The sequence below is a fragment of the Hippopotamus amphibius genome, chromosome 7, assembly GCF_030028045.1.
Source record: "Hippopotamus amphibius kiboko isolate mHipAmp2 chromosome 7, mHipAmp2.hap2, whole genome shotgun sequence".
Taxonomy (NCBI): domain Eukaryota; kingdom Metazoa; phylum Chordata; class Mammalia; order Artiodactyla; family Hippopotamidae; genus Hippopotamus; species Hippopotamus amphibius.
The window spans coordinates 141811349-141954650 of NC_080192.1; the positions used below are offsets into that span (position 1 = coordinate 141811349).

General features: G+C 52.6%; 1 protein-coding gene across 2 annotated transcripts; it reads right to left on the reverse strand.

Annotated features, from left to right (window-relative positions):
* Window positions 1-5932: 5932 nt before the first annotated feature.
* On the reverse strand, window positions 5933-113776 carry HPCAL1 (hippocalcin like 1). Of its 2 annotated transcripts, XM_057742714.1 has the most exons (5): window positions 113487-113776; window positions 30059-30145; window positions 11485-11880; window positions 9174-9279; window positions 5933-6798 (listed from the first exon to the last, which is right to left on the reverse strand). In XM_057742714.1, the coding sequence occupies exons 3-5, from the start codon at window positions 11860-11862 to the stop codon at window positions 6701-6703; spliced, it is 582 nt and encodes a 193-aa protein (XP_057598697.1). In that variant the 5' UTR covers window positions 11863-11880; window positions 30059-30145; window positions 113487-113776; the 3' UTR covers window positions 5933-6700. The 2 variants fall into 2 exon arrangements, with proteins under 2 accessions (XP_057598697.1, XP_057598696.1); XM_057742713.1 differs by lacking the exons at window positions 30059-30145; window positions 113487-113776 and adding an exon at window positions 24966-26151.
* Between the last annotated feature and the right edge of the window lie 29526 nt (window positions 113777-143302).

Here is a 143302-nt window from a genome sequence, read left to right on the forward strand (position 1 = left end):
AAATAATCCACCTTATCTCTGCTTCAACAATTCTACCTGTAAGAATTTCCTGACATCCTCTTACAAGGCTTTTCATTGTGACAGTGTCTGTGCAGCACGTATGAGAAACTGTTTGTTCATCGAGGGGGCACTGATGACGTGATCGCTGGAGCAGACCGTGTGACTGCTTCAAGACGTGGGAGCTGTGGGGGAGAGGGTGGCCACCTCCAAGCTGGAGAGAGCCGTGTGAGGAGCCCCATGCAGTGAGCTGCTCTCTGTAAAAAGCAAACCACACTGCACGCACATACCTGCACATACACAGAAACTTCTGGAAGAACTGACAAGAAACATAGCAGGAGAATGGAGGCCTGGGGAGGGGAGTGGAGACTGACTTTGTACGCACTTATACATGTGTATATCGCTGATTTTAAAGGAATTATATAAAATATGCCTCCCAGGTGAGGTAAGAGGCTCAGAGGAAAAGCCCTCAGTCATGTGACTCGTGTGCCCACGAGCTGAACAAGGGCCGGCGGGGCTGGCTCTGCCCACCCTGCTCATGGGGCTGATGGAGGCAGCAGAGCCATTGGGGCCAAGGACTCAACCTCTACCTACCCCCCCACCCCGTCCTGCCCAGATGGGGCTACCTGCCCTGTCAAGAGATCAGTCGCCTAGGGACATGATCAGACACTGAGTCTACATCTGGACCAGTCTGCACCCAGGGCCAGGCCAGAAGCCTACGGACAGACCACTGGCCATGCCTTTGACAGCCCTCTCTAGCCTCCCAGCTGACCAGCCTTTGTGCTGCCTTGCAGGGGGTCCACTGGCTTACACAGGCCTCACGCAGCTTGTCTTCTGTAGCCCTGTGCTCCCCGCACCCCCCACAGTGACCCCTACAATGGTGACTTCGCCACTTACCGAAGAAAAAGAACCATGGCTGGAAGGAGCCCCCATCTCTGTCCCACCAAGGGCAGGGACACGGCTCCTCGTCCTCTCTCTCTCCCAGCCTCTTTCCCTGGCCGCTGGTAGCATCCCGGGGTGGCCTGGAGCCCGCAGAGGCTGCATCCACGCATGGGCCTGGGGCTGTCCTGACCCAGCTGACTTGGCTTTGGCTCAGCTAGTGACAGGGCACACCCCCCACCCCCGGCCTCCTCCCCTAGCATGGGGCTTGCTGGTGTCTACCTGGCAGTCACGAGGGGCGTCAGTGAAGCTCAGAGTTTAGAGCACTGAGCGAAAACACCTGAGAAATGCTTTCTGCTATTTTGCAGAGTAGGAGAATTCTTTCCATCCTCACTGCTGACTTTAGAATGAGGAGGGTCAAGAGATGACGTGCATGGGGGTGGCCTGTGACGTGGCCCCTGCAGCTTCTGACCTGCCCTGAGGACTGTGTGGTCTCGGCTCCATGGCTTGACAAGCACGGTTGCTAGATTTAGCAAATAAAAATATAAGACATTGCATGGAACAGATGAATACTGAAAGATTACTAACCAGTAACTGAATTATCTGAAATTCAAACTTTTTTTTTTTGAGTATATTTTAGGGTTTTTTTTGTGGTTGTTTTTTTTTAAGAAGTGTTATTGAGATGCAGTTAACATACAATAAACTGCATATATTTAGAGTGTACAATTTGGTATTATTTTCCTTATTAGTAATGTGTATATGGCAATCCTGAAATTCAAACTTAATTGAGCAGCCTGTATTTTACATGACAACCCTATTGACAAGGCTTCCGAGTCTCGGGTACCAGGAGCCCAGCCTCAGCTTTTGTGTGCTGTGTGGCCCACGGAAGTAAGTGCTCCCCTGGGCCTCAGGCTCCTCATCCGTCAGATGGGACAGAGACAGAAATTTCCTATAGGCCAAAAAAAGCTGGCTGGAGAAGCTCTGAAACCAGGTTGGGGGATCCACACGCACAAGTCCAGACGGCCCTCCCAGTCACAGCCACCAGGGGGCAGCAGCACCTCATGCTTGAGATCCTTCTGCTGGTCTGGCCCCGCAACCAAGCTGTCAGGTCCTTCAGTCACTCAGCAAACACGGACAGAGGCCTGTGACAGGAGGGCTATGGGGACTGGTGTGTGGCCCAGCTCAGGGCGATCCAGGGCCAGCCACGCCCAGGCATCTAGGCTTTGAGGCTCCAGACAGCTTGTCCTGGACCAGGCTGCTCCCCCTGGAACTCCTCCTGAGCCCCTACGGATGAAGCCACCCCCAACCCAGCCCTCACTCTGCCTCACGCCCAAGGAACAGCTGGTGGGTCCCTGCAGCCTGTGTTCCCTGTCCCCTGCCTGTCTGGAGTGGGTGGTGCTCCCGCCCTGGGCTCCTGAGGTGCCCACACCGTGCCTGGTGCCCCAGCCGGCCACCCCTCATGCCTCACCCCACCCTGGCTGTGCAGACAGGCTCATCCCCTGCTCCCCCGCTGCTACAGGGTGGGTGGCTTGGGAAGCAGAGGGGCTCTGCTCTCATCCCCAACCCACTGACCAGCCCTCAAGGCCAAGGCCCAGGTCCTGCTTGTCCCCACACATGGGTACCTGGGTACCTAAGGCTGCTGGTGTTTCCCCCTCCCCACCTTTGCACGGTCCTGGGTCCATGCTCTTCCTACAGCGGGACTGCCCCCACTCTGGGTGCCTGGTCCCAGCCCCGGCTCTGGCCGCCCCTTCTGGAGGAGTCAGGAGCCGTTCGAAGCCCTCACTCTGAGCTGGAGAGTCAGAGGGGCAGATCCTGGCCCACGGGCATCCTTGCCCTCCCCCAACGCCCTGCAGCCCTTCCTTCCACCAGCTGACCTGCAAGGTCTAGGTCAGCATCCCTGGCTCTCTGGCCCCTGCCTTATGTGTCCACAGTCATGTGGTTTGTCAGTGGCCAGGCTGAGACTTGTACCTCTGTCTCTGTGTCCAGGGCCCCCAGGGTGCAGTTCCAGGCCATGGAGTGGACCCCATGCTGACTCTTCATTTGTTTTCTCGCTCATTCTGAGCTTCTAATTTATGTATACATATATAAATGTATTTATTTATTTATTTAATTGGCTGCATTGGGTCCTCCTTGCTGCTTTCAGGCTTTCTGTAGTTGCAGAGAGTGCTGGCTACTCTTCATTATGGTGCATGGGCTTCTTATTGCAGTGGCTTCTCTTGTTGAGAAGCATGGGCTCTTGTGCTCGGGCTTCGGTAGTTGCGGCATGTGAGCTCAGTAGTTGTGGTGCATGAGCTTAGTTGCTCCATGGCATGTGGGAGCTTCCCAGACCCGGGCTCGAACCCATATCCCCTGCATTGGCAGGCAGATTCTTAACCACTGCACCAACCAGGAAACCCCTCTGATTCTTCTTTTTTTGGCTGCACCACGGCCAGAATCCTAAACACTAGGCCACCAGGGAACCCCCTGCGCAGCTAAGTCTAAGCCGGGCCTGCACTGGCTCTGGGGAGGGGCAGGGGGAAGGCGACCAGAAGGAAATAAATTACCAGGTCAGCACGAGGGAAGAAGCGCTGTGGGCCAGGGGAGTGTGGAGGCTGTAGGGAGTGTCGGGGGGCGGGGTGTGGCTTTCTGGAGGAAGGGACATGTGCGCAGAGACTTGGGAAAGGCAGGTGCATGGATGTGCAGGAAGTTCACGGAGACCACTGTCAGCCCAAGCTGGGGTCGGGAGCAGGGCGCGTGCCCTACTGTGAAAGCTGGCGGGACCAGCTGCGAGCCAGGGGCAGGGGGCTCGGGTCCCTCCCCCAGCCACCTGGAATGAGCTACAGGACTGCCACCCAACCCAGCCTGGCACATGTCCCCAGGAGCCACTCACCTGCTGACACAGGCCCAGGCCAGACACACGGGACCCTCGAGGCTGAGTCTCTGCACGGGTTGTGCCTGGGCTTGCCTCTGTGACACCACCCCGTAGGACAGACACACACCCCAAACCGGACCCCCGAGCCCCACCGAGCCCCTGCTGCAGAGACCACACCACCTGCCCTTCTACACACACATGCGCACGCGTGCACACACACACACAGTGAAAGACGCACGGTCTGGGGGGTAAGGTAATCTGACGAGTTCCAGTTCCACCACTGACTTCCTGGGACCTGAGGGGCATGGCCGGTTGCTAGTGGAGTCCCCAGTGCCAGTGACAGGCCTGTGGGTCATCCCTTCCCTTCCCTGGGCCTGTTTCTTCATCGCCTGAGACTCCCTAAGGAATCACACTGACCCCCAGACCCACATCTTCCACGTGTGGGTGGAAGCACTGGGGCGGTTATTTTAGGGCACCTCGACTGGGTCGTGGGGGTTCTGATAGTTGGTTAAACATTATTCTGGGTGTGTCTGTGAGCGTGTTCCTGGATGAGATTAGCTTTCGAATTAGCAGACTGAGTAAAGCAGCATGCTCCCCAGCCCCACCCCAGTGTGAGCGGCCTCATCCAAAGACTTGAATAGAACAAAAGGCTGAACCGAGCAAGGGAGGTTCTGTTCTCTGCCTGAGTTCTTGGGCTGGGACGTCGGTCTCCTGCCTTCAGACCCAGGCTGGAACGAATGCCGTCGGTTCTCCGGGGTCTCCGGCTGGCAGATCTGGGGACCAGTCAGCCCCCATAATCCTATGCGCCAACTCCTGCTAATGAATCCCACCCCAGTATCTATGAGTGTACACAGAGGGAGAGACACCCTGTTGGCTGTTTCCGCGGTGAACACTGCTACAGTGGTCACTCCCATCCCTGCCTCATTCCTGGGCAACGTCTCCTGTCAGTAGCACTGCAGCTCCCCTCCCCCCCCCAACAAGCGCTATTGATTTAACCTTGGCCAGTTCTAGTTACATTTTGTAAAATACAAGCCCTTCGCTGGGAGGGGAGATGCCTCTAGGCCAGGCAGAGCTGTGAAGGCACCATCCTGCCTCTCTGTAGACCCTGCCTCTCCACCCCAGGGTCACCTGGCCTCCTCCTCCCACCCCCCCCACCCCCGCCCGCTGGCACCGCCCATCAAGGTCTGGCCTTGGGCAGTGCCACTGGCTGGAAAGGCACCTGTATATGGGTGGGCTCACCGTATCTATTCAGAGGCGTGGAGTCGTAAAAGATATTAAGATGACTAGACTCAGCGAGGTCCCGTGGCCCGTGGGCCGGTGTGACAGACCCTGGAACCAGAACCCCAAACCTGTTCACCCCTCCCGGCACCATGCCCCTGGGGGAGGGGGCCCCCATCAGCTGGGTGCATCTTGACTGGCCGGTCGTGGTCACCTCCCTCTCCAGGCCAAGGCACTGAGAAGTGAGGCTGGGGCGTGGCGGGCAGGAGAATTTTGGGAAGTTCTCTTCCCTTTCAAGGAAGAACAGGAGACAGGGCTGCTTCCCGTCCTGCCTGTGGAAGGCTCCCATGTCAGCTGCACTGCCCTGCATGGCAACAGCCCTGCAGGAACCCCAAGGATTCAAGCGCAAGGACAAAAGCTGCCTTTGAGGCTGGGGGCAGATTGGTGGGGAGGTGGAAGGAACCTGGACATCCTCAGCAGCGCTCCCCAGCTGCTGCGGCTCTCCAGCTGCTAAGACAGCCAAGCCGACACGCGATGCAAATATCCCTATGGTTGAAGCCCCCTCTGCTGGGTTTTCTGCTTCAGAGACCAGAAGCGTCCCGATGGTCACACCAGGCCCACCCTCACGGCCCCATGCTGATGTCCCTGGTCCCCATTGCTCTTTCCTCGCCGGGGACGTGCGGTCCTGCTACCTTGCTGATTAAACCGCGGAGTTAGAGCGGGGAGCCGGGATGGGGTGCGGAGGCAGAAGCCTGACAGTCAAACCTGCCAAGAATAATCATCTTTTATCTCCACGAGTATTTCTTGGCATTGGGCAGATATTGAAGAGCAGGCTGCACAAGATTTATAGACACAGTGACAGCTACAGGGATGCAGGAGGGGCCAAGTTTACAAACAGCAGCTGGACCCACCGAGTCCACCTGTTCTGGAGGCCACGACAGCAGAACGTGGGCTCTCCCGGGCCAACACAAAACTCAGACCATTTCATTTATTTGATCATTTTAATACAGGAAATGCCAGACCAATCAACAAGGAGGACAAACCTTACAGAGATGCCTGCGTTCACTAGGTGGGCGGAAGGGTCTCCACAGCCCTGGGCACGCATGCATGTCCTTTCGAAAAAGGGCAGATTGAGGGCATCATACCACAAAAGAACCAGGCTCAGAGGGACCACAGGCCACGAGGGAACCACGCTTCAAAGGCGATCGAGGCATTAAATATAGGACCTACACATTACATTTCACTTCACCGTATGTATAACTTATATATTAAAAGAAAGGAGACCACAGTATATATACGTGCAAGCGGCTTTGGTCAGAGAAAACGAACGAGCTGGGTGGAGCCATGCACGGGGAGGGCTTGCCCGTCTATTCTCCCTCCGTTCTTGTCCCCATCTTTCCCATGGAGTCACCTGCAATCACAAAATCAATCAGCTGGCCTTGGCGCGATCTTAGAAAGTCCCATTGGGATCCTCGGCGTGTCCTCTGGACTCCCTGCAGGCGGGGAGGTGCCCCAGAAGCGAGGACACCGTGAGCCCTGCGTGTAAACACACCCCTGGGAGTCGCCCTGGAGGGACCGGGGAGGGGGTGGGAGAAGGCCAGGTGAGGAGAGAGGCGCGGCCGCCGAGCGAGCAGGTGTGTGTCGCCTGGCCGCTCCAGGAGAGCAGGAATGACTGAGGAGGCATCCACTTTTGCAAGCAAAGCTTAAATGGCAAGACAAGCCTGTGTTTCTCTGCACTGTCCAGATGCCGACCCCTTAGAATTGACTCGCGCTGCTGGGGTCACACTGTAACAACCGGACGATGGATGGGTCACTCTTGGCACCTTTAATGAATTCTTCCAGGGACAGTTTGCCTGTGGGATGCAGGATGGGAGAAATGGGAGTTAGCCAGTGCTTGCTGTTCTTTACCCTTAGGAGAGCACGGGGACAGCCTCTGTGTCAGGGATGCCCCCTTTGGTCCAAGTCTTGAGCCCTCCCAAAGCTGGACACATCCAGGCTCCACTCACTTGAGGGCATTTCTGGAAAAAACTTTCTTGTTTTCAGTGCTCACTGCAAAGCACTGGGCACCTCAAAGGACGTACGCAGTACGGTAGCAGGCTGTGCCTGGTGGGGCAATTCAAACCCTTTTAGAAATCACCCCATGCTTTATTTAAGACACATGAGCATTGTCCAGAAGAACACGGCCTCTGCCTCTGATCTATAACTAACCTGGGGGTGGAGAGGGCCAGGGCTGGGTGCGGAGTCCACTTCTTGCCTCTGCGTTTGAGGCTCTGCAGCTGTCGAACAGAGCCATCTAGCCCAGAGGACAGCAGTTAAGGGAACACAGGCGCTCGGGGCCGTGCCCAGCACACCAAGGGCTCACAGCTCTGCCGCCACGGGCAAGCTACCAACCTCGCCACGTCCCAGAGTCTTCCTTTGTGCGGTGGGATCGTGGGAACGCCCATCTCAAAGGGCCACTGGGAGGGTTGATGGAGAGGACGTGCTTGAGGGGTTCAGCCTGTGCCTGGCCCGCAGGATGCCCTCGGTGAGTGAGCAGGGACCTCCCGCCTGCCTACTGCAGGGACACCTCCTCCCGTGGGTCCCCAGCATGGGGGCGGGGCAGACAGGCTGGCCCCGCAGGGGACTAAACAAACCCAGACTGAGGGATGGGTTGGGAAGGGAGGGGCAGCCACCCCCTCAGCAGAAGAGAAGGTCTCCGGGCCCCTCTGATGATGCAGAGGGGATACTGGGCTTTGTTACTATTCGTACGGTTGGTGGGGACGTTCCTCTGACCACTCAGGGTGAGGAGCTTCTGAAAGCACTGGCCTCTCTTCTGGGCAGAACGCGGGGCTGGCAAGGGGCTGGGGGCCCTGAGTACAGTCTGTCCAGCAGCCATCAGGGTGTCCCTGGCGCTCAGCCAGGCTCAGGTCACAGGAGAGGGTGCTTCAGGGATACCTGCGCTTTCCTAGGGGGGCAGGGAAGCCAGGAAGGACGTGGGGCAGTCCCTGGAGAAGGATGAGGCCTGAGCTCTGGACCACCCCAGCTTCCCTCTTCTCTCCTCCAACATTGCCTCCTCTGCCCCTGCCCCGAGCTCCAGGGATGGACAGACCCTGGGGCTCACAGGAGCTCTGTCCCGATGGGGACAGGCCCAAGTTCACAAACAGCCTGGGAAGGTGCCCAGAGCGTGCCCTGAGGGGTTGGGGTAAGGAGGGGTGGAGGGAGGGCTGGGCTCTGTGCTAATCCTCACACCCGAGAGAGACTGAGTTATTATCCCCATTTCACAGAGGAGTAAACTGAGGCTTGGAAGAGCCAAGACTTGGAGCAGGTCTGTTGAACCCAAAGCCTGTGCTGCTGCCCTGGAGGGTGGAAGACGTGTTTTAAATCGGCCCAAAGGCAACGCCAGGCACAAGACCATCTTGTTTTATGTGTGATCGTGTTTTGAAAACTGTTTCCTTGCAGCTGATACGCCTGCAGCCACGCCTCACCGCTCCCCCTGCTGGCTCCGTCGTTGGCCTCATCTGCAAACTGCACTTTAAGGTTTAGGAGCTCTTTTCTGTGCATTAGCTTATTTTTAATCTCCAGCAGAGTCCAGGGGGTATTTTCTCTTTTTCTTTTCTAAGTGCTGCATTTCTTTATCCTTCAAAAGACAATCAGACCTGACTCTGGGACTGCACTTAGCGCCAGCAAGAGGCGCACATCTATTCAGTTTCACAGCTACCTTCCCGGCGTGGACCCTGCAGAGGCTCATGGCCAGGGCACAGGAGGAAACGTGGGGGCACATTCTCACTGCCTGGCCGCCACCGCCCCTCCTGGACACGCCACTTGTGCTGCGGTGTGGGCCCAGCACTGCTGCTACAGGCCAGCACGTTCTGACAGAGTCCCTGGGGCCACTGAGGCATGAGGGAGGGATGATGGGGGGGGCAAAGGGACCCCCACCATCCTGGACACTTGCTCCCAACCCCTCCAGGCCCTGGCTGCCATGGGCACGCCTGCCTCTTCTCCCTGGGGACATGCTCACGGGCCTACAGTCTCCCCGTTCGAGAAGCACACAGGAGACCACGGCTCAGGAGGCAGGACACTCACCCAGGTGCCCCAGATTCTGAACCCCGGCTCTCCCCTCTGCATGGCTGCAGTAGTCAGGCAGGTCGGGGTGGGCCGGGCGAGGCCTGAGAAGCTGCAGGGAAGGAGGAAAGGGTCCCAAACACATCTCTGCTCCCAGCAGCGTGGCCCAGAGGCACGGGGAACCTACCGTCATTGTTGGTGTCCATCTGCCTGAAGATCTTGTCTGTCCGTTTCTCGGGCGTGGACTCATCCTCCGGCATCTTCATCACGGAGGACACCATTTTGTATATAGCCTGCAAAGGGGCACATAGATGCGTGTGCTCAGAGGTTCCGGGGTGCTCCTGGGTGGATGGGGCATAGGCGTGAGCTTCCGCCAAGCCCCCAGCAGGAGGAGAGTCCGGGATGCTCCCCGCTACTCCCAACAGTGCATATCACCAACGGCATGCGAGCAAAAGGAAGCCAGACTCGTTCACATGAAGTTCAAGCATAGGCAAAAGGACCCACTGTGACAACTCTTAGTAAGACAGGGGTTGTCTGCAGGTCAGGAGGTGGGACAGTTCTTGGGCGTCCTGGGGGGCTGGGAATGTTCCCTACATCATCGAGGGTGGTAGTGACACGGGCACGTATGTGCCCAGCCCATCACTCAACATACTTGACATGGGATTGCTGTCCCTTAGTTAAAAGCAAAAAAGACTTAGCCCCTGAAACCCACAGGGAGAAACACATAACCAGCCCCAGGAAGGACAGGGCCAGGGCAGATGGGCCTCTCCCACGGGACTGAGAAGCTTCTTTTCAGGATGCTGCCGTCCGAGGGCTCAGCAACGCTGCCGGCTGTCTCTGTGTGTCTCTGTCCAAGGGGCCTGGCCCAGTGGGGTGTGTGTGTGTGTGTGTGTGTGTGTGTGTGTGTGTGTGTGTGTGAGATGAGGGGGCAGAGATGAGGCCAGTGACTAGCAGCTCATCAGAGTGACAGGCGAGGGGGCGGGGCTGTGCCACAGGGGAATTCTGTGCGGAAATGGCTTGACGGATCCTCTCATTCCTGAAGCAACACACCAAGAGCAGAAATCTGAGAGGTGTAGCATCTTAAAAAGCGGGTTTACAAAACAAAACCAAAAAAGAATGATCCCAAGTGAGGCTTCTGGTATCTCGTACTCTCCCTTCCTCGCCCCTCTCCATTTGCGGGACGGGGTGGACTAGGCCACACAGCATGGCCGGTGTGTATTTCAGAGCCTCTTGGGACAGGACCCCGCTCCTGGGGACGGGCCAGGCACTTGTCTGAGTGCAGAGGAGACACAGCCAAGACCCTTCTTGGCCTCTGGTGGGCTGTGAAGTACTTAGAACCCAGTCCATTTTGACAAAGGTGTAGCAGCTGGGTGTCCTGCTCAGCAGCCGAGGGGCCACGTGCAGGGGCCAGGGGAAGGATCTCAGCGTTTGGGAACTTGGTCTGGGGGCCTAGCAGCCGGATCCCGTTTGGATGGGCGTAGGGCCCCTCCCTGTTCTGCTGTGTCTCTAGGTCTCAGCTGGGCCGGTCTGCTTGGCCAGGGACAGGGAAGCAGAAGGGACAGCTTGCAGGCGGGGACAGGTGATTCCTGGGAAGGAGATTTCTTCCTTCCATCACCGCTTGTCGCTGAGAGCCAGGAGTGACGGCTGAAGCACAGAGTCCCCTGAACCTGCGCTGACTTATTCTCACTGTGTGAAAACCACCGGTTTGGGAAATAGGATGGTCACTCCTCAGACCGCTTGCTGCTGGTCCAGGAGTTCATGGGTTTGATACCCTCTGTCTGTGGCTTAGCCCGGAAGTTCCTTCCATGTAGAGAACCCCTCCTCTGAGGAATTCTAGAACGGAACCCCCCCAGGCTCCAGGAGTGGGGGTGCAGGGGGGACCCCGGGAGCGGCAGCTCTGTGCCTCTCTACCACACACCTAGGAAGCTGGGGAAGTGAACAACACTCAGTTTCTTTCTGGAAAACAGCTTCCCGTGCCAGAGCTGTTGACAGGAGGCGAGGAGAAGAGGTCTCTGAAGTGCTTTCTGTGCCAGAGCTTATTCTATGACCACTCATGTTTCAGTTCTGCTTTACAACTAACGGCATGTTCCCGGGGTCATGACACGCTGTTTGTTGCGTTCTCAAATACGGGTACTGGAAAAGGCCTTGACAGGGGCCTTCTGCAAGCATCAAGGGTCCTCTCAATCACTATAATTCTCAGCTCCGTTCATGGTTAGAAGATCACTCCCTCACCCCCCGATTTTGTGAAATGCAGACAATGACGGCCCCCGCCCCCCCCCATTAGGGTTGAGAAGACTTATCGAAGTGCTTAGGGCAGGCCTGATGTACGGCCAGCAAACAAAGGCTCTTCTCATCACTATTTGCAAGGACCCGCCGGTCCGATGACAACTGTTCCCTTTCAAAAGGGCGCGCGCGGGAGGGGCTGGCAGCCACCTGGCTGGGAAGGCCCCGGGCCAGGCGAGGCCCCCGCCCCACCTGCCCCTCCCTCCGGGCCGCACCTGCACGATCTCCAGCATCTCGCTGCGGCTGATGTAGCCGTTGCCGTCCAGGTCGTACATGCTGAAGGCCCACTTGAGCTTCTGCTCCAGCTTGCCCCGCGAGGTCACACTCAGTGCGATGATGAACTCCCTGAAGTCGATGGTGCCGTCGCCGTTGGTGTCGAAGGTGCGGAAGACGTGCTCGGCGAACTTGGAGGCGTCGCCGTAGGGGAAGAAGTTGGCGTAGATCTTCTTGAACTCGTCCACGGTCAGGTGGCCGGTGGGGCAGTCCTTGAGGAAGCCCTTGTACCACTCCTGCAGCTCATGGTCCGTGAACTCCGTGTTCTCCCGCAGGTCCTGCAGCACCTCAGGCCGCAGCTTGCTGTTCTGCTTGCCCATGACAGCCGGCGGCGACACCTGCAAGACAGGGGGGCCGGGCTGGGGACATCGGGGCCGCCTGCAGCCACCGAGCAGGGCGGAGAATGTCCCCCGCCAAGGGCTGGAGACGCCCGACTCCGGCCATCATGGTGATGAGATATAGTGGCCCCTCTAGGACCCCTGCGGGAGGCAGGCCCTTAGTCTGTGTACCACTAGGAAGGCAGGGATGCTCCAGTGGAGTAGGGACCGGCCATCTCCCATGGCAAGACATATCTTCACTTCCAGAATGTGGAAATGTGGGAAAAACAGCAACTTAAAACCAGTGGAATGAGGCGTTTATCAAGTGCCCAACAAGGGTTGTACAAGATTGGAGGGTGAAATCCTTCCTCTCATCTCCCTCATCAGTTCCAGGCAGAACTGCCACGCTGACTGCACCCCACACCCTGTGCTCTGAGCAGTTCTTTTCTCTTTTGGGCACCTTGTTCTGATTTTATCCTTAGAACAGGAATCCAGAAACTTTTTTTTACCCGTGCCCCTTGCAGTGGAAGCTCGGAGTCCTAACCACTGGACCACCAGGAAGTCCCAGGCATCCAGAAACTTTGAAGGAGTTCCTTCTTGTTTTTGCCTCTGAGAAACCCTCTGGTTGGGAGTGGGGAGTGTGGATCTAGAATTAACACCGAGAGTACACGATGTCTCCAATGTTCATAGTAAAATCTCAGGCACCTGCGGGCCTGTGGAAGTGTGCTCCCCACAGAGGTTTTCCACAAGGCCTGTACCTAAGACCCTGGGGTGATACTCCTGTGACATTAATACAGCTTTCACCTCGCCACCTCATTTTATTTTCTGATTTTTCACAGAAACACGAGTACATGACCTAATCATTTTTGAAGCATATAAAATAGAAAATAAAAACAAAAGATTTTCCACCCTTGCCCCAGAGGTAAGCACCTTGAACTGCTTCTCAACATTATGTACCGACTCCCCATCAGGAAAGATAATCAGTATTTTTCCTGGCACTTCTTCTTTCTTCTTTGTCTCCTCCCAGGTTTTATTAGTTTTATACACACATGTCATTGTTTTTACTTGTTATCTTTATGACTTGAAATTATATAAAATTTAAATTTATATAAATTTAAATTATAGAAAAGTTCCTTTTCTAACCCCCAGGTAGGGGGATTTGGGAACATCTTTCAAAATTACAAACACATTCCCTTTGACGCTGCACCCCCACTTCTAGGCACAAATCTAAAGATGGTCTCACCCGTGCAAATAGTCTGTGCGCACAGACACTTCCTGCTCTGCTGGCTGTGATACCAAACAACCTGGGTGGCTGTCATTATGGACTGATATGATATAAATCTTCAAGATCTATTTTTAAGCGAAAAGAAAAGGTGCAGAACAGCATACAGAGTTTGCTGCCGCTTATGGGGAAAAAAATGAGAGAGAAAATAGAGGTGTGCATGTCTGTATGTTTGGAATGACTTCTTGGGAAATGATAACACTGGCTACAGAAAGAGAGATAGCTAATAGACAAGAGTCAAACGGAGAGTTTTTAGTGTAAATCTTTGTAACTTCAAATGTTGAACTGTGTATTTTTTAATTCAAAAAATAAACACACAAGCAGCCTCTATTTCTTGCTCGAGCAACTTGACATGGATCTCTCGCAGTAAGATCAAGCTACTGATCCCCTTCCCCTCCCCCAACCTCTCCACCTACCTTCCACACCAGCTCCTGCCGTGCGTGGGAACCACTGTGTGTACATCGTCAAGGTTTACAATCTCTACTTTCTGCTTTACCTATAGGTTGATCCTGATAAGTGGAAACCAGCAAATCTCCATGTAACTTGGTTGTCAGTTTCCAATGGCCCCCAGCACCTTCCACCCCCAGCAGTCCCACCCCCCACCCCAGGGCTCCCAGACTCGACTTCAGATGCCCTGCACAGCACACACTTCCACCTCCGCATTTCCTACACGAAAAAGACTACTCTTCAGTCCTTTACTCGGTTCAGCTGCTCTCAAGGCTTTGTATTTTCCACACTCCTCTTAATTGTGAAAGTCTCCTAGCCAGCGTCTGAAGGGTGAGGAAGAGGAGTGGTTTGTCTTAGGTGTCTCTTCTCAACCTCCCATCCCACGCTTCAAAGGTGGCAACCACGTGCAGAAGGGGCCGACTGTGCAGGGTTTCACTGAATCTGCCCATCCTCACTCTTCACTCCATCAGCGGAGACCAAGGCCGTTCCGCCAGCAGTGTGTGCCCACGTGTCCGCAGCGGTGGGCAGAGCAGGGCAGCTGCTGTCGTGGACTGAACTGTTCCCCCCAACTTCACATGTTGAAGTCCTAACCCCAGAACCTCAGAATGCGGCTGTATTTGGAGACAGGGCCCTTAAGATAAATGAGGTCATGTGGGTAGGGCCTAATCCAATCCGACTGGTACCCTTGAAAGAGGAGCTTGGGACACAGAGGGAAGACCACGTGAGGACATGTGGAGAAGACGGCCGTCTACAAGCCAAGGAGAAAAGCCTCAGAAGGGACCAAATCTGCCGACAACTTCATCTCAGACTTCCAGTCTCCAGAACTGTGAGAAATACATTTCTGTCTCTGAAGCTGCCTGGTGTGTGGTACTTGGATGCCACAGCCTGGGACCCTAAGACAGGTGCCCAGGGCACTGACCTGATACCACTCGGCATCAAGGTCTGTGGGGCAGAACTCCGTGCCAGGCACCATGAGGTTCCCAAAGCTTTACCTCCTGGCGTGCCGGCACCAGGGACAATCAGAAGAAGGCCCAGGGGCTGGGGGCACTTTTGTGTGCACCAGACACCTTGTCTGTATCAGTCCCGCTTCACCAGGGAGGAAACAGACAGGGGGCTCTGCAGGCTCAGCCAACCCTTGGACCAGGTCGTCTGGCCCCCTGTCCCACATCTTGCTGGGGACAGCCGGGGAGGCCAGTGCAGAGGAGGGCACTGTGGTCATGACCATGGCTTTCCCGGCTGCCTTTGACAGTTAGCGGCACATCCTGTCCCCGGTTACCATTCCTGCATGTTTCACTGTGGAAACAAGCCACCTTCTGTGAAGCTCTGGGCTCTGAGAGCTCAGAGTTGGTCCTTTTACATCTTTTTTTTTTTTTTCTTTTTTTTTTTTTTATTGCGCCACATGGCTTGTGGGATCTTTGTTCCCTGACCAGGGATCGAACTCAGGCCCTGGCAGTGAGACTGCCAAGTCCTAACCACTGGACAGCCAGGGAAGTCCCATGGTCGGTCCTTTTAGAATCCATTCGCCTCAATGAAAACCAAACCACTGCTCAGAACAACGGTATCAACTGGCCTCAGAATGCGATTTGCGTTCTTTCAGATCCCACAGAAACATCAAACTCCTAACATCTCCTCCCCCCGATGTAACAAATGTTTATGGAAAGGAAGGGACCACATCAGGGAGTGTGACAGGTATGGTCAACATAGCTGCTAGAAGGTGACAGCTGAGGTCTCCGAGGTCTGCCTGGGGAGGCTCCAGCTTTCCCAGCCCTTCTCACGTGTCCCTGCAGGCAGACACATGGCGCTGCAGAATCCTGGCTCCCCACTGGGCCAGCACAGAGCAGGTGTCTGTGCTGGTTGTGTACACGCACACACAGACACCTGCTAGCTCTGGAGGCAGGGAGTTTGCTGGCGTGGCTGGCACTCCAGCAGAGCCTGGGTGTGTCCACCTTTGGAGGATTCAACGCACGGCGCCCTTCCTGAGGGCTCTGGGGGCAGAGGGGACGGGGAGGGGAGAAGGCAGGACTCTGGGACAGACATATCAGGCACGGGTCCTGCCTTTGAAGAGCTCATCAAGGCCAGAGCACGTGGGATGCAGGCGAGTCACTCACACTGGTCCATTTCAGCATCAAAAAACCCCACAGCCATCACGCTAACTTCAGCCACAATTCACCAAGCATCCACACTGTGCCACACGCAGCACAGACGTTTCACAAATAGTAAAACAGAGGCCCGGGGGTGTTGAGTAACTTTCCCAGGGCCCCGCAGCTGCTGGAACTGAGGTGAGACCAGGAGCCCACCTTGACCTTACCACAGAGCTCTATGATCGACCTTGAAGCCTGGGGGGTGGGCAGGGCAGGCCTGGCATTCCCGGCTGTGAGGAGAAGAAAAGCAAGGCTGGGAGAAATTAAGGGCTGTGGCTGTGTCCAGGAAACAAAAAAGATACATTTTACTTTGGGGGAAAACTATCAAATCATGGATGAAAAAACACATTTTCCTGCCCTTGTCTTGAAGGCTGAGTTAGTAAAGTCTGGGGCTGTCAAAATCACAGCTGATGAGAGACCACATTTTTGAGGATGACATTGCAGGAATCCATCATTGGTTTTCCAGTGTCCTTTAGGGAGACCCCACGGCTTCAAAGTAGGTCACCCACCTCTGCTTTGATTTCTTGACCACGCCCAGGCAGGTGAATTAAAGGGTTGACTTATGGCATTACCATTTTAAAAGTCGGCAACATTAATTTTGCTACAGAAAGTTCGAGACCACTCCAAGGATGTCGAAGCCAACCTGAGATACCAGGTAAAAATCCAGGGTTGGGGAGGAGGGTTCTGTTTGTAGAACTGCCCTAAGAGCACAAGCTGAATTTAGATGAAAAGAGTTCTAGAGATAACTGGTTGCACAACAGTGTGAATGTACTTAAAACGACGGAACTGTATACTTAGAAATGGCTAAGATGGTCAGCTTTATGTTATGTATATTTTACCATGACTTTTAAAAGGGGGATGTATTCCTGGGAGGGCCGGGGGTATAAGGACCACAGTGTTCTTTGGGCCCCTTTGCAGTCTGATCATCCAGGATCACGGGGTCTGGAGGTCCCAGGTTGAAGAATTCTGTGTCCCTATTGAGATGGGGAAGCCTCTCATCACAAGGGCTGACTCCGCCACCCCCAAGAAAGGCAATGGAGTTAGGGAAGGCGGTGCAGCATCTCCTGGAAGAATCTGGACACTCGCTGTCTATAAATCCCACGTGCCTCACCACACCCTGCACCTGAGCAACTGTGCAAATGCTTGTGCACATGTGTCCACTAGCCAGCGCTCTGCTCCCCAAAAGCCTCAGCTCAGGAGTGCAGGCCACCTTTGTCCTTGGCGTGTCCTCAGGGCCTGGCGCCAGGCTGGGTGCACAGGGCGTGTCCGGTAACCTCCAGTCCACTGAATGCCTGGAGACCTAGGTCCTGGTTCTCAGGCCTCCAGGCTGCTTATGGCATACAGATGGGGCATAATAAGTGACATGAAGGGGTGGGGAGTGGGGTGGGAGGCGGTCTAAGCTCTGAGGAATCCTTCATTCCCATGTGGGCCCGAGGCAGCCTGCCTAGGAAGACAGCACGTGGAATCCAAACTGAATGACAAAGACTTTAAAAGCCACTGGAGGCTCAACCCCCACAGGCCACCTTTAGGGCACACATGGCAGGTTCCAGGCCCTGCAGGTGGGGGGTCACGCTTGACCAGGCTGGGAGAAGCAAGGTCATCTCCATCACCTCCGTCTTAGAGACAAAGAACTGAGGCTTTGGTGGGACACGAGCTTGGCTGTGGCAGGCAGGGCTGGGACCTTCCCTGAGCCATTTCAGCGCCCAGGTCCATGGGCGGGGACGGAGGCCACCGAGGTGCTCCCAGCTGGCGGTGTGCTCCTCCTCAGCCCCCTCGCCACCACACGTCTCACCAGACAGTTTTGCAAGACGGCCTTCGCACCGTGACTCTCATGAAGCTAGGAAGTGGGGTCCATGAACGTCAAAGAAAGCCCCCCCAGCACTCCCAGGCAACCCCTGGGCCGGCCTGCGTGTGCTACCCACAGGCTCAGATGAAACGTCTAAGAAGGACCGCATTTCTGTACTCTGTCCTGGAGGCTCTTGGCCTGAAGCAGGCGGCCTCAAGGGAACACTGATCGTGGAAAGCTGCACCCGGGTGACCCCTCTGTTACTAATTAAGCCAACGAACCAACCTTATTGACGACCGGCTGGCTGGGAAGACAGCTGACAAAACGCAAGCCTTTCTGCAAAGACAAAGCCACCACTCCCACTTCCCAGCGGGAATGGCCCCTGGCCCTGTCATCAGGCAAAGAGCCCAGCCTTCATTTACCATAAAATCTTACTTTCATCTCCAGTGAAAGATAAGGTGAAGAACAGACGTGCGGGGGTTGGGGGGGGGAGGGGGGATGATTCAAGGTCAGAGCCATCTCCTACTGGGCTTAAAAAGCTTCACGACCAAGCAAGGGTTGAATCAGACAAGCAACAGCCTTCTGAGAGCATCGAAGATGACATTTTAATTCACAGTAATGGAAAAATGAAGGAGGGAGTAAATGTAGCGCTAATATCCATCTCTCTGGTTCTCAGTTACCCTGTTATTGTTCTTAATGTGTTAAATTGTAAAGAAGAAAAAGTAAACATGTAGCTGGGGAGCCCTATGAAAATATTTAACCCGAAGTCGGTATTGCCTGCAAATTAAAGCCTTTTTAATGGCGTAGTTGTATCAGCTGCCCAGGGAGGCTCCTGGAGCCCAGCTTGCGAATGTCCCATTAATCACAGCTCAACGCCGGCTGCCGGCGAGCGCAGACATTTCATCCCATTGCCCTAAAACGCTTTCATCAACTCAGCTCTCCAAAGCTTGCTGGGCCAACCAGACTCAGAAACACTTGGAGGGAAGATGATGGGAGAGGTGGGAGGAACCAACTCCTCATAAAAGGCCAAAGCTCCGGATGAGGCTGGAGGGGCGGCTGCCGTGAATTTGCACTTCAAGGGACCGGAGGGCTCATTTGAGACAGTGCTTGTTCTGTTTGGGTCAGCACAGGACACGGGGAGGGGCGCGGGAGGGGCAGGAGAAAAACAGGCGGTTTGTGTTGTTTCTCATGCAGCAGCAGCCCTGGGTCCTTCTCCTGGGGACTTATGGACAAACTCTCCTCCTGGGGCTGAGCCCCGGCCCTAGGGAGAAAAGAGGACGACTGCATTTGTGTCCTGTCTTCCTCCAAGTAAGCAGTGGGGAAGCAAGACGCCTCCTGCTACCTTGGCTTCTAGGGCAGCTGCTCTGAGGAGGGGCCAGTCCTGTCCCAAGAGGTCTGTGGCAAGTGCCAGGACCCGGTGCCCCGTGGCTCCGGCTGCAGTGAGGTGGGGTGGACGCTAGAGGGCGGGGTCGGGCAGGCTCCCCAGGACCTAGCTAGAGACCCCGCCTCCCAGGTTCCTGACCCCGCCCCTGCCACGCCCCCTCCACCTCGCTGGTGCCTCAGTTTTTCCATCTCTAAGCTGTATTTGTTCAATACAGTAAACCCCCTGCCACACGTGGCTACTGAGCACTTAAAATGTGGCGGGTCTGAATTCATATATGTGTTCTAGGAGTAAAATCACGTTGGATTTTGACGGCTTAATGCGGGGAAAAAAAATTCTCAATGATTTGTGTATCCTTATTACATGTGAAATGATAAATGATACCATTTGAGCTATAGTGGATTATGTTGATCATGTTGGTAACATTAATCTCACCTGCTTTTTACTTTTTAAGGTGGCTCCCAGAAAAGTTAAAATTACATATGTAGGTGGCTTGCATTTTATTTCTAGCAGCTACTCAGCACTGGGGAGATCTTTGGGGCACAGTTTAGGGAGCCACCAAGTTCATTAGCGCCCTGTTTACAGGCCCACTGCTAACTGTGACCCAGCTGGGAGAGGCAACCTGTGTTTATTTCGCTCCTTGGTGCCCTTGAGTGAAAGATAATGGTGTTTGCATTTCATAATTACATGTGAGTCCCACAAGTTTCTATTTTCAGCAGCTCTGAGAACTTTATCTGAGGCCAGCTGCAGTGAAGACCCAGGTCTGGTCCTTGCTGAGGTGTATGGCCAGGAGGAGGGGCTGCAGAAAGGGGGTGTTCCTCCTCCTCCTCTGAGGGAGAACACGGAAGCCCCAGGTGAGACCTGGGGAAAGAGGTGGCTACAGGGTGTGCTTAGACCCAAGTTCAGCCCTCAGACCTTGGGGAGCCTGTTTCCGGAGGCTTCCTGAAAAATGGTTGCATCAAAGCTTCACCAGCTGGATGGGTTCCAGGCAGTGGCCTTGGCTGAGAAATCCAACTGAAAGGCCCCCTGATGTCTATACCCACCTCAGCAGCTTAAAATCCCATGACTCCCCAAAGCTTTAAAATATGTATAAAAGAAAGGATGGAAGGAGGAAGGGAGAGAGGAAAGAGAAAAAGAGAGGAAAGAAGAAGGAAAGAAACAGGCAGGCTGGCCAAGCAAGGCAGAGAAATCCCCTATCTTGAGCCATCCTCCCCTTCCACTTTCCTGAGGTGGACACTCCCTAAATGAGGCTGGGGGAAAGGAAGAGGTGGAGACAAGGAAAGGAAAATCCCCAAGAGGAGAGGATGTTCTTTCCCTTGCAGAAACTGCTAATGCAGCCGGAAGAGGAACTGTGAGTAGCTTTCCCTGAACACCCTGTGCCTCTGAAATCATCAGTTCATACATGTGGCTGCTCCCCTCAGCCGCCCAGCAAACTCCTACTCATCCCTGAAAGCCCAACTCAAATGTCACCTACTCACAGATGCATTTCTCAACCCCTCTATAACTGCTCTTCCTTTTGCATTCCAATAGCATTTTTAAACCTATTTCTATTATGACCTCAACTTTTAGTACATCATTTACTTATGTTTTTCCCTCATTAGACTGTGAGCTCCTTGAGGAAAGAGGATACCTCACTCATGCTAGTAGGAGAACCTGCTAGCATGTTCTAGCCCCAAGGCCTTTGCACTTGCAGTTCCCTCACCTGGTCTGCCCTTCCTTCCCCTCAGTATCTGCAAAGCGCACTCCCTCATTATTCATGTCTTTGCTCAAGTCTTCTTGGGGGACCCTCCTCCAGGGAGCCCATCTCAAGCAGTATCCACCCTTACCCTGCCCCCTTTGCGTGCCATTCCTCCTACTTGACACTTTACTGATATATGGTTGACTCCCTGCTTTTGTTCACACTTCATTTCCACAGTGCCCAGAACAGGCCCTGGCACACAACTAGGCTCAGTAAAAATATCTGAAATAATGGTTGTGTGTCCAAGGGCTTAGCGCAGTGCCCGAATGAATGAAGGGATGAACAAGTGAATGGGTTTCTTCTAGGACCCTCTTGTTCTCACAGTTTGTGACTCTTCCCGTCTCAGGGAAATGGGAAGCAGCATCAGGGATCAGGAAGGCAAAGCTCCACGGAGGGACATTCTGTAATTCAGACTTGGGGTTCTAGAAACTTCCATTTACTGGCATAGGACCGCTGCAGCAGCGTGAAGGCCTGGGGGTGTCCAGCTGGAGGTCCATTCACCAAACTGGTGCCATCTCCTCCCTCCCGTGGTGAACACACCCCCAGCTATGTGGTCCTCAGCCGGGGGCTGACTCTGCCCTCCAGCTGGGGTCTCTCATTTGAGTGGTGTGCCCTCACCCTAGAGCCAAGGTCACTGCCACTTGACTCTTCAGGGGAGGAGCGCTTTGAGCTGCTTCCCCAGTGGAGGGAGGCAGGGTAGTGGATCAGACATAAATGAGCCTCTGGGGGAAGAACAGGACAGGGAGAGGAAGAGGAAACGCCCCAGAGGCTGAGCCTCTCTCAGCGGCCTCTGCTGACGCAACAGGAAGAGGACTCGAGGCAGGACCAAAACCAAAACCGTGTGACTTTGTTAACGCTGAATCACCACGCACATCCAGCCACGGGTGAGTCCCATGTTTCTACAGAGGATGCTGGATGCCAGGCAAGGGGCGGGGTCAGCAACACCTGGCAAGGGGCGGGCCTGAGCGAGCCGGGTGGGAATCCAGGTGTGCTGCCCTGGCCACAGAGCCTGGGGCCCCCTCTGCCCCCGGAGCCCCCGTGCCTTGCTCTGAAGGCAAACTTGAGGCTGATGGTGCGCACAGCCCCAAATGCCAGGCTGGACTGGGGAGGGAAATGTGTTCCCTTTTGCCCACAAGTGTTCCCTAGGCCCACTCTGTGCCAGGCATGGAAACAGCTGGATGAACAAGACACAGAGACCCTTCCCAGGTGCCCCCAGCACACCCACGAACTGGCTTACTTATGAGGCACCAGTAGTGCTACAGCCGAGCTGGCCTGTCCCCCGTGAGACAGCTGGGAGGTCTGAAAGCGCAGGTCTGCGGCCGGGCTTAAAGGCTCAGGAGTTCTCCAGGTGGGCGGACAAAGGGAACAGCGTGTGTTGGGCCGAGGAGGCCTGGAAAGAACCCACCCAACGCCAGGAGGCTGGGACGTGAGTGCTGAGTATGACTGCAGAAGAATGCCAAGAACGCGATGCCGACTGCAGGGGGGACGGTCAAGGGACAGGAAGGGCTGGAAAGGGGGCACTGATAATGCCCTCCCCGCCCCCTGGCAAATGCCCACACCCCGTGAAAATGCTCAGAATGAATCTAGTCCAGGACTCAGGACTCTGTCACCATTCAATCCAACAATAAAAGCTCCCGGGTTGAAACAAACAAACGTGAATCACACAGCATCTCCTTCTCAGGGGACCCAGAGCCGGCACAAGCTAACTGCTCTTTCGAAGGAAACCTAAGAGGCCACAGCAAGCTGGACACCGCTGGCTGAAGGCAGGAACCGGTCTGAGATTTCAGAAGCACCCCCGCCCAGTCCCTCCATAGATCTGCTCCCCCTTCCATCAGCCCGGGGGGGACAGAGCCGGCGGAGGGCCCCCACCCCAGCTGGCTTATTACGCACGGAGGTTTGGGACACCAGCCCCCGCACATCTTGGAGTAAATTCCTCCTGGCTGCTCGGGCCTGGCTGGCTGCAAAGTGACTCACGTAAACCAAGACCCACAGGCAGGCGGCAGAGTGAGTCTGCAATGCCACTCTGAAGCTCCTGGCCGGGATGTGAGCCGCAGGGCTTCCCCGTGGCAATGTCCTCACCGCAGGAGGGAGCCGAAAGTGCCGGCCAGCGGGCCAGCACCCAGCACGATGTGCCTGGACGGGCAGCTCTCGGGAGGTGTGGGGCGGGGGGGACACGCTGGGCTTTAGACTCAGGCACTCCCTTGTCTCAGTGCTCCAGACTAAGCCTCTGTTCGCTCCTCTGTAAATGGGACCGAACGCCAGCTTCGGGGGCTGCAGTCGGGACGGGGGCTGTATACAAAAGGGACCCCCTTCTCTAGCCTTTGGGTCTTGGTGGTCTCTTCGTTTCTGTGGGCCTCAGTTTTCTTGGCTGTAAATAGGAATAAGGGTCCCAACCTGCTGGTATCACAGCGTAGTTGTAAAGAAACGAAGGCTGTGAAAGGGCTGTGACAGATCTAAACATCAGACAAATATACAGAGGTTATCGCAGCTTTCATGATGAAAGAAACGCGCGATGCTCTTGGTGAGCTTAATCACAGTATCAGGCAGATCCAGGCTGGGAGGCTGCAGGGGCCCCGTACTTTCCCGCCGACATCTCCCTGCCATGCCCAGCACAGAGGTATTAAACCCTGGGCCGCACACCCAGGTGGGCAGAGAGCCTGGGATCCCAGCAGCTCAATACATCCAGCAGGGGCAGGGCCAGTGAAAGTCCAACTCCTGTTCTTCAAAGAGAAAATGAGGGGAAAGGACGGGAGAAACCCAGTCCTCCAACAGTGGCAGGGCCTTGGGCTCACACTGCCCGCGGCAAGTCCGGCTCCAGCCTGAGGCCCCGCGGATCAGGGCGACACGGGACACCATGAACCCCCATCCCGAGGAGGTGAGGGCTCTCTCCAAGAGCAAGATGTCTGCTGCGGCTTCTAACTGGTTCAGGTCCACTTAAACGGGCGTGAGGAGCCTGTTTACGCACAGGACAGGCTCCCTGAAGGACAGGGGGCTTCGCAGATACTGAAGGAGAAGGAGCCCGGGCAACCCCAGCACTCCCGGGAGGCTGGCCGCTCAGATCTGTGCGGACAGGGCAGCCCTCATGGGCCTGTGACACAGCTGTGCACACACATACCATACTGCACACACCACATACACCTCACACACCCCACCCCGTGCAATACCCACACATCACACACCACACAATACACCCCCCGCACATTACCTATACATACACCACACACATCATAAACACACGTACACCACCCACACACGCACACAGAGCACGCCCCCGTCCTCCACACGGGTGTGGTCCCCACCACTGACTGTCTGAAAGCGTCAGCCTGCTCTCGGGCTCCCAGTGAGAGAGAAATCAGGCCTGGCTGGCGGGGAGGAGGGAGTGCTCTTGGGGTGAAGACCTTCCCCACACATCAGTGCATGGAATGACTGGGATTTCACTCCTGGGAATTCAGTTCTCTCAGAGAAAATAGGATGGGCCACGCTCACCGTTCCTTCCTTCGTGCCACAGCTATTGTAGACTCTTACGAAACCCGCAGATGTTTTGTGCACCAGGACCTGAAGGCGTGCCACACGGGCCTTGCCGGAGCCGAGCTCTCCTGGGCAGAGGGGCGGGTGGGCCTCGGGGCTGTCATCCAGGGAACGTGCACTCCGCAGAGGACGTGGCAGCAGCATTCCCAGGGGAGGCAGAGTGTGAGGCGGCGTGAGCGTGTGAAAACGTGGGGCGTGGCTAGGGGAACGTGGCCGGGGAGAGGGGCAGGGCCTTCCCCTCGGGGCACAAGGAGCCCGGGCAGCACCTCCACTTCAGAACTCATAGGCCCGACCTTCTGGGGAGACCACCGCCAGCACGTACCCCGTCCCTGCTGCACAGCTGGGCCTGTTACCTGTCCCGGCACCTTCCTAGGCAATGACTGGCCTAACAAGACAACAGCAGGGAACAGTAGAGAACAGTGTGGAACAACACAGAGCAGGAGAGGACCATGAGCAACGAATGGATCGATTAACCAGTGTAGGCTGTGGGGAGGAGAGGCAGCTGGAGAAAGACGGAAACACACCATCAGACCCTAGGAACTCAGGCTCACACCCAAAGGGCAGTTCAAATTTGTAAAGTCTGAGTTGAAAAATACCTGAAAAAGTGCCTCTGAGTTCTTTTTCAGGCAAAGGGTAAAGACTGGAATGCTGGAAGGCTGTGAGGTAGGATGAGGGACATTCGCAATGAGCAGAGAGGAATCAGTTGTCATTAGCGCAGCTGTCTTTCCCCCTTCCCAGGGCAGAGGCGGGAGGCCTGGGCAATCTTGGGTGAGGCACATGCCTCACAGCTTTACGTTCCTCACCTTGAAAACATGAGTTTGGACAACGTGGCCCCCAGACACGTTCCATCCTGAAAAGCGTCTGGGAGCCTACCCGCAGCGGAGGTCTCCACAGCACCGGAGAGGCTGCCCGCTCGGCTGGAGTGTGCCCCTCTCCCCGGGAACCAGGTTGGCAGACCCGTTCCCTCTCTTCTCAGCCGGTGGCAGAACGCTAATCTCTGCCAGGTCCCTGCCCGAGGGATGACTCAGTTCTCAATCCATGGGCCCCAAATGAACCCTTTCCAAATTTTGAGTTCCGGTGGCCCAGACGAATGAGGTTTGGTCACGCGCTAAGATAACCTCGGTAGACACAGAAGAGACGTCATTAGTAACATTAGACTGGAGGTGCTTTTGAGACACGTGGCCCCCCGGGGTTTTGTGCCTGTTGACACAGGGCTCTGGCCTCGGGGCAAGGTCCCCCCCCCCCCCCCCGGCGAGGTGCTGCCCACAGCAGAGCCCCTGCAGGGAGGGCAACAGCCCAGGGCTGCCTGGCTTCGCTTACACGTGGTTCAGCACAGCAACCCCCATTTTTTGTGTGTGTTTTTTGAAACTTGGAAGAAGACTTCCAGTGAATCATCTCATCTGCTATTTGGTTCATGTTTAATGTCTTTGGAGGGAAACAAAAACAATAAGTCATTCTTCCTAAAAGTGGCATCAGCCTGGCCCAAGATGCACAAATGGTGACGTGCCAGCTGCCCCTTGGTGGCCCCAGGGCTACAGTCTGGAGTTGTCATCAGAGAGTGTGTTTACAATCCGAGTGGAGACAGCTCATGAACGCCGCCCTTTGCCATTTTTATTCTTTAAGTCACAGCACCAGAAGCCATAGATTCTGCAGGGAGAGCTGGGGTTGAAGCGCAAACTCGCACGGATAGCATCAATCGATATCCATTAACTGAGCCTCTACTGAGTGGGAATCGTTGGGATACACAAAAGTACAAGGTGCCCCCAAAGCGCTTCCAGTCTAGCCTGGAAGGGAGGAAGGGAGGAAGGCATGAATTCCTCTTTCCTTCTCTACTCGGAGTTAGTTCCTACTCTGAGCTGGCACGGTGCTTGGGGGGAGGTTTGCGGAAGAAGAGGGTGGCAGAAGGGGGAGGGATGGAAGGGGCCCAGGTCCTTCCCTGACCCTTTCCCCAAAGACATAGAGCTGAGTTCCAGTTACGCAGGGCGCAACCAGGAATAATCCACAACCAGTTAGCACAGCGGAGCGCGTGCACACACACACACACACACACACACACACAGGAGGGATGTGCAACTGGTGAGAGGAAGCAGGAAGAGGGAGAGCAGGGTGGCGGCAAGGGCGCCCTGGCCAGCAGCCCAGGTCCTCCGCGGGCCCAGCAGTTTGGGGCATCTGTGGCCACAGAGCGCTGGCCCACGTGCCTGAGAGCCCACCTTCCTGGCCCCCCAGGTCTCCAGATTGTCCCTTCTGCCACGGATATTCTGTGACATCAGTGGAAGAGCCAATTTCCTGGAGCACTTCTGAGGTCCTAGGAACAACCACTGGAGCTACCGTTTGGTAAGCATGTCCTGGGGGTATTTCTAGTTTAAAAATGTGCCCCTGGGGTCTGACAATCCAAGAAAATTTGAGGGGTCCCCAGGAGAGAAAATGTGAATTCTGGGCTCTCCCAGAAATTGTGGCTATGGGCCCGGGACCGTGCCGGGCACCTTGGGAGGTGCAGCGAGAAGGAGCAGCAGTGGGCTCGACGGGAGAGGCGGGCGATGTGGAGCGGGAGGGTCCGGGTGGGCTCAGACCTGGCTCGGGGGCCTGGTCAGGGGCCAACAGATAGCAAGACCTCGGGGACATCGCTTGATCCCTGTTTGTTCACCATGGAGCCTCCCTCTCTGTCCCACCCCTTGGGTGTGGAGCACAGACTGACCAGCAGGTGCCCTCGCTTCTACCCCTGCCTTTCTTTTCCCCAAGCAGGTGTGAGCCCGGCAGGGCCTCACTCACTCAGGACCCACACAGCACCTCGCGCAGGAGCCTACCCAGAGCAGAAGCTCAGGGATGCTGAAGACAGCGATTCCCTCGCCCCAGGCTGGCCGTCCTGCAGACGGGCCAGAACATGGTCTCCATCCCTCCGCTGACTGCACGGTGGATGAGAATGCCAAGCCAAGTGGTGCGTACCACAGCGTGCGCGTGCACACATGCAAGCACGCGTTTGCCCACAACGCTCATCACGTAGGACCTGCCCCACAGGAAATGATATTTCAAAGTCATCGCGAGTCACTCTAAAAATAACCCTCAGCATACAACCTAGGAAGGATTTCGTTTCCCCGGTGCCCCGCCTTAAAACCACAGCAGTTTCCACTCTGCAGGCCACTTCGGGACGGCCAGGTGGACGGCACCCAGAGGAGAGGTTAGCCCGGGGTCATGCTCTCCTGGCCCCTTCTCCTGCAGAACCCCTGGTCTCCATGCCCCTGCTCATCTTACCTCTTCCACAACCATGGTTAAATCTCAATGAGCAACAATTATCTTTGAAGTGTGTGAGGAGGTCCATCGTGCAGCGTGATCTCAGCGGCACTGAGATGCTCCTCCTCGTTGGGTTAGTGTTGTGGGGGTCCCACTCCTCACGCATGACCTATATGCCCCCCAACCTGTCTGGCTCATCTCCTATCCCACACCCCAACTTGTTCATCCCCTCCAGTGACGCTGATCTCCTTGCCGCTCTGAACACCTCAGACATGCTACTGCCATAGGCCCTTTGCACCGGCTCTTCCTCTGATATCAAATTGCTCCCTCGCTTCCATCAGGTCCTGGTTCAGGGCACGTCTCAGTGAAGCCTTCCGTAAGTCCTTTGTCTGTAAGTCCTCTGTCCGTAAGTCCTCTGTCCAAAACTGAAGCCCCAACACGCATTCTTATCCCGTTCCCTACTTCATTTTTTAATCTGTATTTTATTGAATTGCCTCTCTCCCTGCAACTAGAATACAGAGTCCCTGAGGCCAGGTTTTACTCCAGTTTGTTCTCCATTTGAAGCCCAGAGCCTGGAAGCTCTAGTGTGTGATTTGTTGAGGGAATGAATGCATGATTGCTGGCAGGAAGGAGGCTGGGACCCACAGCCTTAGCACGCAGGTACCTCTTCTCCAGTGCCGGGGGCAAGTGGGCGGAGATGGAGGATGCAGGGGACCCACCTGCCTGCTCATCACCAAAGGGAGAGAGGCAGAGAGAAGAGGTCCTCCCATTTCCCATCACCTGACCCATGTCATCCTGACCAAGGATGTTCATGTACCAGAGGTGCCATCTGCCTCCCAGAGCTTCTGATCTCTTGGTAGTGGGGTGTAGGGGTTACTGAGTATTTGCTGTGTGTACACTGAAATACCCAGGGGCCTCAGGACGGGGAGAGACACCATGGACCACCTCCGCTGCCCCGTTTGGCCCCTGCACCTGCTCCAGCTCCTGACACCTAGTTACTAGCCTTAGCAGAACCTGGCCTGGCCAGGTGGCACCCCCTCCTCCCATCCTGTGCACCTGTGCCCACCTGCCAGCTTCCAGCTGGGCATCTGTAAGCAGGTGATGTCCAGGTAACCAGACCCAAATCATCTCTCTCCCATTTCCCAGCTCCAACAGGGCTGGTGAAAGGGGATCAGACTAATGAAAGCAGCACCTTCCACATGAAATCGTGTCTGCTTTCTTTGGGAAGAAAAGCCCAGACCACTAAGCTGTCCCCCAAGGCAGAGGCCCCTGCTTGGGTCTCTTGTCCCGCCCTGATAAATGCTTTCACAGGGTGAGCAGGGAAGGAGAGAGAAGGAAGGACAGTGCCATGGGAGAAACACCCCTCCCTCAGGAAGTCCACACCCCAGAGTCCAAACAAGAGAGGCAGGAAAGCCCCACCCACGGGATGCGGGGAGGAGACCCTGTGCTCGGCTGGTGCGGCGGCATCTGTGCCGGCATGAGAGCAGCTATGCCTGGGGTCTGCTGGGGGCCTGTGCACCTGACCTGCCAGCGCACGTCTGTTGGAGACCCTCAAATGGAACCAGCAACTTGGCATCTGTCCTCAGACACACCGGCCATCATGCCGGGCACCCAGTGATCTCGGAAATTAAGGTGGTGACACTTCAACAGGCTTGGGGTCCAGATCTTAGCCTCATAGCTGAGCGCTAAAGGTGATTGATGCCTTCTAGGTGGGAAGACGAGAGTTACAAAGTGACATCCTCTGCTGCTGGGGGTGAGAAAATTCCAGACATTTTCCAGTGGCTGAGCCTTCAACAGCCACTTCTTCAAGCCCTCACCCGCTTTTGGCAACAGAGCCCACATCCCTGGCCTCAGTGGAGGCTCACAGCACTGGGGGTGGGCAGGGCAGGCCTAGGACGAATAACAGTCACTGTGGTAACTAATGGACAACCGGGCGGAGGAGGAGGAGCGAGGGGCCACTGGTCCTCCCTCCACCCCCACCCAACCCTGGACGCAGCACCTCGCCAGACACTATTCTTAGCTCTAATCTTGCAATCAGCCAAGGGGGGGGTGTGATTAACCACCTGACGGATGAGACTGGGCGGAGGCTAAGGGGCCTAGTGGGATCCAGGCACACAGATCCAAGGCCACAGGCCTTTCTCCCACCCACCACCTGGTTCCTCCCTTGGGAACAGAACCGAACACTCAGTTCAAGAGCAGCACAGCAGAGCAGCCGGCTTCTCAGCCCCGAGACCCACTGTCTCAGTGCAGCCCGCAGGGCAACAGGGGTCGGGTCACAAGGGAGCCGTGCAGAGTGCCTCCAGGGGATAAGGGACAGGCACTGGTGCCGCCCCAGGTCCGAAAGGCTTGGGAAGGGAAGAGATGGGATGTGTGAGATGGACACGAAAGGGAAGGGTGGTGCAGGCGGAGGGCACGGCTGAGCAGAGGCCCGGGGGCTGGACGCCCATGTGGAACCTGGGTAGGTTCTTTGCATCTCCAGTTTCCTGATCCAACCCGTGGGGGTGCTGGACAGGCTGTCCCCCCAACACCTGGTCTTCCCCGTTCTTTCTGCTGAGCTGGGTCAAGTCCTTGAATGCTGGCACATGGACAGGACCCCAGAGAGTGGGAGAAGTCCCAGCTCGCCATTCTCAACTGCCCCCAGGCCCATCTGGCCTCCCAGAGCACTTACCCAAGGCCAAGTGGAGGCGGAGAAGGAGGAGGGATCAGAACCTTGGAGGCCGGTTCCACGTCCTGGCCCGGGCTGCTAGACCATGCCCTGGAAGAGAGGACAGACCGGTCATGTGGGGTGTGGATACCCCTGCCCAGAGCCACTGACCTTCTCTCTGGTCGCTTCCATGCGCCCACCGTGGGGACCAGAGCTTTCAGAAGCCCCACGCGAAGTACAGAAAACGGCCTATCCAGCTGTTTAGGGTGGGAGCCATGAGCATGTGCGCCTCCAGCACCGGGGGCAGGGAGCCACTGCAGTGCTGACCGGTGATGCTGCCCAGCGAGATGCCCGCCACCCCTCGGGTGCGGCCACCGGCTATCACAAGCCGGGCACAGCTAGATGCGGCAGCATCACCGAGGCACTGCCTGTGGCCTCACCTAACACTCTGACCTGCAGGGTCACTGTAACGGCCCAGTGGGTTGGACACGCCTAGACCTGACACAGGGTGGCCCCAGAGGAGCTCCCGCAGCCAAGCTCTGGCCCCTGCATGCGATGAAAGGTCAGAAGACATCACTGACCAGCCATGGCTCAGAGCCGCACGGTCACTGCAGGAGGAGGCATCACCTCTGAGCATCGCCCCTGGCTCTGGCACACGCTTCCACACGCGCGCTATGCAGCCTTCCCCTTCAGCCCCTCCCTTTCGGAACTGGCAGCACCTTGCACATGACATGTAACTTTAATATTCTCATGGCTCCATCCCTGTACTGCTGGTGCCCTGTTAAAGCTTTCTATGCATTTGCTTCTCATCATCCAATTTAATCCTCCCAACAGCCCTATGAGGTAGGCATAATTATTAACCCCATTTTACAGATAGGGAAACTGAGGCTTACAGAGGCTATTTGCTCAAGGTCACGTATCTTCCAAGTAGCACAGCCAGGATGTAACCAGACAGTCCTGGGCTCTCACACCCCTGGTTACACTGCCTTCCCTCACTGGCCAGCTCTTTCCCAACCTCTGGTCTCCCTTCCGTGCCATCTCTCCACCTGAGAGTCCATTTTCTTTCCTAATCTACACACATTTCCCCATTATTTTCTTGTAATACAAGGTTCTCTACCTGCACAGAAATGATCACGGTTTGTATGCGCTCACTGGAGTGGTCCTGAGGACAGGAACCAAGTAGCTTGCCCGCCTGGGAAAACCCAGTCCCCCACGGTATGGGGTCTGGTGGGGCTCCCCTTGCTCCTGCAGAATGAGGGGCTGCATCTCCCCTAAACTGACTCCACGAGGGCAGGGAGGCAGAGTCTTCATTTCTGTGTAGCTGGTGCCTGACCCAGGGCCTGTATGCAGCAGGCGCTCAATAAATAATCCATGTTTGACAAATGAGTGTCCCCAAAACGCATCACGTGGATGTTAGTGGAAGCAGAGTACTCTTTGCTCAGAGTTGAAATTCTACCCTGCTTCACCAATATAGAGCTTCACGCACCAATTACATTATTCAAACTCATTGCTAGGATTCAAGACATGGAGTAGAAAAGCCACACATCTTCCCACCAGAAATTCTCACTGAAGGTCACATATATTTTATACACACACACACACACACACACACACACACACACGTAACATTTTTAATAGACTTTATTTTTTAGAGCAGTTTTATGTTCAAAGCAAAACGGAGCTGAAAGCACAGCGTTCCCACAGACTCCCTGCCCCCCAGACACAACCTCCCCCACGTTCAACATCCCCTCCACAGACTGGGGTACATTTGTTACAAATCGGTGGACCTACAGTGATACGTATTATCGCCCCAAATCCACAGTCCGCACAAGAATTCATTCTTGGCGTTTTATGTTCTGTGGGTTTGGACTAATGTATGATGTCCTGTACCCACTATTACAGCACCATACAGAGCAGTGTCACTGCCCTACAGTTCCTCTGTGCTTCGCTCAACCCATATTTTTAAAAGGCACCTTCATGTCAAAGATTTCAGCAAATTCATCTCATGACGGTGTGAGCCCTGCTTTGACACTTACGGAAAACAAGGCCCAGACAGGGTCAAGGGCCCTCCAAAAGGTTATTGTGAAAACCAATAACAGAGTCAGCAGCAGAATGTGCTAGAAGCACTGTGTCTGGTGGTCATTTTATTATCCTGCCCTCCTAATGGCCCTGGTGGGGAGGGTCCATGCTAAGCCCCAGTTTACAGAGGAGCAAACAGACTTGGGGACACGTGCCAATGTCACGCGCGGCTAAGTGGGACACCCAGAATGCAAATCCCTAAACCCACCTCTGCTCTTTCCAGATGCTGTTGTTAGTCACAGGGGCTTAAAGGAGGCATGAGAATGCAGTGGGCAGACACCCCCTCAGGTTAGGGGGGCTTTTGCTTTCCCGGAGCTGGAACAGGTGTGCCCCAGGCCTGCTGCCCTCCTGGGGGGACGCTACACTTCAGTCATACTGCACGATGAATTCCACGATTAATGCCACAGGGCCTCACCCAGCTGCAGGTCAGTCCGCCGTCTGGTCACAGAGGCGCCTCAATTTCCAGCCTCCTGGGGGCAGCCCTGCACGAACATCAAGCTCAGGGATCAGCTCAGGGACGGGTGAAAGCATTCCTAGTCCACATGGACACTGTGCTGTCTCACCAGACACACCCCAGCTCCCATGGGGCAAGCTCTGAGCAGTGGGGAGAGCAGAGAGGTACGTCTCTGCACTGAGCGGCCCCGTGACTGGGGCACGCGTGATCGCCGTCATCCTCAGTTTCCCCATCTGTGACAAAGCGGATGGGCTGGATCCCCTGGGAGGTTGCGCCAGCTCTGACACCAGGTTTCTAGCAGGAGGGGCCATCATTCCAGAGGCCTCTGGCTCCCAGGGCCTGGGAACACTCCATTAACTCAAATTGCAAATTTCCTCCTGGCTCTATCGCTAAGCCACAGGGGCTCCCGGCCACCAGCTTTCCTGTGACAGATAAAGATTACAGTCATTGCTTGAGACAGAATCAAGCAGCAGAAGTCATTATGCAGAAATAATTATGTTGAGTTATGTCTGGTTGCTCCTGATTTCTGTCTCTCAATTGTCTTACAAATGGTCCTGCCTCTTCCTCTCCAGGAGATCAAACTGCAGAGGCCTGGGTGATTCAAACAGACCTCCTGGGCCCAATTCCACTGCTCCAAACTCCTCCTGCCGGGAGGGCCATCAGCTTCGTAGGGCAAGGTTCTCTTGATGCCCTGTCCTTTCTCTGAGCACTTGGGAGAGAGGAGAGCTAGAAGACAAAAGCCCTGGGGAGGAGGCACACTCGCTGACTCACCCACATAATCCCTTGCACTGGACCCTCCTTTAAGGCCCACTTCACCTGTCCTCTCAGCCCTCTGTTCCCATTAGGCCTAAGGCACCTCCCTCTTACAGGTCTGGGGTCTCTGGGGAGTGACTCAGGCAGTGACCAGGACTGACTCATTCTGGTGCCCCCAGCTCCTAGCACAGAGCAAGGCCTCGGGAGACTGTGTGGTTGGACCGCTTGGGCTCAAATTCTAGCTCTCTTATTTCCTGGTGGTGTGACCCTGACCCATTATTTAACTTCTCTCTGCCTTAGTTTTCCGGCATGTAAAATTGAGATGGTAATAATCCTAACCTAGTACATCAAGCTCTTACAAGGATTAAATGAGCTAACGTGCACGCACACAAAATACCTGGTCACAGGAAGAATGAAATAAATGTCAACAATGACTAAAAGAGCAGAGAGAGGCCTGGAAAACGTTCTTGTAAGAATCTAAGCCAACCAGAAAGACACAAACTACCGAAACTGACTCAGGAAAAAATATGTCTGAAATACCTATAACAAAGCAAGAGATTGAATTAGTAATCAAAAAACTATTCACAAAGAAAAGCCCAGACCCAGATGGTTTCACTGCCGAGTTCTATAAACATTTAAAGAATTAATCACAATTCTTCACAAACTCTTCCAAAAAACAGAAGAGGAGGGAACACTTCCCAGCTGGTTCTATGAGGCTGGTACTACCTTGATACCAAAACCAGAGAAAGTCTTCACAAGAGAAGAAAGCTACAGACCAATGTCCTTAATGGACGTGGATGAAAAGAAAAACAGACAAACCCTCAGCAAAATACTAGCAGACCAAATCCAGCAGCACAAAGAATAAAAAGAATTATACATCATACCAAGTGGGATTTGTCTCAGGAATGCAAGGTTGATTTACCATCTCAAAATCAATTAACATAGTACATCATACAATAAAATAAAAAGCAAAAATCACAGGCTCATCTCAATAGATGCAGAAAAAACATTTGACAAAATCCAACATCCTTTCATGACAAAAACACTCAAACTAGGAATAGAAGGAAACTTCTTCAGTCTCACAAAGGGTATCTGTGAAAAACTGACAGCCAACATCACTCTTAATGGTGAAAAGACCAGATGATTTTCCCTAAAATCAGAAGTGAGACAAGGATGCCCACTCTTGCCACTTCGATTCAACATTATACTAGAGGTCCTAGTCAAGATAACTAGGCAAGAAAAAGAATACAAGGCATCTGAATTGGGAAAGAAGAAGTAAAACTATCTCTGTTTGCAGATGAAAATCCTAAGAAATCCAGTAAACAAACAAAAAACCCTAATAGAACTAATGACACATGTTAAGCAAGGTTGCTGGAAACAAGATCAACATACAAAAAAATTAACTATATTTCTGTACACTTGCAATGCAAAATCAAAAAAATGAAATTAAGAAAACAATTCCATTAGCAATAGCATCACATATATTTGTGAATGTACTAAAAACCATTGCATTGTATGAATTGTGAATTATATCTCAACAAACCTGCTTTTTAAAAAACGGAATCTAGGTCAGTGCTCTTGCAATTCTCTACCACAGAGAACAAAACGGCAAAGAGCAGGCTCACAGAAGCAGGCAGGCTAACCACAGGGCCTCCCAGTGCTGCAGCCATGGGACCCAACGGGCCTCGGAGCTCGTCACCATGGCCGACCACGAGAACCTGGCAGCCTCAAATCCAGGCTGAGCTGCAAAACTTCCTTGGAGACCCCTCCGCAGCACGCACTCCAGAAACATGCTGAGTGCCCGCGAGTGTCTTAGGTGTGGGGACACCAGCCCGACTTTTGAGGGGCCACAGCCCAGTGGGGTACCCTCGGGCCTGTGCCGGATGTCAGGGGTGGGCAGTCAAACACAAACGCTAGGGATGGCTCTGCATTCAAGGAGGCGATCTGGTCCACTGGCGGGGCCGGGACAGAGGAGTCCCTCAGGACACATGCTGGGTCCAGCTGAAAGAGCTCAGTTCCTGAAGCCACCCAGGCTGCCCCGCAGGGCACTCACCGTGAATCAACACCTAAGAAGCAACGGTTCTAGGTCCAGTTCTGGGGCTGCTTCCTCCTCTAGCAGCCCAGGCCTGGAGGGCTCAGGGCCCGTCACCCTTGCTGGCCAGTCCATGGGAAAGGCAGCTACACAAGCTTCTTCCTGCCAGGGCTTGACACCTCCGCATGCCCAGACGCAAGCCTCCCGGGCTGACTCTGACCTGCCCGCTCACACCAGGGGCGGATGTGTGCTCAAGAGATGATAAATTATTTTAATATATCCTGAAATCCTACTTCATTAGGAAGCAAAGTCCCTGAGAGAGAAAAATATAGTAGGTCTGGAGTCAAAGATGGATGGATTTTGGATTATGACTGTTTCTGAGGTGACTGTGGTTTTAATTCCACTATGGTCCCCAGGTAATCAGTGGCTCGCAGAATATTTTCGCACAGACGTTCAGCACAGTACAGAGGCATTTCCCTCTACTGCTCAATTCAAGAACTGAGCTAGGGGTGCCGCAGGTCCTGCAGCTGTTCCCCGGGGGTGGGAAAGGCCACAGAGCATCCTGTGGAAGCCAAGACATGCTGGTGAGATCACACAGGCGGCGAGCGTCATAAAGCGGGGCAGTGCTGGAAAGGACACCAAGGTGACAGTGAGCTACACCCTGAGCCCTGTGTGGCCATGACTAGTGCCCAACACCAGCCCTCTGGTCGCCTAGGCCTGGGCACCGGCCGTATCCCCGACTTCCAGGGAGTGCTCACGACGTCTTAATGAAGCTCCGTGTCCACTCCCATAACCAGGGTACTTGAGCTCCTGCCACAAAACAAAAGGAACCTACGATCTCCAACTATTTTGAAAACCTGACATATTTACTGAAGATGACTACACACATTCTGTGAATCAGAAATTCAACTCCTTGATATATTTCTGACAGGAAGATGGATATGTGTCCACCAATGACACGTGCAAGAAGGCTCACAATGGCCATCATGAGAAAATCGACACACAGTAAATGCTGGAGAGGGTGTGGAGGAAAGGGAACCCTCTTGCACTGTTGGGAATGTAAATTGATGCAGCCACTATGGAGAACAGTATGGGGGTTCCTTGAAAAGCTAAAAATAGAATTACAATATGACCCAGCAATCCCACTGTTGGGCATATACCCAGAGAACACCATAATTCAAAAAGACACATGCACTCCAATGTTCACTGCAGCACTATTTACAATAGCCAGGACATGGAAGCAACCTAAATGCCCATCAACAGATGAGTAGATAAAGAAGATGCGGTACATATATACGATGGAGTATTACTCAGCCATAAAAAGGAACGAAATTGGGACATTCGTAGAGACGTGGATGGACCTAGAGACTGTCATAGAGAGTGAAGTAAGTCAGAAAGAGAAAAACAAATATTATATAGCAACGCATATATGCAGAATCTAGAAAAATGGTACAGATCAACATGGCAGAAATAGAGCCACAGATGTAGAGAACAAACATAGGGACACCAAGGGGGGAAAGCGGGGGGGGGGGGGGGGGGGCGGAAATGAATTGGGAGATTGGGCTTGCCATATATACACTACTAACAAGAAAAAAATATCAAATTGTACACTTTAAATATATGCAGTTTCTTGTAAGTCAATTATACCGCAATAAAATTCTTAGCAACAACAACAAAAAAACAAAGGCTCACAGCTGCACAACCATCCCTGTGTCCATCACCATTGATGGATGACAAACTGTAGTGTGTTTGTACCCGGAAGACCACAGAACAGACAAACCTCGACAACACAGGACACAGATGAAGTTCCAAGCATGATGTTGAGTGAAGCAGCAGACCCAGAAGAGAACGTGCTGTGCGAGCCCACTTACAAAACAGACGCGTGCTGGTGAGCCTCCAGGTAGCGGCTGCCCGGGGGGTGGGGGGAGGGGGTGGGGGGGCGGTGATGACCAGAAATGGTCGTGAGGGGTCTTCTGGGTGCTGGTGACACAGATCTGATCATTTTGTGAAAACTGACCACGCTGTCCGCTTAACGCTGTCCACTTAACGCACGCAAGTTCAATTTCAGTAACAAGTTAAAGAAAGGAAGTGTGGCACCCACACTATCGTTCCTGCATCCATCCCAGCCCGTCTGGCAGATCTGGGGGCTTCCCGGGAGCCCCGCGCAGGCTTGAGGACTGGTGGTAACTGTCCTCATAGCCCATGGACATCCCCTAAGACGGGTCCTCTTGTGAAACGGTGGGAAGAGACAGTTCTGAAGTCGGGCAGGCTGGGTTCAGGCCCTGACCTCCCCCAGGGGCCCCCGGTTCCCCACATCTGTTCAGGGAGGCTATTAGAGATGTGAGTTTTCACAAAGTGCAGACCCCGTGGACCCCACGCTCAGCCTGTACTTCCTGCAATGTCAGCCACTCATCTGTTGAACAGAAATTTACTGACAAACTACGGTATGTGCCAGGCATGGGGGATGTTACATACTGACATGCACGTGCTCTCAAAGGGCTGACTTTCCGGTAACAAGACACCAGTGGAGAAAGTAAGCGCAGATCACAAACTGCTAGGAAAAGAATAAAATGAAGTAATTTGACAAAGATTACCAGGGGGCCAGGGGTGAGGGTGATACTCTAGCTTGGATGCTCAGGGAAGTTCTGAGTCAGGGACACACATGAGGAGGAACGAATGGACTTAGGACGAGGGCTCTGGGCAGAAGAAACAGCAAGTGCAAAGGCCCTGAGGCAGGAGCGGGCTTGACATCGTCAAGGAGCAGCAAGAAGGTGAGTGTGGCCAAAGCATGGCAAATAAGGCCAGGGAGGGGGTGGGGTATACGAGATGGGGTCAGCCGTGAGCAGGGGCTCAGAGGACAGGACAGGGGGTTCTCATTTTTGTTTTAAGCACACTTGTTGTAGAAGAACTTTGAAAACCAAGGAGTGCTACAAAAATACAAGGCACTGGGGAAAGGGACTGTAAGAGTCCCTGGAACTGAGGGCAGTGAAAAGTGGGACCTCCTCGCAATCCTCCAGGCCGCCCCCGGTGGTGGGCGGGTGAGGGGGCAGTTCACTTCTAAAGGTGCTGCATTTCCTTGAGCCGTAAAATCCAAGCTTGTCCACACTTGAATCTCCATGGGCAGGAAAGGAAGTAACATGGCTCCCTGCCCACTAGTGAATTCTTGGAGCACCTAGAGCCCCGGCCACTGCCCGCCTCCCCCCACCCGCTCCTGATGCCAAAGAGTCCGGGACCAGGGGCTGTAAAAACCCTGCCTGGCGTTCTTCTCAGGCGGCATCTACGGCGCCTCCTGTTCCGGTGGGAGGAAGAAGGCAAACCTTCGCCAGCAGAGAACAATGAGGCAGCACCGGGGAAGCACCAGCGGGCCCCGGGGAGGCGGGGAGCAAGAAACCCAAACCCCATTCAGCAATTTCTATGTGGGGGCACATTCTGCCCACAGATGCCCCCACTGTCAGCCGTCAGTCTCAGCCAGAGAACGAGCCTCACACTTTCGCAACTGAGGGGGCCCTAGAAAACACCAGGCTGGCACCGCCGACCGTCTCCGGGGGCCCAGGTCCCTCCTGAGTGCCAGGAAGTGGCCTGGCCTCCCCCGGCCCCATGAGGCCACCTCACCTGCCATGTACGTGGACTTCCACCCGTGACTTCACTGGGGAGGAAAAGGTTCAGCAGCAAAGAATAATAACAAAGAAAAGAAAAAGCACCCACGTGGTCCAACCCTTTCTCTCACTTTGCAGTTGAGCTCACAGCCCCGAGAGAAGGGTCTCACCCAGGATCACAGAGCCAGGTCCGAGCCTGACACACTCCCAGGGGGAGGCGGGCACTTCCGTCCACTGGGCAGAGATGCGAAGATTCAGGCACCCAGACAAGTGCCCCTACCAGGTGCTCAGACTGCGTGATACCTGTCCCCACCTGGTCACCTGTCCCACGAGCTGGGCCACAGGCCTCTCTCTCAAATGTTCTGGGAATTTTATAAAAGACAATGTTGGAGGAGAGAGGGGAAGAGTTTGGAACAAGCTGTCAACATCGCTCTTATCCTTGAAAGCCGGTGGGCAGGGGAGGACAGGAACCGCGTACCCTGTGACTAACAGCAAGGGCCACACCCGGGTCCCCAGGTGACTTCACAACAACCGTGGGGGACACACAGGGTTTAGTCTCACCCCCACTTCATGGCTGAGGACACTGAGGCCCAGAAGTTCCGGGTCTCGCCTGGAGCCACAGGGCCAGAAACAGGCAGAGACCACGGGCTTCTGACTCCAACTTAGCTCGCTCAGAGGAGGTGGCACCGCTCCCAAAGAGGCTCCTTGATGAGCAACCAGCTCCTCCCACCCAGAGCAGCTGTCCCTTCGAAGAAGGAGGCTTCCTGCCGGCCCAGGATGCATCCAGTCTGGTCTGGCTTGAGGTGGGAGCTGGCTCTAGCCAGTGCCCTTGCTTCTCTGCCCTGCGTTCCTCCGTCCGCTGACCCGACAGCTCACGAGCAGGCCGACCGTCCAGGCACAGACGGCACCAGACCCAGAGCCCTGCCCTCTCGGGGCTTCTGTTCTGGTTACATGTGGTTCACGCCACACATTATAAGTCCTGAGGGGGGAGGGCGAGGGCTTTGTAATTCTAAATAGGAGGCGAGGAGGGGGTCACCAGGTGACAGTGGCCACGTCTCATGGGCGGGCGCCCCTTGGCCTCTTTCTCCGGCTGCAGACCCAGGTGGAACTCCCTCCCCGTGGACATCTCGAGTAAGTAACCACGAGGAGCGGGAGCACAGGGCGCCCTTCCTGCACCTGCACCCCGAGGTCCCCTCCCTTCACAACCAGTGCAGCCACGGCCGGACCGCCAAGGACAGGAAGGCTGCTCCCTGCCAAGGTGTCCCCGGGCCCATCCTGAATGCCGCGGATAGCAGGTACGAGAGCACCGGCAATGCGGGTGGGTGCCAAGCACCCCCTTCACATGGAAATGGCCCAAAGCGTGTTGGATCTGGACTGTGACAGGTCGCCATGTGGTCCTAGGCAAGTCACCTGTCCTTCAGGACTGCTTCCACCCCAGCCCATGAGCTCCCGGAGGGGACTGTGAGGACCACAGGAGGCAACAAATTCACATGGACGCTCTTGAAGCTCCTACGTTTAAGGCACTACCTCAGGACCACTGGGCACGTTCACACACCACCCCAGTCACAGGCTCATCACCCACCTACAGATGGGGAAACAGGCTCAGAGACGTTAAGCCACTTCCCCAAGGTCACACAGCCAGGCAGTGCTATGCCAGCTGAGGCTACCCGGCCCTGCAGGCCACATGATCTGCCCAGTGGGGGCTGCCAGAGACCAAACCTTGCCCTCCAGGAGCGACAGATAAAGGAGCAAGGAAAGCAGCACTAATTAAATATTTAAGTGTAATTAAGCAAGATGTGCAAGGCAGTGCAGACAGTAGTGAGGTGGGGTCTGTGCAGAGGCAGGAAGTACAGGCAGAGGGGTCCTGGCCAGGCTCCAGATGCCCGTCCCTTGCTCCAACTGAAGCCCTGGTGGTTCCGCAGCCCCAGCACTTAGCATTTGAGGACCTGAGCAATCGGGACCCAGTCCAGGTACCCCCGGGGCCTCAATCCCACCAAGTGTGGCAGGTTGGGGATGTGGAAAATTCCGAGACTCCTGCCCACACAGCCTCTCCCCATTCCCGGGGCCCTGGGGGTCTGTGAGGCCTGCCTGGAACCCGGCGGCTGGGGCTCCTGGCCCTTCTAGACTGAGCACTGGGAGGGCCAAGTCTTGCTCCCACATCTCCCCTGCATGGTGCCTGGAGGACGGCGGACTCTCAGTCAGCGCTTAATGAGTGAATCAGCAGAGGAAGAGGAGATTCGAGGTGAGGCTGCGGAGAATGACACAGCCAGACCATGGAGGGCTTTGAACACTGGGGTCCAGGTCGCTTTTGGCAATAGGGAGCCATGGAGGGCTCTTGAGCAAGGGACTAGGAGGAAGAGCAGCATGGCAGCCCAGGCAGGAAGGACGGCAAAGCTGTGTCAGGGAGACCATCGGAGGAGTGGGAGTGAGCAATGAGGACGCTGACACTCGTGAAAATCGGGGACTTTTAAGGATGATTAATCATGTGTGGCTTTCAGCTGGTCACACGCAGAAATTGGAAACAACCCGCCTCCCCATGCCTCCCCACCCCACACCCAAGACAGAACTCTAGTGCATCGTTGGTGTTAATGTCCTAGTTGCCAGTCCACCCTGAAACCCTAAGACCAGCTGGTGCTCTGGGCTGTGCTTCCCGAAGCAGGTCACCAGGAGGAAAAGCATAACTTCCCTACAAAGAAAGGAAAGTGCCCAGAGAGCACCTGGGCTCCCCGGAAACATTGCCTGCAAAGCACCCTGCAAACGGGCAGCCAGGGCCGTGGAGGATTAAGGCAAGTTCTCCTGTGAAGCCACTGATTCAGCAGCCGAGGCCGCGCGCAGCCGACCAGCCGTATCAGTGATGAAGGGATAAGTCATCTGAAAACACAAATAAATTATTCATTCCCCGCAAACGGGCAGCCTCTGGGTTCCTGCGGCAGCCACAAGGCTCTGCGACTCCCATTAGAGACACTGCTCAACCAGGCAGACTCTGGATCCCGCCGCCACGCCGTGCAGACGCCACCCGGTGTAGACAGCTCTCGCCAGGAGATGCCCGCACGGCTCTGCATTCTGCATCCACGAGTGAAATTAGCCAGCACCATGTGGAAAATCACAGCCCCGCTGGCCTGGCCGGGGAGGCGCCAGGCTCCTGCGCAGAGTGTTTACACCGGAGGACTCAGTTCCCAGGGGTCGCCTTCCACCCACAGCCTCCCGAGAGCTCCCCTCCGGATCTGCACTGTCCCACCACCACCCGTCAGGACACAAGCCTGCAGTGGGCCTGCTTGCTCGAAAGCAGGTTCGCAGGCGCCGCCCCGGCACTCTCTGGAGCTCAGCCCGGGGCACTGCATTTCTCACTCGTGCTGGAGCTGAGGCCACCAGGAGGAAGTGCTGGAGTCCCCAAGTCACCCCCGGAGCAATTGCCCTGGGCAGCCCTAGGTCAGGTTCTGGGCCTCTCAGGGCCCCAGGTGCTCTGGGGGGCTCTTGGGAGGATGACAAGAGAGAACATTTGCAAAGCAACTGTCACACACTCGTGCTCCAACTTGCAGCTGGAGCTCGGCCCGGCCTCTCATCTCCAGTTTTGTATCTTTGATTCCGGTCTCTCAGCTCACTTCACAGCTGGGAAGAAAAGTCTGAGGGGTTTGGATCACCAAGGCCGGGCCCAGCACCGCTATTTCCTCTGCCTGGAACATGTCCTTGGTCCCCTTGGTCCCTTCCTCAGGGAAGCCTCCAACGGCCCCGGCTCACTGTGAACGCACGCTGCTGGGACTGCTACTCGGCATCTGTAGCACAGGGGAGGCGCTGTGCGGGGGACGGGATCCTACCCGCGTGGCCCGCAGGAGAGCACAGAGCCACCGGGGGTCAGCCTGTGGGTGAAGCAGTGATTGCATGAGAGGGAGCACCCCGCGGTCCACATCACTCATTCAGCTGAAAGCTGTCTCTTTGTAGACTTGTCCCGGGTGATGTGAGCTGGCGGGCTCTGTCCCTCCATCCCTGTCCTTGCACGAGGGGTCTTCTGCAAGAACAATACTTCTCACCTCTCTCCTTGCGGGTAGAGGGGGCTTATCTGACCTGGCTGGAGGAATGACCCTCCAACCTTGCCCCACCCCCCAACCCGGCTCCCCTGCTCTGCCCCGACAGCGGAGGTCAGCAGTGGCTCTGCTGTCTGCCTACGATTGGGAAACATATTTAAGGGTGAGGGCAAGTAGCATAAAGCTGATTCTGGCCTAGAACAAGCTTGCCAATCCAGAACCACCAGCAAAAAAAGGGGTGCGTGCGGGTGTGTGTGTCTGGAGACATTTCTGGTCATTATAACTGCGGATGGGGGAGGTGGTCTACTGTCACCTGATGGGTAAAGGCAAGGATGCGCCTAAACACCCCACAGTGAGCAGGTCGACCCCCAACAGTCATGCATCCCAAGCTGTCCGCACTGCCGGGGACAAGACCCTGAGGGAAACGCTGTTGCTTGTTGCCGGGGTCCCATCTCTCCACTGGTTGCAGAATCCAGCAGCCAGGGGTGTGCTGATGGAACCACACCCTCAACCCCAAATGCCGGGGCAAAGGTCCCGCAGGGCCGGAGCCACCCCGCACCCACGGCTCTGGGATCTCACACAAGGAAGCCCCGCTCCCCAGGCTTCTCTGAGACAGGGAGGGGCTCCAGGAAGTGCTCAGGCAGAGCGCCCATGGCCTGCTGTGGGCCGCAGGAACGGAAGGATGGGCAGCCTTTGCGGCTGGCTTGCCCTGGAGACCACGCCCACGGTTTACATTCACCCCGCTTGGGGGCAGCGGGCAATGTTTTAGGAAGCCTGGCCCTGGGGTAGCACGAGCCCCCATGAGGACTTGGAGGCTGCCTCTGTCCTGCACCAGTAGGGACCCTCGTGACCTGGGCCACCCAGGACGCCCAGTGGTTCCCAGCCTGGACCCTTCTCATAGGAGTGACGGGCTGGTCTCTGAGATGGAACAGGAGTCTCATGTACACATCCTCCCATTCATTCCAAACACATTTAACTGAGCACGTACTATGTGCCAGGCACTGTCCCAGGTGTTACTAATGCAACAGGGAACGTGCTCCTAGCTTTCAAAAGTGCCCCAGGAGATTACGGGGCAAAGTAACAGGTGACATGAGTGAGTGCAGGATTCGAGGGGGGCCATGGTGAGGCCTACAGCCCTATCGAAGGATCTGGGAAGGCTTCTTGGAGGACGTGACATCTAAATGGTGACCTGAAGGATGAATAAGAGTTAGCCATGCAGAGAGAGAGGAAATGCAGAGGAATGGGGTCTAGGGAGCAGCTTTTCCAAGACGCTCCCTCGCCCAGGCAAGGGCAGTTGACACACGGCAAGTTGACGCGCAGCTGCAGTCAGGGCCCCAGCTCCCCGATGAAAGAGGCCTAAGAGGACGACAGTGGGGAGGCCTTTGCTGGGGGCCCACAGGCTTGTGTCCAGCAGCGCTGACCTGGGTGGAAAAAGCCCAGGGGCCAGTCGTCTTAAAGACACAAACAGCAAACACACATTCACCCCCACCAGGCCCACAGTGGTGCCCCTGTGTAAATATTCTCTGCCCCCCACCCCCCCAAGGAGGCAGGCTGACCTCTGCCAGCCTGCCTACCACCTCCTCACCCATCCCCAGGGCGCAGGAGGAAGACCAAGCCCGCCTCTTGCACTTCCTGACTGAGAGCTGGATTTTTTTTTTTATTATAAATTTACTGTGGCAAAGGGAAACACAGCCCACAGCTGCACAACCAGCTCTGCCTATACTTCTTCAGTGCTGTACACATTTGTGCAGTTAAAACTGTGCCATGGTTTTCTGCAGTGATGACAATTCCGGTCTGCACCTCCAGGTAGACCCGGGGCAGGGAGCCCACCCCCACCTTCCCTTACAAGAGGGCCCCCTGGCTCCCAGAAGCTTTCCCCAGAGGACCCACAGCTGGGCCTGCTCCAGATTCCAACTTGGAGGCTGCAGTGCAGCCTGAGTGGACCAACTAGGAAGAGCCAGGATCTGCGTGTGCACAGAAGCCTCCCACATCTCTCCATTTGCTCTCAAATCTGCACACTCACGAATGAATGAATCTGTACTTAACCAAAGTGCAAAGCTTACCTGTAACCCTATTAAATTCCTCTTATGTTCTGCTCATCCTTTCAACCTACCAGAGCTGCTGGAATTTAATAGCTCTCCAGTTTTGCACCCTCAGCCACTCTGATACACATGCCACATCACATAAAGCAGTAACTGAAAATGCAGACGTGGTTGGCAACCACCATCCCATCACTCAAGGCCTCTGGAGTTGGGTCATTCGACTATCTGTGAGGCCATCTAACCACTGATACTCAGCTGCAACCTGCTGGAAGGGCTGGGCCCACAGCTGTTTTCTGATAGCCCAGTCCATCCAAAAGCAAGTAGCGTTGTGTGTCCTCACCTACGGCCACCCTCAGACCCGCCTCCCAGCGTCATCAACACCTCCCCTTCAAATGAACTCCTGTTGGGAAGTTGGGACGTCAAGTCCCATCTCTGGAATCACTCACTTGCTCAGGTGGACAATCGCAGGCCTGTGGGCTGGAGACCCAAAGATGCTTCCAGCAGATGGAGGCAGTGGTGGGGGGGGGGGGGGGGGCAGGTCACAGGGTCACATCTAGCCCCAACTCCCTACTCTGTCCCCAGAAGGGTTCCAGGGGCACAAGGACCACCTTCCACGGAATGAGAAGGCTGAGCTGAACCATATCCAAGTCCAAAACCTTGTGACTTTCCACTAAAAGTTTACAAAAACCTTTTGTTGTTGTTGTTGTTGTTTTGCTTTTTGGCCATACTGCGAGGCATGCAGGATCTTAATTCACTGACCAGGGATTGAACCCGTGCCCCCTGCAGTGGAAGCAAAGAGTCTTAACCACTGGACCGCCAGGGGAGTCCCCACAAAAACTTTTTAATGACACAGGAACATGGGCTAAAATGATACTAAATGGAAAAGCTGGGACTTGACATGAATGTTACATGACGTCAGTGACAACATACCACTATGTTTCTTCACCTCTCTGTAAATAAATACGGAGCAGAAGAAATGGCCCCAAATGTTAGCTGTGATTATCTCTGAACTGTAGGCCTGAGGATCATATTTGTTTTCTTCTTTTGTTCATTTCTCACCTTTTTTTACAATGAGCATTTAACATGTATAACCAGAGCGAAAATACTTTGGAGGACATGCTTCTCCACGACAGGTGCCCGAAGGACAGCAACCTCCCCAGGCCCCTCCCCGGACCTGCAGCACCCTCCTTTGGGGACAGGAGGTAAAACTGACAGCTGCAACCACATCTCTCTGGCCCCCTTGGGCCTTGGAAATGTTAACTCTTCGTGCAAATGAGTCCCACACCTCCCTTCAAGGCAGCCTTTTAAAAAAAACCAGAGGTGAGACTATACCTTCCTCTATTTTGCCTCGGGCAAGGCAGCTGCAGAGTCTTGATGCTGGAAAATGCCAGAGAATTCAGACAGCTAACTGTACCCTCAGGATCCTGCTATGTCAGAAATCCCATTGAGAGCCTGAATCCAAACAAGTTACCCCAAAAGGGCCATGTCGTCCTGTCCTCCAAAACCTGTGCTGACAGCAGGACACGGGCCTGGAAATTACCATGTTACTTAACTAAGGCCTTCAGTCCAAAGGGAAGAGGCCCCGCACCTTCCCTCCGGCAGCTCTCCCTTCACGGCACCTGCTCCACTGTGGCCTCCCCTGGTGCCTTCCCCGCCCTCTCAGCAGCTCGTGCCCCCAGGAGGACTCTGCATGTTCATATATGTTTACTTGTTTACTTTCCGTACTGGGCTGATAGTTCTTCACAAGAGAACTCCCTAAGAACCACTTTTGTGTCCTGGTGCCAAATCCAGCGCTTGGGTTGGATGGAAGAGGGGAGAGAAGCAGAAAGCAGGTGGTTCATGTGTTTTGGTGAATAACCTTGGCCCTGGCGCTGCCCTGAGACTTGCTCATCTGCTGGGGAGACTCTCAGTGTGGAGGAGGGAGGGAAGCTTCCAGCAGAGAGGACCTGCAGGTGGGCTTGGAGACAGACCAGGAGGAGCGGAGGGAGCCGCGCCCAGGTGGGAGGGAGTCCTGTGTGGCCGGGCATTCGGGTGCCAGCCAGGTAGCCGCAGTGGGTGCGGTCATTTAACTATTCCTGAGTTCACAGGCTGGCAGGTAAACTTATCAGCAAGCAGTATGGCAGGGACTGTCCACACAGCTACCTGTCCAGGTGATGCACCTCTACATCCAAAGCAGCAGAAAAAGGACTTCCCTGGTGGCGCAGTGGTTAAGAATCCACCTGCCAATGCAGGGGACACAGGTTCAAGCCCTTGTCCAGGAAGATCCCACATGCCACAGAGCAACTAAGCCCGTGCGCCACAACTCCGGAAGCCCGTGTGCCCAGAGCTCGTGCTCCACAAGAGAAGCCACTGCAATAAGAAGACTGCACTGCAATGAAGAGTAGCCCCTGCTCGCCGCAACTAGAGAAGGCCCATGTGCAGCAACAAAGACCCAACACAGCCAAAATAAATAAATAAATAAATCTTTTTAAAAACTAAAAATAAAAATAAAGCAGTAGAAAAACAGAATAAATCCAGAGTGTCCAGCAAGTCTGGACACACAAGGTACCAGCCTCCAGTTGTGGTTCAGCTCAGCCACCTCCCATTCGGCCATTCAGGGTGGACGTGGCCCCTGCTGCCCGGCTCCCCCCTTCACCTCTCTACGGTGCCTTCTAGAAGGACCAAGCACGGAGGAGCAGGGCGTTCGCTAGTTTAACAAAGTGCAGTGCACGCCAAGGAATGAAACAGTAACAAAGCCTGCAAAGTCGGGCCATGCAGGATGATTTTAACAAATAGAGTCACATTCTTCAGTAACTTGTTACGTGAGGTCACAACACAGTATGTAAAAAATATACTCTCATTCTGGTAAACTTGAATGAAAGGCATTTTGTGGCATTCAACGCGAAAGTAGGAGCTCTACGACAGTGTGATCCGGGGCTGCCCTGCCCGGCGAGGAGGGTTCATCTCCTCACTCAGACTTGTGAGGTGGCCACCAATTGCTCTCCTTGATGCTTCTGCTGCCTGACTGGGCCTGGCACTGGCTCAGCCTGGACCACCCTCCTCGGCAGTAGTCCCCACACTTTGCTCACATATCACCTTCTCTTTTATTTGTGTATTTATTTATTTGGTTGTGCCAGGTCTTAGCTGCAGCAGGCGGGCTCCTTAGTTGCGGCAGCTGGGCTCCTTGGTTGCAGCCTGCATGTGGGATCTAGTTCCCTGACCAGGGATGGAACCCAGGCCCCCTGCATGGGGAGCTAGGCGTCTTAACCACTGCACCACCAGGGAAGTCCCCACATATCACCTTCTTATTAAGGTTGGCCGTCACCGACTTACCTAAAATTGCAAGACCACCCCCAACCCGCCTCCACGTCCCATCACTGTGCTCAGTGCCTTCCCGTGGTGGGTAGCACCTGACACCCGATAGGATTTACTCACTTGCCACGTTTATTATCGGTCCCCCCAAGAAATGTGCACCTGTTGAGGCGGGAGGTGTGTCATTTTATTTTTCAGGTGGATCCTCCGAGCCTCAAACAGTGCCTGGTACAGAGCAGGCACTCAATAAACGCCTGTTGAATGATGAACTAGCATATATAACTTTTGTAACAAGGAAAAGAAACCCAGAATATTTAAATGTCTTTTTATTTCTTCATCAAGCTCGGGTATGTTTCTTCTTAATGACAGACCTGGTTATTTTCATATGCTTGGTTGGCATTAAGAATGGGGTCTTTTTTTGTAAAGTCAAGTTCCTTAAGGTATAATTCACATACTAGAAAATTCAGTCACTTTAGGCACACAGTTCAGTGGGTCCTGACAAATGTATATGCTTTTGTAATCACCAACACAACATTTTCAGCACAAAAATGAGATCTCTGAAAATTATATGTTAAGTGGTCATGACTAATATGAATCTTTATCGTCTCTCCAACTACTCTCCTCATTATTTTACTAACTGATAGTTTTTCAGTTGGTCCCTTCGTATTTGATCCAAAAGAAGGGCAGAAAGTCAGCCAATGTGTGCTGAGTGCCCCACGTGCAGAAGGCGTTGTTGTGGAGACTTCTCTTGGGCTGCATTTCCTCCTTCAACTCTCAGAGGGAGAGAGGGCAGCCGACATGTTCAAGGTCACCCAGCGGCTAAGAGGACGATCTGGGGCTTAAATCCGGGTCAATTCTCATTTCAGAATCCATGTTGGTCCCAACAAATGATACAGTTAATGTAACAACCACTAATAATGATGTAGCTGCAATTTGTGTTCTTACTTCTGCATCTTGCCTGACAGCGTTGCCTCGAGTTTCCTAAATGATACGAAACAGGAGTGGGCATCATTCCCATTCTCTCTGCCGCTGTGCTTCACCCGGACGGCTGTGACACACAACTCGGTCTGAGAAAAGCCCCCAAGCCCCCCACCCGCCCACCCCAGCCCCAGGAAGAGTAGCAGGGTGTCCGGGCAGGAGAGGGTCTTCTCAATATGGTGCTGCCTGGTGAATTCTACAGAGAACAAAGTGTCGCTAAGTGAAAAAACTGGTTTTCAAACAGTAGATGAGGAATGATCCCACATGAAAAATCACATCTGCAGGATATCGAATCTGTGCAGGGGCATCCCAGGGTAGGACGTACACTGAAGTGTTGCCTCTGTGCTGGGATTATGGGTAGGAATTCCTTCCCACGCTGCTTTGTTCATCTATGATTTTCTAATTTTTCTTCTCGAAGACTGCTAACTAGAGAAGAGACCCCAGGCTCCCTCTGGGCTCAGACCCCCTGCAAAGACCCCTCTTCTGCGGCCAGCCCTTGGGTTCTTCCATTGCACAGACATCAGCCTACCATCCCTGCCCCTACAATCCCTCCAGTCAGTACTTTAAGGCATCTATTCTGCGTAGGGACTAGGGTGACGAGGCCAACCAAGTCCTGTCCCTTGGGCGTTCCACCCCCACCCCCACCCGGCAAAGCAGAAGGGACAGACCATCAACCAATCACAAGAGCACAGACAAGGTAACAGCAGACGGGTCCTCGCCAGGGAGGACAAGGTTAGGATGGGGGTGCTGGGGGTGGGGGGTGCCTGCCTCCTCTCTGGCCCAGCTCAGCTCCTGGGCCCTTCCAAGAGGCCGTCGCTTTGACCTCAGTCAAAAGCACTCTCTCCCTTTGCACCCAACACCCCTTTCTCCAGACCCCGCTCCTGACTCACCTGGACCCTTGCCACATGTCTCTGAACTGGATGCACTCGTGTCTGTCCTCCTGCAGGCTCCTAGGAGCCAGGCCTCACCAGCACCCAGCACAGGCCTGGCAGGCACTGGGCCCTGGGAAAGCTGGCTCAGTTCAAACCGTGCCCCCTGTCTGCAGGGTCAGCCCCACCGAGGGCTGGGCAGGGCCCCATCTCTGCGTCCTGGAAGAGACACCAGGACATGCAGAGCAAGAGTACAAGTGAACTTATTTACAAAACAGAAGTAGAGTCACAGATGTAGAAAACCAACTTATGGTTACCGGGGGTAAGCGGGGGAGGGATAAACCGGGGGATTGGGATTGGCATATACATACTACTATATACAAAATAAACAACTAGTAAGAACCTGCTGCATAGCACAGGGAAATCTACTCAATACTTTGTAATGGGACTTCCTTGGTGGTGCAGTGGTTAAGAATTTGCCTGCCAATGCAGGGGACGCGACGCGGGTTCAATCCCTGATCCGGGAAGATCCCACACGCTGCGGAGCAACTAAGCCCACGTGCCACAACTACTGAGCCTGCGCTCTAGAAGCCCGAGAGCCACAACTACTGAAGCCCTCATGCCACAGCTACGGAAGCCCTTGCACCTAGAGCCCATGTTCCGAAACAAGAGAAGCTGCCGCAATGAGAAGCCCGCTCGCTGAAACTAGAGAAAGCCCATGCACAGCAACAAAGACCCAACACAGCCAGTAAACAAACAAACAAACAAACAAATAAATAAATTTTGAAAATACTCTGTAATGGCCTATATGGGAAAAGAATCTTAAAAAAAAGAAGCGTGGGTATATATGTATAACAGAGTCACTTTGCTGTAACCTGAAACTAACACAACATTGTAAAAAACAAACAAACAAACAAAAAACAGGATGAGAAACAGACCCCCTCCCCCTGGCAATGTGTAAAGACCACAAGAACTGTCAGGTGGGGGTAACAGGCAACCCTGGAAGGCAGGTGCCGATACTGCAATGAAAACACACACAGAAGAGAGAGCGCCTGCCTGGGGAGGCCACCATCAGTGATTTTTTCTTTCTATGCCCTGCATCCTGCCAATTTTCTGATAGATTGTTACATAACTCTTCTAATTAAAATAAGTGTGCTATGCGGTCCGCGGTCCCCCTGGGCTCTGGCGTTCTGCCCCAGTAACCTGGAGGTCGTGGCCCAGCAGCTCCAGGGAAGATCTGGGACACCCAGAAGAAGGAAGGCAGGCGCAGAACCATGGGGACAGGGCAGGGGGCGGGGGTGGTTAGCTAACCCAGCCAGGTCACCCTGAACCCCGGGACAGCCAGTTGGGAGCAGGGACGTAAGGACGCATCCAGCTGGATTTTCCTAGAGGCCTGGGCAGAAAAACACAGACTAAAATGCATCAGAAAGTCAGCCCTGCAGGAGCCCAGGTGAGGCAGGGCAGGGGCCCCGGATGAGGAGTCCGCAGGGCCCTCTGGTTAGGCACAGGAACATCCAAATCTGCGGGAGTGGGGGCACTGCGGGGCCAGGCTGGGCGCCCAGCTTCCCAAGGGGCTGCTCCTGCCCAGCTCGAGAGGCCTTCCTGGTTCCAGAGACTGGGGACCAGGCGGGAGGAGCATCTGCTTCCCAAGGCTGGTGGGGGATCTGGGCAAGAAGGGGGCCTCAGACCCGAGGGGGTCGGCTCTGGTCCCCAGCAGGAAGAAGCCGCCGCGGGGCCACAGAGGCTGCACCCAGACACAAAGCTGTGGTGTGTGACTCAGTCTGAGCCGGGGACCCAGGGCGGTGAAGATGGGGGACCCCCCAGCACCCCTGGAATCAAGGGATCTTTTGTCCTTGGCTTAGGACTCTGAAACATTAAAAAGCCACCAACTCCAGAGGCTTCTGTGTCTGATAGATCATCTGTCCTGAGAGCTGCTCCGTCACCCAATCTCCGGTTTCTAGGAACATTCCTGTCACTTGTCACTTTAGATCACTTTAAATTTTAATTTTTCTATTATCAAGTCAGATTATAATGATGACACGTCTTGGCCTCCATCCACCTTATGTCTTATTCACAGAGAAGGCAGTGTCTTCAAGGAGAACGTGCCGGAGGCCTGGTTCTGCCCCTCCCAGGACAAGCCCCGCTGCTCTGGGCCTGTTTCCCGCCTGCCTCCCATCCAGTCCAGGAGTCTGGCCTGCCCACCTCCCCCGGCCCACAGATCGTTCTCCTTCCTGGAGCATCCTCGGCGCTCAGGCCTGCCGGCCTCACTGCCTGGCATGTGGCTGTGGCTCTGAGCCTCCGATGTCACACCTGTTCAAGACTGTCCCCCCTGCAGGGCGAGGCCAGCGTGGGGACAGTGAGGCGGGGGTCCCTGAAGTGCTGATCTGCCTACTTGGGTGGGCACTGAAGGATGAGGGGCAGGGAGAGGGGTCCAGGGGCCTCCAGAGGCCACGGGGGGCTGGCCGCCTTCCCCAGGATCAGCCTCGGCTTCCGGGCCAGGGAGGGTGGGGCCCCCGCTGCCCCGCGGGAGTGCCCGTGACATTGTGTCACATCTATGCTCCTCTGCCCGCCTCCCTACCCAACCAGGGGCTTCCGGGCATCAAGCCGTGCCCGTCGTGTATCCCCCGCGTGGAACACAGTGTCTGGAACTCAAAAGGGGCTTAATAATTGATGGAGAGCAGGCAGTGGGCGCTCGACACACTCAGGCGGAACCAAACTACAGGCCCAAAGAAGCGCCTCTCAGGAGATTCTCCTCCCTCACCCGAGCCCCGCAACCCAGGGCGCCACCCGGCTCCCTGACGCGGCCCATGCCACGGAAATGCAGCCTTCCAGATCTTTAGTCCCAGTTGAAGAATGATCAGAAATAGAGATGAAGCCAAAGTGCGAGCAGATCCAGCCGGTGAAACTAGACTGACATCTGTTCACCCAACACCCAACAGTTGAGCAAGGCAATTCTCGGGCTTTTATGTAAGAGAAAGAAGGCCCTCGAAGTGTATTCCGTCATCTTCAAACTCATCAGGCAGAGGAAACGAGGGATGTGAAACAGACTTTTAAGGAAGAGAGAATCGTCCAAAGTGCAGCAGACTCAGTCACGGCCTGAGGAGAGGGCGGCCGGGCCTGTGGACCACAGGCTCCCCTCCACGTACAGGGGCTTCCCCAACAGGACGCAGCCCAAACCCGGCCTGGAGCCCTGGGGCAGCCACGTGTGCGGGACCCGCTCCGCTCAGACACAGCCCAACCCACCCAGGGGCCAGCACTTCCTCTTCCTGCCAGCATCCAGCTAACTGTTCCTCAGATACTCCGGTTCTGCACAGAAGGACTAGAGCTTCCACAGCTGGGGACAAACTCACAAAACAAGCCAAAATCCTAACCCCAAAGATCCCCTCCCACCCCACCACCACACACAGACCAAGTTCCGTGCATGCAGCTGTGGGCACGACAGGTGTAAACGCACACGTGCAGCTTCTCCGTCCTCCACCCCATGCTCCACCCCTTCTAGGACTGCTGGGATCTGGGTTGGAAGAAAATTAAGCTAGAGGCGTTGGGATGGGGAAGTGGTGACTACTAAGAGGAAAGGGAGATTCAGAAGAGAAAGAGGAAAAGGGCACCTAGATTGATTTAGCTACCTCCACTGAGGCCCCGCCAAGGACAAGCCTGGGAGGCACTGGGCAGGATGCCAAACACAATAACTGAGTCCTTGCCACTCCTGGGGCCTAACCCAGAAGATAAGTGGACCAGGTACGCACCTGCATGTCGAGATAAGGGCTGTGTATGGAAGGAGAAAGTTGGTTTTTCCAGAATATTAAGAAGCACATCTCAAGGAGTGGAAAGGTTTCAAGGACACACTGGGAGTGGCCTAGTGAGGCCCAAGCCTTTCCCTTTTTCAACATCCTAAGTTGAACTTCTTAAAGTATAACTAATTCCAGTCTGGTTGAACTCATGCTTCCTTTTAGCTCACGTGCAACTTTCCCTGGTGGATTCCAGCACAACATATATTATTTGATTAAGAGGGAATCAAATAGGTGACAGTTTCCAACAAAGTTGGGTGGCTTAACCACCACCTCCTCCAGGGATCCCCTCCCAGTGCTCCCGCTGCACTGTTGTCATGGGAGCCATATCCCGGCCACCGTGAGAACATCTCCCTCTGTCCAGAGGGCCCCTGGGGGCAGGAGGGGGTCCTGCAGTGCTTGAACGTGCTCTTCATCAAAAGGAACTGAACCAGAAAGCGACCAGGAGGCCCACGGGCACTGCTTGTTAAAATGAACACAAACAAAAAACATGTTTTATCAACAAGCTCTCTGCCTTACTTTGGCCCCGTTCTCATTTCTTAGGCAGGGCTCAGTTACACTCCCACAGGTCGATGCCCAGCACGGGGCCCGGGTCCTACGTGGGAGACAAAAGCCGAGGAACAGGCATGGGCCTGGATCCCGTGCAGCCTGACCCTACGCCTAACAGCACCTGAGCGAGAGGGTCCAGTGGAAGTCCTCACGTTGAGAGCACGGAGCGAATGGCCACATCAGAGCGGAGGAGAAGGAGTGGAGTGGGGGAGCCGGCAGTGGGCTGAGGGTTGTCCTTTCTGGATCAGAGACCCTCTCCTCTGAAGTTCATTAGGAAAACTCACGTCTTGTTGGACACACCGGGGTTTAAATCTGCTTCCTGCCTCACTGCTGGGAGGGACTCCACGGCTCCCACCTTCCTGCAGCAGCAGACACCTCTGGACTCACACCCTGGATGGGCAACAGCCAGGGGCCCAGCTCAGCTCCATGCAGAACCCAGACAGGCACACAGGGCAAGTGTCTACACTCGCCCGGCCCCCAGACTCCCGGCCAGAAGGCAGATGCCCCTGCAGGGCCAAGGAGGGCACCCTGAGACCTCAACAGGGTCTCCTGACACCACGAGGCCGGAAAACCCCAGAGAGAATTTCCCAAGGGGCAGAGAAAGGAACAGCCAGCCAAGAGGGCTGCTGGGGCCCATGGGACGTGTGACCCCAAGGAAACAACCCCGAAGAGGCAAGATGGGTCACAGAAGTCAGGTCGCAGGCATGACATGACTCTCAGGGCACAGGGGGCTGGCTCCCTCTCCCTGGCGCCCCCAGAGCGGGAGGGACATCCCGCTGTTGCAGCCGCCACCCCGAAGCGGCATCTGCAGCTGATCGGGTGCCGGGCAACACACAGGGTGGGTCTGGGTCCTGCCCGGTGGTAGCTGGACCTCGGGCTTTCCCCAAGCCCGGGAAAAGACCACAGGCCGCCACCAGCTCGGGAGACGTGCTTTGGGTCAAGTCCAGTCCCTGCGGCATTCCTCTGCCGTCTCTCCCCACTCGGGATAGATGTTGGCTAAGAAAACGAAGCCAGTTGTGGCAAAGACTCCCAACAGATATCATCAAATTATCTATTCCTGGATGCTACAAGTACTAAAACGTCGTCATTCAATTCCCGAAATGTCACTGGAGCTGCAGGTGCAGGTGGCGGGGAAGCCCCGTAAACACACGTCATTCAAGCCCAAACACACCCCGGGGATCCAGAGCCCCGGTGCCCGGCGCTGGGCTGGGGGTCGGCCGAGGACGCCACAGGGTGGGGGGGAGGAGGGATGTGGTGGCCACCAAGAGTAAATACTGTTGCGACCACGGGAGGTGTGCTGTGGAGCAATGAGGATGTGACACGCTGAGCTCGAGGACGGAGCACCCACTGCATCGGGGGCAGGTCCCCGGCGGTCACCAAAGCTCCACTGACCATGAGGATTAAGTGCCAGGCCGGCACTAGGGACAGAGAGCAGAGGGACCTGCCCTGCCCTCACACCTGTGGGCACACACACACGGACACACACAGACACACACACGACCGCAAAGTCCCGGGGGCAGGCAGGAAGGACCGCATGATGAATGAGGACCCCAGGCAGCACGGGGGTCCAGGGCAGCCCCACCCCCGGCGCCAGGCTCACTGTGACAGTTCTGAGGCTTCCACGGGGGCTGTGGTCAGGGGACGGAGGACTGGGACAAGGGCTTTTCTGGCACTTCGACAAATGTATGCTGCGAAGCCTAAAGTTCATACCTAAGCCACCACGTGGGATTATGGTAATTATTATGATTATTTCTTGTATTTACTGGTTTCCTTCTAAAGTTTATGAGTTTTCCACAAGAGGGTATTAAAATTTTAGTTTAAAAAAATGCCAACAAAACACCCCCTGATACACCACCACTACCCGCCCACCTCCACAGATTACATATCTCACATAAGTGCCAGCATGCGCAGGGATGAAGTTCTTCTCAAGGACCAGGCAGGTGACCATAAACTGGAGAAACAACTGGAAATAGCAAGACAGAAACCCCTCCGTCTACCCCCACTGCGACTTACGGGCCGCGTCCAAGCTCCTGGTGGGCTCCTCGCCACAGAGGCAGGGCCAGAAGCCACTGTGTGTGGCTCCAGGCCCCCCTTGCCCAGCCAAAGCCCCCATCCTCACACAGTGCGGGTCTGGCATCTGCCCTGCAGCTCTGCCCCCCAGGAAGTCCTGGGCTGCCTCCGCCCCCTGATGAGATCAACCAGAGCTCCTGCAGCTTGAGCATCCTTGATCTAACAGCCAAACCACTGGTGCCCATGGCTGGAGGCTCAGAGATACACAGGCAGAGTGTCCACACCGAGGAGGAGAAACCAGGACAGCACCCAGTTCAGTGGAGTCTAGGGCTGCAGGAGCCCGGGCCTCAGAGGCTCCCAGAGGTAGTGCTGGAGCCACTGAAGTGGGAGGCTGGGGCTACAGAAGGGCCGGGGAGGGGGGAGGTGTTGGATCACGAGGGGCCAGGTGCCATGAGCTAGAGATGGTGGTTCTCCTGGTACCAGACAGATGTGCTCTGGGAAAACCAGATCTTTAAGTGAATTTGAGATTTTGCTATTTACAGGAACCCACCAGTGAGCGCCTCTGGTGCACAAAGCATCCCTCCGTGGTCCACATTCCAGTCTGGCTGGAGCTCAGCAGGAGGGCCGGCAGGACATGGGTGGTGGAGACTCACTTCCAGCAGAAAGATGGTGAGAAAAGCAGGTGAGGTACTTCCTCCAGAAAGTGGAAGACCTGCGTCTGGTCCAGACCAGCTGCTCAGTGTGCCCCTCACCCTTGATCTTCTCAGAGCCTCTAGAGGTCAGGACAGAAAACCCCTCACTCAGATGCGTGCGTGTATGTGAGCTGTGGGCCAGGCATCTGTGAGTGTTGTCATGATTGCTTCACCGCAGCAGCTAGGGCAGGCGGGGGTGACATCGTGATGCAGGAGGGATGACGGGGAACCATCCTAAACTAGATGGGAAGGGAAGCGATGGCTCCTGGAGGCAGCCTCCAGAAACAGCGGTCCCTGGGGAAGACCTGCTGTCCCTCCCAGGCTGGAGGCCAGTTCCACTCCACCCCCCTCCCAACTCTGGGCGGTCTGTCCACCCAGCAGACACCCCACCTACCCAGCTCGCTGCTGGAAGGTGCACTTGTTTCCAAGAACGTCTAGAGTTGGGGCTCCCGCTGTAGAAAGCACCCTTCACACACACACACACACACACACACACACACACACACACACACACGAGGGCCTGAAGCAGATGCACGGTGAGGGTGTCCACTGAAATAACCAAGATCTTACTGTCCTAGAACATCATCCCAGAGGAGAAAAAGCAGGGTCAGAGGACCTGTGTTCTAGTCCCAAAGGCCACCCTCCTCCAGGAGGCCCATCATGACCAGGCGCCCTCCCAGCAGGGATGCCCCGCCGCCCAGCACCTGCACCCCCTCTGCGCCCCAAATCACCCTGGCCTGCTCACCACTTAGCAGGCCCACTGAAGGGCACCACTCCCTGGGCTCTAAACGCTTTCCACACAGCAGCTGATGGTGACCGAGAACGGCAGTTGTGGTATCTCCGCTCTATAGACGAAACCCCAAGGCTCAGGAATGGGAAACAGCTGACCCAAGGGCACAGCCACAGGGCGGGCTCGAGATCTGAGCCACATCCTGGCTCTGGGCCAGGGGTGCTCACACCTTGGCTGACCTGAGAGCCACCTAAGGAGCTGGTTTGAAATGTGGATTCCTGGCCCCGCCCTGGAGATTCTGATCAGCAGGTCTGGGAGGACCCAGGGGTGTCACCTTCCCCTGCCAGCTTCCCGGTGGTTCTGAGGGAAAGTGGGTCATGCCTTCCAGAAACACAGCGATGGCCCCAGCACCTCTCATAGAACTGAAATGCCACACATCCAGGTTATGGGAGTAAGTACGTGTTGACACGGCCAAGTCTGGGGGCAGCAGAAACGCAGGTGATGGAGGGGAAACCTCCACCCACCCTCACTGGCGAGTGCACTGCTCACTTCACACTGCCGAGCTCTCTGAGTCAGAAATCCTCTCCCTCCTTGCCACGGTGCCACGGTGACCTCAGAAGAAGGGCAGTCTGCTGCTCTGCTCTTTACTGCATTTGTTTAAAAAACAAACAAACAACAACAGCAACAACAAACAACAAACCTCAAAACCCTCTCAACTTAAAAAAAAAAAAAGATTCAGACAGGATGGGCCAGAGAGAATGGTGCCACAAGGCTGTGTGACTCTGGGAAAACCACTTTCCCTCTCTGGGCTGGAAATTCCCAGCCATACTGTCCTCTAAAATCCCTCTCTGTTCAGGAATGGCCTGATCTCATCCTTTCCAATACAGGCCAGGGTTGTGCTAAAGCCACCATTGAAAGCAGCCCCTTTATGGGGCGCTTCTATCTGACCAAGGACAAGCGTAGGCAGCACCCCTCTTCAGCCTGGGGGCTGGGGAAAGGCCAGGGCAGGTGCCGTGCGGGTCCCCCCACAAACAAGCGTGCATTTTGCGCAGCCTCGGGGCCTGCCTGCCTCCCTCCGCAGCGGCAGAAATGGGATTCCGTCTCTGCAGATAAGCACAGGGACTGCTATGTCCCCCAACAGGCTGCCAACTGGCAGAAGCCCACAAGAGCACATTGTGAAGCCCTGGGCCTCCTTCCGTCCCCGCCGCTCACCTTTTTTTCCTGAAGGAATGAAGGCTCGTCTAAATAAGGGAGTAGAGGGACGTGCAGAAATGTTCTTTCCCTGTTCCGGACACACTCCCTGGATGTCTCCCTGAAGAAATAAATGAGAATGCCGGCCTGACCTCTCAGGGGAGCAGCACCCAGAGGCATTCGAAGCTCTGCCTGATGTTACACTAGCCTCCCACACGTGCTGTCCCCACCTGCCGTCCAGGTATGGCCCACACACCTGCCCGGGGCTCTTCCCCAGCCCAGGGCTGCCATCCTCCTGCAATGCCACCACTCAAGCTCTGACTGCTACGGCCTGAGCGCCTCTCTCCACCATAATGCTGCATACAGCCGAGTACTCAACAAGGACTGGCTGGTTGAGCAACCCACATCCAAGGACAGCAGAGCCAAGTCGAACCAGCACGGAGGCCCTGCTCGACCACATATTAGCTGCGTGATCTTGGGCGCATCACTTAACCTCTCTGAGTCTCAGTTTCCTCATGATGAAAGAGAGATGATAACCCCAGTTCCTAGGGCTATTGTGAGAATCAAATTAGCTGATGTATATGGAAGCACTCAGCAAGCTTTTGAGAGCCATGGAAATGTTGCTAATGTTATTATCAAAAGACACAGTCACCATAACAGAGCCCAACCTTCTGATGTAATAGAGTAACATTTACAACATAAGAAGGGCTGCAGGCATAATGTCAAGCATTCGGTACACAGCTTAGGAAATCAGCGACCAAGTAATTGACGAATCGACTATCTAAGTCCCTAAATGTGGCTGGTTTCACAAAACTAAAGGAGGAGAGAGAGGTAAGACCCAGACAGCCGGGGTTGGCCAAGATCCCTTGTTGGGAGTTCTCCGTTCCAATAATTTGAAAACAATTAGGGTAACTGGTTCAAATTTCAGAAACAGAGCAAAATGTGAGTTATTGTGTACACGTTCCTCAATACACGTTTCTCACTAGATAATGGACGGAAAGTGAAACCAGCTTGTTCTCTCTCTGATCCCCCTACCCCCCACTCATCCAACCACTGGCCCAGCTCCCCCATCACCTGGGAGCCTGTGACCATCTGATGCCCTGGGTGGCCATAGGCACTGGGGTTTCCAAGGTAGTCTCACCCGTCCTGCTCTAATATGTACAGAAATAGAGGCCCCTGGCCAACAGGCCAGACCATGAGCTCCATGAGAGCAGGGCCCACGTTTGGTCATCACGCTTCCACATGGTCCCAGCACCTCACAGATGCACGGCACACGAAGGAGAGAGCTACCCAGAGACGGCTGCTGGCTAAGTAATGAAAAGTGTGGTAAAAGGGAGAGAGAGAAAAAGAGAGAGGAGGGAGGTAGGAGAAGAGGAAGTGGAGGGCGGGACTTCCAACCAAAGATTCTGGACCGACCGTGCACAGGACTCAGCCCTCAGGCTAGGAAGACAGCTGGTTTTCCACCACAGAGGATTCATTTTCCAAAGGGAAGTCTGATGACATTTAGTTTAATTTAGATTACTTTAGTTTTTGTTTTTGCTTTCCATTTTACAGTCTCTCATCAAACAGGGCGGTCAGCTCACCCTTCCTGGAAGCCTGTGGAACTTTCAGTTTCCTGGATGAGGTTTCAGGTGCCTGGAATCCCCTCCCAGCCCAGCGCACTCTCCCCTGGCAGCCCCTTCCAGGGACACCTCCCCGACATCCTGTACTCGCGACAGTCGGGCCTCCCCCCTTTAGCCTGTGCTCTCTCCACCAATGTGCCCTCACGAGACTAGGAGCCTTTGCTGGTGACCAGCACCCCCAACACGAGATCGACGGGGTGCCAGCTGAGGAATGAATGACAAACAAAGAACGAGTGAGTGAAGATGCTGTTCAGCCCTCACATCAAACCAGAGGGAGATGCACAAGGAGGTAGAAAGCAAATTCAGGGTCTCTCGAGCCGGGGGATTAAAGGGGACCCCAGCCTCCTTCGAAAGGGGTTTTCCGTGTGCATTACTGCCTCCCTAAATATGGACATGAAATCACTCACCACTGCTGGGAGCCTGCACCCTGCCGGGGGGCACCTCACTCAGGGTGGAGAGGAGATGGCCCGACATCAGGGCCATGGTGTCACGGAAGTCAGGATCCCAGAAGGAAGGGAACTGGGGTCTGTGGTTGGTCTGGGTTTGGAGGGTGAGGTCACCAACCACCCACCACCTAGCGGGCCTGGAAGGTCGGCGTGTTCATGGTTCAGAGACGTGGCTTCCTGGCCTCCAAGGCCCAGGTCTAGCTGGGAAGCTCCGCCTGCGTAGAGAGCCAGGGAGATGAGGCCCCACTCGCTGTGGCTCAGGGCTCCCTTCAGGGCAGAGGGCGGGAGAAGGGCTCTCCAGGCCAACGCTCTGACCTTGGTGCTGCCACGCAGGCCAGGAGGACAGGGCAGGGGCAGAGACGTATGGGAGCAAAGGTGCCTCATGTCAGCTCCTTAACTGCTGGATGGCAGTCTCATGCCTGCAGACACTACAGAGGAAAACAGATGCGGGAGAAACCAGGTAAAAGGCAGCTCCACAGATGCCCGCTAAAGCACCAGGCGGGGGCACCCACATCACCGGTGAGGCTCGACTCCAGCCAGAGGCGTACGGCTTAACTCAGCTATCCCGCCAGCCCGACATTACATCCGTCCGTTTACAAAGTGGGACCAGAGACATCGCAAGCAGGGCCACGTTTAGCCAGAAACGCTCTTCCTTGTCCCAGCAATTCATCGTGGACCAGGACAAAGGCTCCTGGGAAACATGAATGGACGCGGGCTGGGAGGAAGATGATGCGGCAGATGGTACCGCTCAAGGTCACGGCTATGTCCCTCGGGGGCAGCAGCCCCGGGGGTGGGGGAGGGGGTTACACCTGGGGAGGTGTGGCCAATCCCCCGCACCGGCCACTGCTCCTTATGCTTTCTCTTCCCTGCTAGGAAAACATTCTTTCTGTCTAAAGAAGTTGCTGCGCTTTCATAACAGGAAGACAGTTTCATTGTTATTGCTGTTGGGGATAGGATTGTGTGGGGGAGAGAAGCACGATTTCTTGATTTTCTTCTCTAAACTGCAAGTGGGGAAAACAACAGGAGTAAATAACATTGTTCTGCAAACACCTCGTGGGGAGGGAAGGTCGTGATGTTTAAAAGAACATTCGGGTTCGATGCTCAATTCAAGATAATCTAATAACAATGCAAGAGGCATTTCTGCTCTTCCTAATACACTCCTTGGGCGGAAGGCAGCACCGGCGACGGTGGGAAACCAGTCTGGGCAGAATTTTGCCATGCCCAGCGCCACAACGGCCCCCTCCCACCCGCATCCATCTGGGGTCGTTTATCGGCACCTGCTGCAGCCTCTCCGCCCACATCAGCACCTCAGAAGGTATGAGACTTGGGCCTTGCCTCACACAGCTCACACCGTAGATGAAGAAGTAAGATATGGAAGCACTGCGAATTAATAAGGAAAATGCTCGTATGGGAAAGAAGGAAACCCGCGATGGGGGTACCCAGGACCCCAGGCTAGGTCGGGGTGTGTGAACTTCGTCACGTGGCTGTCACTTTTGCGGCTCTCCCTCTCCCCCCGGCCGCCCCTCAACTGCCCAGCTTCGCGGGTACGCAGCACTCCTCCATCCCACTCGGCCACCCGGACCTTTTATAAAAGGATGTAGTTGCCTGAATGGGCAGTGTGGGCTCGTCATAGGAGCAGGAGGCACACATCCCACAGGTCGAGAGCATCACTGTTTTAAACACTTTTTTTTTTCTTTTTGGCCACGCCGCTCAGATTGTAGGACCTTAGTTCCCCAACCAGGGAGTGAACCCAGGCCACAGCAATGAAGGCGCCTGAGTCCTAACACTGGACCTCTTCTTACCGCGTGGAGCTAAATTGGACTCCATGTTGGATCTGTTTCTTTGACTTTAATCTTTGCTTTTTGTTGCTTTTGTTACTGTAATCATACATGATGGCCCGCCTCCAGGAACACTGCCCCTCTGCCTGCATGTCTGAAGTGCCTCTGTTCAGCCCACCAGCCCTGCCCACCTGTGTGAATGGCTGAAATTAACATATCCCCTCACTGAGGCTGGTTATCCCCGGAGATCTTTTGTAAGGCAGATGGCCCTTTAACTTTACTTCCCCACAGCCCCTCCCTCTCTGGTTCTATAAAACAAACTAGCAACCAGACCACAATGAGATGGTTTTTTAAAGACACTAGTCTGCCATCTTCTCGGATTGCCGGCTTTCTGAACAAAGTGGTGCTCCTTGCCTCAACACCTCGTCTCCGATTCACTGGCCTGTCGTGCAGCGAGCAGTGGGAGCTTGGACTCAGTAACACTGGGGAATTCTCTTAAACAGCTTTAAAGATGAGGATTTACAGCTAGGACTTGGGGGATGGGTAGCCAGTGAAGGTGTGAGCCCCCAAACACGGTCAGACCTGAGAAGCTCACGGCAGCCCAGGGCAGGAGCTGGACCTGGGGGGGGCGGGGGGCAGGGCAGGTCCAGGACCCCACGGGAGGCGCCTGGAGAAGTAAGTTGAGGCCTTCTCAGTACATCTGCTGTTTCCTTAGTGCTGCCAAAGCTGGGGTGCTCTCTCCTGCCGGCCAAGCCCCAGGGTGGTGTGGCAACAGGTGACGGGGCCAGATAGACCTGGGTATCCATCCCACCCAGTTACTTAGCCTTTCTGAGTGTCTGCAGGACGAAGGGGACAGTGTGTGTGACACCCACACCTGGGCGCCAGGCACAGAGCAGCCTGCCTCCACCCCCCTCTCCCCAGGGTCTGGAGCCCCTGCCCCACCTCGAGCTTCCCCTCAGCCTGTCCTGGGAGGCCTAATTCAAAGCCACCCCTCAGGCCCTCAGGCTAGAAGGGGTCTCCACCCTGGACTGGGGAGCTGTGTGTCCTTAAAAGGGTTACCTAACCTTGCTGGGTATCCATTTATGGATAAAACAACAGACAATAAAAATACTTGGCTCACAGGGTTATTGCAGGAATCAGAAGAGCAAATGAACGAGTGAGTAAATATGCACAACAAACAAGCACGGGGCGTGGCGGCGGGGGGGACCAGGCTCCTCCCACGGGGGCACGGTCCCCTCACAGGCACGGGGCGGGAGGCACCGGGCAACTTAGAAAGCATGTTTTCCAAGGGGGGGAAAGGCTAGGGTGCAGGTCAACCCCACGACACCTGCCTCTCCCCGCCCCCCCTTCTCTGGACCTGCATCTCCGCGTGTCTCTCTCCCCACCTTGTCTGTGCACGTCTGCCTCTGTATAGCTCTCTCTCCCTATCTCTCCATCTCTGCCCAGCGTGTCTCTACATCTCTCTCCTCATCTGTCCCCACTCCTGTGTGTCTTTCTCTGCTCCCTGTCTCCCTCCCCGAATGGCCCTCCCCCACTAGTCTCTTCCTCCCCCCCACCCCCGAGCCTCTCCTCCCTCCCCCTGTGTCTCCCTCCCCTCAAGTCTCCCTCCCCCCCCCCCCCCCGTGCACATCCCTTTCTGTCTCTCATTCTGTGTGTCCCGTGCGTGTCTCTCTCTCCATCTCTCCCCTCCTCTTGGTCTCCCTGCCTCCTTCTCTCTGCAGATCTGGGTGTGTGTGTGTGTGCCTGTGTGTGTGTTTGTCTGTCTCTCCCACCTTCTTTCTCTCTGTCTGTTTCTCGCTCTCTCTGTACCCACTGCCATCATCGCTCTCCCTCCACCTCTCTCCCGCTATATGTGGAGAGCAGGGCAGGACCTCATCCGTGACCATGGACACAGCCTTCGCATAGAATGTCTTCAGGCTGGTTCTCTTGCCAGTTATGAACAAGTGTGTTTTGCCAAAACGCTCACAAATCAATACCATCCCACTCTGTACAAGCCCTGGGATAAATTACTGTTACATGACTAATGTTCCTAGGGACAAGAACACACTTTCCAAGAAAGAGCCCATCACCTCAGCCAGAGGCCCCATCTCCAAATAAGAGAAAATCGGTACCGACTTCTCATAGCAAGCCCTTGTAGGGCCCCTATACAGAGCCTAAAAAAACCTTAATAAGGTCTTTCTTTATCTATCTAGAAAAAATGTGTATATCTACATGGAGTTTATTCCAATGCTTTTGTAAAACTAGCTTCTCATTCTCCTGAGCCCTGGGCATAAACAGATAAAGGAGGTCAAACAGTTATTGACTTTCCCAGCCATTTGTAGGGTGGCACCACACATACTAACACAGAGAGTCTCCAGGAAAGGTTGTCAGGACTGAATACCATTGCTGCTCCTCACTTACTGTTTAGCAATCAGTTGATTGTGTGGCTGTCCTGGCAAACTCTTATGCACCCTTCAAAGCCCAATTCAAAAGTCTTTTCTCTTTCCTGCCACTGAAAGGTCCCACCCCTTGTCCCAGGGGGCCTTCAGAAGGCTGGGTGCCTGTGTCCGCTTTGCCTCCTGACTTTCCGCTGGTCTGTGAGCTCCCAGGGCACAAGGTCACCACCTCCCTCATCTTTGTCTCCCCAGCACCTAATGCAGGGCCCAGCACCTGGAGGAAGCTCAGTGCACCTGTCAATCAAAGGACCTATGAAGAGGTGACCATAGTTTGCAAATCAAAGATTGCCACCACAAGTTTTCACACTAGACCCTCCATGAGGCTGCATACTTAGGATCAGATGCTCCTGGAAAATCTGGGGCACTTGTACATAAGCCCCCATTCATTCCTTCCATTCCTGGAGCCTCTGGAAGAACACAGAAAGAAGCAAAAAGGAGTCTTAAGTAGTTAGAACCCTGGTTCCTGCCTTGACAGTGTGGCTCGATGGAAAGAACGTGAGATTCAAAGTCAAGAGACCTGGCCTTGAGTCGGCGCCTTGGCCTTGGGCTGAGCAGTGAGCCTGGGAGCCTGGTTCACGCCTCCGCCTCCATACAAGGAGGACAAAGGTGCCTCTGGACGCCCTGGTAAGTGAACTTGTAAGGTGGCTGACTCCGGCCCTGACTCTGACCCTGGCCAGGTGGGCCCTGGTTTCAGCCCAGAATTTCTGAGAAGAGATGAGAGGTTCTGTTCAAGTGAGCCCTGGAGTGAAGTGCCTCTGGGAGAACAAAGGCATGGGGTAGGGGTGGAGGTGGGGGGGTCCCAAGAGGCCTTTTAGCTGCCTGACAGGTAGGAGGCCCTCAGAAACACGTGTGGAATGAAGAAAAGAGGGAGTGGAAGTGCAGGGCGGAAGGGCTGTGCACGGGGAAGAGGGGCAGACGTCCGCTGCCCAAAGGGGCTGAAAGTGAAGATCTGTGAGTCAAAGACAAATATTGTACGATATCACTTACATGTGGAATCTAAAAAATAACACCCATGAACTTATTACAAAGCTGAAACAGACCCGCAGACACAGAACACCCCAAAGGGGAAAGGGGGTGTGGAGGGATAAAGTTTGGAACTAAGAGATACACACTACTATATGTAAAATAGATAAGCAACAAGGTCCTACTCTGTAGCACAGGGAACTATATTCAGTTTATCTTATAATAACCTATAATGGAAAAGAATCTAAAAATATATATATATATTATGTATATGTATATATAAAACTGAATCACTTTGCTGTACACCTGAAACTAACACAATATTGTAAATCAACAATACTTCAATAAAAATAAATAAGGAAATAAAATAAAATGCCCCTTCTATTATAAAAGAATAATAACAGTAGATGAGAATGTTTTATGTTTGTATTTGACAAAATTTAAAGTTAGAAACCCTATCTTGACCCTAACTTGAAAAAAATTTTTTTTCTTAACCAGTTCACAGAATCCTAAAGTCTAGGAGCCACTGCCCCCTCCTTGGGTCCTAAAAACTGACTTTCCCTCAGGCTTCTCTTTGCCCCCCAGCCTTGCCTCTCCAAGACTCACGTGACGCCCTGACCCCCTGCCAGCCCTGAGGGTGAAGCTGAGGTGGCTGAGGGGACCTGCCTCACCATGGATGTCACCCTGACCTCATGGTCTCAGGCCCCACATGCCTGCATAGGCCCCTGCTGCTTCTCAAATGTTCGAGGCCAACAGGGCAGACATACTCCCCATTTGACAGATGAGGAAACTGAGGTGCAGAAAGGCCAAGTGACCTCTCCAAGGTGCCCCAGCAAATCATAGCAAGTCCTCACTGACTGACCACCAGCCCAGGGTACTGGGGATTATCTCTTGCCCTCATGTTAACCTAGTCAAGCAAATCTCCAACTACCCATCTCTGCAGAACTAACAAAGCATAATTTTCACAAGAAGTCTTTTTTTTTTCAGTGACTAATTCAAACCAAAAACCATTACATTTCTAACCTGTTCAGAATTTTTTAATGTCGAGACTGGAACCCACCTTTAAAAAGCTTACTGGTCAGGTCTGATCTGACTAACTAGTAAGCTCTTTAAAGGCGGGTTCCAGTCTCGACATTAAAAATCCCCACCTCTCCTTTCCCACCTCTCCCTGGAGGCCTGTGCTGGATGCTGTGGGCTCCCCTGACCTCTTGGCAGGAGACCAGACCAGACCCAGGACGTCCCCAGAGGGCTACAGAGGAAGAGGCAGGCCTGGGTCTTGCACCAGCATGGATGACCTGTGCCGATGGAACCAGCTGGATGGGGATGAAGTCAATTGCTTCCAGGATAATTAATTTAGATTCAGACAGGAACCAACTAGGAAATCAGCCCATTGAGAGAAAAAGAGATTCAAGACTAGAACAGAAAAGTTTTAACTGATATGCAGGTGGGGATCAAGGTATAGTCTACATGCTAAGAAGGGGCTTAAAGGGATTAGGGAGGTGACAGAGGAGGGTCCCAACCAGCCTCAAAAGGAACAGGATGCAGAAGCACCTCCTTCTGCTAGAAATTTGAGGTGGGGAAAAGGGGCGGAGTCAGGCAGGGGTGGGTATGGATAGGCAGCGGTGCTCCTGGTGTTTTGTTCTGTTTTTAAAATATCGGTTTGCTGAGATATAATCTACCTACCATACAACTCACAAATTTCAAGCATATAACTCAGTAGTTGTACAGTTGTGCAACCATCACCACAATCAATTTTAGAACATTTTAAGAAATCCTGTACCTATTAGCAATCACTTCCCATTTCCCCCCAACCTCCCAGCCCTAGTCCTAGGCAACCATGAATCTACTTTCTGTCTCCATAGAGTTGCCATTCTGGACATTTCATATAAATAGGATCACACAGTATGCGGTCTTTTGTGACTCACTTCACTCACTCAGCAGATTGTTTTCAAGCTCCATCTGTGTTGTAGCATGAGCTGTACTTCACTCCTTTTTATTGCCAAATACTATTCCATCACACGGACACACCACTTTTGTTTATCCATTCATCAGCTGATGGACATTCGGGATCTCTCCATATTTATGCACAAGTTTTTGTGTGTACATAAGTTTTCATTTTTGGGGAGTATAAACCTGGGGGTGGAATTGCTGCATCCTATCATAACTCTATGCTTAAGCTGTGAGGAACCACCTGACTGTTTTCCAAAGCAGCTGCACCATTTTCATTCCTAACAACAGTGTATAAGGGCACCAACTTCTCCAAATCCTTGCCAACACTTGTATTAATCTGACTTTTTGATTCTGGAAATCTTCATGGTTGTGAAGCAGTATCTCATTGTGGTTTTGATTTGCATTTCCCTGATGACTAATGATGTTGAGCATCTTTTCACATGCTTATTGGTCTCTTGCACATCTTCTTTGGAGAAATGTCTATTCAAAGCCTTTGCCCATTTTTTAATTGGTTTGTCTTTTATTATTGAGTTGTAACAGTCCTTTATGTATTCCAGATAAAACTCTAGAATATATGTGATTGCAAATATTTAGTTTCATTTTGTGAGGTGTGTTTTCACTTTCTTAATGGTGTCCTTTGAAGCATAGAAGTTTTTAATTTTGATGAAGTCTAATTTATCTAAAGCTTATGCTTTTGGTATCATATTTAAGAAGTAATTGCCTAATTTAAGGCCAAGAAGATTTACACCTACTTTTCTCCTCAGAATTTTACAGTTTTAGCTCTTACATTTAGGTCTTTGATCCATTTTGAGTTAATATTTATAAACAGAATGAGGTAGAGGTCCAACTTCATTCTTTTACATGCTGCTATCCAGTTGTACCAGCACCATTTGTTGAAAAGAATATTCTTTCCCTATTGAATTATCTGCTACCTTTGAAAATCAATTGACTGTAAATGTGAGGATTTATTTCTGGACTTTCAATTCTATTCCATTGATCTATGTCTCTCCTTATGCCAGTACCACACTGTCTTGATTACTCTTGCTTCGTAATAAGTTTTGAAATCAGGAAGTGTAAGCCCTTCTACTTAGTTCTTCTTTTTCAAGACTGTTTTGGCTATTCTGAGTCTCTTAAGTTTCCATATGAATTTTAGAATCAGCTAGTCAATTTCTGCAAAGAGTCCAGTTGGAATTTTCATAGGGGATTGCATTGAATTTGCAGATTAAATTTGGAAGCAATGCCATCTTAACAGTATTAAGCCTTCCAATCCATGAACATGGGATGTCTTTCCACTTAATTAGGTCTTTACTTTGTTTCAAAATATTTTCTCATTTCCAGAGTGTAAGTCTTGTACTTCTTTTGTTAAATTTATTCCTAAGCATTCTATTCCCTTTGATGCTACTGTAAAAGAAATTATTTTCTCAATTTAACTTTCAGATTGTTCACTGCAAGTGTATAGAAATGCAATTCATTTGTCTATATTGGTCTTATATCCCACAACTTTGTTAAACCCATTAATAAGCTCTGATAGTTTTTTAGTGGATTCCTTACATAAAATCATCTCACCTGCAAATAGTTTTATTCTTACTTCCCAATCTAGATGTCTTTTTATTTCTTTTTCTTGCCTAACTGCTGTGGCTAGAACCTAAAATACAATGTCGAATAGAAGTGAGCATCCTGGTCTTGTTCCTGACCTTAGAGAGAAAGCTTTCAGTCTTTTACCACAAACAAGATGTTAGCTGTTGTGTGTTTAAGTTTAAAAACTTCAGCCTGGAATTGATAACATTATGCGATTTCTCCAAGCTGAGGGGAAAGCACACAAAATGGTCCACATATAAAAATGAGCATAGATAGAAAAAAGACCAGAATAAAACAAACAAACAAACAAACAAAAAACAACAAAAAAAAGCAGAGCCTCCTTAACTTCGTCCCCTGAGCTGCCCCTGGATTGTCAGAAGTGCTCAACCCTCTGTGAGGTACAGGGCCTGCCAGACCCTTGGGGCAGGCCGCACTCTAAGCTCACCAAGACTCTGTTGTGTTTGTCCTCAAGACAGCTTATTCCAGTTGTACTTCTGCAATTACATTACTTAATTAAATTGTACGTAAACCACTGGAATAAGTGTTAAAAAGGAATTGTTTTTACGAAATAAGAGTTGAATATTTGGGGAAGATTGCTGTTAAATCAGGCACAGACAAAATAGCTATATAATACTAAAGATATATAAAAATCTGTAAGTATTGGGCACTTAGTTCCTACTTCACTTGATAGAAACAGAAACCAAGAGTCACAGAAAATGTATTAAATGATACGACGAAAAAGATAATGTGGACATCATCCAGTGGACCTATAATCCAAGAAGGGCCTGGACCTTAAATCAGACGATGGGAGAATGAATGCAGGCTTTATGTTAGAATGAAATAGTTTACATTAAAATAAAATGCTCAATGTATGCCTGTATTACTTTTTTTCATTTCTATGATCCCCTCTTTAATAATCTTTTTAATTAAGCAACCCGTTGCCAGGGCAGACAGCAGACGAGGGCTTTTTCTGGACACGAATATATAATGGTTACCTGGGCAGGTGTGCCAAGATGTCATTTTTTCCTCTCTCCTTTTTATCATCTAGTATTTTCAAGGCGTTCTACTGAGAATGTATTGCTTTTATAGTAGAGAAATGTGTGATAAATTTTCCTTTTTAAGATTCAGATTCTATTACTTCCAGCTAGCAATGGGGAAAAATTTAGGAATGCCATACTGTCCTGGCCAGCACTGTCCCAGGCGCCAATAAAGCACCCCAGGGCTACACAGGTAAATAAGGAGGAGATACAGACAGGGAACAGCATGGATCGAGGAACCAATCAGGACTCCCTGACCTAAGTGTGCTGCTACTTTCAGCAGCTGAGAGATAACAAACACCGAAATAGATTCCTTAATTCGGTCGAAACTAAGATAAGCCCCTCCGCTAAGCTAAGCATTTTGGGTCGGCAGCTGAAGAGGCAGGTTTGCTTTTGGAAATGAGGCAAGGCTGCCAGATCGAACAGGTTTGAGTAACCTCACACCATGCAAATCTGGATTTCTGGGAGAAGGCCAGAATTCAGAGTATTTCTAAAGAAACCCAAGGCTTCTACTTTGATATACACAAAATAAGTGGGTTAAGAGGTCCATCTCACTGCACCTAAATTCCTCCACTGCTGATTGGGCCTTTAGGTCCCCGGCACCATGCTGGGTTTACAGTAGGCATCTAATAATGGGATGAAAGAATGAATGATGCCCTGAAGAGTGGCTTATCAGGACACTGGTCCTTCCCCTGCAGACCAGGGCTTCTGCAACGGCAGGGGCCATTGAAACGTGTTTTCCATCCTTCTGTTGCAAACTTCCTCCCCACAGTCTCATAATCACATTTTCTTATGTTTGGAATACAGTCCGCTAAGCCAGAACGCCGTCTGAATCAACAAAGACATAGAAATGAAGGGACTGGGGAGCTGAAGGTAAGCCAATACGGCCCATGCTCTGTGCCAGGCACATAGAGGATCCCAGGGGTATGAAGGAGGCCTCTGGGAATTCCCAACCTCCCCTGCAAAGGGGCGATAACCCACGTGTGTTTAAATCTTTAGGGGACAGGGGCCGGCAGAAGGATCCGGAGTGTCTGAGCTGGGCTTGAAGGGACTGACACCCCAAATCTGATCCTGGAACCCCGGGGTAGCAGGCGGCACTTCCAAATGAGGATTGGTAGGTGTGGCTGTTGGAAAACTGTTTTCCTCCCGCACTTCTGCCCTTCCCCCCCACCCCCCCATCTACACCTGTGGCTGAAACTTAGCAGGAATGACCATCATCAAGCACTGGGATCCACACTTTTTACCTAACATGAAACCACTGTGATCCAAGCCATCCGCCAGCTTGGGAGAAAGATTTCCCTGGATGCCCCGCACCCCAGGCCCCCTGTGGTTCTGCCACGCAGAGAGCCTGGCACCGAGGGGGTGCTCAGAGGGGTGGGCAGGTGGCTCAAAGACCAGACCAATGACCATGTGAGCAAGTCCTTCTAAAGATCAGGGCCCACCACTTGGACCCCAGAGCCCAGATGGTCAGACACACTTCCTCTCGTGAGATTAGCCTGCATGGCAGTCTGAACTCATGTAACCAGAGTCCATCACCAGCCAGCACGTGGGACAGGTGTTCCAGAGCCTTCTGAAAGTGAATTCCAGTCAGGCAATACTCAGGCTTATCTGTGAGCACCACGTCCCTTTGAGGATGAGGATGGTTTGGGCCCACCCCACAAGGAAGTAAATACAAATCCCTTAGAAACCAGTCTGGGTGGTAGGTGGGGTGGCGGAGAGGGGGAGAGAGGGAAGAGGGAGGGGGAGGGCCAGTGTCTGTGCAGGGGGATTCGGGGGCTTCGACAGACATGGAAAACAAAAGGGAGGGAGAGAGAACGCGACAGACTGGGTCACATTCTCATTTTTACACTATCGTCCTGGAGATACAGAACCTTTAGTTCTACTTGATGGTGACCATGCTACACACTCTCCCAGCACCTAATCAACGTAGTAAATAAACACCTGTCTTGGGTCTGGGGTCCTCAGTTCAGTTGCCCAGTCAGTGTGGGGGACAGTCTTAACTGATGGTTACACCAACTGGCTTGCGACTTAAGACACAAACACCCTCGAGAGTATCTGGAGGTTTGTTGTGTTTACCTGTCTCTAGGAGACAGAACTGCCTACCAACCTAAAGAGGAAAAAAGTCTGTTGGTGGAGTGGGGTGGGGGGCCAGGCAGACAAAGTGAGCACGGGTGCTCCAAAGGCCGGTCCTGGACAAAGCACGTGGACTGTGATGGGGTCGAGGACAGGTCGGGTTGGCGCACGCGGGGACCAGGATTCCTCTGCCACCTCCCAGAGCTGCCTGGCCTGGCCTCTGAGGGGCCGGACCACCTCATCTGCAGCACTGCTGGAAACGAACACAGAGGAGGCCGGCCGTGTCGCCCCACATCCCCCTGTACCACCAGCACCCTCATCTCCTCTTGGAGAAAGGCACCCGTGGAACAGAGCCAGTGCCCTGCCAGGGAAGCTGTGGGCCCCTGCTCAGACCAAGGGAGGTCCAAAGACCCCACGGCATCGCACACACATGAGCACAGGCGTGAGCACACACGCGCACATACACACCCCCTGGGGGTGGGGGGAGCACACGCAGACGTACCACAGACTCACACTCCATTTATACCCCAGTTACTCCTCCTGGTTCGTGTACACAGACCATCTGTGCACTCAAGCTACTTAGAAAATCTTCCCCAAAGTCGCCAAATATTTTCAGTGGTTGCCCCTTTGGAGGGAGGGGTATTACCCATTATTAATATGTTTTCTAGTTTCTTTATATTTTTTGAATATTCTACAATGAACATCCACATATCACATTTTTATTCAGAAAACGTTGAAGTATACAATTTTTAAAAGTCTTCCTTATAAGTAGTAAGTAGCATCAAAGTAGGACACACTCAGATATTAATCTCATTTTGAGTCACATAACAGCACTGAGCGCCTGCACATTACAAAGGAACAAACCAAGGAGGAGAAAACGGACAGAGCTGCCCGAGGTTAGCCAGCTAGTAGACAGTATCTTACTGCTGGGAACAGGCTTCTCTGGTGCTTCCCAAACACAGCAGAGCGAGCGAGCGAGCAAGTGAGACAGAGATAGACAGACAGACAAAGACAGACAGAGAGAACAAGAGAGGGAAAGAGAGAGACAGGGAGAGACAGTGCATTGAGAGGGGAGAGGGGAGGGTGGAGGGGACTGTGGCATGCGAGAAACCCGTCTTACTCATTTGATTATAAAATATTTCTGAGCCACCAGATGGTATAATAGTGGCTGCAGATGCCTGATAGCTTTTCTTCATTTCTCTGCACCAGGCTCCATTTCAGGGACCTGCAGAGTGATACCCAAGAAGCTATTCTGGACTCCATAAAGACAATGGCTCTACCGTTTAAGAAACACCGTTCAATGCAGCCGTGTAACAGATGTGCCTTCATTCCTGCTTCCCAGGTAAACGGGCCTTCGGCTAATCCTAAGGCACCTGGGGGCCCTCGGACAGGAGCCTTCCAGGGCCCCTTTGTGGTGCAGCCGCCCGCTCGGGGATCTGGGCTCTGTTACATAATTAATCCTTGGCTCAGAGGAGCAGCCACTACCTTCACAGACGGCTCGACTCAGCAGGGATGGCTGCGGGGAGACCGAACATCAAAGACCGCGTCTTCCTTGTCCTCCAAGATCAAAGCCTGGGGGTTGATGAGGTCACCGTAGCGTTCAGTCCTCTGCCTGGCTTGTGCTGCCTTTCTTGTTTTTTGTTTGGTTTTTAATAAGGGACCCTGCATCCCTGATCCTTCAATAGCTCCATAACCCAGTTAAAAAGCAAGTCAGGGCCCCGTGCAGATGCGCTACACAGCTCTCTGCGCTGCTGGGTCTGCACTTCAGAGAGCTGGTGTGCTACGGTTTCCAATAACCCGGGGAGAAGCGCGGTCCTCCTGGGGCGCGGACCTGCCCGAGGCTTGCTCTGGAATTGCTCGCCCAGGAAGAGTGCAGCCCTGGGCCACCTGTCCAGCCTCCAGACTGAGCCCTCTTTCTCTCTTCTCTGGTCACGCCTCTCTCCCCTTACCCCACAGCCACCCCACCCCCCAACAAAAGGACAGCAGAAGGACTTTACATGCCATCGACGGCCCACCTAAACGCCCCTCTGCAAGGATGTGTTTTGCTTCTGGCCTTCAAACTCAGTTTTAGTGGGTTCCAGCGGGGTCACTCAGAGCTGCCGTTGGCCACACGCAATGCAGGGTCTGCAGTCAAAGGCAGAAGCAGTTTGCAAACCCATGCACCATAGGCCCCAGCTGAAGCCCCTCCTCACCCTGAAAATGCTGCAGACTTCAAGAAGCCTCCAAATTCAGACGCAAAAGAAAGTATGACCCTGAGGACAACAGGAAGAGCTTACCTGAAAGTCTGTGGGCAGACGCTAGGCTGGCTCACCTGACCCACTGGAGGCCCACCATCCAACCCCCCCCTTCCCTGCCCCCCCACCACACACCCAGGAATCCTGGTGGAGATACGGTGCCATCAGTCCTTCACACACTAGTGTGAATTACCATCAGGTTCCATTCATCTTGCCCCAGAAGGGAGCCACTACTCTCAGCATGGACCTTCTTAGCAGAGGGGCAGGGGAAGAGGGGATGGGGAAGAGGGGATAATAAGACTGTGGTATGTTTTAGGGGATGTGGCAGGCCTCTGCGGTTGCCTTAGGGGAGAACAGTCTTTGGCAGGATGGGCACAGGAGGGGAAGGGGCTGAAAAGAGGAATGGAAAGAAGCAAATGTTTCGCTTGTTTTAAAACTCTGCCAACGTCAATTTGACCTTAGTTGGGAGAAGGAAACAGTCCTCCTCCTCCCGCCTGCCCCACACAGGGCCCGGATCAGGAGCTGGCTGCCTCCAAAGCCTGTATTTTCAGCCATGGCTCAGCCCCGCCCTGGCTGCCAGTGAGGGGGTCGGGGGACACTGCGAGGAGAGATGCAAACAGCCACTGACACACACCACAGCCTTGGATTCAGGCCAGGGGACAGACAGACGGGGAGAATCCTCAGAGACCAGGCTGGAACGTTCCGCCCAGCCTGGAGGGCGGCCGGCCCAGCACAGGAACAGATCACGCCTCTCCTTGCCCCAAGACAGAACCAAATAACTGGAGAGAGAACTGGAGGCACAGAAACAGCTGAAACACATCTGGCTCTTTACGTCGCAGATGCCTTAGCACATGCTGTTCCTTATGCCTGGAATGCACGCATCCCGATTTCTTCCCAAGCCAGAGTCTAGCATCCCTAGAAGCCCAGGCTAGCAAACAGCCCCCCACGCCCACCTCTCCCAACCACTGCCCCCGCAGGGTTAATCAGTCCCTCCTGGAGCTCTCTGGGCACTGGTCCCCATGGGCTGTGTTATGTATCTCCGTTCTCCCCATCAGGCTGGAGGCCAGGGCTGGTGCTTTCTCACTGTATCCCCGGACCCAGAGCTGCCTGGCCTTGCGCTCCGGGCGCCTGCGCAGAGCAGGCAGGGTGCCCCTTGGAGCCGAGCAGTGCAGGGCCAGGGGCCCCACCCCCACGCTCATTCAAAGAGGAGTCACTGATTATCCACCAGCAGTAAAAAATCTGCCTTAAATCTTACAAAATCCCTATCTACATGAAACAGTGCAACTCCACATGGAAGGACCCGTGAAACGCCAAACTCCTGGATCTTTTCAAAATATCTGAATGCTCCCCAGGGTAATCAGAAGAGCGTTGCTGTAGCACAGGCGCATCCTTGCGGAAGCACTTGGCCAGCACTTGGCCGTGCCAGCTTCTGCTCTGTCTGCACCTCCCCCACCTCCCCCGGGGCGGTCTCACAACACAGCCTGAGCAGCCCTGGGATCACTTCCCAATTTTGTAAGGGCCAACAGCTCCTGGTCAGGTTTCTGAAGCCTTTGGGCAGATTCCCCGCCTCTAGGGGAGAGTTTGCTTGAAGACCCAGCCCCCACCCTGCGGTCACAGCTGGGCCTGATAGAGAAGCACCCCTGCAGTTACATTTCTGCCCACAGTTTCCATTTCACATCTAGACCCTTGGGTAGTCAGCCTAGGCTTTAAGAAACTCTGCCCAGGGCAGCCAATTTAAAGCACAGCTCTGCTGAAAACCTCCCTCTAGATGCATTACATGGAGCTTAGGTTAGTGGGCCGTCACGTAATTTATTCGGAATTTACTGCATATCCAATACAGTATCTGGAATTTATGACAGATGCTCTGAGGGGAGGGGAGGATGGGATGATTTAGCCCAGAGAAGAGAAGTCTGAGGGTTAGTTTAATGAAATCATCATGATTGTAAGAGCTCTTTCTTACCCAGAGGAAAGTCAACAGGACAGGGACGCAGGGACGGGAGGAAAGGGGCTCTGGGCACTGAAGCCCGCCAGAGACAGGGCCATATGAGCCTTCAGGGTCTGCAGGCTGCAGAGTTGCTTCTCAGAGGCTCTTCAGAGATCAGACTAAGTCCCGAAGAAAATTCCCCTGGTATCCGAAGTGACAGCGTAAAAGCAAAGCTTTGGGAGTGACAAGCTTGGGGCCAGAACCCAGCTCTGCCACCTACAGACCTGGTGGCCCAGCCAGTTTAGCCCCTTGTAAGCCTGTATCCCCATGGCACAAATGATGCTACCACCCCACCCTGGGGGGGCGTTCCCACACCCACTTACAGGTGGCTTCTCAAAGTCATGGCCTCTACAATCATAAGTAACATTCTCAGTTATCCAACATTAAAGAAACATTAATAACTAGAACACTTCTCTGCCAATCCTCGGAAAATATTATCCTTAACAAGACTGTGGTTCAGTTTTTAGCAACAGGCCCTATAATACAATCGCTATGCCTTTTTAAAAATTAATTAATTAATTTACTTTATTTATTTATTGGCTGCGTTGGGTCTTCGTTGCTGCACACCAACTTTCTCTAGCTGTGGCGAGCGGGGGCTACTCTTCATTGTGGTGCACGGGCTTCTCATTGTGGTGGCCTCTCTTGTTGTGGAGCATGGGATTCTAGGCGCACGGGCTTCAGTAGTTATGGCTCGAGGGCTCAGTAGTTGTGGTGCATGGGCTTAGTTGCTCCACAGCATGTGGGATCTTCCCGGACCAGGGCTTGAACCCGTGGTCCCCTGCATTGGCAGGTAGATTCTTAACCACTTTGTCACCAGGGAAGTCCCATAATCGCTGTGGCTTAACGTGGTCAGAGACCGGCACTGAGGAAGCTCCAGGAATTCGTAAAGGAAGCATTAACAACCTTCCTGTTCGGGTGAAGAAACTGGGCTCAGAGAGGTTAAACCACTTCTCCAAGGCCACACAGCTGGTTAGGGGGCTAAATTTCACATTCAGGTCTATGTCTTCTTTCTGCTCTGCAGGTGGGGAGGAGGATGGGGAGGAGGGGGAGAAAGCAGTGCAGGTGCACATGCCCCGCCCCCATTTGATTCCCCAGGTTTTGAAAGGTCACAGTATGAGAAACAAAGAGATGTACATGCCCACAGGCTTTACCAGATCAACATAATCAAGTAAAAGAACTTCATCCCAGGGATGTCCCTGGCAGTCCAGTGGTTAAGACCATGCGGTCAAAAAAGAAAAAAAAAAAAACTTCATCCCAGTGTCATGAAGCCCAGATTATCCAAGAATCCCCTGCATTCAGGGGCAGAAGGAAAATGTCTTCCCTCTTTAATCTCCAGCCTTTAATCTCCCACCTATCAAGCCTGGATCCCTCGGGATCGGGAAGAAGGGGAGGGTATCAGGCAGGCTGGGTGATGCAGGAGCCCCAGGCCTTCGAGGGCTCTGGCAGTAGGAAGACCTGGTCTCAAGTAATCCCGGGAGGCCCACTGGCCTGGGGGACCTGTTTCGCCAGCCTGGTTACTAAGCCCCAGCATCCAGAAGGCTGTAACGAGCTGTCTCTGAGTCCTGCCAAGTAATGTTGCGTGCTCTGTACCACGATTTCCCCATCCGTAAAACACCGATAATAGCGCCTACTTCACAGCATGCTTGGTTTTTAAACTTTTCATTGTACAAAAAATTCCAATGTATTGGAGAGACTAGTGTAATGAATAGCGGGTACCCCTCCCCCAACTCACGGCACATCTTGTCCCCTCTGTGCCGCCGCCACCACCCCCACCGAGTGTTTCCTGGGAAACATCCCTTCTCCATCACTAGCTACCTCAGTAGGACTAAAGAGATGGTACAAGTAAAGCACTCAGACACCAGGAGGGGGCATGTAGTAAGAACTCAATAAACATTAGCTTGCACTCCTCCCCATTATCAAATCAATGAATCCACATGACCACGCTGCCACGGCCGGCACACTGAGCTGGGCACAGAGAAAGTGGCCAGTCACAGCCACCACTCCAAAAGCACCTGCCAGTGCCGAGCGAGACAATCATCACCACGCTGAGTCTGCCCTCCAACCCTACAAAGTGTGAATTATCCCCACTCTACAGATGGGGAGACTGAAGCTCAAAAAGATTAAGCCATCTATTTTTTTTTAAGCCATCTATTTTTTAAAATCATACTATTAATATCCAGGCCTGTCTGATTCCAAAGCTCACACCCTTATGTTGCCTCCTGGTAATTTTTCAAAATATTGTTCTTTAATATTTGCTTGGTTTTGGAATTTCTCTGGTGGCGCAGTGGTTAAGAATCCGCCTGCCAGTGCAGGGGACACGGGTTCGATCCCTGGTCCGGTAAGATCCGTGGAGCAACTAAGCCCGTGCACTACAACTACTGAGCCCGTGTGCCACAACTACTGAAGCCCATGAGCCTAGAGCCCATGCTCCTCAACAAGAGAAGCCACCGCAATGAGAAGCCTGAGCACCGCAACGAGGAGCAGCAACCACTCACCACAACTAGAGAAACCTGGCGCGCAGCAACGAAGACCCAACGCAGCCAGTTAATTAATTAATTAACTTAAAAAATACTATCTTAAAAAAATATTTGCTTGGTTTTGTTTTTATAGTATACAATTCAGTGGTTTCTAGCATATTCATAAGGTTGTACAGCCATCACCACCAACTAATTCAGCACATTTCCATCGTCCCCTAAAAAAACCCCACACTCTGGCGGTCACTTCCTGTGCCTGATCACTCCTAGCCCTGGCAACCACTAATCTATTTTCTGTCTCTTTAGATTTGCCTATTCTGGCCATTTCATATAAAGAGAGTCATACAATAATCGGCCTTTTGTGTCTGGCTTCCTGAGCTGAGCACAAGATTTTCAAGGTTCATCCATGCTGAAGCATGCGTCAATACTTCATTCCTTTTTACGACTGAATAATACTCCACTGCATGGATATGTCACGTTTTTCTTTCCATTCATCAGCTGAGGGACATACGAGTTGTTTCCACCTTGGGCTATTATGAATAATGCTGCTATGAACACTTATGTACACATTTTTGTGTGAACCTGTGTTTTCTATCCTCTGGGAATGGAACTGCTATGTCATTTGGTAACTCTATGTTTAATTATTTGAGGAATGCCAAATTGTTTTCCCAAAGCAGCTACACCATTTTACACTTCCACTGGCAATGCTTCTATTTCTCCACATCTTCACCAACACTTGCTTTTGTCCAGCTTTTTGATTCTAGCCATCCCGGTGGAGGCATCTAGTTATATTACATTATATGTATTTATAGTTCATCCTAAACTTCTGTGAAATCTCCTGGGCTCCTCCCAGCAACCACACAAAGCAGGCAGAGAAGACATTTCCATCTTACAGGTGAGTAAACTGCAGGCTCAGAGGAAACAAATAACCTGACTGAAAGATGATAGAAGGTCACCTCCGTCTCAAAGAAATAAGAAGCACGATTACAAGCTCAGTTTCTCCTCTGCTCTAGAGGCCGGCCAGACACTGGCAGTTTCACAAGGACTCCTGTCATTTATTGTGGCCGCACTGTGAGGTTTACATAGATTTCAGCACCTAAACGTCAGTCAAACCAGTCTCCTTGGTCTAAAATGCACCACTCCTGGACTTCCCCAGCGGCCCAGTGGTTAGGAATCTGTGCTTCCACTGCAGGGGCCGCGGGGCTCAATCCCTGGTCGGGGAACAGGGATCCCACGTGCCACATGGTGCAGCCAAAAAAAAAAGAAAACAAAAAAATTTTTTTAAATAAGTAAGATAAAATGCACCACACTTAAGAAAAGGCCACCCTCCTCAATAAAGAATCACAGCTCTTTAGTTCTGCCCACTAAAAGGATTTATCATACTCCCTTAACATTTTCTAAAAATAGTAAATCCCCTCCCCAAATCCAAAGAGGGTCAGTGATACAGATTAAGCCAATGCAGCAGTGGCGGCTGATCCTCAGAGGGCAGGCTCTGCAGCGCCACCGGGGACACCGCCAGGGCCTTCCCAAGCCCAGGGCTGGCCCAGCTGCTTCCTTTCCAGGGGACTGCACACACAGCCATTGAAAAGGGAGGCGGTGGGGGGGTGAAGAGGCAGGAGGGAAGGAGGGAGGGAACATGGGGGTGGTCGCGAGATTCTAGTCACAGCTTCCAAAGGCCAGAATGACAGAGGAAGAGCCAGAATGGGGCTGGAATCAGGGCCTCTCCTTATTACCAGCTGTGCAGCCCTGAGCAAATTTCTCAGCCTCTCTGAGCCTCAGGCATCTCATCTGTAAAGAGCAATGCAATACCTGTAACACCAAACGTCCCCAGGAGGCTGTGAGAAGTAAATAAAATATGAAAGCAATTTCACAACCATCAAGCTAAATGAGTTGTTATAGTCGTGGGTGGGGGGCGGGGGAGGTGCAGTGAAGTAGTTCCATGTAATAGTATTGTTTTCCTGTTACATGTATTTCTATTACATGGACATACGTGGAAATGCAGACATAGTACATGCAAATATAGACACACAGATGGCCAAGAGGCACATGAAAAGCTGCTCAACATCACTAATTATTAGAGAAATGCAAATCAAAACTACAATGAGGTATCACCTCACACCAGTTAGAATGGGCATCATCATAAAATCTACATACAGTAAATGCTGGAGAGGCTGTGGAGAAAAGGGAACCCTCCTGCCCTGTTGGTGGGAATGTAAATTGGTACAGTCACTATGGAGAACAGTATGGAGGTTCATTGAAAAACTAAAAATAGAGGTACCACATGACCCTGTAATCTCACTACTGGGCATATACCCAGAGAAAACCATTATTCAAACAGACACATGCACCCCAATGTTCACTGCAGCACTACTTACAATAGCCAGGTCATGGAAGCATCTTAAATGTCCATCAACAGATGAATAGATAAAGAAGATGTTGGGCTTGCTAGGTGGTGCAATGGTTGGGAGTCTGCCTGCCAGTGCAGGGAACACGGGTTCGATCCCTGCCCCAGGAGGATCCCACATGCCGAGGAGTGGCTGGGCCCGTGTGCCACAACTATTGAGCCTGAACTTTAGAGCCCGTGAGTCACAACTGTTGAGCCCATGTGCTGCAACTACTGAAGCCCACGTGCCTAGAGCCCATGCTCCGCAACAAGAGAAGCCACAGCAATGAGGAGCCCGCATACCACAATGAAGAGTAGCCCCCACTCACTGCAACTAAAAGGAAGCCCGTGCACAGCAAAGAAGAACCAACACAGCCAATAAAATTAATTAATTAATTAATTAATTAATTTTAAAAAAAAGATGTGATGTATATATACAATGGAATATTACTCAGCCATAAAAAGGAACGAAATTGGGACATCTATAGAGACATGGATGGACCTAGAGGCTGTCATACAGAGTGAAGTAAGTCAGAAAGAGGAAAACAAATATTGTATATTGTATATTAATGCAATATATGTGGAATCTAGAAAAGTGGTACAAATCAACTGGTTTGCATGTCAGAAACAGAGACACAGATGTAGAGAACAAACATATGGACACCAAGGGGGGAAAGCAAGGCAGGGGATGAACTGGGAGATTGGCATTGCCATATATACATTACTAATAAGAAAAAAATATTAAACTGTATACTTTAAATATATGCAGTTTATTGTATGTCAATTACATCTCAATAAACTCCTTTAAAAAAAATAAAAATTAAAAAAATAAAAATGGTCATCAGAGGACTCCCCTGGTGGTCAATGGGTAAGACTCCTCATTCCCAATAAAGGTGGCCCGGCTTCCACTCCTGGTTGGGGAACTAGATCCCACACACATGCCGCAACTAAGAGTTTGCATGCCTCAGCGAAGATCCTGCATGCCACAACTAAGACCCAGTGCAGCCTAAATAAATAAATAAGTAAATAAATAAATGAGGGTATATTTTTAAAAATAAATTTTAAAAATTTTAAAAAATAGAAAAGGCCATCAGGACTAATAATTACTTATAATGTCATAGCAGACAGGCAGCAACAGTTAAAACCTAGTAAATATAATAAATAGCAAAAGCTTTACAAATGTGTATATTTCTAACCTAGCAACTCTACTTCTAAGAATTTATCCTGAGGCATAAACACAAAATGGGGGGAAGGGGTAGAGGAATGTTCATCAGACCATGTGGTAAATTGTGATTTTCAAAATATTCACTGTTCCTCCCCCCACAGCGGGGGGGGATTGGGGGGCATATTTCCCACCCCACTGACATCAGGCCTGGCCATATGGTTTGCTTCAGCCAATGAAAGGTGAGGGGAACTCACATGTGATACACGTCAATTCTTGATTCTGAGCAGAAGCTTAAAAAACCTTCATGGTCTACCATGTTTTTCCTTTGCCATGAGACCAGCAATGTCTCCCATGAGGCTGCTCTGCCAGCCTGAGTCCCAGAGGGACGAGGGCATCAAGCAGAGCAATAACCAACAGGGGATGGTCGTGCAACTTGAGTCAAAAGAATCCTATGATGTTTGGACATCTGGGGGGTCATTTGTTACCAGAACATAGTTTAGCTGACTGACACACAGCCCTGCTCCTATTAATACAAAGCTGCAAACAACCTAAATGGTCAGCTAAACAAACTCTTTTTTCCTGTCTGTCTATCTATCTATCTACCTATCTATCTATCTATCTATCTATCTATCATCTAACCATGTATCTATCTTCATAATGGAAGGCCAATAAAATGATGTATACATCAGCACAGAAAAACACTCTCAATATGTTAACTTTAAAAAAGTGGAATATACAATAGTACTACTGACAAAGGATTAGTCTCAGAAATATAAAAATATCTATAAATCAATAAGAAAAAGATAATTACCCAAAAAAGAAATTGAGCAAAGGAAATGAACATACAATTCACAGCAGAGGAAACCATAAAGGACAATAAACATATTGAAAAGGTGTTCAGGACTCAGGAACATACAACTTAAAATAACCGTGAGATGCTGTTTTACGTCCATCTGTCATGTTTACAGCTCTTACACAACTGTCAATCAAAATAAGTGAAAATATGATCTTATTTTTGCTAAATATATACATTTCTATCACAAGTATCTACAGGGCACCTATAAAGTCTGGACACAGAGGACATTCTTTTGTTCCTTCACAGGCTGAAGATGTTCTCAATGATGCTGTATCTACCTGCCTATGTTTCCAGACCACGTGGACTCCTTTACGTAGACAGGAATGACTCTGGAGGGGTACACAACAGCACGCTAGCAAGGGTTACAGGGTGGGCAGTGTAGTTACCGGACATTTTTTTCCTCCTTTGCTTTTCTGTGTTTTCCAATTCCACCCAGGAATTTTTGTGTAAAAAAAAAATTTCTTCGAAAATGAAGTCAAGCTCAAAGGAAAATGGCCACAGTTGAATTCTGGACGTGTCCGCTTTGAGAGCACAAAGGAACTCCAGTTTACAGGAAAGGTCTGGGGCAGAGGAAGGAATACACCTGCCTCCTTGAGAAGACAGGCTCTAGGTCATCCTGGGAGATGCCCTGCCCCTGGGCGTGGCCAGGTGAAGGCGCACCTGACGTCAGGACCCTGGGAGCTGCCGGGGAGGCTGCAGCAGCTCCCAGCCTTGGAAGGTAGGCTTCTCTGTTGCCTGTGCTGAAGCCAGGAGGCTGCTAGGACTGTCAGGCTGGCTCCCCTGACCTCCAGGGCTGCACTTCCCCCAGAGGGTTCACAGAGAGTGGGGGCAGGAGGAGAAACACCAAACCCCCAAGCACAGGCACGAGTGTCTCGAGCTAATTATGACCACCTGATTTATGCTCCTCTCTGCTTCCCGAGCCTCAACAGTGAAAACACACTGCTTTTATCAGAGGGGAACAAATAAACTTTAAAAAGAGAAGTAGCTTTGTCTGCATCCGCTCAAGAGGCTGATTAAAGACCAAGCCCAGAATGACCCCCGGCTCATACCTGGACCTCCGCACCCAACCCGTCCAGTCTCGGAAGCCTCCTCTCCACGAGGCCTCTGCCCCGTCCAGTCAGCTTATCGAGAATCCCCCCAACACTTGACATCTGATCCCCCCAATCCCTGGTCACGTTCCTCATCCCCCGGCCTTAGAGGTCCAAGTCCTCAACCCGCCTGTAGCAACAATCCTGTTAGGCCAGCTTAGCAAGACGCCCCAGCCCGCAATGTGTCCTCTCAGTAATTTTCCACCCACTGGCCCCTCGGCCCCGCTCCTTGGCTATGAATCCCCACTTGTCCTCGCTGTATTCTCCCCCATCTTAACAGGGTCAACCCTTTTCCACCGGTCCTGAACAACGTCTCCCTACCGTTTAGCAAGTGTTAGGATAATCTGTAACAGCCCGAGGCCGGGCAGGCAGTACAGGGACCACCCCGGGCAGAAGCTGCCCAAAGAAGGGGTGGAGGGATCAAAGAGGGACTTGCAGAGAACCACCAGATGGCAAGGGCGGGACAGCGCCTGGAGGGGAGGGGGGAGGTTTCAGAGAAAACAGAAACCTGTTGGGTTCAGGGACTTCAACACACATTAAAAAAAAAAAAAGTCAGAGAACATGAGGAACGTCATGGTCCTGTCACGGAGTCTTTACTGGAATGAGATGGAAGATGCATAGGAGGCCAGAGGAAGTGAGAAGGGAAGGGAGGTGGGCTGGGGACGCAGTGAGAGGATGCAGGCTCCGGTCCAGCGCTGCCTCCAGTGGGTGACCTCGGGCAAGTCACTTCCCCCAGAACCTCCCTGTCAGCTTCCACAGAAGTAGGAACGGAGGCAGATGAGATAAGCAAACGAGTGTTTAGGAACCGTGGTCTCTGGGAATCCACAGAACAAGCGACTCTGCTCTCACGTTGGAGGGTGGGGGGGTGGACCCACTGCAGTGTGATGCTAGTGGCAGGTACCAGGAAAATCCCACACCGCAGCGCCTCCTGACGCACCGTGATGCAAACCCACACTCGGAACGACACTGCGTTCCACAAGGCTGAAAACCTCAAGGCCCTCTTTAGAAAGCCTGTTACTGCTCAACCGCAGGCTGCCATTTCTCAGGTCCCATGATGGGATGACGGCGGCGTCCTTCTCTCCCACCCGGTCAGCTGGGGGCCCTGCTCCCACATCTGCCGGGTTGCAGGGAGAGAACAGCTGCAGCCCAAGGGTCAGCCGTGTGGCCTGGAGGAGGTCTGTGAAGTGACCCGCGGGGGACGCTCTGGGTGCTGAAGGCCAGGACACACGCTCGTCCCCTGCCTCACACCCGGGGGTTCCCGCCTGCCACATCCCAATCTGCCTGTCCTCTCGGCCATCCTCACTCACCCGGTCTGGGCAGCCACCACAGCTCGTAGGGACTGTAGGGACAGGCCCCCGGACTTCAGTGACCTCCAGTGAGTGTACCTACAGTTCTTGAAGGGATGTGCTTTGTGAGCCAGAGAAGGTGAGCACGGGGAGGGCCTCGAAGACTGTCTAGGTTAGTGTTTTCAAACATTCTGGCTAAGGATTTAGAAATGAAATCTTTAACATGTAGATGCAGGGTGCGGGGAGGGTGGCGGGGCAGGCAGGGCACCTCCCCAGGGCTCAGGCCCTCCCACCCGCCCTCCCGCATCGCCGGCTGCGGAGCAGGTAACAGCAGCGGTTCAGCCCAACCTCACACCTGCTGCAGCGAGCACAGGCGTGCACCAGGTTACGGCTCAGCCAGCAATCGCGGGGCGTAACATGACGACAGGCCACTCGGTGCTCCCCCCGAGATGACAACAGGTGATACAGGCATCCCTCGTGAAATGACAACAGGTGACACAGGGCTCCCAGTGAAATGACGACAGGTGACATGGGGCTCCTAGTGAAATGACGACAGGTGACATGGGGCTCCTAGTGAGACGATGACAGGTACACACAGCTCCTAGTGAGATGACAGCAGGTGACATGAGCCCTGCCAAGGGCACGTCACCAGCACAGGCAGTAGCTTAGCCAGGGGCTGCCATGGCAGGGCCAATGTGGCCGAGCAAGTGATGGCAGCTTATTTATTTCCAAATCCAAGAAGATCAGAAACACTACGCCAGTCAGGGAGGAAGGAGCAGCCGGAGAGGACACAGTGCCTGGAACAGAACACAAGGACTCACGAAGGTGAACTGTCTCCTGCTCCCCAAGAACACACCTAACAAGGAAGGATGTCAACCCAGCCTTGAAAAAGTTACTGGGAGTTCACTTCCTACCATGGAAAATCACTTCCTGCATCCATTCGGCCAACAAAGATTTCCTGAGTGTCCCTGGGTTCAGGGACCGCGCTCGGTGCCCTAAGTGACATGACGGAGGTCTAGCCCAGTGCTGGAGGACTTGGACAGGAGGAAATGCAGGAGAAGGGTGATGGGCAGGGTGCCTGGGTGGCAGGAAAGGCACGCACAAAGCCTAGAAGGCAGGAGACCCTGCCCGTCCACAGACAGCAGTGGCTCCTTCCTGAAGGCTGGGGCCAGGGGCACCTGGGAGTGGTGGAGGGGTGGGCAGGAGCCCAGGCTGGACAAACCTGGATGCCAGGCAGTCCCCAGAGCTGGAGCTGCTCTGTGCAGACGACTGGCACTCCCCCAGAGCGCGCATCGGGAGGGCAGAGCAGTCATGTGTGGCTTGTTTTCTGTCACTCCCTCAGCTTGGAGGCTGAGTGAGAGGCACGGATGGACATGAAGGCGACCAGGGAAGAGGGACAGCCGGGTCCACAGGAGGGGTGAGGAACGGGCCAAGATCACAGGAAGACAGTGGATGAGAGGGCATGGATAGGCATGGACGGGAACGTGCTAGGGAGCAGTGGTTCTCAAACTGCAGTGCCTGCGCTTGCAATACTCACTTAAAATGCAAATTCCCAGGCTCAACCCAGCAGCTTCTGACTCCAAAAGGCTGACGTGGGGCCCACGAATCTGCATTCTCAGGGAGAGGGTCAGGGTCCATGCTTTGAGAAACAGGTGTGGAAAGTGGCTACTCGGCATATTCAGTGAGGGAAGGTCCAGCAAGCACCTAGACCCCGCATACCAGAGACACTACAGAAAGAGTCCTTTTCCTTTCCATAGTTAGCGCTGGCCACTGCCTCCTGAGTGATCCCTTACCAACCATAGTAGGTGGACACCAATCCCTCCCATGTGCTATGGGCCGAGTTACCCCCGGTCATATGCTGACATCCTAACCCCCAGGACCTCAGGATGTGACTGTATCTGCAGACAGACTCTTTAAAAACGCGATTAACTTAGAACGAGGTCTTATGGGTGGACCCAATCCCATCTGACCGGTGTTCTTAGAAGAAGAGATGATCGGGACACAGACAGGCACAGAGAGGTGACCACCTGAGGACCCAGTATAAAGGCTACAAGCTGAGGAAAGAGCCCTCAGAAGGAACCAACCCTGCTGACACCCTGATCTCAGACTTCCAGCCTCCAGAACTGTGAGGCCATCCACCTCTGTTGTTTAAGCCTCCCCAGCCAGAGGAAACACTGAGAGTGGTGTGGTGAAGAAACTGACCTAGGACTTCCCTGGCGGTCCAGTGGTTAAGACTCTGCACTTCCACTGCAGGGGGCATGGATTCCATCCCTGGTCAGGGAACAAAGATTCCCACATGCCACGAGGTGCGGCCAAAAAAAGAAAGACTGGGGGTGAAGGGGAAGCTGAGCCGAAGTGAGAGAGTAGCACAGACATATATATACTACCAACTGTAAAATAGATAGCCAGTGGGAAGTTGTTGTATAACAAAGGGAGTTCAACTCGAGGATGGAAGATGCCTTAGAGGACCGGGACGGGGAGGGTGGGGGGGACTCAAGGTGGGGGGGAGTCGAGGGAGGGAGGGAATATGAGGATATGTGTATAAAAACAGATGATTGAACCTGGTGTACCCCCCCAAAAAAAAAAATAATTAAAAATTTAAAAAAAAAAAAAAAAAACAGATGATTGAACTTGGTGTACCACCCCAAAAATAATAAATAAATAAATAAAATTTAAAAAAAAAAAAAAAAGACACTGACCCATCGAGAGGTGGGAGGCACAACACGGGAGCCAAGTCCCCCACGCCCTCCAGGGCTAATGCTCCCAACCACTATCCTTAAAGGACTCAATAAGACCCTGCCTGTGAGGGCCTCCCTGGTGGTGCAGGGGTTAAGAACCCGCCTGCCAATGCAGGGGCCACGGTTCAAGCCCTGGTCCGGGAAGATCCTACATGCCACGAAGCAGCTAAGCCCCTGAACCACGATTACGGAGGCTACACACCACAACTACTGACGTCCGTGCGTCTAGAGCCCATGCTCCGCAACAAGAGAAGCCACCATAATGAGAAGCCTGAGCACCGCAACTAGAGAAGAGTAGCCCCTGCTCTCTGCAACTAGAGAAAGCCCATGTGCAGCAACGAAGACCCAATGCAGCCAATAAATAAAAAATAAATTTAAAAATGTATTAAAAAAAAAAAAAAAGACCCTGCCTGTGAAAGCATTCTGTAAATGATAAACATCCACCCAAAGTTCAGGGCTTATCATCTTTCCTCCTCATCGGAAGGATCTACCCTGGCCCATCAAGGCCTCACCAAGTCTCATGACAAGGCCCTCATCATACATGTGAGATCACGGGGCCACCCTGAACAGGAAAACACCTCTGGCTCACCACAGAAACTGCACACAGTCTTTAGTTTAAAAGGAAAGAAATCAAAAGAACCAACATGTAAATAACAGGAAATGTTCTGAGGGTGGGAGACCCTGCACTGCTCGGCTGATCCTGGAGCCCGACGCGTGGAACCGTGCGCAGGTAGGTGCAGCCTCAGCCTGCGCCCCTGCGCAGACCAGGTGGGTGGGGCCTTCTTAGAAAACACGCGGCAAATCTGAGGCTCAGTTGATGCGACTGGCATCACCTCAAGCACTTTGTTAGAGGAATCGTTCACTCCGAGGCACTGCGTGGTTCCTGCAGCTGGGAACCATGCCAGCCCAGGGCCCAGCGGGAGCTCAAGAATCTGGGCCCGGGGCGGGGGGGGGGGGGGGGGGGGGGGGCGGGGGGGGTGAATGGGGCGGGGCACCAGTGGGCCGGGATGGTGGGCAGGGGACGTGCTGGGGGACAGTGTGAAGTGATGGAGGACAGACGGGTCTCGCTGAGGCAGGTGTCCCGGGGCTACATCCGCTCTGGAGGCTCTGAGGGAGGATCCATTTCTCTGCCTTTTCCAGCTCCCACCAGCCACCCACATCTCTTGGCTCGTGGCCCCTTCCTCCATCTGCAAAGCCAGCAGCGGCACGGCATCGCATCTCTGCCCATTCTTACGTCGCACCGCCATGGGCCTGGCTACAGCAGGGAAAGCCTCCTCCCTTTTAAGAGTTCGCCCCTGGTGGCACTGGGTCCACCCTCGTCATCCAGGACACTCTGCCTGTGTCAAGGTCCTCCATCTTAATCGCACTGCAAAGCCCTTCACCGTGTAAGGTAACAGTCACGGGCTCCAGGGATTAAAACGTGGACCCCCTTTCAGGGCCATCATCCTGCCAGCCACAAGACGGCCAAGGAGCTGGATTCCACAAAACTGGAGCCGAGGGTTTCTAACTTCTGGGCACATGAACCCCCAGGGCAGCTCACAGGCATTCTGAGGCTCACCCCTAGAGCCCCTGATGCAGTGGGCAGGGGGCCATGAAGCTGCATTTTATAATCTTCCCTGACAACCCCTCAGAGACCAGAACATCTGGAGCAGAGAGTGTTCAGGTGGGGGAGTAACCTGGATGGTGGTGAACAAACCCGTGCCAGGCACTGTTCCAGACTGGAGTCAGAGACCCCTGACTTCTGTGACCCCTTGGAGAAGTTACTCAACCTCTCTGGGCCTCTCAGTGTCCTCCTCTGTGAAATGGGATCCTCCCCTGCACCCGTCCACCGCAGAGGATGCCTGAGGGGACACAGGGGGCCACACACGGAGCCCAGTGCAGGCGCCACGGAGTTACCCCGCACATCACACAGGCCAGGCTGTCTCAGAACCACACGAGTGAACAAACGAACAGCTCAAGGACAGAAATGGCCTCACCTGAAGTCGTTTTACACTTACTAAATCCAACAGGCCATTACAAATGAAGCTCCTGCTACATCAGTCAGGAAATGAAAGTTACGGGTCTGGCGCAACCATAAATCACCCACTTGCAAATACATATATAGAAAGTCATTAGCGCTAATGCCATCTGCAGAGAATGCCACGCAGAGAACCAAGCCCCGCGCAGTTCGGCTCTGAATATCACTGTGCTCTCCCGGAATAAGACAGAGCTCGGGGACAAAATTAAGTCCTGGCTGAAGGTGAGAGTACTTACACCCACAGATGACTCTGGTAAATTGGTTCCTGCCCAGTCTTAAAACAAAAATAAATCAGAAAAAAAACGACTTAAGCCTCAACATCACCAAAATAGCTAGCATGAATACAATAGCACTTGAATGAACACAAGCTCATATAACCCTCAGGACAGCCTTCCCGGATCCGGACAACTTACACGTGAGGACGCGGAGAGGCTCAGAGCAGTTAAGGGACTTGCTTGGGGCTCACGGGGCCAAGAAGAAAAGAGCCAGCGTCTCACCCACCACTGGCCATTGCGTGGGCTCGAGAGAAGCAACAGACCCAGTGCCCCCCCGTAGCTCACCCCTAAGAACTGCCTGGTGAGCTGCTTTACACATTTTGGGGAAACAGAACTGCCGCACATGAAATGCACACTTGGAAATTCTGTCTCACATGATCTAGAAGATTACCAAAGTAATTCTCCAACTTTTAGCCATGGCTGCCAATCCCAGGAGTGATGGGGAAAGTGAAGTGGGATTCCAGGTGGACACAGGTGACAGGGGCCCTTCCACAAGCTGCACAGGGCCCTGGACAACCAGGAAGGAGGACGGGCTTATCTCCTTGGAGGATGCTGCTGTGAAGAGGCACTTGCTCTCTCTCCCTTTAAGATGGGGTCCACACATCAAGGCAAGGATCAGCCCCATGTGCTTGCTCTGGCCACCCAGACGAGAGCTGGCTCCAGCTTGGGGAAGGAGGTCTTCCCAGAGGATCTGATGCCTGCCACTGAGACAAACGGAACAGCAAAGACAAACAGCTGGAGGCCGGAAGGGGATGCATTTGGGGGATGGTCCAACGCAGCTGGAACCCAGGGTGAATCTGGGGTGAGAGGCCACGGTAGCCAGGGGCCCAGGCTGAAGCCTGGAGCATCTGTCAGGAAGCTCTGGACCATCTCAAAGTGCATGAGAAAGGAGAATAGGGGCAAGTGCTCTATAAAAGATAGAATGTGTCCAATGACACCACCCCAAGTCTCCCCCAAAGATGAGAAACCACACGTCTCATAAATGTGTCAGTGCAGCTGCTGAGAAGGAAAGTGAGTCCCTCACGCAGGGCTCCGCAGGCTTCAAGCCAGCCTTTCTCACACTCTCCCCTCTGATTCTCACCCTGGCAGCGAGTGTGCCAGGGCGGGCAGGCTTACCTAACCTCACAGGTGAGGACACTGAGGCTCGGGGCATGGAAGCGGAAGGCAGGCTGCACACACCAGGCCGCTAACTCCTGGGCCAAGCATCCGGCCAACACTATCTGACCTCTACCCCCACCCTCAAAGACTGGCCGGTCAAGGTTTGGAGAGCAGTACCAACCACAGGCTTCCCACCATCTGCTTTAAGAGCTCGAGGATGGGACTTCCCTGGTGGCACAGTGGTTTAGAATCCGCGTGTCAATGCAGGGAACACAGGTTCGATCCCTGGTTCAGGAAGATCCCACATGCCATGGAGCAACTAAGCCTGTGTGCCACAACTACTGAGACCATGCACCACAACTACTGATGCCCGCACACCTAGAGCCTGTGCTCCGCAACAAGAGAAGCCACAGCACTGAGAAGTCCCTGCACCGCAACGAAGAGTAGCCCCCGCTCTCCACAACTAGAGAAACCCTGCGCATAGCAACAAAGACCCAATGAAGCCACAATAAACAAATAAATAAATAAATAAAATTTAAAAAGAGCCCAAGGATGATAGGGATGACATGCCAGCCTCCTTCAACACACACTGAAACCAACCCCCTACCTTCCCAGTGACGTGCTGGGGCCGACTGGGCAGCATTCACTCAGGCCCCATGGCCAGCAGCCCCTCTGCACTTACTTTGAGAAGCAACCCCAAGAGAACATGGCTAATTCACCTGTACACCCCCAAAGAGGCCTGGGAGCGAGGCTGCCCAGTGCCCCTGCTGCCTCTGTGCTTATTCCATCCAGGATGTATTTGGGGAGCAGCCAGCAAGTACGGGCACTGAGGTGGAGTCCTACCACCGCAGACCCACGGCAAATGTCCATCCTCACCCCCTCTGTGTTCTCTGGGGCCTCACCTCACTTTCAGGCAGCTCTGCTGCAGATTAAACATTAGTGCAACAAGCTGTCTCCTGCACAGAGTTTTAAAAAACCCCAACTGCAGACACAGAGAACAAATGTATGGATACCAAGGGGAAATGGGGGGGTGAATTGGGAAATTGGGATTGACATATATACACTATTGATACTATGTATAAAATAGATAACTAATGAGAACCTACTGTATAGCACAGGGAACTCTACTCAATGCTCTGTGGTGACCTAGATGGGAAGGAAATCCAAAAAAGAGGGGATATATGTATACATATAGCTGATTCACTTTGCTGTACAGTATAAACTAACACAATATTGTAAAGCAACTATACTCCAATAAAATTTTTTTTTAAAAACTTAAAAACCCCCAAAACCCAACCGCTTTATCATTTCCCAACAACCACCCCCCAAGAGCGGGAAAAGGCCGGTTGGATCTCATTCAACAAGGACCCGACTGCAGCCTCAAGGAGGCACTAATTAGCCCTGATTTAGCCAGACAGCAGGAGCACAGGGCAGGGACAGTGAGTCAGGCTGGTGGCACACGAGCAGTGGCTCCTGGGTCCTTGTCAAGCCAGGAGAGCAGATGTTTAACACACGCTTGCAGTTCCGACTCATGATGTCCTAAAACCACGCACCACAAGGAAGCTTCTCTGCAAGACACCCCAAAAGAAACATCATGGCAGCTCTGGGCCTGGCACTGGGGTCTGAGGCCTGGTCAGCTGGATGCTGGCGAGGAAGTCTTGCTGGGAGAAACCTGGGGTCCCGGGGCTCCACGGAGACAGCCCATCTCGGCCCAGCACCTGGGAGCCCACACCAATCCCGGCCCCACCACCTGGAGGCAGAGAGCTTGGGCAAGCCACCCACTGAATCCCAATGTCATCTGTAAAGCAATGGTGGCCTCAGAGAAAAATCCCTGAGAAAATGCGATTATGGCAGCCAATGGATTAAAAGCGCTGAGTTCAACCCAACAACTGCTGCCCACCTGCCCCCCCCCGCCACACACACAGAAGAAACAACCACAGGGCCGTTATTCATTGGCCACTGGCCACGATGATAAAGAACTCCATGTTCACCAGAGGTCAGTTAGACAGGTGAGGAGGGAGCAGGAAAGGTCTGTTCACCTTCCCTCACCTCTGTTATTCACATTTCCCCAAAAGGCAGGCTGAAAACCAGCAGGGCCAATGAGAAATCCCAAAACTTAATGCGGCAGTTTCTGAGAAGCGCTGAATGGCTATGTTACACTCACAGCTGTAGAGGGGCTGTCCCTAAAGTGAGGAAACTGAGGCAGAGGGATGGTGACTTTGTTCCCAAGGTCACGAAACAGGTAGCCTGGCTGAGCCCAAACCTGACTGCAGGAAGCTCCAACCCTGCCAGGAGACAGGCAATCCCTGACAGAGCCCAGACCTGAATACCAGACCACCGGAGATAGAGTGCTGTCGTCATGGCAACCAAAGTCTTAACAACTTTGGCATTTCCACAACCTTTGATTGATCCAGCTCTCAAAATTAACATTACAATGAAACAGTATTTGCATTTAATTTATTTTAATTGGCTTTTACACAACTAAACGTCTTGGTTTCACCCTTAATAACAACAGGGTGAATGAGTCCTTAATAGTGGGTCCCTTAAAACAGCAAGATGAAAGCTCATAATTTAAAATTTTCGTGTTTGGAAAAATTCTTCACAGACTTGCTGGAGGCACATTTTTGCTTAATTTCCTTTTTTTTTTTCCCCTGGAGAGGACAGCAGGACCTTTTGGATGTTGAAATTCATCAACTGAAATTCATGTTTTCTGCATCGCATTTAAAAATTAATGATTAGAATGCTTTTGGTGCATTAGCACAAGATTTGTGAAGCAGCAACAATGGAAGTGCATGTGCGCTCCATGAGGACACAGGGAAGGTCTGTTTTTGTTCTGTTTTTTGGAGGGAGGGGGTCTTTTTTCCCCATGGATAAGATCCCTTGTGCCTAGAAGAATCCCTGGATAACCACTTGTTGAATGAGTGGAGGTGGGCCACTTCTCATCACTTGCTACGAAGCATGTACAGCACTCAGCACGGCGCCAGTAATTTGAGCTTTTACTATTTTCATTGCCCTCATAAGTGAGGGGAGGCTCCGGCCTGGAGAAGGCACTCTGGGCCTGTAAGGATATGAGCGCAGGTGGGAGGGAAGGGACCTCACCTGGGGGCCAACACCTGCAACTGCCTCAGTCACCCACCATCCCAACAATTCCCACTGAATGTCCATCTGCTGCAAGCACTGCTCACAGGCCTGATGCAAAGGCTGGCAGGGCCTAGAGTCTCTACACCACACGTGTTTCATCTCTGCTCTTCGGAGAATTTTGTCTACCAGGAAGAAAGATGTTATTTTTTTAAATGCCATTTCCCCTGAGAGGTGCTCTAACACAGACAATAGAGTCAGGTGCACAGGAAAAGGGATCAACTGGCATGAAAAGCCCTGCTCGATTCTTTTTTTTTTCCAATTTTTATTTATTTATTTATTTATTTATTTTATTTATTGGCTGTGTTGGGTCTTCGTTGCTGTGTGCGGGCTTTCTCTAGTTGTGGCAAGCGGAGGCTATGCTTCATTGCAGTGCACAGGCTTCTCATTGCAGTGGCTTCTCTTGTTGCAGAGCAGAGGCGTTAGGTGTGAGGGCTTCAGTAGCTGCAGCACGCAGGCTCTGTACCTGTGGCTCAAGGGCTCTAGAGCACAGGCTCAATAGTTGTGACGCACAAGCTTTAGTTGCTCGGCGGCACGTGGTGTCTTCCCAGACCAGGGATGGAACTCATGTCGCCGGCATGGGCAGGCAGATTCTTAACCACTGCGCCACTAGGGAAGTCCCCCTGCTCGATTCTTGAAGGATGTGTGGGTGCTTGCTGAGGGGAGCAGGGCAGTCAGGGATTCCCAGCAGAAGGAATGGCATGTGCAAAGGCCCAGAGGAGTGAATGGGTGACAAGGAATTGCCAGTCAATGGACTTCAGGATATCACATACAGAATGAAGGGTTGGTCAAGAGGTCAGGCAGGGTCAAGAGTCACAAGCAGGGCTTTTCAGGCCACGCTTAGCATTTGGACTTTGCTCTGCAAGCAAGGATTTGCGAGCGTGGAGCAATGTGACCGACATACATTAGAGAAGGCTCACGCTGGGCTGGGGCTGTGTGTGGGGGATGGGTCTGGTGGGGCGTGGGGAGAGGCTGGGTCACCTGGAAACTGCAGGCGGGTGGTATGAGTGCAGCATCGGAGCGGTGAGGTTGGAGAGACTGGGGTGGATCTGGGGATAGAGAGCTTGATGACTAACGTAGAGACCAGCTTGAAAGGATGGAGGGAAAGGAAAGCTGTGAAGGGGCTAGAATGTCTCTGGGGCCTGCTTCTGTATCTGAGCAGGCAGTGGTCTATCTGGGGGACTTGGGAATAGTAGATTCTGTTTTGGACATTCCAACAAACAACCTAAAACCCAACAAACCGTGGCTTAGACTTAGACGAGAAAGGGTTTTCTTTGTGTCCAGGGCTTGGGCAACAGTTCAAGAATGCCATCAAGGACCTAGAGTCTTTTCTGCTCGACCACCCTTAGCACATGGATTTCAGCCTCGTGATCACAAGATGGCTGCCCTACTTCCACAAATTACATCTGCTTTCCAGGCAAGAAGATGGATGGGCCAAAAGCTTTCCGTCTTGGGACTTTGGCTTTTATTCAGGAAGGGAGCGGGGATAGGAGAGCATGCCAGCAGCCTGGAACTGACATCTCACTGGCCAAAACTCACTGGGTTCTCCTGGCTGGAAAGTGGTGCCTTTAGCTGTCCAGCCTCTGAGCAGAGGGGTCCTCGCACTTGCTATTCCCTGTGTCTGCCATCCGGCGCAGCTTCCACGTGACCAGCTCCCTCATTTTTTTCCAGTCTTTGCTCAAACGTCACCTGCTCGTGAGGCCTTCTCTGACCACTCTATTTAAAATTTTGTTTCTCACCTACCCCCGATCCAATACCTCTGGCCCTTCACTAACATGTTTTCCATACCTTCTTTTTTTTTGGCTGCACGTCGAGGTTTGAAATCTCATTTCCCCAACCAGGGATCAAACCTGGGTCCTCAGCAGTGAAAGCCCGGAGTCCTAACCGCTGGACCACCAGGGAATTCCCCCCCCCCCACCCACATCTTCTAAGTATTACTATATTATACTACATAGTGACAAATTTAGTTTACTGCTTGTTGCTCCAGCTAGAAACATAAGCTCTGGGAGGGCAGGATTTCTGCTGGATATTCTCCTAGTACAGAGGCTCGCACCCAGTGGGAACTATGTGAACGAATGAATGAGGGCTGGCTCATGAGAGAGCACCTATCCCTACCTATGGATTCTTCCCAAGCCTGGTCTCTGTGTAAAGGGAGACTATTCAGTACATGGTCCCTGCCCCTAGGAGCCCCTAGCCTGGAGGAAAGATGAGACCCATGTTTGGAGGAGACTGGCCAGGACCAGACCCTTGCAGATGGCGGGGCTGTGGGATCCTGAGCAGCAGTGCCCCAGGAAGAACAAGGAACCTGAGCAGGCCCAGGAGGCTTCTTGGAGGAGGCAACCCCTGAGCAAGGCTGGGAGTTGTGAGGGTGATTTGGGAGGGTGCAAGGAGCAAGCAGAAGGGTGTAGCAAATGTTCCTCTCCTCGGATGATGGCACTGAGAATCATAACCCAAAATTGAAGGCTGTGATGGGGAGGCCCAGGACCAGCTCCCTTAGCAAGGAGGGCAGATGTGAAAAAGGTCCCTTAAAAAAAAGAATAAAGAAAAAAGTCCCTAAGAGTTTTATACCAAGTCCCCACCCCACGCTGCCCCTCTGTCCCTGACAAAGGTGACCACACAGCTGGCTGTAATCTGGGAGCAGATTTAAGGGGAACTGCTTGCTCAATATGTGATCTGAACCAAGCTGACTGCCTGTATTTCAAGAAATGTCTTTAACCTGAGCAGTACGTTTCCAAGCTGCCCAGCACACAAACAGCCAGTCACTCCCCTGCCTGGCAGACGGAAAGATGGAGCAGATCCGACATTCTGGGAGGATGGAGGAGCAGACACAGATTTCCATGTCCTTTGTGAGGCTCAGACAATACGTCCCCTGGGCCTCTTCTGTGGGCTAACATCTTGCAGGAGGAAAATGAAAACCACAGGTTGACTCCAGACCAGAAAAAGGAAAAAGGCAGAAGACTGGGAACTCAAATTCCACAAAGGGAACCAGAAAGACCCTGCTGTTTGAGGCAATCATGTGTCAGGGGCAGCAGGATGTGAATAAAAAGACTGCTGATGATAATGATAAAGATGATGATGGTGATGGTGATGGTGGTGGTGATGGGGATGGGGATGGTAGTGATGATGATGGTGATGTTGGTGATGGTGATGATGGTGATGATGATGATGGGGATGGGAATGATGATGGTGATGGTGGTGATGGTGATGATTGTGATGATGATGATGGGGATGGGAATGATGATGGTGATGGTGGTGATGGTGAAGATGATGGTGGTGTTGATGGTGATGGCAGTGATGATGGTGATAGGGATGGTGGTGATGGTGATGATAGTGATGATGATGATGGGGATGGGGATGGTAATGATGACGGGGATGATGATGGGGATGGTGATGATGGTGATGATGGGGATGGGGATGGGGATGGTTATGATGATGGGGATGATGATGGTGATGGTGGTGATGGTGGTGATGATGGTGGTGGTAATGGTGATGATGGTGATGATGGGGATGGGGATGGTTATGATGATGGGGATGGTGGTCATGGTGTTGATGGTGATGATGGTGATGATGATGATGGTGGTGGTGGTGGTGGTGATGGTGATGATGATGATGGTGGTGATGATGATGGTGTTGGTAATGGTGATGATGGTGATGATGGGGATGGGGATGGGGATGATGATGGGGATGGTGGTCATGGTGTTGATAGTGATGATGGTGATGGTGATGGTGATGGTGGTGGGGATGGTGATGGTGATGATGATGGGGATGATGATGGTGATGGTGGTGATGGTGATGATGGGGATGGGGATGGTTATGATGATGGGGATGGTGATGGTGATGGTGGTGATGGTGATAATGGTGATGGTGGTGATGATGATGGTGGTGGTAATGGTGATGGTGATGATGGGGATGGGGATGGGGATGGTTATGATGATGGGGATGGTGGTCATGGTGTTGATGGTGATGATGATGATGGTGATGATGGTGGTGGTGGTGATGATGGTGATGTGGTGATGATGATGGTGTTGGTAATGGTGATGATGGTGATGATGGGGATGGGGATGGTTATGATGATGGGGATGATGATGGGGATGGTGGTCATGGTGTTGATGGTGATGATGGTGATGGTGATGATGATGGTGGTGGTGATGGTGATGGTGGTGGGGATGGTGATGGTGATGATGATGGGGATGATGACGGTGATGGTGATGGTCCTTACATTTATACAGCACTTTAGAGTTTACAAGAGGTCTAATGGCTATTTTTACAACAATCCTGGGAGGTTCTGTAATTCCCATTTTACAGATGAGGAAGCACATGCTCCAGAGCAGTGCCTGGCAGACCCAAGGGACCTGGATGGAGAAGGTGACGGTGGGCAGTGTTTGAGCCTAGGGGAGGAAAGCAGGATTGGGACAGAGTGATAGAGGTGCCTTTTTCCTTTAAAAAGAATAGTCTGTTCCCCATCCATTAGACGGTAAGGAAGTGAGGGCAGCATCAGGAAGAGACTTCTCCAGTGTCGTTACTTCTACACTGGAGCTCCAACAGGCAGGATGTCCCTAAGCCCAGGGCACTTGGGGTCTGAGGGCGGTTTCCTTGTTCAGATCTCAGTATCCTCTGTGGCTATGAGATCAAGCTCTCCCGTCAAATCACAGTGCACACAGAGGCCGGAGTCTGCCACTTTCTCAGCATCACCGACATCCAATGCAGCCGCCTACGCTGTTCCACGCCCACGTGCAGCCTCTTCAGGCTGTGACAGGCCCACTCGAGGTCCTCACCAGTTAACAACCTTGTGCAAAATGGGCCGTCCAGTGCTGGGGCCGCAGGAGGCCTCTGCTCATCACCACCAACCCGCAGAAGGGAAGGAAAAGAGGGGATGTGCCTTTGCTGATGACACACCGGGCGGGAGAGAGAGGCAGGGATGCCCACCGCGCGCCTCCAGCTGCTGATGCTGGGGGGCGCTGTTTCCATGGGGTCAGAGGATGCTGGAGCTGAACTGGATGAAGGGAGAGAGGAAACTGCCAGGTGTTCGACAAGACCCAGGAAGCAAAGAGCTTTCGCCACAGTTAACCATCAAGGGATTGCCTTTAGAAACTATTAGAGGAATAGGCAAGAATAGGCATGAAGAGGATTTTTTCCGTGTGTAAAATTATGATAAGCAGACTGATAAAGCGCTGTTCTACACTCTGGAAGATGCCTATGAATAAGAAGAGCTCAAATGAATCAGTTGCTGTGTCATCCCTCCAACAAGGCCCAGGCCCCCTCACCCCACAGGACAGTGAGAGGGGTTCAAGGCCCCCTCGTTTGGCAGTGGCCAACGGTGTAAGACACGGCGGCTCAGCCCAGGTCCCCTCCTTGGCTTCCTGCTGTCTTGGGTCACAACCATAATCTAAGCTCCACCAGGGCAGGGCCCCCAACATCTTGTTCACTGTTGGATCCCAGGGCTCAGAGCCGGGCTTGGCATACAATATAGAATTATTGAACTAATTTGTTGAACTGTACAGGCTAATCATCGTTCACACTAAAGAGAGCATTCTTGGCTTTATTAAAAGATTTTGTTCAAGTTGTTGTTTTGGGGTAGGTGTTCCTTTGATGCATTTTAAGCGTTTTGGCAGGAAAGGTAGGGTTACCCAGCGTTAAAAAATAAGCAAACAGAATGGAGGGCAAAATTATGTCAGAAATCCCTGTGTAAGTCAATAAAACACAGAACCTTTGTTTAGAAAAATTTAATTCACACACACAATTTCAGAAATATCACAGAAAGTGAGGTTTATTCCTTCTCCAGGACAGCTGGGATACCCAGGAAAGCAGTGGGACACACCCGGTCTCCATGGTAACCTACCTGTTTCCAGTGATAGGAGAGCTTCCTTCCTACCTCCACGTAGAATCTCACAGTAAGGGAAGGACCCAGCTTTCAAAAAGAACAATTTCTGAACACAGGAGCCATACTAATTTTTTAAAAACATGGTTTCCTCATGGTGAAGATCCTGAAATAACCAGATGTGTATATAATTTTGCAGACAATTATATTTTCTTTCTCAAGATCATAAATACGGACTCTAGACTATGAAGATACGATTTTTATTTTTACATTTCTAATCCAAGAAACTATAAGCAGGCACTGAGCTGGTAACAAAGGCAACTTCTGATTTCTCACATTTTATAGCAATATTATTTGCCTGAAGAGACAGCCCAGCCCCCAAGCATCCCTCTGCTTCATTCACTCTGAAATTCACCTTTCATATTAGCCAATTTCTCTGATGGCTGGCTTTGCCTTCATAACTTTCCACTGCTGACTCAATATCCTGGACTCAGACAGATTAAACCTCTGCAAACCGACAGGAATAACAGCCTAAGAAGCCTTTGGAGGGATGCCATCGAAAGTCAGGCATGGCTCTACCAAGGGCTGAGATGACCCTGCTCACCAGCCAGTAAATAAAGACAGTTAACCCAATGTGAGCCCAAGATCAACCCAAGGTCAACCCAAGTCAACCCAACAGCAATCTAAGGCCAAGGCAGGAGCAGCAGGCAGAGGGGAAGGACCACCCCCCAGGAGTCCTTCCATTTGCAGGAGCTGAAGACCAGCCGTTCCACTCTGGGGGAGTCAGGAAGGAAGGGCTGGGATGGACAACCAAAAGAGTTATTTTCAAAAAGGGGGCTGAAAAACATCAGCCTGAGAGACAAACAGTAAAGAGATTATTCCTGGAGGAAGGCCACTGTGTGAACACTCGGTGATGAGAAAAGCAGGGGCAGGTGGTCCGAGGACATCAAACCACCTCATTAAAATACCCAATGTCAACACAGCAGGAGCCTCGAAGCCCCCTTCCAGGTCAAGAAACAAAGTGAAAGCCCAAATTCAAGCAAGCAAAAGAGAAGCAGCACATCCTAGATCATAAACAAACTATCCCTGCCATGTTGAAATGGTGAATTTCTTGTAAGGCTTGGAACATTTTTTTCATATCCAAGTTAATACAGTTATTCAGTATTGAATTTAGATGAGATTACCAAATTCTAATAATGTAGCATGATGAATTTCCATTAATTCAAATCATCACAAGTATGGAATTTATGGGTCCAGCCAGTCTGACTATAAAAAGAAAGTTTGCTAAGCAAATTAAGAGGATAAACAAGGTTATCAGAGGAATGCATTCTTGGGGTTCCTTTTTTCCTCCCTAATTGCAAAGCTAATACATGCCCATGGGTGAAAATTTAGAATGTAGAGCAACGCAAAAAAGCAGAAAAGAGAAATCACTCATGATCCCTTCAGACTCAACTGCTATTAACAGTTTCGTGTATTTCCTTCCCATCTATTTTGTCTGACCCTTTTCTCCCTCTCAAACGTAATGGAAATGAAACTGTCTATCTAGCTCTACATCTTGCTTTTCAGCCCCATGTTTAGGAGACCCATTTAAATTGCTTATTTTCAACCCTTTTAGCAAATAAATATCTACTAGCTTACTACCACAAATGTGTTCATTTCAAATTCTTAGTAACTCATTAAAAAGACCAATTTGAGGTGAAAGCTGGTCAGGAGTTTGCATCAATACATGTGCTTGTGTCTGAAAATAACACAATAACTTATCTTCTACAATACTCCCTAATTCTGACTTTTCTCTGGTTCACAATTAGTCAAAACAAGAAGTTCGGTTCACCAGTTTCTTCGATGGTGAGTGGCATGACCGCCCAGAAAAAAAGAAAAAAAAAAACAGAAGTGCCTCATTACGCCAAGGAGGGCAACGTCTACATCCTCCACGCTGGCTTTTCTTGCCAGTGTCCTCTTAGAGGAACTGTAAACAGCTTCTAAGAAAGGCCCAGATCGAGAGCCCAAGATCTCAGCTCAACTGCCGACCTTCTGTGCGCCCACAGTGAACATTGCCCACTGAAATCACTCTCCTCCTTGGTACCAGGAGTCCTCATCTTCTTACTCTCAGCTTCCTTAAGACACAGCACCATCCCTGGCACAGGAAGTTATAAGAAGGCACTGAATGGACCGATGGGTGGATGGAACACAGAGAGGTCATCGCCCTAACACTCACTCCCCTCTGCCCTCCCCCTTCCTTCTAGTCTGTGCTCCACAAATTCATTCCTCAATATTATTAGCCTCTTCTAAATTGTGACGCCAGCTCTTCAGATGGCAGTTGGGTCTGTGTTTCCTAAGAGGTTCATTTTTTTGCTGCAGCCAGTTTAGCTATGAAAATTCTCTCTATGCTTTATGTTGGACTTGACCTGCAACTCAAATTTACCTTTTTTTTGGCCGCGCTGCGCAGCATGTGGGATCTTAGTCCCCGGACCAGGGATCGAATCTGCGCCCCCTACAGTGGAAGCGCGGAGTCTTAACCACTGGACCACCAGGGAAGTCCCTCACGTTTACAGTTTGAAGCATTTTTCCTGGCTTGTAGAGTTGACGAGCGAATTTAGAGGTTTTCTAGCCCCGAGCTTCATTTGACAAATGAGGAAACTGAGATCTGGAGAGGAAAAGCCACCCACACCAAGTGAAAGCAGACATTAGTAACGGGATGGGGGTCACTCCGCCAGCCCATAAAGCTGTGATGCCTTCCAGACCACTGTCTTGCAGTTTTCATGAACGCGTAAAACAGTTGCCACCAGCGACAGCACAGAAAACAGCATTAGTGCCCTGAACCGCCCAATCACACATTCAGGCCTGCAAAGCAAGCCCCTTAGCTGAGGTGCTAAGTTCTAAATAATTCAATTCCTCCACCATCCTACAGCTGAGAGAAGAGGATGGTGGTTCAGCCACACATCTGGACATCCACTGCATCCCAGGCTCGGTGACAGGAATGGGAGGGCCATGGAGGAGAAATCCACAGGGCCCCGCGTACAAAGAGGCGCACTGACCTGGGAGAGGCAGACAAGCTCGGTCCCCAACCTGTCTTCCGGAGTAGATATTCTCATGAGGCCACTTTCAGAGTAACATTCCATCAGCCACCCATTTGGGTTCTCCATGCCTACCAGCATCCCGTCATAACTGCCCTCATCACCCCAACAGTAGGGGTATCCCCCATAAGAACAGCTAATTCAGCAGAAATGGGGTCTGTGATGCAGTAGCCAAAGGATGGGAAGCAATGCTGAGACTGAATGATAATGACGGTGATCATGATGACAGTTATAGTGATGATGGTGGTGGTGGTGGTGGTGATGGTGGTGCTGGTGGTGCTGGTGGTGCTGGTGGTGCTGGTGGTGGTGGTGATGGTGGTGGTGGTGGTGGTGGTGGTGCTGGTGGTGGTGGTGGTGCTGGTGGTGGTAATGGTGATGGTGAGGATGGTGGTGGTGAGGATGGTGGTGGTGATGGTGGTGGTGGTGATGGTGGTGGTGACGGTGGTGGTGATGGTAGTGGTGGTGGTGACGGTGGTGGTGGTGACGGTGGTGATGGTGGTAGTGGTGATGGTGGTGGTGCTGGTGGTGGTGATGTGGTGATGGTGGTGATGGTGATGGTGGTGATGGTGATGGTGGTGGTGGTGGTGGTGATGTGGTGATGGTGGTGGTGGTGATGGTGATGGTGGTGGTGGTGGTGATGGTGATGGTGAGGATGACAACAATGGTAACAGTGATGGGTGATGGTGAGGATGAGGACAAAGATGAGGATGATATGGTTGTGCTGGAAAGCCAGCAACTGGCCCTGGACAACACACAGTGAGAACTTTACACTGCCTGAGGGGCCCTGGCCTAGAGGACCGGAATCCCTTATCTGTGTTACACCTCCCCTCCCCCACGCCCACCAACACTGGTGAAAATAATTACCAAGTGCATAAGCTTTCACTTTGCAGCTGGCTCTGAGAACAATCAGCCAGGCCATATTGTTTTTAGGTCAGGTAACAGCACATCACCAAGAACATATGCTAATAAAAGCAGCCATCCTTTATCCTGTCTTTTGAGAGAGAGAACAGGAAAGAGCCATGCCCAGAGAATAAGAATGCCAAAGTTCTGGCATGAAAGAAAGCCAGGGCTTAGCATCCGTCCCAGGCCTGTTTCTACCTTTACTTACCAGGTAGAAGAAAGACACCCAAACGAGCTCAAGCAGCCACCACGTCCTGTCTCCCACCCCTGGAAGCTGAGCCAGGTGGTCCAGGCTGCATGACCACATGTGGCACTGGCACCACACGACTGAAGGATTTTTAAGAAAGCCTCATTCCTGCCGTTGCCGCCCCATGTTCTGGCAGGGCTGACAGTGAGAGAGAGGGCGAGCTCACCACCAGTCCTGCCCCTCAGGGGACCCTCCACCACTCAGCCACACCCGTAAATACAGAAAATTGCACGACATTGGAAACAATTGTCTTTAAACCCAAGTGATTGATTTGGAAAGGTTCTCACTTCCCTCCAAAAGTGGATTACAGCACAGCAGAGAGAAAGGATGGGAGTGACAGGGGAAGGGGAAGGTGGGGAGCTGTCGTCAATTCTGTTTTCTGGAAACGTCTGTTAAATGCACAGGAAGGAAGCAGAGACCTGAGCGTCTTGCTGCTGGAGGGAAAACGGTGCTGTGTTCCACACACACACACACACACACACACACACACACACACACACACACACGGCTGCTCAGAATCATAATTCCGCCAATGTTGCCAGAAGCCCCCCTTCAGCCCATTGGCACCCACGCACCCAAACTAATAAACACTTTCCAAGCGCCCAAGGGGGAGGGGATTAGGGGGTCTGGGCTTCCTAATGTCTGAGGAATAACCCTCAGGTCTCTTTGTGCAGCCCCCCAAGTTCAGGGTCACTGTGGCTGCGTCAGGGACCCTGAGAGATGCTTTGCAGAAGATGCAAGCTGGGACAATCCAACGTGGCAGCTCCCCAAACTCCAAATCATGACCTCCCAGCTCCCTCCCAGGACCCTTGGCACACACACATCCCCAGGCTTTCACGTCATGTTCCTGGCTACTACAGTTTGGGTCAAAATATACCTAATAAACCTGAAATTGGAAAGAAATACTTAGTGCAGAGCAAGCACTGCAGCCTCCTCCATTTCCACAGACATGAGACCCAGCCAGACTCAGCTAAGGTCCTCGACATCTAGGTTTCAAGAGATTGTCCATGGGGGCCCAGAACCCCTTTTTGTATATAAGCTCAGTGACACTCAGAAAGTGTCACTCAGCCAATAAACAACAGAGCAGAGACTGACCGGAACCCCAGTCTGCCTGACCCCATCCCTGGTCTTTCCCCTGGGCTATTCTGCAAAACAGGGTCAAACAACCCCAATCCTTCAGGAAGAATCAAGACACTCACTGTGCACCGTGCAAGTTCTCTGCATCAGTGAGCGAGAGAGACCATTTGTGACCTGGTGGTCTGCACACCGGACACAGATCAATCCATATACACTAGTTATACAATTTCTGTGTCTCAGGCTGCACATTTGTAAAATGGGGTCTCCTTCTCTGCTACTTTCTTCAAAGAACGAAAGTGATGCAAGAAGAGACTTCTGAAATGCACAAGGCACAGAAGCACATGCACTCCCACCCTCTCCCAGGGCCTTCCCACCTATTGACTAAGAGACCTCTCTGCATGTCCACACAGTTAAACTGAGTCACTCCTACCTGGCCAGCTGTGAGCCAGGTACAGGGGCAAAGGAAGAGGCACACTGCACCACTCATGCCCTCAAAGGCGTTTACATTGCTTGAAAGGTGATGGCAGGAAAAGCCACAGAGAGGCATCTCCTTACTACCAAATAGGCATGGAAGAGAAAGTGACCCGGTTTCATTCTTGGTTCTTCTACTTTCTGCCAATGGCTTTGGGCTACTTATTTTGCCCTGGGCATCCTCCATGTTTTCATTTTTAAAAATGGGGTTGATCCTATTTGCCTCCCATGTTCCTGCTGAAGCAAGATCATGTAGCAGGGCCTCACAACACAATTACACACCCTGTACTTTAAATTCCAACACTTTGGAACTTCCCTGGTGGCGCAGTGGTTAAGAATCCGCCTGCCAATGCAGGGGACATAGGTTTGAGCCCTGGTCCAAGAAGATCTCACATGCCACGGGGCAACTAAGCCCATGAACCACAACGACTGAGCCTGCGCTCTAGAGCCCCGGCTCTCCACAAGAGAAGCCACCACAATGAGAAGCCTGCGCACCACAACAAAGAATAGCCCCTGCTCACCGCAACTAGAGAAACCCCGCACATAGAAACAAAGACCCAACGCAGCCAAAAATAAAAATAAATAAATATTAAAAAAAAAAACCACACAATTTTAAAATTCCAACACTTTGCTTCATACTCAGGAGTTCACAAAAGAAACGTGAGGGAGGTAACTTCAGTTAGTCCAGCCAACATGCCCTGGGCATCCCAGGTGCCTGGCACTGTGCTAGGTGACAAATGAGGGGCCAGTAAGACCTGAGGCTCCTTCAAAGAGAGCTCCCCGACCCACAGGGAGACAGCACTGGCTACTTCAGCAGCCTGAGGGAGAAGCCAATTCTAACTGGAAGACTCCAGGAAGGCCTCTGGAGGAGGCCCTCAAGCCAAATCTATAAAAGGAGCGGTAGAAAGAAAAGGCCAATCTAGAGACAGAAAGCCGGAGGGTGGCTGCCCGGGCCGGGTGTGGGAACAGGGAGTGACAGCTACTGGACAGGAGGAAGCCCTGCGGGGCCGGGGAAACGCTCTAAACTGGATTGTGGTGACGGTTGCACAACTCTGTAAGTTTACTGAAAAGTATCGAATAATACTTTCTTTTTTCTCCGCTGAATGCAGAATCTTAGCTTCCTGACCGGGATCGAATCTGAGCCCTTGGCAGTGAACGCGCAGAGTCCTAACCACTGGACCACCAGGGAAGTCCCATCGAATAATACACTTTACATGGGTACACTACGGTATATAAATTATACCTCAATAAAGCTGTTAATTAAAAAAATTATTTTTTAAAGATTGAGTAGGAGTTTAGTGCATCAAGTCTGGGTGGGAGAGAAGAAAGACACTGTGCCCACCCTCCTGGCCTCCCTGCCTTGCTGTCCCACCTCTGGCTACTTCACACCCCCACCTCCCTCCAGACAACTCCTCCCACTTAGATGGTCCTTCTCCCCAGGCCCTGGGCGGGCGCTGCCCTCCAGGCACCTGTCAATTCCACCAGCTCTTAGCACAGGCTCCCCACCCCCAGCCCAAGACCACGTTCTCAGGCACAGGGATGAAGCCCATGCCCAGCTTTCAGAGCCCAGCTTGGAGCAACCCACAGTAGGTGTTCAGAAGAACTTACTGGGGAAGAGAATGAACCTGGAGGGGTGGCGGGGATGGAAAGGGAAATGATAGCATGGAAGCTGAGCTCCAGGCTAAGGGATGAGGCTTTGCTGGGCATGGGGAAGAAGAGGCGTGGGGGTGGGGAAACGGGGCAAGGGTGCGGGTGGGGGCAGACTCTGGGCTCTGCGTTGACGGGTAGGAGCGCAGAGCACACACAACAGTACTGGTTCCGGGCGGTGGGAGAGCTCACTGCCAGTGCAGAGGTGGCAGCTGGTGCCCGACCAAGGGGACACCTCCGTTGCTGAAGGGGACACACAGCAAAGGAAGACTTTGGCAAGGGCAATCAGGAAAGACTTCCGAGAGGGGGACTACACACCCGCAAAAGCTTTCTTCCTCTGTCCAGGATCATGGCTGCTTTATTCAAGGAGTAAGAATTTAACAATCCTGGGTGTTTCTTAGCCAGGGGTAGAAGTCCATCACGGAGCTCCTCAAAGAAGACGTCTCGTCTAATGAGGCAGGTGGGGCTGATGTCAGCACCCCCACCCCAGTCTCCCGGCTTCCTGCCAGCCTGAGTTGTACCTAAAACTCTGTACAGCTACTGGATTAGCCAGCGGGGTGGTGGGGGTGGGGTGCACTGGGCTTATAAAGGAAAATGAAAAGGTAAAATAAGGCATCTTTGCTGCCCAGATGCAGGTAGAGGAGGGAACCTAAGGCCTCTCAGAAAGTCTTTAATGAGTCACCTGTCAGGAACGTGAAGATATGAAGCATTGCCTCCGGAATTCAATTTGACTTGAAACAATGTGGCCAAGCAAGGCTCTCTTAAAGGAGTCCCTGTGCTTTTCAGAGGAATTTTTTTAAAAATTCTATAGACTTGCACCTTGCTCAGTGACCCGTTCCACCTGTCAAATTGTATTGTTTACATGAACTTACATTAAGCCCACACCAGTAGATTCCAACAGATTTTTTTTCTTTTTGGTGGCAAGTGATTTGAAAGAAAGTGTTTTTTTCCCATGGGGCAAGTTGCACCGAGAAGGCCGTACATCCGCTCTGCCACCTCCATATACAATTACCCTCTGTCGTCCCCTGATTAGAAACTCAACCCAAAGGAAAGAGGACAAGAGCCACACGAGATGCATGGATGTGCAGCCTTGCGTGTGGGCATGAAAACGTGAAAGGAACCCCACCAGACTGTGGGAGAATGGTGAATCCCAAAGCAGAGCGTGATTAAGTCTCCAAGTGCCCTCCTTCTCCAAGCACAATGACATCGGGGCTGACAAACTAGCAAAACACACATAAACTCCCATCAAGTCTAGGCTGGCAACTCCTAAACTGGAAGCATTATCCCGCAAAAAACAAGCACGGTTTAGGGCTTGCTGGAATGCTAAAGTCTAATACAAACCCAAGGCCCAACCTAGAAGAAATTTCAGCTGCCAAGAAGCTTACTCTCTGGTGCCAAAGAAGCTCTGGGGCTCCTTATTAGTAGCCTGGACTATCAGGTCGTGCCCCTTCACCACTTGCACGTGGCAATGCGAGGTCTTAGAGTAAGTCTGGGGGATGGCCTGTTGGAGTAAGGGGGAGACAGACCACCCTGAAGCACAGACAGTCACCATGGCAGTCACCACACCAGTCATTTTATGTGAATGCTGATCTTGGAACCATGCGCGTGGAGCCCCGAGGGGAGGGGGATTGAGTCTCGGAAGACAGCAGGACCTCTTCACCAGACAAAACTCCACAGCAGCTCCAGGTAGAAATGGGCCTTAGTGAAGGCCTGGGCTAGGGAGTGCAGGCCAAAGGGAGCCCACTGCTTGACCTTCTGTCGCTTGTATTTCTAATTCTGCACAACCCTGTGGCCAGAAAGGGACATTAGGATAAATTCTGAAGGAATTCGTCCAAGCTTAGTATGCCTCTTAGAGTCTCTCTCTAGAAGGGCTTGTTGGAAATGAATGCGTCATTGGCTAGAGTTGGGGCAAATCTCTGTTCTTTTGGGGTTTTGACTTCTTGTTTCTCCACAAGAAGATGACCTTCTGGGCATCTGATTCCCAAAGCCAGGTCTCCCAAGTTAGTATCACACGTCGACATCTATTTTCCAACTTACAAAAATCAGAAGGCAAATGGAGCAGGCAGGGCGAGAACATGGCATCACATCCCATGGCAAGCGGGAGGCAGAGCCCCTGGCCCTTCCCTCTGGCACATTATCCAATAAAACCTCAAGAGCTTGGTAATTACAGGCACTTTCAAAAGTGAAACAGAAATAGATCTAGGGCCAGAACACTGGTTTCCTTAAGACAAAGGGCTGGTTTTAACTGGGGGGGGGGGAGGAAATCCCAGCTTTTGGTCTGTCTTCCAAGCACAGAAAGTCAGATTCATTTTTATTTTTATTTTTTTTAATTTTTTATTTTTTTGGGGGGTACACCAGGTTCAATCATCTGTTTTTATACACATATCCCCGTATTCCCTCCCTTCCTTGACTCCCCCCCCAAGTTATTTTTTTTTAATATTATTATTGAATCTGATTATGGGGAAGAGACTAGGATTCAGATCAAGAGCCCTTTTCTCTGCTCAGATATAAAATCACTTTATGAAACACAAAAAGCAGGTTGCATTCTACGTGTGCTCCTGACACCAAATCAGGATGACAAATTAGCTTACTCGGTTCCCCTGACCTGCAGTCACTGTTGAGATCTCAGGGCTTTAGTCCTGGCGGAAGACAAACCAAAGGAACCAAACCAGAGGTTTTCTGCTCCCATGTCATTAAAGTCTGCATGAGCTTCCTTGAGAACACCAACTGGGAGCATCTGATACTTGGAAAGGCACCCAGACCCAAATGCAGCTCCTGCCCACTCCATGCCAGGCCTTCATTTTGAGAACCTCATGTACCATGAGATCAGCTGCTCCCTTGGTGAAGCGAAAGGTGTTTTCTTTTTCTGACTAGGAAGGGTCCTGAGAGGAAGAAATCAGTGATGGAGGGAAGGAATCACTGGTTGTGGCAGAAAGCGGCAGCGCAGCCCTGGCCAGCTCACCCTGCTGGGTCTGAGCAAGCGCCATGGTGCGGCGGGCAGGACTCAGCCTGAGAGTGAATCGTGGTTAGAGCTGTGTGCACATTCACTGCAGTTCAATGAGTAGTAGGTTTGAAACTAAACAATTTAAAAATTAAGGCGTGGGACTAGGAGGAAGAGTCCCACACAGACCCTCAGCCTCCTGCCTAAAGGCTGATCAAAGGGAAAGGGGATTGTCATTGGGGGAGGGTGGTCCTTAGGGTGTTCAATGCCAAAGCCCAAGGCAGAATTCGCCGTCCTGGCAATCATGCTCCTCTAGGGGGAATCGATGGTGGCGGGGAAGAAGAGGGGGCAGCCTCAGCGTGACCCGGCCTGGCCAGGGTGCCCAGGGAGATCCGTCTCTGCGGGGAGCGCCACTTTCACACCGTGGCTCTCAGACTGCAGATCAGCACGCCCCCGGGGACGAGGCACTTGTTGAACAAAAGGGCTCCTGACTCCCGTCGCCTCTGTCTCCGGCCAGGAGAGGGACCCCCGCTCGGGAGCCGGAGCTTTTGCCACTGGAGATGGGCCGGCGCCTGGCGATGCGCGCTCCTGCACCTTCCAAGCGGCGCCGCCCGGGAGGTGCGGCGTGCAGGCGGCGCAGCAGGCAGCCTAAACTTTCTCGAATCTCGGAGCTTCGCGGTTAAGTTAGGGCAGCAAGAGAGGCATGAAACACGCGCGGGGGGTGGGGGTGGGCAGGGGGGTGTAAGCGTCCCACCCACGATAAAGAAAAAAAAAGGGTTAAAAAAAAGAGAAACGCTAATCCAATTAACACAACACCTACTACGTGCCAGGCACTGGGCGGAGAGCTATCTTTAGTGGTTCTCATTTTAACTGTCACGACAGACCCCAAGGGAGGAACTGTCCCCATTTGATAAGAAAACCGCGACCCGGGAACGTGGCGTGTCGGGCCCTGGTCGCAGTGCGAGTCACGGCGATCCCAGGGCTCCTAACTCCGCAGCAGGGCTCTGTCCGTCGCCCCTCCGCCTGCGAAAGAGGGAGCAGATGGCCGTCGCACGGGCCCCCTCCCCAGGCCAGAGCGCCCAGGCGACTCACGTGGGCCTCGCGGACCTGTCCCCGGGCGGGCTAGCCCGGGCTGCCCCCGAAGCCCGGGCTAGCCCCCTCAGATCCCAGCTATCCTCCGGGGCTCTGTACTCCGCACTGCGCCGGCCGGCCGGGACCCGGGGCTCTGCGCTCTGGGCTGGACCGCCCACGCCCACCCTGCCACCCGCGCCCCACACAGCCGCTCACACACGACACCCTCCCCACACCGGTCCCCACCAGCAACTGCGCCCCGACACACAATTCCACAAACGCAGCCAAGAATGTGCACATCCAACTGCACACACGGATCCCCACGAGGACACGCCATTCCAGGGACACACCACCGTACTCAGTCATCCACAACTCCACCGCGCAGAGAAACACAATCACTCCCCCCGCAACACACACACACACGCGCACACACACGCAGAGAGCGGGATCGCAGCGCACGTCGGTGCACACGCCCGCACTCCCCGCAGCCCCGCAGCCCGCCCCTTTCCTACCTGCTCCGTCGCAGGACGCGATCCTCCGGCTCCCGGAGCCCAAGTTCCGCACCGCCGGCGCTGGGGCGCGAGCGGGCCGCTGCGAGGGACGAGCGCGCCGAGCCCGGGAAGGGTGCCTAGGAGCGCTGGCCTCCGTGCGCCCGCAGCCGCCGCGCCGGCCCTGCTCTCATCGCCTCCCAGAAAGACAAAAGGAAGCCGGCAGTGAGGGAGGGAGCGAGGCGGAGGCGCCCGCCAGTGCGCCGATCCGCCAGTCCGCCGCCTGCAGTCGCCGCGGCCCGCCCGCCAGCCCCGGGAAGGAAGGGACGCGAAGGCGGAGCCGGGAGGCGGGGGCCGGAGGCGGGGCGCGCGGCCCGGGCCGGAGCTCGAGTTTCCTGCGGACCCGCCCCCGCCTCGACCACGCCCCCGCCCCGGCCCCGCCCACCAACCCACTCGGGTCACGCCCCCGTCCCTAACCACGCCCCCTCCGGCCCCACCGCGCGCGGCCTCCGCGGTCTCCAAGCCGGCCCGGGGCTCCAGCTCTCCCGCGCACTCTCTGTCCAGCGGAGGCCGTGACCCGGCCCCAGCCCCGCGTGCATCCCCGGGCAGGGACGGAGCCAGGCACCGGCTCCGCCTCCTTAACCTTTGGCCTCTGGCCTGAGGGTGTGGGAAGGCCCGGAGGCGGCACCCGGGAGGCGCAGGTCCCGCGCCCTCTTCCCCGCCTCCCCAGTCCTCTGCAGGAAGTGCAGCCCGGGTGGCCCCGAAGGGGAGGAGGCCCCAGTCGCCCCAGGCCTCCTGCCAGGCCCCTCTGGTACCCCCTCACCGCCCGTCCCGTGAGCGGATGCCACCAGTCTTCCCGCGCCTGGTTCAGGGAAGGAGCCCGGGGCGGGAGGAGGGAGGCCCGGGTTCCAGCTCTGGTTGCCTTTGCTGACTCCAGGCCATTTTGACACGTCCCCTGGACTCCCTTGTCCTCGGGCTCCCCACCTATAAACTGGACGGGAGGAGGAGCGGGCTTCCGCGGGCCCTTCCCTCCTTGGCATGACCCATGCTGCGGGTCTTCAGGCTCGGCCGCGGAGGAGGCTCGGTTGCCACCTCCGAGAGTCCCTGGGTATCGGGGAGGCGGACCGATGTTTCCTGTAGACTTTTCCATCCACCTGCCATGGCACTGGCGTGAGCAGCGAGCAGGCAGAAATCAGGGTCTGTGCTCGCCAAGGCCCCTCGCCAGCAGCCCCAGAAAATCTGGGTCCTAGCAGAGCAGACATGTACACGCCCCCACCACTACCGTCACCACCCACCCCAAACATCCCCGAAGAAAGGTAACCACAGAAACAGCCATAAATGTGGAGCTGGGCGTTAGTGTTAGGCTGAGACAAACTGTCTTTCTAGCGTCTCCAGGGGAAAACTCAAATCCTCCGTTAAATCCTCCTCCACAACAGCACGGTGAGTGAACTCCCACCACACGGGAGGCGGCGGAGAGAAGCGGTGGTGGGCGGCTTTGGGGGGAACTGGCTGGGGGCTGGCAGGCAAGGTGGTCCGAGCCCAGACCCCTCTCTCCGCAGGTAAATGACAACACTAAACCCGGAGGGAGTCGGTCTCCTAGGTGGCCCTGCTTCAAGCATTAAATGCCGTAGTGACTGTCTGCAGGAGCAGTGCCCGGCTGTAGTGATGTCATCGGGCTCCAGCTCTGGCACCTACCGGCTCCACCTTTCCTTCTCAGCAGAGACCAGTGGCCGAGGTCACTGCCTAGGCTTCTGGTAGCTTGTCCACACAGAGGGTGGGGTTACAGGTGAGGCGCCCTCTGTCAGATGCCCAGCCCAGGCCTATCAGCCCAGGTGAGTGGGAGCAGGTTACGATCTGCTGTGGTCACACTTAGGACCCTACTTCTCACTCAGGGTGCCCTTCAATGCAGGTCGGGGGGGGCGGGGCACCGGGAATGGGGAGGAGGCCACACAGGCACTCAGGAACCCCAGCCCCTTCCATCTAGAGAGTCCACCACCCTCCTTCAGGGCTTCTGAGGCCTCCACTGGCCCCTCGGCCAGCAACGAGAGAGGAGAGAGCACCAGCCAGGGGTCTCAGGGGTCCTGGAGGAGACACACATCACATCCACTGCATTCACTACCTGGAATTAACCACCCGGTCCCACCTGAATGCGAGGGGGCTAGGAATTACAGTCTCCTGTGTGCCCAGAAGAAAACAGTCACTTTGGTGAGCTCGTTGCTACAAATGCGGAACACACGTCTCTGAAGCTCAGTCACAGGACCGCAGATGTCCACCCCAGCACGGGAATCACCGTCATCAAGGCCATGAGCTCTGACCGCATATGACCGCATGCGAAACCAGCTCAGAAGAGGTTCACAGACCAGATGATGGTCTTGCTGGGCCTGGAAAGATGAGGAGGGGAGACGTGGTAGACACAGGGGAGAGGCAAGGTGGAGGATGAGAAAGCCCTGGGGAAGCGCAGATGGGCCAGTTTCCTGGACCTCCCTGCCTTTGCCCAGACTCTTCTCTCCCCCAGCATGCCTTCCCTTTTCTCCCCACCAAACTGGAACCTACCTTTCCCTTGACACTCAGTTCAGCTCCCACCTGGCCCTCCATCCCTCAGCTCAGCTGTCGTTCTCCCTTCTCTGAACTTCTAAGGAAGGCAGTTCTCCCTCAGGGGAGATACAACCTAGAATCTTCCTTTCTGTGTCTGCGGCTCCTTCCGTATCCCTTATGGAGCTTTGTGGAGGGAGAGCATGCAATAGTCTCTCAATAAGTACATGTGGATGTAATCAATAGAGCAAGAAAGAAAGCAAATTCAGGGTAGAGTGTTATACTAGTTTCCTGGGGCTTTGGTAAGAAAGTACCACAAACTGAGTGGCTTAAACTACAGACATTTACTGTCTCACAGGCTGGAAGCTGAGTGTCCAAGATCAAGGTGTTGACAAGGTTGGTTCCTTCTGAGGGCTGTGAGGGAGAGTCTTTTCAAGCCTCTCCCCTACTTTCTGTAGGCTCCGGTGTTTCTTGGCTTGTAGGTGGCTGTCTTCTCCCTGAATCTTCATGTCAGCTCTCCTCTGTGTGTGTCTGTCTCTGTGTCCAAATGTCCCCTTTTTTGTAAAGATACCAGTCTTTGTATTAGAGCCCACCCTAATGACCCCATTTTAATTCAATCAACGGCAAAGGCCCTATTTCCAAATAAGGTCACATTCACAAGCACCAGGGGTTAGGACATCAACATCTTTATGGGGGAGCAATTCAACACGTAACAGGTGTCATACAAGATGTCTTCCATATGAGAGCTATGAAAACTCAAAGGCAGGAGTGACTCTCATTATTCTTCACAAAACCTGACTGACTTTTATGATGCCGTGTTTTTCTAATGGAAATATAGTGGATTTACAATGTTGTGTTAGTTTCAGTGTACAGGATAGTGATTCAGATACATATACATACATTCTTTTTCAGATTCTCTTCCCTTATAGGTTATTCCAAAATATTTGCCTTTTTATTATTATTTCTAAGATCTCCTTGGAGATAAAGATTACCATTCACCTGCTGCATGAGACAGATACTAAGTATTTTCCATCTATTCAATTTTTTATGTACAAAATTTGCTTTTAGAGACTGTCTTTTATTTATTTAATTTATTGAAGTATAGTTGATTTATAATGTTCTGGGTATACAGCAAAGTGATTCAGTTATATATATAATGTATTATATATATATATACTTTTTCAGATTCTTTTCCCTTATAGGTTATTACAAAATATTGAGTATCGTTCCCTGTGCTATACAGTAGGCCTTTGTTGGTTATCTATTTTATATATAGTAGTGTGTATATGTTAATCCCAAATCCTAATTTATCCCTCCCAACTTCTTTCCCCTTTGGTAACCATAAGTTTGTTTTCTATATGTGTGGTATGTTATTATTTTTGAAGCATTTTTACATATACTATCCCTATCATTCTTGAGATTGTTTCCCCATTTTACAGATGAGGACACCTCTGCTTGGAGAAATGAGGTGTCCAAGGTTGCATAATAGAATCAGTGACGGCCAGATTCAGTGTCACTGTGTTGGACCCACACAGGCATCAGAAAAAAATACTATTTAAAAACACTTTGGACTAGGACGGGGAGGGTGGGGGGGGACTCGAGGGAGGGTGGGGGGGGAGTCAAGGGAGGGAGGGAATACGGGAATATGTGTATAAAAACAGATGATTGAACTTGGTGTACCCCCCCAAAAATAATAAAAAAAAAAAGTAAAATAAAGGACTTAATAAGATTAAAAAAAAAAAAAACACTTTGTAGTACTTCGCTGAACTTGAGTGTGTATCTTACTAGGGAGGTCCTTTCAAATGAATGAAGCCCTAGCTCACAAACCCCTGCTCCTGAATGTTTGAGGAAGTGGAGGCCAGCGTGTTTCCAGGTCCTAGTGTGCTGCTGTCACTGTTTCATTTGCACTCGTAATTACAGTGTGGCTGCCGGGAATAGAGTGGGCCACGGGGGCTCCTGTGGCTGCCCATCCTTCTCCTGACCCCGGAAGCTCAAGGCAGAGGAAACAGGCAGAGAACTGGCTGGCAGCACCAGCAGTAAGAATCCCTGGACCCTGCCTCTGGTCAGTAGATGATCAGAGGTGGGGAAACTGAATCATTAGACCATCTTGCTTATCCCTGAAGTACACCAGTGTTTGTGATGGCCCCCGAAACAGATGCTATAGCCCAGGGGTCACCCAGGGAATGTGACTCAGGGGCACTTTCCGATAGATCCCCCTTTCCCCTTCATCCTTGCAAGCTCCCAGGGCGGGGGGCGGCAGTGGGGGGAGAGGGAGGGTCAAGATAAACCAGGGTGTCCCTTCTCCTAGAGCAGCCGCCCTGCTATGAACTGAATTGTGTCCCCCAGAATTCATACATGGAAGCCCTAACACCCCCAATGTGCCTGTTTTTGGAGATAGGGCTTTTAGGAGATAGATAAGGTGAAATGATGTCATAAGAGTGTGCTTCTACTCCATTAGGATTGGTGGCCTTCTAGGAAGAGGAAGAGAATGAGCTCTCTCCCTGTCTCCACAAAGGCCATGTGAGGACACAGAGAGAAGGCAGCCACCTGCAAGCCAGGGAGAGAGTCCTCACCAGATTCTGAATCAGCCAACAGCTTGATCTTGGACTTCCAGCATCCAGAGCTGTGAGAAATACATGTCTGTTATTTAAGCCCCCCAAGTCTGTGATATTTCGTTATGGCCTAAGACACGCCTTGTATATCTTCACATCTTCTGTTTCCAGCCCCACATGCCCTGCTGCCCCAGGGGCTTTCAGGACCTCATTCTGTTCCTTGAGTAGGCCGTTGCCCTCTTGCCCCTACTCCCTGACCCCTCCCCAAGCTTGGCTTCTAAGGAACAGGGTGAAGAGGTGGAAAGGAGTCTGGGTGCAGTGAGGGCTCAGGAGCCGGGCTCCTCTCCCATCACCACCAAAGGCACAGCTCTGAGATGCAGAGGAAAGTGGGTGGGATTCCAGGTGCACAGACCTGGAGGCAAATTCCAACTCCTACAGTTGCCCTAGTCAGAACCCTGGGAAGGTTCCTTAAATTTACTGAATCTCTTGACCCAGCGTGTAGGGTGGTTGAGAGGCTTAAATGAGCAATATCAGATGTCCTTTAAAAGAAAAAAATTAACTCCTCCCTCCTTGACTCCCCTCTCTTCCTTCCCTCTTCTTTAACAAGCCTAGAACATTTTCTTCGGTAGCCCTAATCCAGGGTTCTGATTTCCTCATTTGTAAAATGTGGATATTAATGTCTCCCGTGGACTAAGAGAGGCAAACGTGTGTACAGGGCCTGTGGTATCAGAGGAACTCAACCAATGATCAGGACGTCACCTCCCTCACCATCATCAGCATCGCGTCAAAGGCTGGCTGACTCAGAGCACAGGTGTAAAGATTACCATTGTGGGGCTTCCCTGCTGGCGGAGTGGTTAAGTATCCGCCTGCCAATGCAGGAGACACAGGTTCGATCCCTGCTCCGGGAAGATCCCACATGCCGCAGAGCAACTAAGCCTGTGCACCACAACTACTGAGCCTGTGCTCTAGAGCCTACAAGCCACAACTGTTAAGCCCATGCACCACAACTACTGAAGCCCTCGCGCCTAGAGCCCATGCTCCACAACAAGAGAAGCCACTGCAATGAGAGGCCCGCGCACTGCAACAAATAGTAGCCCCTCTTGCCACAACTAGAGAAAGACTGCACACAGCAAAGAAAACCCAACACAGTCAATCAATCGATCAATCAATCAATAAATAAACAAACCTTTTTAAAAGAGAGAAAGAGAAAAGAAAATAGGAAAAAAAAGAAAACCATCACAGTGAATCTGTCAGGAGACCTAGGTTCTGGTCCCAACTCCAGCAGGTTTTAGCTGTGTTGCTTGGACAAGACACCTACCCTCTCTGAGCTCTTCCCTCAAGAGTTCTCTGCCCTCAGGTGGCCACAGGGAGAGAGGGTCAGATTTGCCATGGAATGGGAAATGGCTTTGTCCCCTGTTGCAGTGCACACCAGACACCGAGTGTGTTGATCTTGAAGCAGTGGCTCCACAAGGAGAGGTGGGTGGGTTGCTCTAGAGCCCCTGGGGCAGATGCACATTTGGTTTGCAGAGCAGAATGGACCAGGATGTGTGTCCATGCACAACACGGTCATGGATAATGTGGTTACCCGATGCAGGACGGGGCACCAGGGCAGCAGCCTGCCAGTTCCCACATGTAAAGACAAAGCCCCCAGCCCAGGGCTCTGCCTGCCAGGCCTGACATCTTTTCCATGTCGCTGAACAAGGAGGGGAGCAGCCCAGAGTCTGTTTGGCTGCATAAAGCCCCCGCGAAAGCACAAAACCCAAAGCCAAACACAAACAGTGGCTTTGACCACTGTTTCAAACCAGTTCAAACCGGAAAAGGCTGCTTGCCTTTCCAGCTCTTCTCCCGGTGGCTTCTTTTCTGGGAAACAGAGCTCCTGGTGCCTGAGAAATTGGTACATGCCCTGAGCAGGACAATAGGTGTCTGCTGCAACAGTTCCACAACAAACGTGGGGTGGAAGGAACACTCCTGCAGTCCTGTGCGTCTTCTTCCAGGCAACATTGTCCAAATTCCAACAGAAAGAAAGCAAGCCACATGTATAGGCACATTTTTAAAAGTAGAATGGCATGAGGGACTTCCCTGGTGGCACAGTGGTTAAGAACCTGCTTGCCAATGCAGGGGATACAGGTTCAAGCCCTGGTCCAGGAAGATCCCACATGGCACAGAGCAACTAAGCCCGTGCACCGCAACTACTTAGCCTGCGCTCTAGAACCCGAGAGCCATAACCGCTGAGCCCACGTGCCTCAACTACTGCAAGCCGTGCGCCTAGAGCCCAAGCTTCACAACAAGAGAAGCCACTGCAATGAGAAGCCCGTGCACCACAATGAAGACTAGCCCCCACTCGCCACAACTAGAGAAAGCCTGAGTGCAGCAAGAAAGACCCAATGCAGCTAAAAATAAATAAATAAATATTAAAGAAGTAAAATGACAGACAAAAATAATTTTAATGATACATTTTATTTAATCCAATCTAGAAAAACTGTTTCAACATGTAATCAATCTAGAAATTATGAGATATTTTGCATTATTTTTATTTCATACTAAATCTTTTAAATTCAGCTTGTGTCCTGTACTTAACAGCACATCTCAATTCAGATTAGCTGTGATTCAAGTGCTTAATAGTCTTTCCAACCAATGGTGCTGGAACAACTATGAAACTTGAAAAAGAATGAAGTTGGGCCCCTACCTCACACCATTTACAAAAATTTAACTCAGAATGGATCAAAGACCTAAACGTAAGAGCTAAAACTATAAAACTCTTAGAAGGAAACGTAAGCATAAATCTTTCTGGCTAAGGATCAGGCAATGGTTGTGTCAGGGGAAACACTGACTGAAACTGCTCGCCCTGGCCAGGCAAAGATAGTAACAATTTGCATGAGTTATTTTACAAAAGGAGATCCTGGTAAGGAACACGGAACTAACAAGCCACCAACCAGAAGAATACGGGAAAGGTTGAAAGGGGAGAGGAGAGGCCAGTCCACATGTCCTACCCACCTCCCAGACTCCTCCTCACTGGACTCCATCTTGGCTGAACCATGCGCGTGCCACCTGAGTCAGAATGATTGGCCAGAGACAACCTGGAAACCCACCCCATCACCATAAAACCCAAGACTGCAAGCCGAGCCATGTGGCAGAGCCGTCCTCCTGGGTTCCCTTACCCTCCTGCTCTCTGCCTGGGCGCCCCTGCCCAATAAAGGCTCTTGCTTTGTCAGCACTTGTGTCTCCTCGGACAATTCATTTCTGAGCTTTAGACAAGAGCCCTCTCTTGGGCCCTGGAAGGGGTCCCCCTTCCTCCAACAGTTTCTTAGCTATGACCCAAAACCCAGGCAACCAAAGAAAAAACTGACAAGTTAGACATCATCAAAATTAAGAACTTTTGTGCTTCAAAGGACACTCTCAAGAACATGAAAAGACAACCCGAAATATGGAACAAGATATCTGCAAAGTAAATATCTGAACTTCTATTTAGGATATATAAAGAATTCTTACAGCTCAACAATAAAAAGGCAAACCGATTTAAAAATGGAAAAGGGGGACTTCCCTGGTGGCACACTGGTTAAGACTCTGAGCTCCCAATGCAGGGGGCCTGGGTTCAATCCCTGGTCAAGGAACTAGATCCCACATGCATGCCACAGCTAAGACTTTGCATGCCACAATTAAGGAGCCTGCGTGCTGCAACTAAGAAGCCCACGAGTCACAACTAAGACCCGGCGCAACCAAATAAATAAATAAATAAGTAAATAAATACATAAAAATGGAAAAGTGCTTGAAAGGACGTTTCTCAGAGGAAGATAAACACAGGGCCAATAAGCACACACCAAGAAAAGATGACCAACATCATTAGTCATCAGGGAAATACAAAGCAAAACCTCAATGAGATTACTCTGCACCCTCTAGGCGCTAGAGTCAAAGAGCTGGACAATAAAAAGTATTGGTGGGGATGGGAAGAAACTGGAATTTCCGTCCGTCCACTGCTGGGAGAGCAGAATATAAAATGGTGTGATGGCTGCGGAGAACAGTTCGGCAGTTCTTCAAAAAAAGTTAAACATAGAGTTACCATAGGAGCCAGCAATTCTTCCCCCAGATATATACCCAAGAGAATTGAAAATCTACTCCTGCTCCCAAACTTGTGCATAAATGTTCACAGCAGCACTATTCACAACATTGTAAAGTAGAAATAACCCCAAAGTCCATCTACTGAGGAACAGATAGACAAAAGGTGGTCTTGAGAAGTCCCTGGTGGTCCAGTGGTTAGGACTCTGTGCGCTCACTGCCGAGGGCCAGAGTTCAATCCCTCGTTGGGGAACTAAGATCCCACAAGCTATGCGGCGCAGCACAGCCAAAACAAAGATAAAAGAAAAATGTGGTCTATCCATAAGAGTGGAATATTATTCAGCCCTAAAGAGAGATGCAGTACTGATACATGCTACAGCATACGGAACCTTGACGACATTGTGCTGAGTGAAAAGAGCCATACAAAACTTGTCCAGAATAAGCAAATTCACAGAGACTAACAGTAGATTATTGGTTGCCAGAGTCTGAGAACTGAGGAAAATGGAGGAAGAGTGACTGCTAGTGGGCAGGAGGTTTCTTTTTGGAATCAGAGAGGGAGGAGGATGGTTGTGCAGCTTTGTGAATATACTTACAACCACTGACTGTATACTTGAAAAATACATTTTTAAAAATCAGAGAGGAATGGGACTTCCTAGGTGGCGCAGTGGTTAAGAATCTGTCTGCCCAAGGCAGGGGACACAGGTTCGATCCCGGCTCCAGGAAGAGCCCACATGCCACGGAGCAACTAATCCCGTGAGCTACAACTATTGAGCCTGTGTGCTGCAACTACTGGAGCCCATGAGCCTAGAGCCTGTGCTCTGCAGTAAGAGAAGCCGCTGCAATGAGAAGCCCGCGCACCACAACGAAGAGTAGCCCCTGCTCGCCGCAACTAGAGAAAGCCCGTGTGCAGCAACGAAGACCCAACACAGCCAATAAATTAATTAATTAATTAATTAACTAGTAACAAACCAGAGAGGAAGATATTTGCCCCAAGTCATAGAGATAATAACATCAAGGTGAGAGCTAGACTCCTAGGTAAGATTCTTTTCCCCCCAGCTTCACGTGACCTGTGGGGCTACACTTTTTTTTTTTTAGTATTGCAAGAACATGACATTAAAAGAAACTTGAAGGGCAAAATCCTTGTATAAAGTGGAAAGGGAATTGCACAGAAGAAATAATCCAAGTGGCCAATAAGCATGAAAGATATCCAACCTCCTCAGCAGCTGAGACAAAATAAAGCAACTGTGATATAGCGTTACCTCCTTACCAGTACCAAGTACTGAAGAGGATGTGAGGATTCGAGGGCATGGAGGGGAAATTGCGACGATTGCTTTGGAGGGCAACTTGGCAACATCTAGTAAAAGAGAGAGGCAAGTACCCTTCTGTCCAGCAATTGTCGCCGCCTCTGATTATACACTCCAAGAAAACCTCTGTGCAGAAGCCAGAAAGCCATGTTCAAGGACATCACTGCAACAAAGGAGTGAAAATCGAAAGCAGCTTTAATGTCCAGCATTCCGAAAAGGAGTAAACAAAGCACGTTATTTCACACGATAGACTCCTATAAATGGCAGTTAAAATCAAGTAGCTAGATATATCTGAATTAACATAAACAGATCTCGAAAACAGCATTGAATTTTTTAAAAAAATGCAAGGAATAGGGTGGGGTGAATTGGGAGATTGGGACTGACGTATATACACTACTACATATAAAATAGGTAACTAATGAGAAGCAACTGTATAGCACAGGGAACTCTACTCAGTGCTCTGTAATGACCTAAATGGGAAAGAAATCTGAAAAAGAAGGCATGTATGTATGCGTATGACTGATTGACTTTGCTGTACAGCAAGAAACTAACACAACATTGTAAAGCATCTATATTCCAATAAAAATTAATTTTAAAAAAAGAAAGAAAACTTCCTGCAGTCCTAGGTGTCAAGAAAAATAAATCAGACTCCATTTTAGAAATTAAAATATACATAAAATGTCTTAATAAGAATGAAATTTAAAACAAACAAAAAAGGCAAAGAATGGAAACTGTATGATATGCTACTGTTTAGGTTTGTTTAAAACATACAATTCATTGTACATCTGTCTAAATATATACAAATATAGCAAAAGTATCAAAATGGACTGAAAGAGAATGCCACTAGTTCATGTGAAGGGTTACTTCTGGGACAGGGCAGGGTGGGGAAAGACTGGAGTGATGGAAGGGGGTTTCGCCAGCACCTGACATGCATTATTTCTGGAAATATGAAGCCACTATGTCCTGACAGCCATTCTGTTGCGGGCACATGTGTCTGATATTCTCTGGACTTACCTGTATTTTAAATATTCTCATTAAAAAGTCACATGAAGAGTTTCCCTTGACCCTCATTTTATCTGATGCTGTCTCCATTCTGATTTATGGTAATGTCCAGCTAATCTAAAAGTCAAAGTGCCAGGAACCTCAACCTTTTGGAAAGCAGCCCTCAAACCAAGAGAAGAGTTCTTGTGGAGGAGACAGTTGTTATGAAGTCCAGGTACCGAATTCTGTAGAAGCTTCAGCCTTAGTTGGTAAAATAAGGCAGAATATTAAAAACAATTCTCACAGCAGAGGAATGTGAGTAGCTCAGAAGGATGTTAAAATTTCATGTCTTTCGAGCAGGGTCAGTGAAGTCACCGTAAAGCTCAAAAATAAGGAAGGACTGGGACACGGGGAGGCATTGCCAAGGTCAGGGTGTGCAAAGACAGCCCCTACAAGGGGCAGCTTGAGAGACAGGGAGAGAAGCCATCTGACACCACAGTCTCCCCTGTCGGGGCGGCCGCGGTGGGGACAGAGGTGGCAGGGGGTAGGTGTCCAGAGGGAATCCAGGAAGAGGAGCACGCAGAAGGTCCAACAGAAGCAGAGCAGGCAGCTTTGGAGGGAAGCAGCTGCTCTGACAGCTCATGGTCCCAACCCTAAGAGCAGGGCTCCGCTGTCCTGAGAGCTTCAGGGTCCGCAGAGAGCCAGGCATCTGCCCCAAGAGGGACGTGGGGTCTTGCCAGGCAGATGCAAGTCATTCCCACGCTGCTGAGTTGCCCTGAGGGCACCGCCCAGAGCTCGTGGCATCATGACTGCTGTGACGCACCTCCCAGACTCCCCACCAGACCCACCTCAGCTGCTGGGAGTGTTGGCCACTAATGGCTCTCCACTCATCCCTCCCTGGGAATTGCCCTTGAGAGAAAAGAGCTGCCTGGTGTTCACCACTCCCCAGGGACAGCCCACATCCAGTAACTGTTAACTTGGGGACCCAGCTGAGGACGTCCCTGCAGGTCTACTCAGCCTCTGAGCTCCCTGTGGGGATGGCTGAGGCTCTGTTGTAGCTGCCTCCCTCTGTGTCTGTTACTTACTGCAGAGGTGTGTCCCCAAGGGCACTCCCTAATGAAACTCCTGCCTGAACATCTCATCTCCAAATCTGTTTCCCAGGGAACAAAGACACAGGATATCTAACAATGGTCTGAAGTTATCAAAAACACATTACATACAATGTGTTTAGGAACCTCTATGTGAGACTGTGCAATATATCTATATTCAATTCTGCATTAGAATCAGCTGCAAATAATAAAGGCCCAAGAAATACTGGCTTCAGCCAAATAGACATTTAGTTCTTTCTCATATAAAAGTAGCCTAGGGCAAACTAATCTATAGGATAGAAAACAGATAGAGTAGGTATAAGCAGGAAGGGGGTGGGGTTGGACTAGTAAAAGGTACAAGGAAATTTTCCGGGGGTTACAGGGATATTCTATATCTTGATTGGTATGGTGGTTACCTGGGTATATACGTATATCAAACCTCATTGAACTGTAGACTTAAAATGGGAGCAATTTATGTAAATTATAACTCAATAAAGTTGAGTAGCCCAGAAACAGGAAGTAGCCCAAAGACAGGAAGTCTGGGGTTAAAATTGTCCAGGTGACAGGGACTCAGTCTTCTTTTTTTGTGTTTCTTCTCCTTGTACCATCTTTAGTCTCAAAGTCACCTCATGACCCAGAATAGCTGCAAAAGCTCCAGCACTTACATACTTTTTATAGGCAGAAGGATGAAAAAAGGGAAAAGAGCCATCTCCCTCTTTTCTAAAGAGAAAGTAAGTGCCACACACTTCTGCTCACATCTCATTGGCCAGAACTTAGTTGTACAGCTACACCTTCCAATAAGGAAGCTGGAAAATATATAGTCCTTAAATGAGATGTTTGCAGCTCCAAATAAATTTTGGTTCCTGTTGGGGCAATTCTCACAATATCTTAGAAAGATTTCCATGAAAAAGTAGTTGAAACAAAAAATACTTTGTATACTTTAAAGGGAGAGCATCAAGCTGACACACTGAATGGGGGTGAGGGGGAGTGTCTTAGGGCTTTTCCAGTGAAAGGAAAGGTCAAAATGTCAGCACAGGGAATTCCCTGGTGGTCCAGTGGTTAAAACTCTGTGCTCTCACTGCCAAGGGCCTGGGTTCAATCCACAAGCTGAGCGGTGCAGCCAAAAAGAAAGAAAGAAAAAGCACACATTCGATCTACACACTTAAGACAGGTTTACCCCAATGTAAAAACATTTTATTTTCTTGGTAGATTCATGGTTTCCTAGGGCTGGAGGAAATGTTGGAGTGAAATGGGTGGGTGTCTCCTAAAGGATTTCTTTGCGGGGTGATAAAAAATGTTCTAAAATTAGTCCTGGTGATGGGCTAACTCGGGCTGACTGGGCAGTATCCTGTCCTGACTTGGGGAGAAAAATGTTCCTTCTCTGTTCACTGTCCCTGGAATTCAGCCCTGCTGCCAACAGACACCCCAGAGTTATCCCCAGCCTCTCATGCACATGGTCTAGAGGCTCACAGGAGGCTCCAGGGTTTCAGGGTCTGAAATATTCCCCCACCGCATGTGTCAGTTACAGGTGGAGGGAGGCGAGAGCCGGCCTGGGCCACACCCTGAGCCTCTGGCAGCTCCAGAACCTGGGTCTCCAGACCCGACCCCACCCTCTGTTGGTCCCCCCGACACTGCACCTCTACCTCCCTCCTTTGCTTTGCCTGGAAGCCATCGGGGCAGAAGCTCTCAGCATCACTGTGTTCAGGTGGGAGGTGGCCAGGACACCAGCAAGAAAAGGAAGCTGAAAGTTCTTTGCAGGCAGGAAAGCACCTGGCTTTGTTGTTTCTCTTTTCAGGGTTGAGGCTGCAGGAGTGCTGGCTGGGCTGCAGAGGCCCTGGGCTCTGCTTTGGGAGGAGGGGATTTGCTGGATTGGGTCAGGGACTGCCCCCGCCTCCACCACCTTCCCCCTCTACCACCTTCCCCGGAGGCTGTCCTGGTTTGCCAGAGAAGGCATCAGCTCAGAGGCAGCTGGCACGGAGCCCACCAGCCCTCTGCAGCCTCGGCCGAGGGCAGAGGAAAGCGAGGGCCAGGCCTGTCCGTGGGAAGTCAGGTGAGGCCCTGACAGGCCTGTTGTCCGGAAGGGACTCCCCATCAGAGCTGTGCATTTGGGTAAGCATGTACAAGGTCAGAATCTTCCCACGGCGTTTGTGCCCAAGACCTCCATCTTCTGATCTCAGTGAAGACATGAGACACTGAACCCTTTCAGGCGTCCTCACCACCAGCTGCTCCTGAGGTAGGACCCCTATGCCAGCTGGCCAGTCTTTCCTGCCTGAAAGCCCACCCAGAACCTGATCAAAGTGGAGGCTGCTGAGAGCTCAGGGCCCACCAAAGGTCAGCAGGCCCCTAAGGACAGAAGTCGGCCTCCCCTTTCGCTGGCCTCCCCCTCCCTGGCCTCCCCTACGGGCCAGTCTGCTTGGCCTGCCCCCTCCCTGGCCTCTTCGGGGGCCAGTCTGCACAGGTCACCCTAGGATTCCTGCTGCGTCCCAGACACCCGCCTTGCCCACACCTCCCCCCCGCTGGGAAGGCCCCTCTCGCCTTTCTCCACTTGTTGAGCACTTTTCACCCTTCAGACTCATCGCAAAGCTCAAATGTGGCCTGCGGCCGCCAGCACCAGCTCCCCCAGACCCTCCAGCCCTGTGTTCCCCCCTCACAGCCGGGCTTCACGATGACGGGAACCTGCCGGTACCCCCCATCCTGAGAGCATGTGGTCCACCTCACCACGGGGCAGCCCCAGCCCAGTAAACGCACAGTGATGAGGGAGGGCCGGGGCCTCGCCGGGGCCTGCAGTGGTCGATGGGTTGGCTTGTCCGCAGCTGGACAGGCCACATGGGGCTGCTGGGAGCCCAGGGGCGCAAAGGGCCAAGCGGTCGCCACAGCCTGGGCAGCCGGATGCTTCCTGCCCGCACCAGCCAGGGGCCAGAGAGACTCAGCACTGGAGGCAGGCTTCCTGCCCAGAGCACCTCCGCTTCTGCCAGCCGGGAGCTTGGTGCCCACCAGGGCCTGGGGCCGGCGTTTCAAAGATGCCAACGCCGCACCAAGGGTCAGGCCTTGGGGCCTGGTCTGATAGTCCATTCGCAGCTGTGTGGCCTTGGGCATGGCGCACAGCCTCTCGGAGCCTTGGTTTCCTCATCTCTGAGAAGCAGGTGTTGGAACTCGGCATTCCTCCCTCCGAAGCCTGTACAAGAATTAAATAAAGTGACCCTGAGTGTCCTGTTCCTTGTCTACAGGCCCGGCGCTCTCTTACCTCTCAGAGCTCTTCCTGGTCTTACCTTCCAGGTAGCTCTTCCTGCTCCGGACGCCGCCTCCCAGCTCCCCGCAGGAGGTCTGGCCCCGCGGCTCTTTGCACTCCACTCTGTGTTGGCCCTTCAGGCACACATGGTGGCTCTGTGTGCTCCCCCCTTTCTGCCCTGTGAGGTCCTTGCAGGGTCCCCAGGGACAGCCCAGGGAGGTGCTCAGCAAGTTTTCCTTCCTGCAAGAGAACCGCAGTGGTGGCGTTGGAAAAGCAATGGGCCGCGAGTCCTCACTTGAAGTTCAGACACAAACACAAATTCCTGCCCGTGCTGTGTGTCCCGGCGCAGCTCCCTCACTCCTCCGGACACGTCTCCAGCCTCAGAGGGCCGATTGTCCTTCTGGACTTCACTGCAGGCTGTTGTGGGGAGTGAATGCGTCTGCCTGTAGGAAGTGCTCCAGATGATGGATGCTTCCAGATGTTAGCACAGCTGGGATGGGACAGGTCATGAAGGTCACGTGCGATCTGCTTCCTCACAGACGTCTTGGGGTACAAGCTGGCTGTGGGTGGTGATCATATTTTCCAAACCAAAAATCAGGACACCCAGACTGACAGCTGCAAGGCTGCTCATCCTGGAGAACCCGAGTCCTGGGGCGGCCGCAGGTGTGTCTGCCAGGTGTGCAGGTGGGGAGGGAGGCTGCACGGCCCCCATGCCGCCCGGGGAGGTGTCATCCACAGGTGCTGGGTCCCCTCAGCGCTGGGCTTGTTGAGGGTGAGTTAACACCTGCCAGGGACAAGGTGTGGCTTTGTATTCAAGCCAGCATCTGCACCAGCTGCTGACAAGGACCTGTCACAGGCCTCAGGTGCCCCCACCCTAACGGCAGAGGGCCTGGAGCACTGGGGTGCCCCTGCTTCTGAGCTCCAGAGGTGTGGGAGCCCTGAGGCTTTCCCTCCACCCCCACCCCACCCCCCACCGTGGTGCTGAAGCACCAGCACCACCACCCCCAGATTCCATGCCTCCGAGCTGTGCCTGGGAACACATCCCCCCCTTCCCTGCAGGGCCTGCTGCTGCCCTTGCCCTGGGGTCTCTGGGACCCTGGACATCCTTCTAGCCAGCACTACCTCTGCCCTGTGACTTGGGTCTTTTGCTGAGACTCCACCTAAGCAGTGCTGAGGGCAGGGACCATGTTATTTTCCTCCACATCCCAGGCTTATTGTTAGGGCCCAGACAACAAATGTCTGCGTGACATGAGACAGAAAATAAATGTACAGTCTGGCTTGATATGGAAACTACAATTTATTTTTTCCTGTTCATTTTCTTTGTTGCATAAGAAGGATCCAACATATTCCAGGGCTGAACGCACCTCCCAGGAGAAAATGCAAATATTTTCCTTTACATCCAGTAAGTATTTGGAAGTTAAGCTAGTGTGGCCTTTGCAGAAAGGATCTAACACGATTTTAAAAGGAAAAAAAAGGGGAAGGGGGGAAGCATCTGACATGAAAGAGAAAGAGAGAGCATTTTGGGGATGGGAGAATAAAGAGGGTGAGGGTGAAGGAGGAGAGGGGGGTGCCATACCCCTGGCTCCTCAGGCTGGGAGCGGGTCCCGCCAGAGAGGCTCCATCTTGGAGGGGTGAGTGGGGATGAGCAGCTGCTTGGGAGGGGCTGTGAGTTGGCCTTGAGAAGGACCACTCAGGGAGGCAAAATTGGAGGGGGGGGGTTGTCCAGCAGCCAGCCATGGAGTGAACCCTTATTGAACAAACCTCTCCCCACAGGCTGGCATTTACAGAAGCCAAGGAGACCAGCAGCCAAAGAGGGGGCCTGGGGGCTGGCGGGGCTGGGCTGGTGATGGGACGCTCTGAGCAGGGTGGTGCTTGGTGACCCCCTTTAATAACTGAATCAGTGGGGAAAAGGTGAACTCCCCAGCAGTCCAGAGGTTAGGACTGCGCTTTCACTGCCATGGCCCGGGTTCAATCCCTGGTTGGGGAACTAAGATCCTGCAAGCTATGGGGCGTGGCCCAAAAAGAAAACATGGGGAAAAGGTGGTAGAAAGGTGGACATGCAAGCCCTTGGAGGACAACGCAGGGCTCTGTTTGCTTCAAGGTCATGGCCATGATACCCCTGTCTTCCCCTACCTCTCCCAGCTCCTCTGCCAGATCTAACTGTGCCCGAGGACCTCCCCAACCAGGTGTGGAGGTGAGAACCCACAGAGAGAGGGGGCCAGGAGCCCTCACTGTACACAGAGGACTCCCTCCTCCCCCGCTGCTCCATCCTGCAGGAGGCGGCGGCCAGCACACAGTCCTCCCCTCTGACACTGTGGCCATGCTTACACTGTGGCCTTCGGGGCCAGGCAACTGGTCAGCGGCTGGGCAGGAAGCAGAGGTGAACTGTGAACTTGTTGCTCACAGTTCTGGGCACAAACCTGGCCTGTTGGTCTGCCCTAGCTGCATCTAGGGAAAACTCCTGTGTTCTTTCTGCTCACAGAATACTCTGAACGCCACATACATTGGTTTTCCCATAAAGTAATTCTACAACCCCAACTGGGCACCCTACAACTCAGTTCTGACACTATCCTCCTGCAGAGAGGGGCAGATCCCACAGGTGAGGGCTCAGTCCCACGAGATCACTCCCCACCCCCTTCAGACGCCAGGCACACGTCCTGGCTGTCACCAGCCAGTTGCTTCTGGCCCACTGGCTAGAGATTGGACGTTCAGGTGACCCCTCCTCGGCTTTGATTACTTTGCTTGAGCAGCTTACAGAACTCAGGAAAACAGTTTACTTACTAGATTACCAGTTCTTTATCAAAGGATATAACTCAGGAACAGCCAGTGTAAGAGATGCCAAGGGCAAGCTGCATGGGAAGCGGAGAGGAGCTCCCCTGCCCCCTCCAGGGGCGCCACCCGCCTGACACCTCCACTAGGAAGCTCTCCAAACCCTGCACTTTGGGGAGCCTCCCCGACTGATTACATCTTTTGGCCATTGGTGGTTGAACGCCAGCCCCGCCCCTCTCGGGTCAGGGGGGTGGGACTGAACGTTGGTTGGCTTCCCTGTCAACCAGCCCCTCCCCTGGGGGCTTTCCAAAGTCACCTCGTTAACAAAAACCCAGCTGTGGTTGAAAGGGGCTTGTTATGAATAACGGAAGATACCTTTATCTCTCTTACACGTAGGAAATTCCAAGGGTTTTAGGAGTTCTGTGGCAGGAAGGGGGGCGGGGCATGAGCGGGGTGAAGATTAAATATATATTTCTCATTAAAAATCACCAAATCACAAGTTGCCATAACAAAATACCACAGACTGGGTGACTTAAACCACAGACATTAATTTCTCACAGATCTGGGGGCTGGAAGTCTGAGATCAGGGTGCTGGGAGATTTGGTTTCAGGGAGGAAGGTCTCCCTAAAGCTTCCCAAGGGACCAGAGGATGCACCCTGGCTCAGGGGAGCTCCCTGTGGAGTGAATTGCACCAACAGGAAGTGAGGGGATTTGCAGATGCATTGCCTTCTTTTCTATCTCTGGGATCTCCTGGGCACCTGGGGAGCCACTGCTCTCTCCTTCGTGCCCCTCGGGGAAGCATGGTCATCTCATTTCACTCTCACAGCCCTGGGCTTTCATTTCCCAAATAAAGAGGCAGCTCTTGAATCTTTGCCCTGTGCCCTGGTTTCTAGAGGGCTGCAGCTAAGGCACGCGTTGCCCCTGTTCCTGCGTCCAACGGTGGGAGGGGATCAGGAGGTGGTGATGCCACTGAGCTGGTGCGTGAGACACAGGAAGTGCCCAGGAGATGTTCCGGCAGGAGGGCAGACGTGAGGGGGTCGCTGCCACTCCCACCCTGGACTGCCGACCTCTAAACTTCTTTCCTGACAGAACAACCTCTCGTGAGTTTAAGACCCTGTGATTAGTCTCTGAAGTAGTCAGCTTCGGCTACTATCACAAAACACCATGGCATGGGTGGCTTCGACTATAGACATCTGTTTCTCACGGTTCTGGAGGCTGGGGAGTCCAAGGTCATGATGTCAGCAGGTTTGGCTTTGGTGAGAGCCCTCTTCTTAGCTTGCAGATGGCCAGCTTCTCACTGTGTCCTCACAGTGGAGGGAGGGAGGGAGAGAGGGAGAGGAGAAGGGAGAGGAAGAAGAGGGAGAGGGCTCTGTTCTCTTTTCCTTCTTTCTCTTCTTGTAAGGGCACTAATCCCCTTCATGAGGGCTCCACCCTGGTGACCAACTCCCACCACCCCCCCCCCCACCTCCAAATACCATCACAGTGGAGATTGAGAGTTCAACAAATGAAGTTCAGGGGACCAAGCATTCGGTCCATGATAAGTTCACAGCAAACCCAGTAGTAGTGGATAAGCCCCCATTACCAAGTCCAAGTTTGCTCTGCTGGCTGCAAGACAGGCCACTGAATCGGAGAAAATGTGCTGAGGCAAGGAAAGGCTTTATTCAGAAAGCCGGCGGACCGAGAAGATGACAGCATAGTGTCTCTGAAAGACCATCTTATCGGGGTCTGGCTGCCAGTTTCTTTTACAGAATCAGAGAGGGAGAGGCGGTAAGGAAGTAAAGTGAAAAGGGCCATCAGTCTTGCAAAAACATCTCCTTAAATGACCAGCCTCGGTGAGGGGAAGTGTTAATTTCTTCCTTTCTGCAGCCATTTACAGGTGGGCAGGGCCAGATTGTCTGTGAGCTGAACAGAGGCACTTTAGAACATCAGGCAGAAGGGCAGGGTTCCCTGAGTCAGGCCGTCGTGTATGATTACAATAACAAAAGCAACAGAAGCAAAGGTGAAAGCCACAGAAACAGATGCAACAGGGAGTCCGATTTAGCTCTTCCCTGTTACACACCTTCCACTCTCCCCCATCTGAAACAACAATAACAACAACCTTTCCCGGATCCCAAGCTCCTCTCGGCTTACGGCCCTCCTTCCCTCTCATTTCCTTCTCAAACATCTTATAATTTGAAAGGACTCATTCATCTCCACTTCCTTTTCCTCATGGTTCAAGCTGGCATTGACCTGCACCTGGGGCCTAATCCCTGAACATGGGCGTCATCTGGGACACTTCCCTCTCTCTCACCTCCTCCCTCCAGTCCCCATGGTCCAGCCTCCAGAATATTCCTTGCATCTGTCTGCCTCTCTCCATCCCCATGACCACGGCCAGCATCTCACACTTGGCCTGCAGGAAGAGCTTCTCTCAGTGGTTAAGACCCCACGCTCCTGATGCAGGAAGATCCTCTCTCTGGTTCTGGTGTCCACTCCACCCTGAGGAACAAATCAGCTCCCAGATCACAAACAGATTGTTGCCAGAAAAAGCCCAGCCTCTGTTCACAGATGCTGAATAGAAATATGGAGACAGAGCTTTGGAGGAGTAGAAAGGAATAGCTTTATTACTTTGCCCAGCAAAGGGGGAACACAGTAGGCTAGCGCCTCAAGAACGGTGCCCCCCTCCCTGGGGAATAGGGAGAGGTTATTTATGGTCAGGGGTGGTGGTCAGCGGTGTGTGATAAGGATCAAGGCAGTAACAGTTTTGCATTCTTTTTTCTTCTGCAAATTTCCAAAAGGGTGGGGTTGCTGACTGGATTAGAGTGTGTGTGGGGGGAAGGGGCACCTTAGGTGGTCGGGTCTCCTAATCTCATGAGCTTCTCTGGTTCCTTTAATCTTGCCTCAGGTGGTTTCATGGTGGTTCCTCCCTTGCTCAGCAACTGTTTGTGAATCTGCCCTTTGGAACTCAGGGAAGGTCATGGAGGCTGGAGTCTTGCCTAAAAGAAATGGAGGACAAAGAAACAAAAACCTCCACGTCCAGGGGCCCCCCCGGGCCCTGGGTGGCATCAAGAGGAGAAGGCAGAGAGGGGAATCAAAAGGAGTCCCTGATGGGAGATGAGGGGAGCAGGGGAGAGAAGAGGCGAGAAGCCCAGGCTCCTGGCTCAGGAGTTGGGTGGACGGTGGCACCATTTGCTAGTGGGAGGACTGGGGAAGGGAGAGAAGGTCGTGGTGAACTGTGGGCCTCCACAAGACGCCCACAGGTGGCTGGATGTACAAGAACGGGGCCCGGGCGAGGGGCGATTCGGGGTGGCAGCCAGGAGGAGGTGGCCAAGCCTGGTGAGGAGAAGCAGCAGGGAAGATGCAAGAGGAAAGCAGAGATGGAGCCTCGAGCCTGTGACACCAGCAACAGGCACCCTCCCGGGCGGGCGGAGCTGCCAGGCCTTTTCTCCACCTCTTTTCAGCTCACGAAAACTTAAGGGAAGAAACATGCAGCCAACAGCTGCGCCAAAGGGCAGGCAGGGGCAGCAGCGCCAGCGGATGACAGCTCTCTGTGGGAACGCTCTTATTTCTAGCCTGGTCGCCGGTTTATGAGTTTACCCGTTTAAGCCATTTTGGATCTGAACCCAGATTAGGTCAAAACGTTTATCATAGGCCTTTTTGCGTAAAGCTATCTAATCAGACCTTTAAAATATAGCTTCACTGCTTTCATGTTTGATTGACATTCAGCCTTCCAGGTCATCGCACAAAGGGCCATCCGCTTGCATGTATAGAATCCTATAGAAACACTTTTTCCCCAAGTGTTCTGGACCGGTGTTGGTTTAGTTCATCAAAAAGTGAGTTCAAAAGAAAAAAAAAAGCGGGTTCAAGGGGAAATTTATTTATTTATTTATTTATTTTAGCCACGCAGCTTGTGGGATCGTAATTCCCCAACCAGGGTTTGAACCCGGGTCCAAGGCCGTGAGAACACAGAGGGAATTCCCTGGAAAATTGTTTTTAAAAATTGAAACATATCTTACACTTTTAACATAAATCATCTGAAAATACACTCATCAGTCAACGGTGATGTCGGGCAAAGCCTGCTCTGAGCCTGGGTCCCGTGGCTGGAGAACAAGTCGCTCTTCTCATGCCAGCAGCACCCACACCGCACACCCCACGACTCCTGCTTCCTACTTCCTTAAAATCTGAAGAGCGTTTAAAAGCATCTGTGAGACAACCTGAGTGCAGGGTCTGTTTAGACTGTTATTCTTTGTTCTGTGATTCTTTTACAGAGGCCTTCCCTGTGTGTGCTGGTTATCTATTGCTATGTGACAAACCCCTTCAGCACTTAGTGTCTGGAAGCAATGAGAATTGTTCATTCTGTCTCAGTGTCTGTGGCCAGGAATTCAGAAGCAAGTGGACTATCCAGGTGTTGACTGAAACAAGCAAACAAACAAAAACACCTAAATGTTTCAAGTTACGTTTTATTTGGGGAACTTACTAAGGACCCTGGCGCAGGAGACAGCCTCTCAGATTACTCTGAGGAACTGTGCCGAAGAGGTAAGGGAGGAGCCAGGATATATGAATTTTTACTGAAAAAAAAAAAAATCAAAAGATGACTGCTAATTGCAAAAAACAGACATCTCGAGTTAAAGATTTTAGTGCTTTGCTCTGTATGGATGCAAGAGTCTGGGCTCATTAAAATGATTCCTTTCGTATGCATCTTGAGTATCTAGGGCTGGTATTCTATTTTTCTCCATCCTGAATTCCCACCAGGGCACCCTGTCGGCTGATGGTTTGATGGAAGGTAACATTCTCTGTTTACTGAAATGGCAGGCGACCTGTTTTTCCTCCACATAAGTCTTCTCAGGGTTTCTCATGAGGCCGCTGCCAGATGGCGGCCGGGGCTGCCGTCAAGAAGAGGGTGGAGGCGCTCCAGGGTCCACTTCTATATCTGTTCCCTCACGGGGCTGATGCCGGCCAGCGGTGGGAGGCCTCAGCTCCACTGCAGGTGGGATTCTCCAAGAGGCTTGAGTGTCCTTACGATGTGACAGCTTCCTCCAGAGCAAGTGACCCAAGAGAGCCAGGCAAAAGCTGCAGTGCCTTCTGCAACTTCACTAGGAAGACACTCAGCGTCACAGAGCAGTCTCGACTCAGCATGGGAGAGGGTTATGCAAGGTATGAACCCCGAGAGGGCCCCTCCTGCAGGCCGGCTATGGCTCTGAGCTTCATTCAACAACAATATACTGGGCTTCCTAGGTGGCACAGTGGTTAAGAATCCGCCTGCCAATGCAGAGGTCACGGGTTCGATCCCAGCTCCAGGAAGATCCCACATGCTGCGGAGCAACTAAGCCCGTGTGCCAAAAATAAAAAAAAAAAATAAAAATAAAAAACAACAATATATTTAAAGCGACTCACCCAGAATTAATCTTTTTCAAAGCATTTAATTTAGCATTCAGAGAAACAACTCTTTAAATCCACATTTTATCATTTCATGTGTGTTTAATACACAAGGTCTTTTTTTTAAAAATATTTATTTATTTATTTTTTTGTCCGCGTCAGGTCTTAGTCGCGGCATGCGGGATCTTTCGTTGTGACGTGTGGGCTTAGTTGCCCCGCGGCAGGTGGCATCTTAGCTCCCCGACCAGGGGGTGAACCCACATCCCCTGAATGGGAAGGAGGATTCTTAACCACTGGACCACCAGGGAAATCCCCACAAGGTCGTTTTCATAACAAGCATAACTGACATAAGTGGATTTGGGGGCGTAACGGACTGACAGGGCACAGGCACGCACGGCTGTAGCAGCCTGACGACGCGGGCACCCCAGGGAGGCGCTGCGGCTGAGAACCAGCGGCACCTTGGGCGTCACCTAGGGCTGCAGGGCATCGGTCAAGTGGAACCTCATGTCCTGTCAGTTGCCCCCGAGACCCTCGAGAGGGTTGAAGAATCTGTGTGCCCAGGCCCACTCTTCATTTCTTCCGTGAACCTACGAGCTGTAGAAAGTGTGTGTTTGGTTTCAGAAAACTTTGGTTCCTTCCAGTGAGCGTTCCCTGCACACCTAGACGTCCAGGCACAGACGGTGACATGAGTTCTCCAGGAAAGTCGCCGTCCAGGGAGGGAGATGTCAAGGTAAAGAGACCATGTCACCTCTGTGCTCTCTGGTGGTGGCGGGGCGGGGGTGAGAACTGGGGAAGTGGGAGAGCATGGGGGTGTGTGAGTCTCCCGGGCCTGCCAGGAGCGGCAAATGTAGGGGCTCAATCAGCAGATTTGGGGGGGCTTAAACAGTAGAAATGGAGGCCAGAAGTCTGAGATGAAGGTGTCGATGGGGGTGAGTCTCCCTCCTTGTCTTGTAGACGGCCGTCTTCTCCCTGTGTCCTCACAGGGTCGTCCCTCTGTCTGCATTCTCTGTGACCTCATCTCCTCTTCTTGTAAGGACACCAGTCATGTTGGATTGGGGCCCATTCACACGACCTCATTTCACCCTAGTTACCTCTTTCAGGCCCTTTCTCCAAATACAGTCACATTCTGAGTTCCTGGGGATTAGGACTTGACAGTGTGAATTTGGAGGGAACATCGTTCAACCCTAACAGAGAGGGAAGGGCGTCCACTCCAAACTCGGAGCCCCAGATGGGCTTCCAGAGCCGGCGCTGCCTCAGCTGCGTCCTAGAGCATAAGCAGGGGTTTTCTTGGCAAAGACGGGGTGGGGTGGGGAGATGAGCTCTACGTGGACAATAGGAGGGGAGGAGGCCGCAGCCCCTAAGTGTGGAGTGTGGGGTCGAGCAGCAGCCCTCCTTATTTTATTTGCTTTATTACTATTATTATTTTTTTGGCCTCACCCCATGGCACGCAGAACGTCCCCAACCAGGGATCCAACCCACGCCCCCTGCAGTGGGAGCACAGAGTCTTAACCACTGGACCACCAGGGAAGTCCAATTTTTGCTTTTTTGCTTTTTTTTAAGCCCTCCTTATTTTAGACCGGGTCCCTGGGCTCCCTCCCCCAAGCCCTCCCTTCTCCTTCTCGGAGCTCAGCTCCTGCCTCTGGGGAAAGAGGGCTGGGAGACCCCCCACCCGGAGCCCAGCCTGAACCAATGTTGCCACTGCTACCTGGAGGGAGTCACTGGTGTGTAATTTGGCCTTGAGCGTGGAAAGTGAACTCAGCTGGAAAGAGTAAAAGGAAGTTGGAAAAAAAATTTTAACTCAGCCACAACCACAGGAGCGATAAAGAGATGGTGCGGTCACTAGGGCTTGTGGAAAATATGAATTGGCCAGACAGTCTGAAGGAACGAGAGAAAAGCAGGGCCGGGCAAGTCCCTGCCCGGTCTGTGCGTACAGCCCGGGGTCTGTGTGGGGAGGGAGGCCGTCTTCCCCGGCGTGTGTGGGGTTTGGCCCTGCAGGATCCTGACCCCCTTGGAAAGTACCTTCCTGGTGGTGGTCTCCTCTGGCCAGCTTTGCTGCCGTTGGGTGTTTGACTCCAATTCCTGGGAAGAAGAAGGCGGGTCATACATGATCCTTCTGATCTAAGCCTCACAACGGAAGGAAGTGCTCACAGGAAGGAGAGGGAGTGTAGGTACACACACACACACACACACACACACACACACACTCACACACACACAGGAATGGGTTCAGAGTCCCGTGGGCCTGGTCAAGGTCCCCTCATTACCACGTTCCCTGCTCTCTGGTCCCCCACCTCTAAAGCGGGGCCAGACCAGTAAAGCCTGACTCCGGGGCCTCCTTCAGGATGGGGAGTTCCTGGCAGACTGCCAACCTCAAGGGACAACCCTCAGGGGACAGCCAGGACACAGGCCACGTACGGGGCGGACGCTGCCAGCGGGGAGGTAAAGCCTGAGTCTCCAAAGAGATTGGGCTCAGGGGTCCTCAAAGGACGGAACCCTCAAAAGTTCTCCTAAGTGGAGTGTGGATCTGCTGGGGGTGTTGGGGAACAGCCCATTGGTTGCTAGAAAGTGTTCCATTTGATGCGTCCTTTTAAAATTTCTATTTGGGAGTCATTTCATAATTTACATAACACATCAGTACAAGAACCCTCGTGTACAATGGGAATGAACAGTGGGGTGCAGGCCCTCAACCTCTTTCCTGCAGGGGAGCGGGGTCATGACACCCAGAGCCCCACCCCCTGCCTGGCATTCAGAGCTCTAGGGAAGCACCTCCCTTCACCCCACCCTCCGGCACGGTCTCAACGGTGAGCCCTCCCCCACAGGGGGGTGGGCGGGAGTGATGGGATGTAGGTGGGGTCTGACTCTGCCCTTTTCCTGAGGTCAAGGAGGAGCCAATTAGATAAGTCCTTCTTGTGTAAACAGACAGGGCACACACACACACACGCACACAGAAACACACACTTCCCACTCAGCCTGGGATGCCGGGTTTGCAAGACCTGGCTTGGGATGTGTTGGGCAGGGCTGGCCAGATAAGGCTCCTTGCTGGCCCGAGGAAGGGGATCGGTACCAGGTGGAGATGGGCAGCCTTGTGAGCTTGGTCCCTGGACACCTTCCTCCTGCAGAAGCCCCTAGAAACCTGGGCAAGGCCCCCCATGGAAGGCTCCAGACCCTGCAGCAGACTCCAGCCATCTCATTTCACGGCTGGTGGACTGAGGCCCTGGAAGAAGAAAGGACTTTCCGGAGGTCACCTGGCTGGTCAGCCGCAGCTTCTTCCATCCTCGGCCCTCTGTCCCTGGGGGTACAGAGGGGCCGGCACAGGCTGGGCCCAACCACCCCAGGAGACAACGGTGGGGTTTCTCGCTGCCAAGCCTGACCCAGCTCTGTCCACTTGGGAACAAGACTGAGAACCCGCAGAGGGGAACCCCACCCCGGCCTGCCCTCCGCCCTCCCTCCCTCCTCACCTTTCAAAGTCAGAAAGCCTGGCTCATCTGACCTATGCTGGAGCTGGGGGCCAGAAACAGGCCAGCACCTCATCGCCTCCCATAGCAGGTGTGTGTGTATAAAACCACTCCCTGCCTGCCATTCACACAACTTCTGTAGTTTTGGCTTCTTGTCAGTGACAGGCACACCCCTGATACCCAGGGAGCAACATGAAAGGTGATGAATCTGGTATTTGCACAGTGCTTACCGCCTCAAAGCCACGTTCCCCATTGCCACACTTGGCCACCTCTTGGGTCCTCGCTGGCTCTGGAGTGGGTCCAATTTACTCTCCCCCCGGGTGGGGGAGGAGATGGGGGGTGGTCCAGAGAAACCACGTGATTTGCCCAGAGCCACATGGGCCTGGTGCTGCCGAGGCTGCCCACGAACCCTGTCTCCTGCTCCAAGTTCAGAGCTGTCTGCAGCGTCCCCAGGCGACATCTCGATAAACTTTTCTGCTGTAGCAGGGCTGGCTCTAGACCAGCATTCTCAAACGTGTTGATCTCAGGACCCCTTCCACTCTTTAAAAATTATTGAGGACCCCAAAGATACTGTGTTTGGGGGTTATAGTTATCCATATGATGTATTAGAAATTAACGCTTTCAAATCTCAGAAATACTTTTAACTTAAAAATAAGTCCTTTACATAATGGCATTTTCAATGAAAAAAAAAAACCCTTATATTTTTCTAAAATAAAACAAATTTAGTGAGAAGAATGGCAGGCATTTTTTTTACATTTTTGCAAATATCTTTAATGTCTGGCTTGATGGAGGATTTATATGCCTGTTCTACATTTATTATAATAGTGCACACATCTGGACGACTCCACTGTGCCTTCCAGAGTGAACTAGGATAATGAAAGCAAATACTGTCTTCCTATTCTTGTGGAAATAGTTTTAATCTGCGGATCCCTTGAAAGAGTCCTGGGGAACCCCTGGGGGTGCCCTTCAATCACACTTTGAGAACTGCTGCACTACACTCTCTGCGCTATGGTTTGCTCATGCTTCATCTTCATTCACTGCATCTCCTTGATTCTAAGGTGCTCTCCCAACCACCCAGCCGCACACACACACACACACACGCGTACACACACACACACACACACGTGTGAACGTCTAATGAACCTGTAATCGCATTTGGTCTGTCCCCTCCCCTCATGCTCGTTTGCAATCACAGGTGCATCTTTTAGTAGGTGGCCTCTTAGAATCAGAGGCAGGTATAACAATCCTTGGCAGGAGCCTCTGCAGACTGCTCTCAGCACAAGGGCAGGCACACGGTAGCTGGAACGTGAATGGAACGAAGGCTGGGGCGCAGGCACCGGGGCAGAGGTGGACGTGGACCCCTGACCAGGTCAGCGTGCACACCTGCAGGAGGAGCAGTCCAGCCCCAGCCTGGCTTCACCGCCTCCCCAAGATGCCTCTGCCCGCACCACCTCTCCAGCGTGTGTGTTCTGTCCGGGGACAAAGCTGTTGCACTATTTGTCCAGGAGTCTGCCTCCACACCTGACTGGGGGCATGTGGAGGGAGGCGCGTATCTTGTTCATCCTCAGAGCTCAGGGCCTGGCATCGAGCCACCTCTCAGATGTAGGAGAAAGGAGGCCGCCAGGTTCCACCCTGACAGCTAAGGAAACCTTAGTTCTCAAGGACCCACTCCCGGGAGCAGATGGAGGGCAGAGCCAGGAGAGGGGTTGGTTCACGCAGGGCAGCTGTTAAGTGGCAAAGCCAGGGTGTAACTCGACACACAGGGAAGTTCTCTAAAGATAAGCCGCGTGGTGCCAGCAGAGCTGCTGTTTGGAAATCCTGTTGAGTGTAGCCAACTCAGGAAGATGATGGCTCCGGGGACGTGCAGGCGTGTCCTCCACCTGGCGATGCCCTCGGGTCACGCTGAACTGACCCCTCCCTGCCCTGGATGCAGCTCCTGGCTTCTGAAAGTCACAGGCATTTTTCTCATGCGTGTTGCCTCCGGGGTCCCCAGCTCGGTACCCATCACAGCGCTTGGCACCTGATAAGGGCTTGTGGAACTGAATGTTTTAAAGGCACCAGGAAACGTGTATTGAAAGGTCTGCAAGGTGACGTAGCTACCCAGTGAATTTTTCATCTGGACCAGGAATAGTGGCGAGGGCACTGACTCACATGGGGTTTTCTACGTTGGGTTTTCTTAAAGTGGAGCCCCCAGGGTACATGTAGCTCAGGCAGCTGGCATGTTCAGGAATTCTCGGCAAATCTGGGCAGGATGTCTTCAGAAGGGTGAGCTGGATTCTTCCGCCGGGGGAGGTGACTGCGTGAGGAAGGCCCTGAAAGCCCAGAGGGACGAGCTCTGGGCAAGGCCAGCACCTCCAGTGTGGGGGGTGGGGCAGTACTTGGCGCAACCCCAGCTCTTCTGAGCCTGTCAGGCTGCTGTGTGGCCCAGGCCCCTGTCTACCTGTGGTCAGCTAACAGCCCCCCAAAGGCATCCGTGTCCTAATCCCTGAAACCTACGGAAGTTACCTCGCATGAAAAAAGCCTCT

Bases quoted from the DNA above. Each gene is read 5' to 3' on its own strand.
- HPCAL1 (XM_057742714.1), bottom strand. From the start codon at position 11,862: ATGGGCAAGCAGAACAGCAAGCTGCGGCCTGAGGTGCTGCAGGACCTG. The intron at 9,280-11,484 runs GTGCGGCCCGGA...GCCCCTTTGCAG, and splicing joins AGATGCTGGAGATCGTGCAG to GCTATATACAAAATGGTGTC. The intron at 6,799-9,173 runs GTAGGTTCCCCG...TGCATCCCACAG, and splicing joins GATGGACACCAACAATGACG to GCAAACTGTCCCTGGAAGAA.